Source organism: Zingiber officinale, chromosome 6A, assembly GCF_018446385.1.
Source record: "Zingiber officinale cultivar Zhangliang chromosome 6A, Zo_v1.1, whole genome shotgun sequence".
Classification (NCBI taxonomy): Eukaryota; Viridiplantae; Streptophyta; class Magnoliopsida; order Zingiberales; family Zingiberaceae; genus Zingiber; species Zingiber officinale.
The window spans coordinates 99,225,589-99,368,863 of NC_055997.1; the positions used below are offsets into that span (position 1 = coordinate 99,225,589).

A 143,275-nucleotide genomic window follows, 5' to 3' on the forward strand; every position below is an offset into this window, starting at 1 on the left:
AGTGCTTAATCAGGGGATGCGAAGGCACACGAACCTGCACCATTCTTCATCAAGACAAAGAAGAACAACATTCGAATTAAGATCGTAGGGAAGAAAAGGAGGCGAGAACACGTACCATATCGGCGAACCCACTGGCAACGGCGTCCCTCTCCATCTAGTCGACGCCTCTGCTAGCGAGTGGATGAAGCCGGGAGGAGATCTATGAAGGGGATAGGAATTGAGAGACTAGGGTTTCAGAGGCGGTGGCGGCGGCGCCGTGAGGAGGAGGAGGAGGAGGACGGGCGATCAAATCGCTGAGCTGAGCCCTCGCATTCGATTCGATCGCATCCCCGAATATAAGGGCGGCGAAAGAACCCAGGCCGCAATAATAGAGAGGGGGCGCGGGAGAGAATAATAAAGGGTACTTTTGAAAATCGCCCTTAATATTTACCCTTTTTTTAATATATCCTTCAAAAAAATTTATTTTATTATTAAAGTATCTGTAAATTGTCCTAAGATATCTAATAAGAAACTCAACTTCCTCCTCAGTTTATGGATTAGGAAAAATTTATTCCCACTCTTTATTGAAAAAAAAAATAAAATTGACTCTCTAATGCACATCGATGTACCTAATTATCTTTAATTTTTTGTAAAAAAAGTCTAAAATAAGGTTTAATTCCTCCTAAATGTAACATATTTAAACTAAAATCTAATATATTTTCTAGCAAATTAAACACGATTCTTTTTCCACTTAATCAATCGATTGATATACTCGATTCTAGTTAAATTGTACTAAATTTAGGAGAAATTATATCCCATTTTAGATTTTTTTTACCTATAAAAAATAATGAGTAATTATGTTCTATAAAAATAATGGTATAATTTCTTCTAAATTCATCATCATTTAACTAGAATTGAGTATACCAATCAAATAGTTAAGTGGAAAAAGAGTCGTGCTCAATTTGATAAAAAATCTACTATATTCTGTTGGAGCAATCTAAGTGTGCCAGGTTTTCATGTGTGGGCAAAAGTTTAAGTTAGATTTATTATTGTATTTGATATGCATTGTGAGTGTACAAGATACAGGTACAACAAGGAAAGTCCAAGTGTGATATTGGCAAAAGAGAAAAGTCCAAGAGGAGTCTTGGCGGTGTAAGTCCAAGTATGTAGTATTGGCAATGTAAGTCCAAATATGACTTGGCGAAGGTAGAAGTCCCGGAGGTATGACCTCTTGACAAAGGAAGACCTGACAATAATGACAAGATCGAAGGAAGCTCTTAAAGGCAAGGTGTGACGGATGGGAAAGCATTCAAAGGACGCAAGGCTGATGGAGGAGACTAGAATGCTAGGTCTAGGTAGTCGGGCAAGGACGAGTGCTGAGTGAATGTACACGGGGATTAAAATCCTAGGTTTAAGGTTTTATTGTAGAATTACTGTAGCAGGATTGTAACAATTACTATAGCAGTCGACTGATATTTTCATCAGTCGACTGATAGCGAACAGAATACCTTTGTTCACTCAACCCATGTGGAGCAGTCGATTGGTATTGAGTCGTTGACCTGTAATGGTCGAATTCCACTTAGGATCAGTCGACTGGTATTTTTACCAGTCGACTAGTAACCGGAAAACAACTTAGTATTTTTCTCCCGATTTTTATTTAATAGAGCTCAGGGTGTTTAGGCAAAGTTGACAAAATAGAGGTGATTAACCCCTATTAGTAGTCTTTCAAGCGCCCTACCATCCCAAGTGTGCTTGTGTGAGTTGTGTTGAGGTTTTTCCACCACAAGGAGCTACGTGAGCTAACCGTAGGTTTTCCAAGGAGTCATCCACTGACAGATCGGGATTTTCCACCTTACGGGCAGTCTTGGAGTAGAAGCTTTATCTCCGAACCATGTTAAATCAACGTGTCATTGGATTTGTCTTTGTATTTGTTAGTTTGTTTTGTATTTCGCTACGTACTAACAATTGTAAGAAATGATGTTTTGGGTGATACGCTATTCACCCCCTCTAACAGATGTCAAGGCCCCAACAAGTGGTATTAGAGCGGGTCGCTCTTCTACGGACTAATCGCTGAGGGAGCAAGGCGCTAGAGGAAGATGGAGTCTGAAGGACCTCTTGGATGGGATATTCGGATCCCACCTCTATACGAAAAGGATGATTTCAAATATTGGAGGAAGCGGTTAGAGATTTGGTTCCAAATGGAGTGGAACCATTGGATGGCTTTGGAAGAACCATTCAAGACTCCAACGAACAAGAAGGGGAAGAATTTTCGACCTCGGTATTAGATTAAGGAGCAAAGGGAGCAATCAGAGGCGGATAAGGAGGTAACGAAAATTATATTGAACTTATTGCCTCCTAACTTGTTGTTAAGTGTATGTAATTATGAGAACACAAGTGATCTTTGAAAAAAGATCATTGCATTTCATGAAGATCCTACAAAACTCCAAGGAGTGGGGGAGTCCAAGGAGAATGACTCATTGGTCCAAGAGGAGAAGGACCAATCGAATGTTGACATGTGTTCAACCTCCGAGGAGGAGAAGGAAGATGAGGAAGTGTCATGCACATCTTAAAGAGAAGAGGATGTGGAATTGTCCACATCTTCGAGTGAAGAAGAAGATGAGTCATCCAAGGAAGAGGAGATCTTGGAAGCTCAACCCTCCACCTCATCCACCAAGAAGAGTGCAAAGGACCACATCAAATATTTTAAGTGTGGTAAGATGGGACACTATAAGAGTAGGTGTCCTTTGCTCAAGAAGGTATAGAAGGTAATTCCTAAACTCAACAAGGTTGATTTAACTAATATGAGTTGTAGGAAGGAGAAGAAGCACATTCGTTGTTTCACATGTGGTGAGTATAGTCACTACCACACAAGTGCCTAAGAAGAGGAGAGGTTAAGAAATTAGCGCACTTGAAGAAATGGAAGAAGAAGAGGAGCTCATGCCAAGAGAGAGCTTCAAATGTAAAAAGGAAGGTAATCCCTAACTTGAAGTTTAATCCAAGTTCTAATTCTTACATGCTTGTTAGAAATAATATAGATTATTTACCCAAGCATAATCATAGATTTAAATATAATGATATGAATAGTGTTAATATACATGATAACTCTAGGAGACCTATTGATGCTAAATCTAGTAAGGGTAGACATAATAAGACTCAAGCCACTTTACCTAAGGGAAGGAAAGTGGATGAAAATCTAAGCATTAATCCTAAGAAAGGGAGACATATGCCTACGAATGTGGGTAGGTCTAGGAATGTCTAAGGTGGACATGTTGACTCTAGGATTAGAACACTAGAATTGGAAAATCAAACCTTGAAGGTAAGACTTGAAGAAATGGAGAAAGTCCTAGGTAGGTTCATTATTGGATCTAGAGGACTCGACATGTGTTTGGGTGGTTAAAGACCCAAAAGTGTCAAATTAGGTCCCTCTCATGCCAAGAGAAGGTTAGGTGCTAGGTGACACATGACAATGGCAAGAGAGGAGTGACAAAGGGCAAGGGAGAATCATCCAAGGTCCATGATAAGAAATATTCAAGGGTTGCATATGATTATGTAGGACCGTTGGGCCGGCTAGAAGGGGGGGGGGGTTGAATAGCCCTGCAAGAATCAAAACACAAACCAACCCTTCTCGAACTCTTAAACTGACACTTGTAAAATAATCAAAGCAATAAACTAAGATCAGAACAGAAAACGAGGCACCAGGTTTTGACTTGGTTACAACCGGGGAGGTTGTTAATCCAAGAAAGATGATCGCACTAGAATTTCTCCTTCAGGCGGAGAAGCTTCTTACAAAGTTGAAGCGCACAACAGAAGCTAACTACAAAAAGCGTACAAGTGTTTGAAAGAAATGCGTGAGTTCTGAATTCATGAAAAGCTTCTGGACCAAGGCTATATTTATAGCCTTGGTCGGGGCGCCTGGAAGGGTTCCGGACGCCCTGGGGGGATAAATTTTATCCCCCAACGTTCATATCGAGTTTTAACTTGATCTGGTGAAAATACTGGGTCCGGGCGCCCGGAAGGGTTCCGGGCACCCCGGGCTGCTCCGGGCGCCCCGGACTGTTCCGGGCGCCCCGGAGCCCAAAGTCAACAGCCGTTGACTTTTTCATCTGGGACCTCTTCTCTGGTTCAATCCCGCCTCGGTCCGGTTCTTCTCCTCCGGATCCGCTCACTTGGGTGATCTCTGTCATCCGGAAAAGGGCTCACCCGAACCCAACTTCCGGTCTTCTCGAGCAGGCTTCCCTCCGGCTTCTCGTCCCTCGGAATCGCCGCGTGTTTCCTTCTCGTCCACCGGCGTAGTCATCCGCAGTCTTCGTCCCTCAGACGCACCGCGTGCTATCCTTCTCGCTAGCTGCGTCTCTTGCTCCCCGAGCAATCTTCCGCTTTGGCTTTCGTCCCTCGGAACCACCACACGCTTCCTTCTCATCCACTGGGGTACTCTTCCGCAGCACCTCGTCCCTTGGACTGTCGTCCTTCTCGCTAGCTGCGTCTTCCGCTCGACTACCTGTGTTCCTAAGCTCCTGCACACTTAGACACAAGGTTAGAAACACACAGGACCTAACTTAACTTGTTGATCACACCAAAACAACCTTGGGGTTCCAACAATCTCCTCCTTTTTGGTGTGATCAACCCAAGTTAAGTTAGGGTAAAAATAGACATTAAATAAAATTAAGTAATTTAACTTAATTTGCAATTTAAGTATAAAAAGATAGAAACAAAATTAAATCTATCTACCTCAGTACAAAAAGATAGAAAAAATTAAATCTATCTACCTACCTCCCCCTAGACTTATACTTTCCCTTCTCCCCCTTTGATCACAAAAAAATGGGGTTCCAAGAAAAACAATCTAAGGGTTAAAGACTTAGAAAAAATATTTCTAAAAAATTTCTAAGTTTTTAAGAAATTTTTTAAAAAAATTTTAAGTAATTTAAGCTGAGTTTTCTAATTTCAAGAAAAAGATCTTAACTTAGGAAAAATGATTTTTGAGAATATTTCTAAAAAAATCCTAAGTAAAAAATATTTTTAAAAAATCCTAACTTACATTTTTAAGTAATTTTTTTTTAAAAAATGACTTAGGCAAAAAAAAAATTTCTAAGTAAGTAAATTTCTAATTTGAAATAAAATATTTTGAATAACCTTTTTCAAGCACTAATTAATTCTTGTATTAATGCTTCATTAGTAAGTTAATTAAACATTTATTTCAATATTTTGGCTTCCAGGTCATGGCGAGGCACTAGGCCTTCTTGGTTATTGGAACAACAACCACTTCCTTAGACAAAATCTCATAAAGAAATTCTTTGTTTAATTTTCTCACTTAAAGCGCTAATTTTAATTTTAAAATTAATTTAAGCATGATTTAGGAACCCAATATAGGTTCCAACCTACTGGATTAACTAAAAAGTTTTTAGGAACATATTTTCTTGAAATGTTCCTAATTTGTCCAGGGTGATATTTAAAGTACCAATTTAAATTATTAAATCTTCTAACATTGGTTTTAGATGAACATGAATGGTTTTTCAAGTTATCTACTTGAATTTTCAAATCATCATTTTCAAGTTTCAATTTTTCATTTGCTAGTTTTAATTTATCTAATTCTTCTAAGGGACAAGACTTAGCTAGAATTACTTTTAAATTTTTATTTTCACTTTCTAATTTGCAGCAATCTTTTGTTAAAAGTTTAACAAACTTAAACATTTTATCGGGAGGAAGAGATCATACCTGACTTACCTTGTCGATCTCGTTGTCCGTTTCTCCCCTTGAACTGCTGCTTTCTTCTGACGAAGCTCCCCCTTCATCGATGCTCTTGATGCTCATCTCGGAAGAGCTTGAATCGCAGTCGTCGTCTTGATGACTCGCCATCAGTGCGAGTCTGGAGAATGCTTCAACTTCTTATTCGGACGACGTATCGTCCCACGTCGCCTTTAGGGCCTTTCACTTTTGAATAGGCTTCTTACCCTTCTCCTTGTCCTTATTCTTCAGCTTGGGGCAGTTGTCCTTGACGTGCCCTTCTTCGTCGTAGCGGTAGCAGCGAATCGTTCTTTTCTTCTTTCCCTGCGGATGGTTAGTAGATCTGGATTTACAAAGTTTCTTGAATCTTCTTACCATCATTACCATTTCCTCGTCGTCGAGAGAGGATTCCGATTCTGGTTCGTCTCTCGAGGCTTTGAGGGCGACGTTGTTTTTAGGCTCCTTCATTCCTGCACATCTTGACTCATGCACTTCAAATGTTGAAAATAATTCTTCTAATGAAATCTTTTCTAAATCTTTAGAAATGTAAAATGCATCTACTAATGATGCTCATTTGGTATTTCTAGGAAAGGAATTTAAAGCGTACCTGAGCGAATCTCGGTTGCTTACCTTTTCTCCGAGATTCGAAAGACCGATGATAATTTCTTTTATTCTCGAGTGTAGATGCGTGCCTGACTCGTCTTCCCCAAGTCGCAGGCTGGTGAGTTGATTGCGAAGCAGATCTCTTCTGGCGAGCTTAGCTTCGGATGTTCCTTCATGCAGCTCGAGGAACTTCTCCCAAAGTTCCTTTGCAGAGTTGTATTTACCGATCCTGTTGACTTCTTGAGGCGGAAGAACGCTTAGCAGATGGTACTCTGCTTTGTCGTTCGCTACGAAGTCGGCCTGCTCCTTTTTTGTCCATTTATCTATTTCCTTGTCCTCTGGAGCTTGAAAGCCAAGTTTCATTGTTAAAAATAATTCAATATCTGTTGTAAGAAATACCTGCATATGTTTTTTTCCAAGTGGCGAAATCCCCTTCGAATTTCGGCGGGTGAATGCTTAGTCCGACCATCTCGTTGCTTCGTTCGGCGGTTAGTCCTCCTGAAGCGCCTCGGCTCTGATACCACTTGTAGGACCGTTGGGCCGGCTAGAAGGGGGGGTTGAATAGCCCTGCAAGAATCAAAACACAAACCAACCCTTCTCGAACTCTTAAACTGACACTTGTAAAATAATCAAAGCAATAAACTAAGATCAGAACAGAAAACGAGGCACCAGGTTTTGACTTGGTTATAACCGGGGAGGTTGTTAATCCAAGAAAGATGATCGCACTAGAATTTCTCCTTCAGGCAGAGAAGCCTCTTACAAAGTTGAAGCGCACAACAGAAGCTAACTACAGAAAGCGTACAAGTGTTTGAAAGAAATGCGTGAGTTCTGAATTCATGAAAAGCTTCTGGACCAAGGCTATATTTATAGTCTTGGTCAGGGTGTCTGGAAGGGTTCCGGGCGCCCTGGGGGGGATAAATTTTATCCCCCAACGTTCAGATCGAGTTTTGACTCGATCTGGTGAAAATACTGGGTCCGGGCGCCCCGGACGCCCCGGAGCCCAAAGTCAACAGCCGTTGACTTTTTCATCCGGGACCTCTTCTCTGGTTCAGTCCCACCTCGGTCCGGTTCTTCTCCTCCGGATCCGCTCACTTGGGTGATCTCTGCCATCCGGAAAAGGGCTCACCCGAACCCAACTTCCGGTCTTCTCGAGCGGGCTTCCCTCCGGCTTCTCCGTGTTTCCTTCTCGTCCGCCGGCGTAGTCATCCGCAGTCTTCGTCCCTCAGACGCACCGCGTGCCATCCTTCTCGCTAGCTGCGTCTCTTGCTCCCCGAGCAATCTTCCGCTCCGGCTTTCGTCCCTCGGAACCACCGCACGCTTCCTTCTCATCCACTGGGGTACTCTTCCGCAACACCTCGTCCCTCGGATTGTCGTCCTTCTTGCTAGCTGCGTCTTCCGCTCGACTACCTGTGTTCCTAAACTCCTGCACACTTAGACACAAGGTTAGAAACACACAGCACCTAACTTAACTTATTGATCACACCAAAACAACCTTGGGGTTCCAACAGATTATGGAAAGGATGAGGTGCTCAAGGTTAAGAAAAATTAGTCTATTAAGGTACACCATGTGGGTGTAGTCATAGTAGATGAGTTACCTAGGGAGGTAACTAAGCTTAAGAGTCCTAAGGTTAGGAAGAGGCTTTGGTATCCATGGTAGATGGATTATCAAATGTGCCAAGTGATTTGGAGACGGATTTGAGTCTTAAATCTAAGAAATTGACACAATTAGGTTGAGTTTCATACATGGAAATATGAATTGAGTTTATATTGCATGAAAATTAGTTTTTGATGTATAAATATCATATAAACTAATGTTAGGGATGCATTATACTTTAGTATGGGCAGATACATTAAGAGGAAGTCAAAACTAGGACTTTAGGTCAACGTTCAAATGAACCATTTAGTTAGTTTTGGATTTTATATCAATATTGGGATCCGTGATCAATATATTTATATATATATTTTTTCCAAGTAGACATTGGTAAAATAGATCTCTCCACAAAATTTAAGAATTTTTAGACATCTGTAAAATTTTTGATGCATTTTTTAAATTGGGTCAGAAATGCTAATTTTGGTTGAAATAGTGTACCAGTCGACGGATACTTTTACCAGTCGACTAGTAATACTATTCACAAGCACGGAATGTCTCTGTAACCTCATTTTGAAGAAAGCAGTCGACTGAAATTAATAGCAGTCGACTGGGGTTAATAGTAGTCGATTGATATAGTCTGAAAATGTGTTTTAGCAATAGAAAATGACCAAAAGGATAGTAAATATATATCTAATCTTTTGGGGGATTAATACATGATGTTTATGGTCATTAGAGGTTAAAGAGTTCAATAATTGGGATATTGCTGGTGCTTTTTTTTTATGTATGGCAAAGGGGGAGAAGTGTTGGGTTTAAGTGGGAAACATACATACCTTGCAAGAAAATCTAGCTCAAGGGGGAGCTTAGGTGAAGGGGGAGCAATTGCTCACTTGTTGGCAAAGGTGGAGAAGTTTAACTTTGCAAGAAATCTTAACTCAAAGGAGAGCTTAGGTGAAGGGGGAACCTAGGGTTAGGTTCAATGTTTATGCATGAGTAGATATGCATGCTTATTTACATTTTTATTATATTTATGTTTTCCTAACTTCAACAGGTTGCCAAATATCAAAAAGGGGGATATTGTTAGAGCAATCTAGGTGTCCTAGGTTTTGATGTTTAGACAAAGGTTTAGGTTAGATTTATTATTGTATTTGATATGCATTGTAAGTGTGCAGGATACAAGTACATGGACCATGTCTAGGTGCTTGGACTAGGTCCAAGCGCGATGTCCCGGTCACGTCAGCGATCTATTGCGATGAGGATCAAAGCTAGAGTTCATGTCAGTAGACTCCAGGCGCCTAGACCGGGTCCAAGCTCCCGAAAATCGATAAGTCATTAACTAAGAGTCATTGCGGAGTGGATTGAGGTGACTGTAGGCCCGGGTAGGCCGGCTAGAATGGGGGTTGAATAGTCTGAAAAATAAATCAAGACCTTTTTCGAACTTTGGACTCATATTAGTAGCAACAACATAAAAATAAACAACAAAAGAATGGAAAGAAAAAACTCAGAATTTTACTTGGTTACAACTGGAATGGTTGTTATTCCAAGACAATGACAACACTAGAAAAACTCCTTCGTGTAGGTGGAGAAGCCTTTTACAATCTTTGAATGCTTAGACTATTGCTAAGAATTGAATGCTTGAGTTGATTTCTTATTTCCTAGCTCCAGGGGTCTTTTTATAGCTCCTGAAAATTCTATCTATAGCTTGAGGGTGTTTCCGAAGGGTATAGAGGGCGCCTCCAGCCAAGCGGTACAGATAAAACTTTATCCGCTGCGAACGACCACTTTGACCAGGTCGAGGGCGCTCTCAATAGGCATGGAAGGCGCCCTCAATGCTATGGAGGGTGCCCTCCGCCTGAAGGCTGCGAAGGCGTTGTTTCGCTTCGGAGGCGCCTTCAACGCCTTATTGAGGGCGCCTTCAGCAGTGTTGTCACGCCCCCAGAAGAGTCCCTGTTCGAGAAAATTTCGGCAGCATCTCCCCTGTACAGCGGACAATCAAAATTTTCTACAAGCACTAAATACTCAGCCACAGGCGGCTGGAATAATAACAGTAATAAAAATCAATCACCACGCAGTTTATATATATATATTCAGCCTCTGGCTGACACAACCACGCAGTAATAATACTCTGACTCGAAATCAACCCTACTCAACTACACTCGTAAAGCCCAAATCCGATTTTTCTTACCTCTTCTGCCGTTCAGGCAGGCATGTAGTAGAGTAAATCCAAATCATACGAAAAGTTCATCCAACGGAAAGATTCCATACAATATCCATATGTAAGTCCAAAACAAAACTAACATAAAGTCTGATAGCGAAAAGCTAAAATGAAACAACTCAAAAACCAGCAGCGGAGTAGCACTACGTGCAGTGGGGACTAGCTACTTTAACTCCCTCCGTACAGCATCAACCGGAAAATAACAACAATGGAGTCGTGGTGAGTCCAACACTCAGCAGGTACAGTTGATATGCAAAGTAAAGAAACAACACCTAGCACTAATCATGCGTACAGTCTCCTGATAAGAAAGATAAGAATGCATCTGAAATAAACAGGAGAATACTGTACTAACCAGGTCCTGAGTATAAGGTCAAACAGTCCGAGGGATAAGGAAATCCTGTATGCATGTCAAACATAGGTATCCAAACAATATGCAGCATATAAATGCAGCAAGCACAAACACAAGCAATAAATGCATATGCATATGATGTCAATGATGCGTCCTGGTCACCCCTGACGCCAGTCGATCATCTCACACACAATAGTGAGGCCGAGTGGGTAGGGCTGTGACAACCGTGCACTCTGTCGTCAGTGACCGAGTGGACGGGATGCTGTCGAGTACACCTATCCTCCTACCCCAAATCATAGATGGGGAGCGCAATGCTCTCAACTCCCGACAAAGACGGGAGGAATCCCTGCCGGATAACACGCTGTGTCACACTACCCACGAGCGGACCAACGGTGCCTAACAGAGTCCCTCCTGCAACACACTCATCTCGAATCGACCACTAACTCATGAGTGGTGGTGTGTGCAGATCCATGTAATCGGCGATGTGCTCAACAATAATGGAGCGGACTATCGACAAAGATGCAATCATGCAAATGATGCATGGCAATAACCATATAAACATCCTGACCTAATCCATATATATAGAAAAGTGCACCCTAGGTCAACGAATCATATCGAATCAAAGGTACACAGAAGGTATAAAAACCTAGGTCCTGAACATGGTCAAGCATGGCATATCACTACCCCTATAAGCATGTACAAACAGGTAAAATATACCTGAGATGCAAAACCAATCAATCAATCAAGCATGTAAGATTTGGGTAGTGATTAACCGAAACAGATAAGAAACACAATTAATGCAACATGTTAATTTAATTACTAAGCATATCAAATGACATAAGTCAAAAGTACCCGTCTCCAAAAATAGGAATGTCCAATCTGGTCCGAATACGACGTCGAGATCCTAATACATTTTTATTTAGCTAAAATTTGAATGAATTGCTAAATAAACCCTTAAAACCATTTAGGGCAAAACCCTAAATAATAATCATCAACTTATCTAAATAAAGTCTAACGATAAATTAGGGTTAGTTACCTAATCCCCAATCCACCATTAGATCAATTCCAAACTACCTAATCCTATCTATCAATCAGCAACAACATGATTAAAGTAAAACCCTAAACCTTACCTCAGTTCACAATCCAAATGACTGCGGTGAAAGGTTGCTTGTTGCTGAAAAATCCTCCACACTACCAGGATCAAAATAAAATCCACAATAACAATTAAATACCTTATAATATCAATTAGGGCAGCACCCAATACTCTGTAAATCTGAGCCTCCAACCAAAAATACCTAAATTTCCTTACCTATCTTCTGAATTCCGGCAATCTAGGGCAAAGTGGCCGGCTGCCGGCAGTGCAAGGGCACAACTTTAGCAGGGCTCGGCTAGGGCAGAAGCTCTGCTCGACGATCGGAGGGAAAGCTCTAGGGCTGAGTAAGGCCGGCGGCAGCGCTGCTCCGGGCAGAGGGAGAGGCGATCGGCGCTGTGCCAAGACGCGGCAGAGAGGAAGAAGGGCACAGAGAAGTCGGACTTGGGAGAAAGGAGGAAGATGACCGGCGCTGCTCTGTGCGTCGCCGACGGCAGTGGCTCGGCGTCGGGTGGCTAGGGCAAGCAGAGAAGAGGAGTTTGGCTCGGGCAGGCGGTCGGGCGGCGGTGCTAGGGCTCCGGCAGAGGAGAGGAGGAGAGGGAGAAGAAGTGGCCGGCGTTTTGTGCTCTCGGAGAGGTGGAACCGCCGGCCGACGGTTAGGGCAGAGAGTGGGCGCGGCGGCAGAGAAGAGGAGAAGAGCGGATGAGGGCAGGGGGGTTTCGGCGAGGAAGTGAGGAATAAAGGAAAAAGAATTAAAAGAAAAGGAATTTAAAAAGAAAAGTAAAAATCAACTTTTCCTCACTTAAATGGGGTAACCCAAACAGACTTTTCTGGGCCCCGTTTTTATCCCCGTTAACTCGTCCGTACGAGCTCCGAAAAATTCCCGAAAAATGTCCAAAAATTCCGGAAAATTCCCTTATTCATATTCGCCTATTTCCGGTATTTTACATTCTCCCCCACTTATAAAAATTTGGTCCCCAAATTTCGTTATCTACCATCAGCAAGTACTAACAACAGATATAGAATATAAATGCTGAACGGTAAATAAATCACATACCTCAAGTGAAAAGATGGGGATATCGAGCTCGGATAGTGTCCTCGAGCTCCCAAGTAGCCTCCTCGTCCGAATGATGCTGCCATCCGACTTTAACCAGCCGGATAGTCTTGTTCCGCAACTGACGCTCCTTCCGGTCGAGAATCCGTACCGGAACCTCCTCATACGTAATGTCAGGCTGAACTGGAACTGGAATATCTGCCAGCACATGTGTCGGATCAGGCACGTATCTCCTCAGCATCGATACGTGAAATACATCGTGTACGCCTGACAGGGACGGTGGTAGTGCCAGTCGGTAAGCTACTGCTCCGATCCTCTCCAAGATCTCGAAGGGACCAATGTACCGCGGAGCTAACTTACCTCTGAGGCCAAATCTCTTCACCCCTTTCGTGGGTGAAACTCGTAGAAATACATGGTCGCCAACAGAGAACTCTAGTGGTCTGCGTCTCCGATCAGCATAACTCTTCTGGCGATCCTGCGCCTCTGACATCCTCCGTCTGATAGTACGGACCAACTCTGCATCCTGCTGAACTCTATGAGGTCCCAACAACTGAGCCTCTCCAACCTCATCCCAAAGGACGGGTGTCCGACAAGGTCTACCGTACAACGCCTCAAACGGTGCCATCTGGATAGCCGAATGGAAGCTGTTGTTGTAGGCAAACTCTACCAACGGCAGATGGTCCTCCCAACTGCCTCCGAAATCCATAACACATGACCTCAGCAGGTCCTCTAAAGTCTGAATGGTCCGCTCTGACTGCCCATCTGTCTGTGGATGGAAAGCTGTACTGAAACGGAGCTGTGTGCCCAAGGCCTGCTGCAGACTCTGCCAGAAACGAGACGTGAACCGTGGATCTCTATCCGAAATGATACTCAATGGAACACCATGTAGTCTGATAATCTCTCGGCAATACAGATCTGCCAATCGATCCAGGGGATCAGTCCTCCGAATCGCTAAGAAGAGCGCTGATTTGGTTAATCGATCAACGATTACCCAAATCGCGTCATGACCTCGTCGTGTCCTCGCAACCCTACCACAAAGTCCATGGTAATGTGATCCCACTTCCACTCGTGAATAGGAATCCGCTGAAGTAATCCTGCAGGTATCTGGTGTTCAGCCTTCACAGACAAGACATCTAGCTACGAAATCCGCGATGTCTTTCTTCATACCGCTCCACCAATAGGAACGCCTCAAGTCTCGATACATACGGGTCCCGGATGGATCGCAAATCGAGAACGATGTGCCTCAAGTAGATAAGACCGAATGAGACCGAGGTACGCATAATCCGCCTCGAAGAATATAATACCCTCCTCGCCTCGTAAACTCGTGATGCGCCTGAAGCTATCCGATCGCTAATAAACCGCAAATGCCGATCACTAGCTGCCTCTCGGTTCTCGTCCCGATCGACGATCGAGCAACCATGGTAACCGGAATACCCGCCTGCTTGGCCTCGCCTCAAGATCTAACTCGAAAGCTCGAATCAAGTCCGGATCAAGTCCTGACTAGCCAAAGTCCCTCTGGACTTCCTACCGAGTGCATCGCAACCACATTAGCTTTCCAGGTGGTAGCTAATGGTACAATCGTAATCCTTCAGAACTCCATCCATCTCCTCCGTCGGAGATTAAGCTCCTTCCGAGTGAAAATGTATTTGAGACTCTTATGATCGTGAGAATCTCAAATGTGATACCGTATAAATGATGACGCCAAAGCTTCAGAGCAAAGATGATGGCAGCTAACTCAGTCATGAACTGGTAGTTCTTCTCATGCTCCTTCACCGACGAGAAGCATAAGAGACTACCTGCCGTCTGCATCGAACAGCGCCCAGAGACGCGTCGGTGTAAAGTACAAATCCATCCTCTCCGAAGGTAAAACCAAAGCCGAGCCGACACTAATCTCCGCTCAGCTCCTGGCTCGCAATCCTCGGACCATACGAACTTCACGCCTTTCCGTAAGACGTGTCGCATAGCAATACGCGAGAAACCCTCGACAAAAGCGTCGGTAATATCCGCCAAACCCGAAATGCGGATCTCGAATCGACTTGGTTCCGCTCCCAACCGGTGATGCCTCGATCTTCGAGGATCAACTGAAATACCTCTGCTAGAAACCACGTGCCCCGGAAAATCGATCGAGGCCGAATGCACACTTGCCGAACTTCGCATCTGGTGATGTCGTCGAAGAATCTCCAAGATCGTGCGAAGATGTTGTGCATGCTCCTCCTCGGAACGAGAGTAGACCAATATGTCATCAATGAAAACGATAACAAACTGATCCAGATACTCGGAAATATGCGGTTCATCAAGTCCATAAATACCGCTGGAGCATTGGTAAGCCCAAATGGCATTACCAAAACTCATAATGACCGTATCTGGTACGGAAAGCGTCTTCGGATATCGGAATCTCGACTCTCAACCGATGATAACCGGATCGCAGATCAATCTTAGAATACATCAAGTACCTCGAGCCGATCAAACAAATCCTCAATCCGTGGTAGTGGATATTTATTTCGACGGTCATTGAATTCAGTTCCGTAGTCAATACATAATCTCATGGTGCCGCTTTCTTCTTGACAAATAGAACCGGAGAACCCCATGGTGAAACACTAGGCGAATAAATCCCTGTTTAAAAGCTCCAGTTGAACCTTCACTCGCTCAACTCTTTTGGTGCCATACGATCACAGCTTTCGATGTCGGCGGTTCCCGGAATCACTCAATAGCGAACTCCACCGCCTTCTAGGAGGCAAACCGCAGCCTCCGAAATACATCCGGTACTCCCGACAACAGAACGCTTGAGAGTCATGAACTACTACCGTCCTCGATCGATCAACGATAACGAAACCATGACACCGTGAGATGAAATCATACCGAATCGCCGAAATAATCGAGATGTCGTCGTCTCTAATGCCAGTGAAACTCCACGAGGGTTGGTTCGGAGGCCGGAAGGTGACCACCCTCGTCTGGCAATCAACGGTAGCATGATATACTGATAGCCAATCCATACCAAGAATGATATCAAACTCGACCATCTCCAATACTAGAAGATCTACCGTAAGTATCATGTTGCCAAAGTCTAACGGGCAACCTCTGATCTCCTGGGTGACGTCTAAAGTATCACCAGACGGTAGGGAGACAGTCAATCGCCGCAACCTAACAGTAGGTAATCTACCAATCTCCCGCATAAAGGTACGGGATATAAAAGAGTGCGAACTACCAGTATCAATCAAAATATCAGCAGTAAATGCATAAATGGAAATCGTACCGCGAAAACGGATCGGCCCGCTGAGCGTCCTCTCTGGTAATAGCATGAACACGACCGGTCTGGCGGAGGAGGAGGTGGTAATGCCGCCACGTAAGCTCGCCATCGAGGCGCGACTATGTGCGATAAGACCGAGAGGATGATGACGATCCGGTCAGAATCGAGTCTGACACGCCTCGAGTCGGATAATAAGGTCCGAGCAAAACTGGGTGCTCACCGAGTACTCTGCCCAAGCATGCCAAATCTTTGCGCGAGGGAGCTACTCGCCGACGCTGAAGATTGGGCTTCGCCTCCTCGATATGCCTCGATCGACTAGACTGCCCCTCCGACCGACCCTCCGAAGCTGCAGGCCGAGCCTTCACCGACAATCTCGGCTCAGGTGCCTGGCGCTTGCAATAAAAGCAACCGACCGCCCCAGAGCAAGCCGGGTGAGGTGATCTCGGATCCACATCTCAAACAATGAGTATCACCGGAAGGTGGTTGCTTGCTCACGAGAAACCGGAACGCCCAAGAAGACCGCCACGATTTGAGGCCTACGAGACGCCCCGGAAGAACTCGACTGTTACTGCGACTACTCGAGGCTGTCACGCCGAGTCTCGCTGGACTCGCTCATGTCCGACCCAGATGCTTTCTTTTCTGTCCGGATATGCTTGTCACGAGCTAACTCTATCATCAAAGCTCGATTCAATGCATCGGAGTAAGATGTAATCCCTAATCCGGCAAGCCGTATATGCAGATAACCATCCAACTCAGATAAATCTGATTACGTAGTTCGTCCTCCGCAACTAACTCGACAAAACCGAGCCAAGAAGGAATTCAGATATACTCGGTCATCGAAAGCGGTTATTCCGCCTCGACTCATAAAACTCGCTGAGACATCCGATAGACAAGGAAAGAAACGGCCTCAAAAGCCTCTCGAACTCGGTCCATGTGACGTTCGCTCATCAATAATAGAGCGAGTAACCCACCGACATTAGCTTCATCCCGTAAATGATAAGCAGCCAACTCTTTTCTCCCATAAGCCATATAGAAGAAAGTCCGCTCCATAGTCTCTATCCATGATGAGCCATACTCGGATCGAGATCTCCGCGAAAAGAGTGAAACGAGTCTTCATCGACTCACCCGGTGCTGGAATCCTAGCTCATGCCAATAGTGAGGTGTGTCGGGACGGCCGCAGAGCGAAACACTGAGCCGATACTAGGTGGTACCGCATGAATAAACCAGGAGGAACTCCAGGTGTCTTCAGATATACTGGAGCATAAGCCGTCGGTGGTACCGCCTGGGAACAAACGTGGTGGCAATTGGAGGTACGGTAGGAAAAAGTACCGGATGTGGAACACTGCTGCCACTGTAGGCACTGGAGGTACAGTGCCACTGGTGTCGGGTACACTGTGGGTCCAAGTGGCGGTGGTCCTGAATACACCGTAGGCTGCGCTGGAGCACGTCGGGTACACCAATGGTACTCCTGATGGTACTGTAAACAGGGTAGGCGTGGATACCGTCGGTGTGGCCAAAGTAGGTATTTCTACAGGAGCTATCGGGATTTGAGAGCCCGATGCTCCCGCTGCATCCTGTGTCCCTGACCGACAGGCTCACTAACAATGGGCATCTCGGCATATCCAGAGATCCTGTGGTCCTCGGACGTGGTCGACCAGACCACGTCTCGCAGCAATACGAGTAGATCGTCTCATATCTGTTAAATTAAATTACGGATATCAATACCAATATAACCAACACAAAATAACAACATACCTATTTGTCATCTGGAGATGTTCCGCTGTCCGGTCCCAATTTGACCTCAAAATTCCGAACGTATATCGTCGGAAATCCAAATAAATCCAAACATAACCATATCGAAAATCCGAAAATGCCGGTTTGACTCGCAAACTGCTAACCCAAATATCCTGAATACCCACAACCTAGATCCGATAAATCTCCGAAACCAAAAGCGGTATCCATAACTCGCCTGATACCAATAAATTGGTATCGATAAATCCTAAAAATCCAAAATACGAAACAAAAGATCGTATAACTGGCTCGATACCACTAAATTGTCACGCCCTAAAGAATTTCGGCAGCATCTCCCCCGTACGACGGACAATCAAAATTTTCTACAAGACTAAATACTCAGCCACAGGCGGAATAACAATGAATAAAATCAATCACCACGCAGTTATATATATATATTCAGCCCACGCGTAATAATATGACTCGAAATCAACCCTACTCAACTACACTCAGAAAGCCAAAACCGATTTTTCTTACCTCTTCTGTTCAGGCAGGCATGTAGTAGAGTAAATCCAAATCATACGAAAAGTTCATCCAACGGAAAGATTCCATACAATATCCATATGTAAGTCCAAAACAAAACTAAAATAAAGTCTGATAGCGAAAAGCTAAAATGAAACAACTCAAAAACCAGCAGCGGAGTAGCACTACGTGCAGTGGGGACTAGCGACTGGAACTCCCTCCTGACAGCATCAACCTGAAAATAACAACAATGGAGGCGGGGTGAGTCCAACACTCAGCAGGTACAGTTGATATGCAAAGTAAAGAAACAACACCTAGCACTAATCATGCGTACAGTCTCCTGATAAGAAAGATAAGAATGCATCTGAAATAAACAGGAGAATACTGTACTAACCAGGTCCTGAGTATAAGGTCAAACAGTCCGAGGGATAAGGAAATCCTGTATGCATGTCAAACATAGGTATCCAAACAATATGCAGCATATAAATGCAGCAAACACAAACACAAGCAATAAATGCATCATGCATATGATGTCAATGATGCGTCCTGGTCACCCGACACCACCGATCATCTCATACAAAAGTGAGGCCGAGTGGGTAGGGTGAACCGTGCACTCTGTCGTCACTACTCCCGATGAGTGACCGAGTGGACGGATCTTGTCGGAGTACACCTATCCTCCTACCCCAAATCATAGATGGGGAGCGCAATGCTCTCAACTCCGGTACTCAAAGACGGGAGGAATCCTCGGATAACACGTGTGTCACACTACCCACGAGCGGACCAACGGTGCCTAACAGAGTCCCTGCTGCAACACACTCAGCCTGAATCGACCACTAACCCATGAGTGGTGGTGTGTGCAGATCCATGTAACTGGCGATGTGCTCAACAATAATGGAGCGGACTATCGCACAGCATGCAATCATGCAAATGATGCATGGCAATAACCATATAAACATCCTGACCTAATCCATATATATAGAAAAGTGCACCCTAGGTCAACGAATCATATCGAATCAAAGGTACACAGAAGGTATAAAAACCTAGGTCCTGAACATGGTCAAGCATGGCATATCACTACCCCTATAAGCATGTACAAACAGGTAAAATATACCTGAGATGCAAAACCAATCAATCAATCAAGCATGTAAGATTTGGGTAGTGATTAACCGAAACAGATAAGAAACACAATTAATGCAACATGTTAATTTAATTACTAAGCATATCAAATGACATAAGTCAAAAGTACCCGCCTCCAATAGGAATGTCCAAATCCGACATCGAGATACTCGTCTCGCGTCAAAGTCCTGTATCCAATAAATACATTTTTATTTAGCTAAAATTTGAATGAATTGCTAAATAAACCCTTAAAACCATTTAGGGCAAAACCCTAAATAATAATCATCAACTTATCTAAATAAAGTCTAACGATAAATTAGGGTTAGTTACCTAATCCCCAATCCACCATTAGATCAATTCCAAACTACCTAATCCTATCTATCAATCAGCAACAACATGATTAAAGTAAAACCCTAAACCTTACCTCAGTTCACAATCCAAATGACTGCGGTGAAAGGTTGCTTGTTGCTGAAAAATCCTCCACACTACCAGGATCAAAATAAAATCCACAATAACAATTAAATACCTTATAATATCAATTAGGGCAGCACCCAATACTCTGTAAATCTGAGCCTCCAACCAAAAATACCTAAATTTCCTTACCTATCTTCTGAATTCCGGCAATCTAGGGCAAAGTGGCCGGCTGCCGGCAGTGCAAGGGCACAACTTTAGCAGGGCTCGGCTAGGGCAGAAGCTCTGCTCGACGATCGGCGGGAAAGCTCTAGGGCGGCGCTGTGCCGAGACGCGGCAGAGAGGAAGAAGGGCACAGAGAAGTCGGACTTGGGAGAAAGGAGGAAGATGACCGGCGCTGCTCTGTGCGTCGCCGACGGCAGTGGCTCGGCGTCGGGTGGCTAGGGCAAGCAGAGAAGAGGAGTTTGGCTCGGGCAGGCGGTCGGGCGGCGGTGCTAGGGCTCCGGCAGAGGAGAGGAGGAGAGGGAGAAGAAGTGGCCGGCGTTTTGTGCTCTCGGAGAGGTGGAACCGCCGGCCGACGGTTAGGGCAGAGAGTGGGCGCGGCGGCAGAGAAGAGGAGAAGAGCGGATGAGGGCAGGGGGGTTTCGGCGAGGAAGTGAGGAATAAAGGAAAAAGAATTAAAAGAAAAGGAATTTAAAAAGAAAAGTAAAAATCAACTTTTCCTCACTTAAATGGGGTAACCCAAACAGACTTTTCTGGGCCCCGTTTTTATCCCCGTTAACTCGTCCGTACGAGCTCCGAAAAATTCCCGAAAAATGTCCAAAAAATTCCGGAAAATTCCCTTATTCATATTCGCCTATTTCCGGTATTTTACAAGTGTTCTCCAGCTCCTTTTTCTCTTCTGCTGCTTCGATCGTTTGGGTGATTACAACAAACCGAAATATGGCTCACTCGAACATAATTTCTGACCTTCTCCTTGAGTAGCCTTCCTCCCTGACTTCTCGTCCTTCAAACGTCGCATCCATTCTTCTAGTCCATCGGTGTACTCTTCCGCGGTACCTCGTCCCTCGGACACACCGAGCCCGTCGACTCTCTCCCGTGCCATCCTTCTCGCTAGCCGCATCTTCCGCTCGACTTTTTGTGCTCCTAAGCTCATGCATACTTAGACACAGAGATCAAACTAAAACATGACCTAACCTAACTTAGTTGATCACACAAAAAACAACCTGGGGTTCTAACAGTGACCACATCCAGGCGCTCAAGAGCTACAACGTCAGCCAACGGTAAAAAGTGTTCTGAGCACCAAAAAAGAGCGGATGTCCTCTAGCTCAATGGCATCACTTGTATTTGATTTCCAAGTCTGTTTTGATATTTTCTGAACTGTAAATTGTTGTACGAGGCTTCTCTGCCTCCGACCTTGTTGAAGAAGGATATTCTTGCTAGAGCCTATTTTTGTCTTAGATTAGCCACCTCCCCGATTACAAACCAAGTAAATCGGTAGTCTCGTATTTCTTTTATGCATTTGTTTTATTTTAATTTACAAGTGTGTGTTAACTAAAGCCTAAATATTGAGAAAGGTGCAATCTTGTTTTGCAGGCAATTCACCCCCTCCCCCCTCTCTTGTCGATTTACATGACTACGTCGTTCAACTTCACCATTGCACCACCGAACAACGACACAGTTGTGGGGGGATAGGACGAGGCTGGTGGTGTTGCCGTTCAACGCCACTATCAAGTTGGTGATGTAGGACACGAGCATTCTCGAGGCAAAGAGCCACCTGCTTCACCTCCATGGCTTCAACTTCTTCGTCGTCGGGTAGGGCTTCAGAAACTTTGACTTGGTTAAAGATCTGGCGAGATTCAACTTCGTGGATTTGTTGGAGAGGAGCACTATCGGCGTGTCGATGGGCATGTGGGTGGCTATAAGATTTTTAGCCAACAATCTTGGTACGAATTTGAAATTACTGAAATTCAAAAGACTATTTGATAAATCTACTAATTTTTTTCAACAAATTATTGAACCACATAGCTGAAGTTCTAGAATACCCAAATCATGGTCCCGGGGGCTATGGTGTAGCGAAAGGGTGCCAAGTTGTCACCGAGATACCCGCGGTTTGATCCCCAGCTACGACACATTTGCAAGGATTTTTTATCCAAATGTGACACACAACCACGAGATGTTGAGCTTCTGGACCGTCCGTCGCTTCCCAATTTACCTAGGGACCGGTGGAAAACTTCTATGGGGTTGAGCCGATTACCCCAGGTTCGGTGTTATTTGCTTCATCATTGTTTTCAGAATCCTCAAATTTGTAAGTACCCCGAAGAGTAAAGTTAGGCTCTGCGACTTGATGTCTTGTGTCTACAGGGACTTAGGAACATAAGAAGTCGAGTGGATAGCATAGCTAGCGAGAATGATAGCATGGGAATCTAGTCGACAGGCTCGGTGTATCCGAAGGGTGAGGTGCTACGAAAGAGTACACTTGTGGACAAAAGGAAGCGCGCAACATTTCCAAGGGACGAGAAGCCAAGGAGAAAGGATTCTCGAGGAGAAGGCCAGAGTTGGGTTCAGGTGAGTTTAACTCTGGATGGACACAGAATCACCCAAGCAACCGACAAAGCAGTCAGACAAGTCAACACGAAGTTGACTTTGTCCAGATGCCTGGACTAGGTCTAAGTGCTCGGACCCGATCCAAGAGCTCGGATCAACTTAGGCCAAGATCAACACCTATTCGAGCCATTGTAATGAGAATCAACTTCGGAGTCCATGTCAGCAAGACTCCAGACAACTGGATGCTGATAACTTCGTTGATGAAGAGCCTTTGTAGAGTTGATTGAGGTCACCATGTTCAGGCACCCGAGAGTTGTCATGTCAGCAAACGACTATTTCGATCAGTAGGCTATAAATAGTGCCCTAATGCTCATAGTTCAATACAACACTCTATTTTTCATTTTTTGCACTTTGTTCTAAGTTTTCAACACTTGTAAGAGGCTATTCCACCTTCCTCAAAGGAGATCTTAGTGGACTTTTCATCGTCTTGAATTAGCAACCTTTCTGGTTATAAACCAAGTAAAATTCAGAGTATTCTCTTACTTTTTTTTATGTTTATTTTTTTCTAACTAATGAGTTTTTGTGCTTGCGAAGTTTAGAAGCAAGAGAGAGTGAATTCTTATTTATAGGTTATTCACTCCCCTCGGCCGACTCTCCAAAATTTAAAATTACCAAATCATGTATTCAATTTCATTTCTACTTCTTTGAATCGATTGTTACAGTGTAACAATCGATTTAGAGTTCATCAACATAGTAATGTTCTAAATTGATTGTTACACTGTAGCAATCGATTAAAAAATATGATTCATGTTCAAAAAATTATTACTCTCAATTTGTAGTATGAAAATGATATATGAAAGTATGAATATAATCATGAGAACTGGACGAACACATAATACTTAATTCTGATTATACCTATACTCTTAAAAATAAATTTGACACATTATATTAAGAACAATGTTTTTTTTTAACTCATTTTTGATCGAGTCAAATTCCACCGATAGATTGTTATATTATAGCTATCGATTAAAAAATATTATTCGTGTTCAAAAAATTATTACATTTAGTATGAAAATGATATTCGAAAGCATGAATATAATCATGAAAACTGGATGAACACATAGTACTTGATTCTGGTTATATCTATACCCTCAAAAATAAATTTGACATACTATATTAAGAACAATAATTTTTTTAACTCATTTTTGATCGAGTTAAATTTCACCAATAGATTATTATACTATAACAATCAATTGATGGAATGTTATATGACCATAGAATCATTCTCAATTGATTGACAGATTTACCAATCGATTACTATACTAGTTGGGAACAGTAAAATGGATAAAATGAGTATTGAGTATGTGATGTGATAACCTTAAAATTTAGATTCGTGATTTAGGTATTCCGGAATAAAACAAATACATATAAATTTTTATTTTTTCACCTAAACTTTTTATCCCTTTTTTTTTAAGAAACAGTTCAAGTGAAATAACAAAAAATAAAATTATTAAAATAGGAGTGAATTTTTTTTTCCTTTAAAAATTTTAAAATTCATACAAGGTTTAATATAATTCTCCTTCGACTAACTAAATAATCAATATTAAATATAATTTTAGGAGTGTGGCTCATGCATTGTCACATTGAGGTGCACTTGGGGTTTTTAAGATGGGGTGCATGGTTGGTACTCGATGGGAATCGTCCAAACCAAAAACTGCCTCCTCCACCGTCGGATCTACCAAAGTGTTAATCTCGATCAATGGAGTAATTAATCATTAATTCTTGATTAATTGATCCATCACTAATTTGGCATTCAATTTTTTTTTCTTTTTTTTCTTTTTATATTTTTGCCCTTTTGTATGATGTTACTTTCATTTTCGACGTGTTACAAAGAAGAATTGAAGAGCCCAAGAGTTCTCTTAGTTATCAAATAATATGGCAAATTTAGCACCAAATATGTGTGTGTTCGTTAGTAGTCAATTGTTCGATATACTAACAAAAGGAACCTAAAAGTTTTCGATACGGACTTTTCTTTTGATATATCTATGATCCAAATCGACAATACCAATATGTTTCACAACATCACCACTATTCCTTGCTCCAATAATAAAATGAATTTAATACATTTTCCAAAAAAAAAAAAATAAACAAATGAATTAAACAAATTTAATTTCAACAACAAATCAAATAATTGGTCAGCTAACTAAGGAGATCACTATCTACCTATTCTTCGAGCACTTGCATAATCCATAAATCCAAAGCTCCTTTTTTTCACTCCATCACATCTACAAGAACACAACAACAAAGTTTGTTCTACAATTAGAGGAACTTCATTTTAAAATAATACAAAAAAGATTAATAGCATTTGCATTAATTGTTTACTTAATTACCTTGGTTAAATTAATTAATTTGAAGGTGACACCAACTCTTATCTCGCCGTGATATCTCTTATCGGAAAGCACAACCCGATACTTGCAAGGGTTCACTTCCATAAACCCCTTCTCCATCCCCATCGCAATCACATCTCCAACATTAATCCTATTCATCATCAAAACCACACAATTAGTGATAGATAATCTCCTATGTAATTAGGGAGAAATATTACTAACAAGAGTTTAAATTATTTTTAGGGCGCGTATTACTCACGTTGCTTCTCCGACAAAATCATCGGCCGAGAAGGTGTCACGGTCCATGACTCGAAGCACAACCTTGAACTTGAATTTCTGATTCCACCGTGGATTTCCTCCTTCCTCTGCTTAATTAATTTCACATTTAATTACATTTTATAATTTTATTTTATGAGATATTAAATAATCTTATAAAATCACACATATATAAATTATTTAATTAGAAATAACTCACTATATGCAACTTTGCTCTTCTGTTGCTGATCCCTGTATTGAATCTCCGCATAAGGATCCATCTTGCCTGCTTAAATCAAGCAAATTAAATACATAAAATTACAATTAAAATTTCACAAAAATAAACCAATTAATACCTATTAGATCAGTGTCTTTGAGGCCTTTGGCATCCACCAGTAACACTTCTAATTCTCCAAAACTCATCTTTAAGTAATTAATTGTATGATCTCTTCTTCCTTGTCTTTCTCTTTGTTTCTTCTCTGATCTCTTTGTATCTTTTCTTCTCTGTTCGCTTGTTCAGCAGCAGCTAGATATATATAGAGGAAGCAGGAAAATGGATGATTAATTAATTTATTAAATTTCAAGTCAAATGATTAATTGATCCAGTCAATGATTTGAACATTATTGACCAGGAACAGCTCAGCAAGAAGCGGTCAAATTGTACTCGTGCTGTATCATTTTGATTAATTAATTGTACTCAGTCAAATTATATTAAATTAAATTTATATGTTGAGACAATCTTAATAGATAATTTATCAAGTATTGAGTGTAGACTATAGAGTGAGCGTAGAGCAGCGAGTAAATTGAGGGATTCATTTGTTCACACACGAGTTAACTTATTTTATTATAATCCGAGTCTTAAATTTGCATTTCCTTATAAATCCATATATGAGAAAGAGCCTCTGCTTAATATAAACTAATCAATATGTCTTAAACTTCTAATATGGAATTAAAATCACATTCAAATCTTTTACCATTCTGCCTCTTTTTGATTCACATATAACCAACAAATAATAATCTAACAAAGAATCTTTTCATCATATAAATGTAAGAAAATCAAATTAAATTACAGTAAGATATGGAAATAATCTTATACTGCTCGTAGTTAAATCATACTTGAATTTAGAGACACCATCTCTAAGATACCTCTAAATTATGAAGTCGAAGTCGAAACACGATCTTCCAAAGGGTTAGGGCTTTGACACCGTACATTCTCACTAAATGGGAAGTAAGAAATAATCTTTCGATGTCTAATCCTACGAAGATCACACCATATATATATATAATCCAATATTCACTATCGGTTATCAGCCCATTAATGATAATGGATATCAGGTACGTTCCACTCTCCACTATGAAACACTTCTTCTCGGAAACAATCCGGAGGCAGAAAAACCTCGTACAAGCTCTCAATACAATAAGAAAAAAAGAGAAGCAAATACAAATGAAATCTTACCAGATTTATAATAATGAAGACCTAGCTTACTCTCTTCATGTTTGGAGACACCTCTTGATACTTAGAAAATGCAGCAGCACTTTTGATCCAAGAGCCTTCAAGAATCGTCAACAGTCAGCTTGAGAGGAATCGAGAGAGTTGTTGTGAATAGTAGCACTAAAACCCTTTTAACGGGTGCACAACAACTATATTTTCAACCTTAAGTGAGACTCTAATCGCTTAAGTGTTCTTAATGTTGGATATTGGGGCCTTAAATGGACCAAAACGATTTAGAGGAAGGAAGCCATCAATTGTTGAAAGTCGTAATTGACTTCAAAATTGAAATCTACGATTCGCGTAGATAGATTTAGACTATTAATTTGCTCAAAACCGATTAAGGGTGAATGAGAAATTAATGTTTAAAGTCAGCACAAAATAACATTTATTATTCATTAATAAAGTGCATGGGAGAATAGTCCCACATCGGAAATTCTCGATGTGTATTCTCTACTTATTAATGAAGATGTGTTAATGGAGTTAACACAAAAATAAAAGGACAGGTTACCCCTTAGCCCAGGGCGAGCAGGTGCTCGCACCTGTGAGCCCGCCACCCGCCACGTGCGCAATGGGCGCTTTGTAGGCGCACTCACCCAAAGGACAATCAACCTCTTCACTCAGTATAAATAGAACCCTCCAGATGATGGAAAATTCACTCAATCACTCAATCCTCTCTTCTCTTCCTCAAGCATTCATCTCATCTTGTGAATTCAAGAGTCCAAGAAGTCTACTAAAAGGTTCGCTGGTCTCGGAAGTCGGAGTGCTACGATTCCGAGACGTTCATCATCGTTGTATCTTGGGAACGAATTGCAACAATCCGTTAAGCACCATAGCGGAGCAATATCGTTTACGGAGATAGTGTCGAACACTAGCCTCGACGATCAGTTTGCATACTTCAGAAGCTACCCGGGGGACAACAGTCGTAAACGATATTCCGTGCAAACTGATATGGATACCAATGACATTCCGACGGCCGTTCCGACCGCCATTCCGACAACCATTCCGCACGGAGAAAAGTCGGAGAAATTCACCGGAACCGACTTCAAAAGATGGCAGCAGAAGATGTTATTTTATCTAACAACGCTAAACCTTGTACGATTTTTGCACGAAGACACGCCAGCCGCTACGGAAGGTAGTAAGGCTACTAGCGATGCGTGGTCTCACGGAGATTTTCTGTGCCGCAATTATATACTCAACGCCTTGGACAACACGTTATATAACGTATATTGTTCTCTGGAGACGGCGAAATCTTTGTGGGAATCCCTTGAGAAGAAATACAAGACCGAAAATGTTGGATTGAAGAAATTCATCATCGGTCGGTTTTTGGATTTCAAGATGGTGGACTCAAAAAGCGTCTCATCTCAAGTCCAAGATATGCAATTAATACTGCATGATCTGGACGCCGAAGGCATGAAGCTGAACGAGACATTCGCAGTTGCTGCGGTAATTGAGAAGCTCCCTCCGTCATGGAAGGATTTCAAGAATTATCTAAAGCACAAGCAAAAGGAGATAGGGCTGCAAGACCTGATCCTGAGGCTACGAATAGAGGAGGATAATCGAAAGTTATCCGACTCCAGAGGAACCAAACGGACTATAGACGAAATGTCCAACCTGGTCGAGCCGAACGCCAAAAAGCCGAAGCAGTTCAAAAAGAAGGCTCAAGCAAAGAAGTTCAAAGGCTCCTGCTACAACTGTGGAAAGGCAGGACACCTATCCAAGGACTGCAGACGCCAAAAGAAGCCAACCAAGGGGCCAAAGGATGTTGCGAATCATGTCGCAACCTCTCTTGAGGACTTGGATCTCACTGCGGTTGTATTTGAAGCCAACTTGGTGGATACCAACCCGAAGCAGTGGTTCATTGATATTGGAGCAACTCGTCATATCTGTTCCGATAAAGCGATGTTCTCCAAGTATACTTCAATAAATGGCAGGAAGCTCTATATGGGTAATTCCACGACGTCGCCAATTGTTGGACTCGGAAAGGTTGTTCTGAAGATGACGTCCGGAAAGGAGCTAACACTCATTGATGTACTCCATGTTCCCGACATCAGTAAGAACCTAGTTTCTGGAGCAGCATTGGTCAAGGCCGGATTTAGGCTAGTGTTCCAGTCAGACAACTTTGTACTTATGAAGAATGGTGTCTTCGTAGGAAAGGGGTACCTAGAAAAGGGTCTATTCAAAATGGTTGTAATGCCTGTACTCCGACATTTTGATGGTAATAAAATAAATGCTTCCAGCTATGTTGTTGAGTGTTTTAATTTATGGCATGATCGACTCGGACATGTGAATAATAATACTCTCAAACGTCTCGTCAAATTAAATTTATTACCAAACGTCAATGTTGACGGAACACACAAATGTGAAGTGTGCGTGGAAGCGAAAATGACGAAACTACCTTTTCATTCGGTGGAAAGGACAACAACTCCTCTAGAGTTAATACATAGTGATCTATGTGACTTGAAATTTGTGCAAACTAGAGGAGGTAAAAAATATTTTATTACTTTTATAGATGACTGCACAAAGTTCTGTTATGTCTTTCTTTTAAGAAGTAAAGACGAAGCCCTAAAGGCGTTCAGAACCTATAAAACAGAAGTTGAAAACCAACTTGACAAACGAATTAAAATAATTCGAAGCGATAGAGGTGGAGAATATGGTGCACCGTTTGATGAATTTTGTACAGAATCTGGCATTATCCATCAAACAACGGCGCCTTACTCACCTCAATCAAACGGTGTTGCCGAACGTAAAAATCGGACACTAAAAGAAATGATGAATGCCTTGTTGATAAATTCAGGCTTACCTCAAAACTTGTGGGGGGAAGCAATATTATCGGCAAATCACATTCTCAACAGAATCCCTCATAAGAAAAATGATAAAACTCCATATGAACTATGGAAAGGCCGCGAGCCATCGTACAAATACCTGAAAGTGTGGGGGTGCTTGGCAAAGGTCGAAGTACCTAAACCAAAGCAAGTAAAGATCGGACCTAAAACGTTCGATGCGATATTTGTCGGATATGCCCATAATAGTAGTGCATATCGTTTCCTAGTTCACAAATCAGACATTCCTGATATACATGTGGGAACAACCATAGAATCTCGGAACGCGATATTCTTTGAAAATGTATTCCCAAATAAAAAGGGAAACGTTGAAAGTGATAACAACGGAAGTTCAAACAAAAATGACGTTACTGAACTTAGCTGTTATAAAAGGACTATTGACGATCAAAGTGAAGAGCCACGTCGTAGCAAACGGGCTAGAGTTGAGAAATCGTTCAGGCCAGATTTCATGACTTTCATGTCAAAAATGGAACCAAGAACATTAAGTAAAGCTCTCTCTAGACCCGATGCTCCAATGTGGAAAGAAGCTATCAATATTGAAATTGAGTCTATCTTGAATAATCATACTTGGGAATTAGTAGACCTTCCTTCTGGTAATAAATCATTAGGTTGTAAGTGGATACTAAAACGTAAGTATAAAGCTGATGGATCAATTGACAAGTATAAGGCCAGACTTGTAGCCAAGGGGTACAAGCAAGAGGAAGACCTTAATTACTTCGATACATACTCACCGGTGACAAGGATTACATCCATACGAGTGCTAATAGCCATTGCAGCACTGTATGACCTTGAAATACATCAAATAGATGTTAAGACTGCGTTCTTAAATGGTGAGTTGGAAGAAGAAATTTATATGGAGCAACCCGAGGGGTTCATGGCTCTTGGAAATGAGAAAAAGGTGTGTCGACTTGTTAAGTCGTTGTATGGACTTAAGCAAGCGCCTAAACAATGGCACGAAAAATTTGACAAAGTAATGCTGTCAAACGAACTCAGAATAAATGAATGTGACAAATGCATTTATGTCAAAAACACACCTGAAGGCTATGTAATTGTCTGTCTATACGTAGACGACATGCTAATAATGGGCAGTAATCATGATGTAATCATGACTACAAAGAAAATGTTGACCAGAAATTTTGATATAAAAGATATGGGTCAAGCAGATGTTATATTGGGAATTAAAATTCTCAGGACATCAGAAGGGATAATTTTAACACAATCCCATTATGTAGAATCTGTATTGAAAAAATTCAATGCGTACGATCTCTCTACAGTGAAAACACCTATGGATCTAAGTCAACACTTAGCGAAAAACCATGGTGAGACCATATCGCAGTTGGAATATTCTCGGATAATAGGCAGTTTGATGTATCTCACAAATTGCACACGTCCGGATATTACCTGTACGGTCAACAAACTGAGTCGTTTTACGAGTAATCCAAACGACACCCATTGGAAAGCATTGATGTGAGTTCTCAGATATTTGAAATATACTATGAACTATGGATTACATTATGGAAAATATCCCGCTGTGTTGGAAGGATATTGTGATGCTAATTGGATATCAGATACAAAAGACTCCAAATCCACTAGTGGATACGTATTCACGATCGGTGGGGGAGCAGTATCTTAGAAATCCACTAAGCAGACTTGCATTGCTCGGTCAACTATGGAATCCGAGTTTATAGCACTAGACAAAGCAGCTGAGGAAGCTGAATAGCTGCGGAATTTCTTGGAAGATATTCCTAGCTGGGTGAAACCTGTGCCTGCCGTACTGATAGTCAATCGGCGATTGGAAGGGCATAGAGTAATATGTATAATGGGAAGTCACGACATATACGTCGTAGACATAATACCATTAGGCAGTTGATCTCGAATGGAGTGATTGCAATCGACTATGTTAAGTCCAAAGATAATTTGGCAGATCCTCTAACGAAGGGGTTGAGTCGAGATCAAGTATACTACTCATCAAGAGGAATGAGATTAAAAAATCTACAACTAAAAATGACTGTAGCGGTAACCCAACCTTGTTGACTGGAGATCCCAAGATCTTGGTTCAATGGGACAACGAAGTTACAGAAGTTGTGGTCCAGCACATTAGATAGTTTATCTCTATCCCAATCCTAGGATGAATTTGTGCTGTCCTACCTCATGTAGTGAGGTTAAGCTTATGCTTTTAGTGACTTCTATACCTGATAAGGTGGAGCATGGTAGGATACTCTTGATAGAAGTGTCATCTATGTGAGTGTGAAGACAGGCCGCTTCAATGAAACACTCATGAATCCAAGATGGTATCCATGGCCGAAATGGAACCAACCATGAGAACCTAAAGTAGGTGAGATAGATCTCTGTGTGGGTGTTATTGTCTCAGTATACACCAACAGCTGAGTAGTTCAAGACATCACGTTCACTGCGCAACCTAGTATACTCGATAGCATTTCACTACGGAAGGTTCAAAGCCACAAGCTACCTCTCCCGATGCAGTGACTTATCGATTGGACTCTTGTAAAATGTCAGCATGCATACACGCATTGCATTAATTTCCATTCATGTGGGGGATTGTTGGATATTGGGGCCTTAAATGGACCTAAACGATTTAGAGGAAGGAAGCCATCAATTGTTGAAAGTCGTAATTGACTTCAAAATTGAAATCTACGATTCGCGTAGATAGATTTAGACTATTAATTTGCTCAAAACCGATTAAGGGTGAATGAGAAATTAATGTTTAAAGTCAGCACAAAATAACATTTATTATTCATTAATAAAGTGCATGGGAGAATAGTCCCACATCGAAAATTCTCGATGTGTATTCTCTACTTATTAATGAAGATGTGTTAATGGAGTTAATACAAAAATAAAAGGACAGGTTACCCCTTAGCCCAGGACGAGCAGGTGCTCGCACCTGTGAGCCCACCACCCACCACGTGCGCAATGGGCGCTTTGTAGGCGCACTTTGCACTTCGCACGTACGCATTGAGGAGCTTAAATTTATGCTCCAGGTGACATTGCAGTGCCTATGTGGCACTCAGGTGACGTGTCAGGCTCGTACCTGACGTGGCAGCACCTATGCGGCATCCTCGTGGGCAAAGGGAGATGACTGGACTGTTGACTTAGGGAATGGATGGCTACCGTTGATCAACGTTGATCAAATAGGTATGATGGATCGCTTGTGATGCGATCTAGAGCGTTGGATCGCAAAGAGTAATGATCTGACGGCTTGGGATGAGACTTGATCTGAAGCATCGAATCAATGGATCCAGATCCGATGGTCGATGACAATAGGCGGGATCTGAGGGTCACAACTCCTCAGATCTGATGGATGAGATTGAAGTGGGCTTGGTGAAGGGTTACAACCCTTCAGAATGGATGATCTAGATCGATCCAGCCCAAGGAACACATCCACTCACCCAAAGGACAATCAACCTCTTCACTCAGTATAAATAGAACCCTCCAGATGATGAAAAATTCACTCAATCACTCAATCCTCTCTTCTCTTCCTCAAGCATTCATCTCATCTTGTGAATTCAAGAGTCCAAGAAGTCTACTAAAAGGTTCGCTGGTCTCGGAAGTCGGAGTGCTACGATTCCGAGACGTTCGTCGTCGTTGTATCTTGGGAACGAATTGCAACAATCCGTTAAGCACCGTAGCGGAGCAATATCGTTTACGGAGATAGTGTCGAACACTAGCCTCGACGATCAGTTTGCATACTCCAGAAGTTACCCGGGGGACAACACTTAATCGATTAGCCGAATCAATTAAGAACATTTATGTTTGCACGAGAATTAATCATAGGTGATTAAACTTCCCTACTTAATCGCCTACAGTAGGTACTGTTTCCTTGCAGAAAACCTTAATCGCTTAGCCTAACCAATTAAGTCATGCTTAATCACTTAGGTTAAGCAATTAAGCTAGCTTCTGTTTGCTCACGTTAAACGGCTCTTAAGCGATCACTTTAATGTTGGTTGCTACTCGGAAAACCTAGAGGTTCCACTGTATAAAAATTTTGTACAAAGGTCTGAACCTTTTCCTAGCTACCATGTGTTCTTTTAAATTAAATTTTGGATCGCCTGCGGAACTTAACACGTTTGATCCAAAACTTAATCTATTTGTTCTTTTAGGTTTTGACTTGGATCTCCTGCGGAACTTAACACGTTCGACCCAAATCACCTTAAGTTATTAATTCCATTAAATATTAATTTCTATAATTGGTTCCCAGTACTGACGTGGCGAGGCACATAGCCTTCTTGGATATGGGAGCAACCACCACCGACTAGACAAAACCTTTTATATAAATCTAATATTTAATTTCCTAAAATAACTTTAGGTTAACCGAAAAGAACAATCAAATCAAAAGGATAAATAAAACAAAAGAACACAACATCGAAAAATATATTCGAAATACTAGAACGTAAGCCTCTTATATTTGGTATTATTTCCATAAATAACTAGTATGATGCGGAAAAGGAAAAGCTACTAGTTATACCTTCTAGAAAGACCTCTTGATCTTCTATCGTATTCCTCTTCTAACCTCGGACGTTGTGTGAGCAACGATCTTCCGAGATGAGAAACCACCAACCACCTTCTTCTCCTCCTAGCTAGGTTCGGCCACAAAGAAAAAAGCTTCACCAAGGAAGAAAATCAAAACACTAACCAAGCTCCAAGAGATGCTCGCTTCCTCTCCTTCTTCTTCTTCTTCTCCAAGTAGTATCCGGCCACCACAAGAGCTCCAAGGAAAGAGAGGGGTTCGGCCACCACAAGAGGAAGAGAGGGAAAGGATGGCCGGCCACACCAAGGAACAAAAGAGGGAGAGAAATAATAGAGGTTGTGTCTCATGAAGGCACCCTCACCCCTTCTTTTATATTCCTTGGCCTAGGCAAATTAGGAAATTTAATTACAATAAAATTTCCTTAATTTCCTTGACATGATTTAATTGAGAAAAATAAAATAAATTTCCCCAATTAAATTCAAGTGGCCGGCCACATCATGAAGAACAAATTGGACAAGTTTCAATCAACAATTAAAACTTCCTAATTTGTTTCCAGAAATTTTAAAATTAAAATTTCTCTTCAAAAATCTCTTCATGGTTGATAAAAAGAAATTTCCATAATTTTAATTTTACAACATGTGAATAATTTTTAAAGAGAAAATAAAATATCTCACCAATCTACAAATAAGGAAAGAGATCTAATCTCTTTCTTTAATCTATTGTAGATCTTTTACAAGAGAGATATTTTAATTTTAATTCTCTTTAATAAATTATATCTTCCACATAATAAATATTAAAATTAAATTTCTTTTTTAATTTAATTTGGCCGACCCCCACTAGCTTGGGTTCAAGCTAGGGCCGACCACCCAATCTTATACCTAGGCCGGCCCTAGCTTGGTTCCCAAGCTAGCTTGGCCGACCCCTTATTGGTGGGTATAGAAGGTGGGTATAGGTGAGTATAGTACTCTATAAATAAGAGGCTACGATAGGGACCGAGAGGAGGAATTGGTTTTGGTCTCCCGATAAAATTAAGCATCCCGTGTTCGCCCCGAACACACAACTTAATTTTATCAATAATAATTCATTCCACTAGAGAACTATTATTGAACTACCGCACCAATCCCAAATTACATTTTTGGGCTCCTTCTTATTATGAGTGTGTTAGTCTCCTTGTGTTTAAGATATCGAATGTCCACTAATTAAGTGAGTTACTGACAACTCATTTAATTAATATCTTAGTCCAAGAGTAGTACCACTCAACCTTATCATCATGTCGGACTAAGTCCACCTGCAGGATTTAACATGACAATCCTTATGAGCTCCTCTTGGGGACATTATCAACCTAGTATCTCTAGGACACAGTTTCCTTCTATAATCAACAACACACACTATAAGTGATACCATTTCCCAACTTATCGCACTTATTGATTCATCGAACTAAATCTCACTCATTGATAAATTAAAGAAATAAATATCAAATATATGTGCTTGTTATTATATCAGGATTAAGAGCACACACTTCCATAATAACCGAGGTCTTTGTTTCTTTATAAAATCAGTATAAAAGAAACGACCTCAAATGGTCCTACTCAATACACTCTAAGTGTACTAGTGTAATTATACAGTCAAGATAAACTGATACCTAATTATACTACGACCTTCTAATGGTTTGTTCCTTTCCATTTTGGTCGTGAGCTACTGTTTATAATTTATAAGGTACTGATAACATCATCTTCTGCATGTGACACCACATACTATGTTATCTACAGTATAAATTAATTGAACAACTACAACTAAATGTAGACAATTTGACCAAATGTGATTCTTTATTCATAATGAATGTTTACAAAGCTTAGGCTTTCAGTATACATTCCAACACTTAATCGATTGGGTTATGGTAATCGATTAACCCAATCGATTACCAAACCCTAACTTCTAGTGTTCCCTTACCCAATATTCGGTCAACCGTGACATGCTGAGACTTCTCATTGCCTAGCATCTAGTCAACCTTGATTTACTATGACTTCTTCACCAAGTGTCCGATCAATCCTTTAATCCACTTAGACTTTTCTCCTTGTGCCAAGTATCTAGTTAATCCTTTGACCCACTTGGACTTTTCTCCTTGTGCTAAGTATCTGGTTAATCCTTTGACATACTTGAACTTCCAATCACCAGGTGTTTGGTCAACCATGACCCACCTGAATTTCCAAATGTCTAACTTTACTCATAGGACTTTCTCTTTATCTATCTTCACTCACTAGGACTTTCACTTGCTTCACTCATCAGAACTTTCCACACCAAATGTCTGGTTAACACTGACACACTTAGATTTTCTTCTTCTGCCAACCTTTCTATTGGACTTTTCAATCAAGTATCCAGTCAACTTTGACTTACTTGACTGTTCTTCACATCAAACTGGTCAAATCTTGACCAATCTTCCCATAACAAATAATTGCACTTGCAATCTTCATATATTGTCAAACATCAAAACTCAAATATCAAGACTCAGGCTTAAGTCAACTCAAGCTTAGTCAAACTAGTCAACCTTGACCTAGGAAAATTATACCAATAATTTCTCCCTTTTTGATGTTTGACAATATGTTTAAGTTAGACTAATCTCATAACCTCAACTTCTTCTTCATGCCAAAGCATGAATGAGGGTTTCCTTCATTCTCTCCCTTTCCAAGAGGGTAGCCTCCCCCTTTGGGTAATAAAGGTTTTCCTAACTTAAATTCTACATTCATTACATAAAGTAACAAAATAACAAACATAAATACCAACTTCCACTAAATAAGATTTTCATCCAATAGAAGCACCTCCATATGTGCAACATATCCATGAAACACTTTGAGTTGCAAGCTCTTGGTGAGTGGATCTGCAATCATAAAGTTTGTACTTAAAGGATCATAGCGCACATGAGAGGGTGGGAGTGAATCACATGGTTTTAAAAACTCTATTTTTTTAATTTCACAAAAATGAGTACGCGGCGGAAAAGATAGAAACAGAAACAAAAAGAAACAAGAACTCAATCGGTTACTTAGTTCGAAACCTTCAGCAACTCATACTCCAAGACTCACAATCCCTCAGACCATATCAATGGGTAATCGACTAATCCTCTTCTGGAACCGCCAGAAGAGGGAAACAAGTACAATAGAAAAACTAGAACAAGTATAACAAGCTACACTTTCCTTTATGTAGTAATTAAGTATAAAATTAAACTTTCGTTATCCAACACTTTTGAAAATGATCGATCGAGCTCGGTGTTGGATGACTTCTCAGCGGTAGTCGGGCATAGCAGCTTCATAGGACAGCGGACGGATGAAGTCAGAGCAGCTAGAAACTTGAAAGGTTGTGTATTGAAGTTGTGATTGAGTTATCTTGAAAGGTCGGTGACCATCAACGCTTGGTGAGAATCATGGTTCACCATTGTATTCTGGGAAACAGACGACCGGAGGAAACCTCGAAACACAGCCAGAGGTGGGGCGAATCTGTTTCAAGAAAATTACGACTTTCGGAGGCCTCGATCCCTTCACCTGATTGGGAGCATTGCCGCTCAGCTTGTCAGACCGCTTATCACTCCCGACTGTTCGTACGCCCGACCATTCGATTTCTCTGCTCTATCGGCCGCAATCTTGCTCGACCGCTCACCTGTTTGGACTCTTTGTTCGACCGAACACTCACTTGATTGTTCACTTGCTGAACCTCTTCGTTCGCTCGACTACACGCCCGTCCGATCGCAGGCTCACCCGACAACCCAATTTTTTGCCCGAACGACCGAATACTCGCTTGGCTGTTCAGTCACTCACTCGATCGACCACTCACTCATCCGGTCATACGCTCGCTCGACCAGTCTGTCCTCAGCCAATCTACCCGATCGACCACTCTTCCTAGTCGACCACTCTACTTTTTGCCCACTCAACCCTATATTTCACCCGGCAGCTTTGCTCCACTCATTTAGAGACTCGATGTTTGGTAGTCTCCACTACTCGACTTGTCAGCCGCCTTAGACATTAGGCCGCTTGGCTTATTCGCCCACTTACCTACTCAACACTCGTCCGCTCAGACTAGATCGCACGACTTCTCGGACTAGTTCGCACGACTTGTCATCCGTATGGACTCGACTGCTCGGACTTTGTTGCTCAGACGCTATGCTTGCTCAGCCACTCCACTGTCAACACTTGGTAATAACAAGCCCTTGTTTGTAGCTTGAGATTATATACTCAGGTCATCTTGACAGATAAGTGAATTTAATTTGGTGTATTTAAATTCCACTAATAATTCCCTAGAATCTCTAGCAGATGGTTTATCAAACAAACTTGAAACAGACTCAATTATGGTGAGATGACCATAAAATAAAGTATTGAGTTGCAACAGACTCAACACATGAAGGCTCCCTCCACCCTGTGTTGGTTGCTACTCGGAAAACCCAATGGCTCTACTGTACAAAAATTTTGTACGTGATCTGAACCTTTCCTAGCTACCATGTGTTCTTTTAAGTTAAACTTGTATCTCCTGCGTAACTTAACACGTTTGATTCCAAGTTTAACTTATATGTTCTTTTAGGTTTAGATTTGGATCTCCTGCGGAACTTAACACGTTTGATCCAAATCACCTAAGTTATAAATTCAATTAAATATTAGTTTCCAAAATTGGCTTCCAGTGCTTCATGGCGAGGCACTTGACCTTCTTGGATATGGGAGCAACCACCACCGACTAGACAAAGCCTTTTAAGGAAAGTTAATATTTAATTTCCTTATATAACTCTAGGTTAACCAAAAGGAACAATCAAATCACAAGGAAAAAAGAAAAAACACAACATCGAAATTAAATTCGAAAAACAAGAATCGAATGCCTCTTGTATTTGGTATTTATACAAAGAAAAATTAACTAGTATGATGCGGAAATTAAATACTAGTTATAACTCTTCCTTGTATGCTAAAAACCTCAAGATCTTCTACCGTATCCCTCGCCTCCTCTTAGACGTCGTGTGGGCGACGATCCTCCAAGACGAACACCACCCGGAAACTTCTCCTCCTTCTCTAGAATTCGGCCACCACCACCACAAAGGAGCAAAAGAGAGCAAAGGGAAGAGAGGGAGAGGGGCCGGCCACTTGATGATCTCCAACAACACAATATCAATTGTTATATTTTTCAAGGCCTCCCCTTCCCCCTTTTTTATATTAGTTTCCCAACGAAAAATTAATTATGGAAAGAGTTTTATAAAAAATTAGACTCATTCCTATTTTCTTTTAATTTTTTTTTCTTTCCTTTTAATTAATCAATCCTAGATTGATTTATTAATTAAACAACTATTTGTTGATGTTTAATTATTTGACCGGCCCCTTGCTTGGGCACCAAGTAAGGTGGCTGACCACTTATTAAAAGGAAAAGAAAGAAATTTTTTTATAAAATTTAAAAGAAGAAAACTTCTAATAAAATTTTACAAACTCTTTTTTTTTTCTAATGTGGATATTAAAATGAAAGTTTTAAAATTTAAAATCAAGTTTTAAAATTTAAAACATCTCTAATAATATTTCTTTTTAAAAGAAAGTTTTATAAATTTTACAACTCTCTTTTAAAATCTTGTGGCCTAATTTAAATTAGGAAAATTTTATAAATTTTTAAAATCTCTCTTTTTACAAATTGTAAATATCTGAGAAAATTTAAAAATTCAAAAACAACCTTCCTAATTTAAATATTGCAGCCGGCCCCCTTGCCCAAGGCAAAGGTCGACCACTTCTAGAGAATATGTGGCCGGCCATTGCTTGGTCACCAAGCAATGAACCGGCCCCTTCTTGGACACCAAGATAAGCTTTTCTTTGGATGAACTTGAGGCTTTATTGAGGCTACAACAGGGACCTAGAGGAGAAATTAGTTTTGGCCTTCCGATGAGCTTGAGTATCCCGTGCTCGCCCCGAACACACAACTCAATTTCATCGATAATAACTCATTCCACTGGAGAGTTATTACCGCACTACGGCACCAATCCCAAATTACATTATGGGCTCCTTCTTATCATGAGTGTGTTAGTCTCCCTGTGTTTAAGATTACGAATGTCCACTAATTAAGTGAGTTACTGACAACTCATTTAATTAATATCTAGCTCCAAGATTAGTACCACCCAACTTTATTGTCATGTTGGACTAGGTCCACCTGCAGGGTTTAACATGGCAATCCTTATGAGCTCCTCTTGGGGACATTCTCAACATAAATAACTAGGACACAGATTCCTTCTATAATCAACAACACATACTATAAGTAATATCATTTCCCAACTTATCGGGCATATTGATTTATCGAGCTAAACCTCACCCTTTGATAAGTCAAAGAAATAAATATTAAATATACATATGCTTGTTATTATATTAGGATTAAGAGCACGCACTTCCATAATAACTAAGGTCTAGTTCTTTTACTAAGTCAGTACAAAAAGAACTTACCTAAATGATCCTACTCAATACACTTAAAGTGTATCAGTGTAATTTATTAGTCAAGATAAACTAATACTTAATTACACTACGTCTATTCTGATGGTTTGTTCCTTTCCATCTTGGTCGTGAGCAACTGTTTATAATTTATAGAGAACCGACAACATGATCTTCTAAGTGTAACTCCACACTCCATGTTATCTACTATATAAATTAATTGAACAATTACATTTAACAAATAAATGTAAACATTTGACCAATGTGATTCTTTATTTCAAAATAAATGTGTACAAAAGCTAAACTTTTAAGTATACACTCCAACAATCTCCCACTTATACTAAAAGTCTAAGCTGCCATATCTGTTGCCATACATCTGATTCCCATCCCCTCCACATGCCGATCAAAAGCTTTCGCCGGAAGGGCCTTAGTGAAAGGATCTACCAGGTTATCTGCTGATGCTATCTTGGCGACGACAACTTCTCCTCGCTTTACGATGTCTCGTATCAGGTGGTAATTGCGCTCTATATGTTTACTTGCCTTATGGGCTCATGGTTCCTTCGAGTTTGCAACTGCACCGCTATTATCACAATAAATTGTGATGATTTTGGGCAAACCAGGAATCACATCTAAGTCTATTAGAAAGTTCCTGAGCCATACTGCTTCTTTAGCTGTCTCAGAGGCTGCTACATACTCAGCTTCCATGGTTGAGTCCGAAATGCATTTCTGCTTAACACTCCTCCATGCAATGGCTCCACCTCCTAAAGTAAACACATAGCCTGATGTAGACTTACTGTTGTCCCTATCTGATTGGAAGTCCGAATCTGTGTAACCAACAGGGAGTAAATAGTCTGCTTGGTAAACTAGCATATAATCTCTAGTCCTTCTCAGGTACTTTAATATATGCTTTACTGCAGTCTAATGTCCTTGTCCAGGGTTACTTTGATATCTGCTAGCCATGCCCACGGTAAAACAGATATCAGGTCTCGTACATAATATTGCATACATAAGGCTTCCTACAGCCGAAACATAAGGAACTGCCTTCATGTCCTCAATCTCCTTTGATGTTTTTGGAGACATCTCTTTAGATAAGGCTACTCCATGCCTAAAAGGTAAGAAACCTTTCTTGGAGTTTTACATGCTAAAACGAGCAAGGATTGTATCTATATATAAAGCTTGGGATAGGCACAACATTCTTTTCTTGCGATCCCTTATAAATTTGATCCCAAGGATGTGTGCACATTCTCCTAAGTCCTTCATATCAAATTGTTTGGACAACCATACCCTTACGTCTGATAATACCTTGACATTGTTGCCAATTAACAAAATATCATCTACGTATAGTACAAGAAATACCACCATGTTTCCGTTACACTTCTTGTATACACAAGACTCATCCGGACACTGAATAAATCCATATGACTGGATTACTTCATTAAACCGGATGTTCCAAGATCTTGAAGCTTGCTTCAGTCCATAAATGGACCGATTAACCTTGCACACTAGATGCTCTTTGCCCTTTTCAATTAACCCTTCTGGTTGCTTCATATGGATGCTTTCTTCAAGACTTCCATTAAGGAAAGCTGTCTTGACATCCATTTGTCAAATCTCATAATCCATATGAGCGGCAATGGATAAGAGTATCCGGATAGACTTAAGCATAGCTACCGGCGAAAAGGTCTTTTCATAATCGATTCCCTCTTTCTGAGTGTACCCCTTCGCAACAAGCCTTGCTTTGAAGGTTTCTACCTTCCCATCTGTCCCACTTTTCCTTTTATAGATCCACTTGCATCCAATGGCTTTTACACCATCAGGTGGTTCTACAAGCTCCCAGACCTTATTAGAATACATAGATTCTATTTCGGAATTCATTGCCTTTTGCCAAGATACTGCATCTATATCTTGGAGTGCTTCATCATATGTCCAGGGATCTGGTTCATGTTTGCCTGGGATCAAGTTCGAAGACTCACCCAAAAACATGAATCTCTCAGGATGCCTTACAACCCTCCCACTACGACGAGGCACCGTCTGTGGTTGTGTATCATGTGTGACACGTGTTGCAGTCTCTTGTGGTACTTCATCTTGTACTGTTGGTACTGAAGTAGACGTGTCCTTTCTAAGTTCTTCTAGAATAATTTTACTACTGGGCTTGTGATTCATTATATAGTCTTCTTCTAAAAACTGGGCATTGGTGCTAACAATGACCTTCTGGTCTTTAGGACTATAAAATAAACCGCCTTTCGTTCCTCTGGGATACCTCACAAACATACAAACTTCTGTATGAGATTCTAACTTATCAGCATCTTGTTTCAGCACATGTGCTAGACTACCCCAAATCCGAATATGTCTTAGACTGGGCTTCCGTCCATTCCATAATTCTGTGGGAGTAGAAGATACTGATTTAGAAGGTACTAAGTTCAGAATGTGCGCTGCTATTTCCAGAGCGTATCCCCAAAACGAATTTGGTAATTCTGAATAACTCATCATCGATCTAACCATCTCCATAAGAGTCTTATTCCTTCGTTCTGCCACACCATTCTGTTGGGGTATACCAGGTGCGGATAATTGGGATTGAATCCCGGCCTCTGATAAGTAATTCCTAAACTCTCCTAAGAGGTATTCGCCACCATGATCAGACCGTAGTGTCTTGATACTTTTACCTAGACGTTTCTCCACATCAGCCTTGTACTCTTTGAACTTATCAAAGCACTCAGACTTGCGGCGCATTAGGTAATGTATCCATATCTTGAATAATCGTTTATAAAAGAGACAAAATATTCAAAGCCACCTCTAGCCTGGATAGATATAGGACCACACAAATCAGAATGAACCAATTCTAACGCCTCTTTGGCTCTATACCCCTTGGCCTTAAAAGGTCTCTTGGTCATCTTACCTTCCAAGCAGGATTCACACGTTGGAAAGTTTTCCAACTCTAATGGACCCAAGAGTCCATCGGCTACAAGCCTTAGAATCCTACTTAAGTTAATATGACCAAGCCTTAGATGCCAAAGATGTGTTTGGTTCATTTCCGAAGGTTCTTTTCTCTTATTAAAATTAGAAGATGTGTTATTAATTTCCATATTTTGCTTTGTGGAAGAAATTGGATTTAAAGTATATAAATTGTCAATCAATGCACCAGAACAGATAATCATTTTGTTTCTCTTTATAACCACATTGTTGCTAAAGGAAATTGAATATCCATCCAAATACAATTTAGAAACTGAAATTAAATTCTTTCTAAAACTGGGTACATAAAGACAATTCCTTAAAACCAATTTCATATTCCTATCAAATGATAAGTAGACGTCTCCCACTGCAACAGCCGCCACCTTAGTAGCATTGCCCATGTAGACATTTATCTCTCTATTAAATAGTCGTCGAGTTTCCTGGAACCCCTGCAAAGAATTACAGACATGATCAGTGGCTCCCATATCTACACACCAGGTGATGGTAGATAACACCGCTAAACATGTTTCAACTACTAGAGTATGAGATATACCTTTATTATTCTGTTTCCTACGAGGACAGTCCGCCTTCCAATGTCCAGTCTGCTTGCAAATAAAGCACTTGCCCTTCGGCTTCTTTATTCAACTTTTTGTCCCGCACCTTAAGGTTTATTCACCTTCTTTCGAGCCATTTTGTTTCTTCTTCTTCTTGCCTTTCGAGTAGAACCATTTTCAGCATAGTGAATTTGAAAATGTTGACGAAACAACCCTTCTGCTAGTTCTGTCAGAAGTTACGCCAATGAATACATCCTTTTATTCATATTATAGTTCAGTAAAATGCTCAAAACTTCGGGCTTTGAGGATGATATCGACCGGTTTCCCATCAATTTTCCTCCAAGAACTTGTATTTCGCTTAAGTAAGTCATCATCTTGAGAATATGATCCTCATGGGAGTCCCCTCACCATGGTGGTGTCATCACTTTTCTCATTGCCTCTTGCCTAGCACCTGATCTGATGTCCAAGAGTTCCTTGAGATTGTTCATTATATCATAGACTGTTGGTAAGTCCTGATGCTGATGTTGCAATACATTTGACATCGAAGCCAAGATGTAACACCGCGCCATCTCATCAGCTTTTACCCATTTACTATGATGCTGAATCTCCTCTGGGGTAGAATCATTGCTAGGTGTTTCTAGGCATTCCTCTGACAGTACAAACTTATAGCCCTCAGCAGTTAAAACAATGTCCAGGTTTCTTTTCCAATCTATATAGTTGGGACCAGTAAGTCTGTTTTCTTTTAGAATAATGGCCAGTGGGTTGAAAGTCATCCTAAGAATCACAAAATAAATTTTGGTCAGAACTCTAAATTTAGAATAATATTGATTTCTCAAACAATACTATTTTAAATTAACCAACACCTTAAAACACCGTGAATTTTGTATGCCACGATAGTGTGGACGTATACAAATTCAACATTTGTAAAAGGAGGGTATATCCCATTAATTTTATTATCTTGTCAACCTAACTTTTTGACAAATAAAATTAATAGTTGGTTTCCTTCGGTCACACAAATAATAGCAGTGACTCCGATTGGGAGGATACTATTAGACGTTCCTAAGTGTATACCATTACTTGACACTAAGTCCATTAATAAGATTGTGCCCCTTCCGATGGGGAAGATCACACGCTCTTAATTAATTTCTTATAGTCATCCGAAATAGAAGTTTGGTCTAGTGATCCGCAAACAAACTCATCCGATATGGAAGAAGGCACTCAGAGCCAACGCGTAAGTTTGTTTGCATCACTTACAAACCAGTAATGGAGACCGTGGAATTCACTAAAATAAATTCCTCTCCATCTTAGTTATTTAAGGTGAGGAATTTTGATGAAGCTAGCCTACTAAACATGTACACTAACATTCACACACAACACAATACAAAAGCAATAAATAGAAAAACTAATTTTCAACTATTATGGCTTTTATCTATTGTTGTCCTCTGTGTGTCGTCATCCCTAGCTGTTGCCATCTTTGGCCACCGCCATCGGGTCTAGTTGTCGCATTCATCTTGCTCCTTGTTCCGCTGCGCCACTCTGATCCTCAAAAGGTTCCACGCCTTGCAAGATTCGATCCGCGACATAAATAGAATTTTACATTTTTCGATCCTATATTCCTCGAAGGAATGTACATGTAAACTAGATCGAACATAAAATAAAATTTACATCCATCGATCCTATATTCCATAAAAGGAATGTACATGTATCTAGATCAAAAAATAAAATCTTAATAAAACAAAATACAGCTCCTGCTGTATTTTATAATATAATCATGCACACATAATAAATGCCCTTGACATATCCAAGGGTTCAATCACACACATAATAACTATAAGTCATAATAGTTGGATCCTGCATCCATAAAGTTAGCACATCCTACTATTAACCTGCCTAAATTATGTATGACATGTGTATAATTAAACTAATACCAAATACACAGAGGCAAAATCCTATCTCTGATACCAATTGTTGGTTGTTACTCGAAAAACCCAATGGCTCCACTGTACAAAAATTTTGTACGTGATCTGAACCTTTCCTAGCTACCATGTGTTCTTTTAAGTTAAACTTGTATCTCTTGCGGAACTTAACACGTTTGATTCCAAGTTTAACTTATATGTTCTTTTAGGTTTAGATTTGGATCTCCTGCGGAACTTAACACGTTTAATCCAAATCACCTAGGTTATAAATTCAATTAAATATTAGTTTCCAAAATTGGCTTCCAGTGCTGCATGGTGAGGCACTTGGCCTTCTTGGATATGGGAGCAACCACCACTGACTAGACAAAGTCTTTAAAGGAAAGTTAATATTTAATTTCCTTATATAACTCTAGGTTAACCAAAAGGAACAATCAAATCACAAGGAAAAAAGAAAAAGAACACAACATCGAAATTAAATTCGAAAAACAAGAATCGAATGCCTCTTGTATTTGGTATTTATACAAAGAAAAATTAACTAGTATGATGCGGAAATTAAATACTAGTTATAACTCTTCCTTGTATGCTAAAAACCTCGAGATCTTCTACCGTATCCCTCGCCTCCTCTTAGACGTCGTGTGGGCGACGATCCTCCAAGACGAACACCACCCGGAAAGCTTCTCCTCCTTCTCTAGAATTCGGCCACCACCACCACAAAGGAGCAAAAGAGAGCAAAGGGAAGAGAGGGAGAGGGGTCGGCCACTTGATGATCTCCAACAACACAATATCAATTGTTATATTTTTCAAGGCCTCCCCTTCCCCCTTTTTTATATTAGTTTCCCTACAGAAAATTATGGAAAGAGTTTTATAAAAAATTAGACTCATTCCTATTTCTTTTTAATTTTTTCTTTTTCTTTCCTTTTAATTAATCAATCCTAGATTGATTTATTAATTAAACAACTATTTGTTGATGTTTAATTATTTGACCGGCCCCTTGCTTGGGCACCAAGCAAGGTGGCCGGCCACTTATTAAAAGGAAAAGAAAGAAAATTTTTTTATAAAATTTAAAAGAAGAAAACTTCTAATAAAATTTTACAAACTCTTTTTTTTTCTAATGTGGATATTAAAAGGAAAGTTTTAAAATTTAAAACCAAGTTTTAAAATTTAAAACATCTCTAATAATATTTCTTTTTAAAAGAAAGTTTTATAAATTTTACAACTCTCTTTTAAAACCTTGTGGCCTAATTTAAATTAGGAAATTTTTATAAAATTTTAAAATCTCTCTTTTTACAAATTGTAAATATCTGAGGAAATTTAAAAATTCAAAAACAACCTTCCTAATTTAAATATTGCGGCTGGCCCCCTTGTCCAAGGCAAGGGCCGACCACTTCTAGAGAATATGTGGCCGACCATTGCTTGGTCACCAAGCAATGAACCGGCCCGTTCTTGGACACCAAGATAGGCTTTTCTTTGGATGGACTTGAGGCTTTATTGAGGCTACAACAGGGACCTAGAGGAGAAATTGGTTTTGGCCTTCCGATGAGCTTGAGTATCCCGTGCACTACAACAAAAACCTTCATAGACATCGGTTTTCCACCGGTGTCTATTTCATTTTCGACCGATGTCTATGAAGCCGATGTTAAAAGTCTGCCATTTTAGACATCGGGTTAAAACCGATGTAGTATCACTTAACGACACCGGTCTTCGAATCAGTTATTAACCGGTGTAGAATCACTTAACGACACCGTTTCATCAACGGTGTAAAACTGATGTAATATTGTATGCTAATAACACCAGTTTTGGCAGCGGTAAATGACCGATGTAATATTAGTTAATAACACCGATTTTACAGCGGTGGAAAACCGATGTAATATGTATATTTTTTTACAGCACAAATCTGATTTCCGAAACAATGAAAAACCGACAATAACAAAAAAAAATTCACAAATATTTACAAATTATACAAATATTCTACATTCAATAATATCCATAAAATACACAAATATTCACAAATTATATAAATAATCTTCTTACAACAATATCCATAAAATACCCAAACATTCTTTTTACATCAAAAGCTAGCTAATAGATATCAAAATCAAGGTAGAACTTTCTTTTAACACATCAAGGTAGAACCGCACTTCAAATGTAATCTAGCATGCATTCAGCCCACTCGAACCGCACTTTATCTCTGGAGTACTTGAGATTTGTAAACTGTAAAAACACATAAATCCACCATATGTCAAATAACTAAAACAAATGTGTACATGTATCAAATAAAATAGAATACTGAGTTTTTAAAGGCTGCTGTGGAAGATAACGAATATAACATAGAATCTAAAACTTTCATATATGACACTTAGTATATGCTGCTTAGAATATAACATAGATAATTTGCTCCTTCTAATTCAAGTGTACAGATTGATAAGAACCGACAGCATCATACAACAAATTACTAGGCATGATAATGGTTGAACAAAGAAATATGACTACACAACAAATCCAGTGAAGGAAGCATAGAAGAACAAAGCTACCTCTGATGAAGAGATATACTATTTATTGTATTACCTCTGATGTCATCTTGGTATCCTGAATATCCTGCACTAAGCCCCCTATTTTCTGTGATTTCTGCTACCAACCAGAAGAACTTCATTGTGATTTCTGTGATTTATTGTACTATTTATTGTACTATTTATTGTACTACCTCTGATGCCATCTTGTTCCCTCTATTGACAAGACCATCAGTAGCAGTCTGCGAAGAACTTCATTGTAACAGGCTATCGCTTCTGCATAATTTCCCTGGTGTAATACAAGAGAACTATCAATTTCCAACTAGGGGCAAAGACAACAAAGAAGATGATAGACAAATTATATGACTTTCTTCCATTAAATGAGGCAATATGCAGTAACTCTCAAACTAGCAATGAAAAAGGCAGATATAATACTCTACCTGTTGCTTGTATATAATAGCCAAGTTGTTGAAGGGCGTAGATATCCCTGTTGTAACTGCTAAAGTTGCCTTATAGAATGATGCAGCAACACTCATCATGTTGCTACATGAAGAGAAGTTTCATTAAGAAACAAAAATAAAGTATCCGCACAGTTATCATCAAACATTTCTAAAGCTTACCAATCCATGTATATGTTGCCAAGGCTTGACAATGCTTGTGGATGGTTAGGTTGTAAAGCAAAGGATGACTTGGGAAAATTATTAAAATGAAGTTATTCAACAAGGAAAAAAAACTTAAGAGAATAAAAATATCCAAATTAAAAAGTTACCCTATAATGTCCAGCGTCTTTGAGAGCATTCCCCTTTTAATGTGCAAGAAAGTCGATCATTAACTAACCTAGCTCATCATCAAGAAGGATACCATATTTTGACATATTAGACCATTATCAACTTATCAGATTATTGTAAGCTTCAATAAATATGTTATTTATTGAAGCTTTAACTGAAGGCTTGATTCAAAATCCTGCCGTGCTTTAACTGAAGGCTTCACATCTAGAACACCAAGTTGAGACAAGCACGGAGTAAAATTAAACCAAATTGAATCATATGTTTAAAATTGATATTGAATAAAGATGCTTATAGTCTAGTTAAAGCAAGTCAGGCGAAGGATTTAATGCTAAAACAAAGTTCCTGTTCTTTAATAGTGGAAAGTTAACCTGAGCATCATATGATAGTCATCGTGTTTCTCAGGCAATAAGTCTCTAGAAAATAGCTCCTTTCGGAACGAATAGACTGCAAGCTCCTCCTCCACATCCCTTATATCTTCAATCGACACTGTAGAAGTCCTATTTAGGGTTCTCTTTTTCCCTCGCTTCTTAAGAGAGTGGGTAAATCTCGAAGAAGCACTCAACGCCTTTTTCTTTAGAGACCCTAAACTCAACCTTTTTCGTTCATCTTCTGAGTTCTCCACATCTGATCTTCTTTCTTTTCTATCTTCCCGACTGTGAAACGTATCGAGACCTTTCAGCACAAAATATATATACATATTAAAAGGGTATCGGACAGGAAGAATTCTATCAGCGCTTCATAAAGACAGTTAATATGAATCCAAGTTGACATACCAGTCATTTTCTGATAACCTTCTGAAGTATTCACTAGTTTATAATCTGCCAAGTAAGATTGTTTTTAGATCGCCAGGAACCAATGCCTCCATATAGTTCTGATAACGGAAATACAGCACTAGATGTAAAGGCCAGAAGAAGAAGAAGAAAAAATAACGAGATACACAAGTTTCGATTACGCCAAATAAAGAAGAACAACCATTCCCGATCGAGTGAAATCAATCCCCATCAAAGTTCAAATCGACAGAGTTCAAACATATATCATGTGCGCATATTTATTCAGTTGCTTTGAGATTTAAAGGCAAACCTAATGCGAAAAATGCCGACAAAAAATCGAGATCAGAAACTCCACGAATAAGACTCATCGGAGAAGATCCCACACATCAACGGATCAACTAATTTGACAGACGACTCAGATCCCTGTTTCATCATTTGAAAACAACCAAAGATCGAGCTCGGAAACAGATCGTCGAGACGGAAAACTACCTGGATCACCGAGTTCTCTGTAACGACCACCCTTCTTATTACTACTACACTCTAAGGATGACCGTTACTTAACTACTAACTCTACTTAACCGGTATGATTAAAAATCACATGGAAACCCTACCGAAAAATTTCGGCAGAGTCTTCCTTGTACCGGTGACCATAAATCAAGATACAAGCATAGTATACATCAGCCACAGGCGGCTGGAACACATATCAATCAACCACGCAGTTAAATAAGTATCAAACACACAACTATCTACTTACTAAACTGAACTCATCCTACATGCAATCTAAACAGAATAATCTCAAATGATATGAACTTAAAATACAACTCGAATGTTTACAATAACTAAAATGCGGAAACTAAAATTAAAACTTCTTTCCTAGTCTCAAGGCTTCCATAGTCCTGGCATCACACATCCTTCGAACACCTCCTTGTCGCCTTCCTTTCTATATCCTTTCCTTTCCTGTATCTGCAGTAAGAGGAAGTGCAATCTATAAGCAAAATTTGCTTAGTAAGCGCTATCTAACTCACAAAATCACGAATGTGCATGTATACGAAAAGAACTAGAAACTATATGCTCTAAAAAGAAATAAAGCATAAACATAACTGCTCATGTCAAACTAATAGCAAAGAAAAGCTAAGGAATCTACTCATGTAATTCTAATAGCTAGTCATGCTACTCATCTAATAGGTAAACATGAAAACTACTCATCCACTAGATAAACATGGTAGAATAAAGAACTAAACTTACTGATTTTTAGAACTATATGAAACTTATTTCATTTGTTCTAACTTAATCTCTAATACTTTATGTTTATGTAAAACTCGTTTTACTTGTTCAAAAACTTATACTTATAATACTTCAAAATAATAATCAACTTCTCTTGGGCCCGGCAACTGTGCTTTTACTTTTGTAACGACCCGACTCATTTGGCGACCCTATGGTCGTCGACCGTCGACCGTCGGCCGAGCCGTTACTACTAGGTTATCTAAACCTAGGGACGACTATGGGAGCCCAACCCAAGGACAACTGAGAGTCCAGCACAGTGCCACTGATAAAAGTAAAATACTTGTTATCTTTTAATACTTCTATATAATGCCTCGGCATTTTCTTTAGCACCTTGTGTGCCAAAATCCCTAAAGTCTTGACTTTGGGATCTACTTGGCCTTTTTCTTTCTTCTCTTTATCTTTCTTATATTTTTCTTAAACTCTTAAAAGAATATAGGCATGCTACAACAGGATTAAATCAAAGGAAAGAAAATTTGACTTCTATAAGCATGCTATATCAGAGACAAATCAAAAGAAAGTATATCTAACTTCTTCACACATGCTACAACAGGTTTAAAACAAAGGAAAACAATTTTGAAATCTTTAAGCATGCTAAAATGAAAGCTGTTCAGATTGGTTATAATGTAAAGGAAACCCAAAACTGCAACGTGAACTGACATAGCTGTTCCTACTCATTGGAGCTACATAAACTTGAAATTTGCATGCATAAAAACTAATAAGGAAGGATCTATATCAAAACTAAGTAATGGAAATGCTAACAGCATAAAACCACTCTACTGCATGCTTGTTAAAAGGCCTATTCCTACACATGGCAGCAAAGAAGAGGACAACCAAAACTAAGTTCCTACATGTATATATGTATGCTATTTCTGCTCATCCACATCTAAAAGCAAAAGGGAAACAAAATTAGAAATCTATTCATGTGCATCTCCAACAACCTAGCAAACTCAAGCATTAAACACTAAGTTCGATTGAATCATTCCTTCGGAAATCATCACAAAACTTAGTTGACACTAGCATAAAGCACAGAGAAAAGAAAACTATCATTCCATTCAAGAAACCCCGTCCAGAAAACTTGCCACCAGAAGCCAAACAGTGCAACAAATTGATCAAACACAAATGCCCCAAATCTAAACATGTCTGAATCTGCACATTCTAAAATATTTCCAACAAAACAAGTATAAGGAAAGGATGCTTCTATTAAACTAAGAATCTGTTGAAACTAAAATCCTTGCAACATAAAGCAACATAAAGCAACAGAATTCATCAGGCATGCTTCAAACAACCCGAAATCACAGTCCAATTCCCTGTTCAGTGCCACGGTAGAAACCAGTGGGAGCAAAACACTCCACTTAATCTTTTTCATGTTCTTCCCTTGGAAATTCACGGCAGCGAACCCTAAACCTTAACTTTCACAGCATAATTCGGGAACCAACAGAAACTAGATCCCTATCACATCCAAAATTCTTCACGGCGAAAACCGAAACCAAAAGAAACTCTAATTCGAATTCGAAACTACTCTACTGCAGGTGAGTAGCGACTTACCTTCGTTTCCTTGACTCACAGCCGAAGGAGGAACCTTCTAGGGTTCGGTTAAGTTGAGTTTTCGGCTTCTTCTTGCGCCCACAGATCCCCCTCGACAATGGTGGTCGCACACGGTTGAGGACCCGTTGGAAAAACCCTTCGCCGGCGCCGGAGGGAAGAACCCTAGCCTTGGCTGCGGTTTCGCCCGAGAGAAGCCGCCCGAGCTGCCTTTGTCGCGTGAGAGAGTCGCCGTCGCCGAGAGAGGAAAGGGATCAGGAATTATGAGAGAAATTTCTAGGTTTTTGAAAAAAAAGAAACTCAATTCCTTTCTTATACTAGGGTTTCCAATTATCTAACTACGGCTTAAGAATATTTCGCACCATATACATTTAACAAAACTTGCTTAGCTCAGTTGGTTGGCTGACTTTGGTTAGGGTCTAGTTCGGTCCGAGATCTTGGGTTCAAAACCCGACCTTAACACTTTTTATTTTATTTTATTATTTTTTAAACTTCTTCCTCTTGGTAAAAATACCAAACGAACTCCAAAAATTACGTAAAAATACTCTAAAAATTTCTAAAAATCTCTAGAATATTTTAAAGGTATTTATAAATAATTTTGAATTATTTTTGAGGCTCAAAATGAGGAAATTTGGGTCGTTACATTCTCACGGTAGCACAGGCGGCGATAAAATTCCACCAACAAAGACAATCTTCGCTGGTGGATTTTAAAATTTTACTTTGTTCTAGATTTAATTTTGATAAGCACGGCAGGATTTTCCAGAACAGTGCGGCAGGAGGGGAGAGAGGCGACTCTGCTTCTCTCGGATTCTCCCGGGTACGGAGAGGGAGGCGCCAGCGCTTCTGCTAGGGCTCGCGGAGAGGGTCGTGGCTCGCGGCGAGGAAGGTGTCTGGCCGCTGCTGCTTGGGCTTGCGGTGAGGAGACTGCTCGCGGAGAGGAAGGTGGCTCGCGGAGAGCTCCAGCTCGCGGATGCTCGCGGCGAGGAAGGTGGCTGGTCGCGAAGAGGAGCTCGCTCGTGGAGAGGGCGGTGGCTCGCGGAGAGGAAGGTGGCTAGGGCTCGCGGAGAGGAGCTCGCTCGCGGGTGGTGCTTTTTTTGATGCGACGTGGCTTTTTGTTTTTCTTCTTCCGCGGACTGGACCAACAAAAAAAACAAGCGAGACTGCGAGCAACGTGGCCGAGGTTTCACAACGCGGACGGAGAGGAAGGGGCGTCGATCTAGGAAGGGGAAGAGGGAGATGAGGTTGAGAGAGATGGTCGGAGATTTAGGTTTAGGTTTAGGCGAGAGAGATGGTCGCGTGGAGGAAGGGGCGCGATATAGATTTAGGTTTGGAGGGAACTTCACAGTGTTGCAAATTTTGGCTGTGGGAATATTAAAATATTTTATTTTGATTCATTAACACCGGATTTTAAAAACCGCGGTTAAAATCGGTGTCTATTAACGAAAAAAAGGGCGGTCATAGACATCGCCTAAAAAACCGATGTCTATGAGCTAAAATCTGCGCTCATAGACACCGGTTTTTGGAAAAACCGGTGTAAAATACTCAAAGACATCGGTTTTTGTTTAAACCGTTGTTGTTCCACTGATGTCTATGAGGATTTTTGTTGTAGTGGTGCTCGCCCCGAACACACAACTCAATTTCATCGATAATAACTCATTCCACTGGAGAGTTATTACCGCACTACCGCACCAATCCCAAATTACATTATGGGCTCCTTCTTATCATGAGTGTGTTAGTCTCCCTGTGTTTAAGATTACGAATGTCCACTAATTAAGTGAGTTACTGATAACTCATTTAATTAATATCTAGCTCCAAGATTAGTACCACCCAACTTTATTGTCATGTTGGACTAGGTCTACCTGCAGGGTTTAACATGGCAATCCTTATGAGCTCCTCTTGGGGACATTCTCAACCTAAATAACTAGGACACAGATTCCTTCTATAATCAACAACACATACTATAAGTAATATCATTTCTCAACTTATCGGGCATATTGATTTATCGAGCTAAACCTCACCCTTTGATAAGTCAAAGAAATAAATATTAAATATACATGCTTGTTATTATATTAGGATTAAAAGCACACACTTCCATAATAACTAAGGTCTAGTTCTTTTACTAAGTCAGTACAAAAAGAACTTACCTAAATGATCCTACTCAATACACTTAAAGTGTATTAGTGTAATTTATTAGTCAAGATAAACTAATACTTAATTACACTATGTCTATTCTGATGGTTTGTTCCTTTCAATCTTGGCCGTGAGCAACTGTTTATAATTTATAGAGAACCGACAACATGATCTTCTAAGTGTGACTCCACACTCTATGTTATCTACTATATAAATTAATTGAACAATTACATTTAACAAATAAATGTAAACATTTGACCAATGTGATTCTTTATTTCAAAATAAATGTGTACAAAAGCTAAACTTTTAAGTATACACTCTAACACCCTGATTAGAATTGTGTCAATTAATCATAGGGAAAAGCCAGAGAAGTTCCGTGGATTAAACTTCAAGAGGTGGTAGTAGAAGATGCTCTTCTACTTGACCATGCTCAATCAGGCTCGGTTCTTGACCGAGGACCCTCCTAAGCATGCTGAGGATATTAATGTGCAGACCATCAATAAAGTGGAGGCATGGACTCATTATGAGTTTCTTTGCCGAAACTACATCATCAACTGCCTTGTCGACTCGTTGTACGCTGTGTATAACATGAAGAGAATAGGTAAGGAGATGTGGGAGTTCTTGGACAAGAAGTACAAGTCGGAGGATACAGGGGCCAAGAAATTCATCATGGGTCAATTCCTAGACTATAAGATGATTGACTCCAAGACACTATCAGCCAACTCCAGGAGCTTCATGTGATCTTGCATGAGATCGACTTAGAAGGGATGGTTCAAAGTGAAACATTCCAAGTGGCTACTATCATTGAGAAGTTGCCTCCCGGCTGGAAGGACTTCAAGAACTACCTAAAGTGCAAGTGGAAGGAGATGAATGTGGAGGAACTCATTGTTAGACTTCGCATCGAAGAAGATAACAAGAGTCCAGAGAAAAAGTTGTTCTCTCAGACTACTGTGAAAGCCAACGTGGTTGAGAACGGTTAAAACTCGAATGAAAGAACCTCAAATCTTCTAAAATAGGACCCAGAGGAGGTATCAACAAGAAGAAGTTCTCTGAGAAATGTTTCAATTGTGATCGAGTCAGTCACAAATCTTCGGAGTGCAAAAAGCTGAAGAAGAAGTAGGAGGCCTGTTAGGACCAAAAGTAGCTAGAGGGGGGGGGGGGGGGGGGGGGGAATAGCTCGCCGCGTTCTCTCGGTGCTCGGCGTTGCTTGGCGTTGCTTGTTTCTTCAAAATATGCAGCGGAAAATACAGAAACAAATGCAACAACGCTAACACGGTTGGTTTACTTGGTATCCACCTCACAAGAGGTGACTAGTCCAAGGATCCACACCACGCACGCACCCTCCACTATGAAAACACTCCTTTTCGGTAACTACCGAGGGCGGAGAAGCCCTACAAGACTCTCAGTACAAGAAGAAAGGAAAGGGAAACAAAATATAAGCGCAAAGCTTACAATGAGTACAGAAAACCCTAACCCTAGCTTCTCTTCTTGCCTTTGATCCGCCTCTTGACTTGGAGAGCTTCCAAGATGCTTCAAGAACTGGCGATCTGAGAGTGTTGTGGAGGAGTAGCGAGAGCTGGAGTGAATCGGTGAAGTTCTTCCCAGCCAACGCCAACGCCTATAAACGACGCCAACGGTCGGATCCCGATCGATTCGAAAGTTCCCAATCGATCGGGAGGCTTTGGATCGATCCACGGATCGATCCGGAGCGCCTCTGAATGGGACCGCTGGATCGATCCACGGATCGATCCCGCACTTGGTTATCGCCCAAATCAGCAACGATGAGACCTCCGATCGATCCATGGATCGATCCAAGCTTTTCCCTGGGACAGTCCGGATCGATCCACCGATCGATCGAGCTGGATCGATCAGTCGATCAAAGACTTGGTTTTGTCCAAACCAAGTCCTAAACCTCCAAACCAACATCCGGTCAACCTTGACTGTTGGTATGTCATGCCTAGCATCTAGTCACCCTTGACCTGCTAGGACTCCCTTACCAAGTGTCCCAATCCTTCGACCCACTTGGACTTTTCTCTCGTGCCAAGCAGTCAATCCTTCGACCTACTTGGACTTTTCTTTCATGCCAAGTATCCATCAATCCTTTGACCTACTTGGACTTCCCAAGACCGGATGTCCGATCATCCTTGATCCATCTGGATTTTCCCTGCCCGGCTTCACTCACCGGACTTTCACCTAGCTTCACTCACTAGGGTTTTCATCCGCCTAGCTTCACTCACTAGGACTTTCACCGGCTTCACTCACCGGGTTTTCCATCCGCCTAGCTTCACTCACTAGGACTTTCACCGCTTCACCCAGGATTTCCATCCGCCTAGCTTCACTCACTAGGACTTTCACCGGCTTCACTCACCAGATTTCCATCCGCCTAGCTTCACTCACTAGACTTCCACAGCTTCACTCACCAGATTTCCACGGCTTCACTCACCGGGATTTCCATCCGCCTAGCTTCACCACTAGGACTTCCTTGCCCGGCTTCACTCACTGTGACTTTTCCTCTGGCTTCACTCACCAGGACTTTCATTTTGCCTAACATCCCAGTTAGGACTTCCCAGTCAAGTATCCAGTCAACCTTGACCTACTTGACTCTTCTTCAATCAATATCTTATTGTCAAACATCTAAACCCAAACCAAGACTCAGCTTGGTTACCCAGGTCAACCTTGACCTGAGGGATATTGCACCAACAAGGCCAACCTGAATGAGGGACCAGAAATGGACGACCTCTGTACTGTGGTCTAAGTTGAACCTGATTGGTTCAAACCCATGACAATGGTGGAACGATACAGGAACCACCAGACATGTCTGTTGTGTTGGGATATGCTCAATGCGGGTGTGTGCTAGAACATGTTTCGTAAACATGCATAGCTAAAAATAAAATAGTAATAATTCTAATTATTACATCACACACACCATACATATACAAGGATACAACATGCCAAACATTATAACATAATTAAAATTTTACGAGAAGTAAATTTACGCTAGGTATACCTTACGAATGACCTGTAACAAGAAGGGCATCAACTCTAGCGACGTTGTCGAACCTCGCCTCTATTCATATCCACGCTGAGCTCCTCAAGACAACTCCTTAAGTACAAACCTCTCTTTCGGAAGTTACTAGCCACGAGTGAAAAAGAGGGATCAAGAGGAAGAAGAAGAGAAGCACACAAGGGAGAATTTTTCTCCCTTGTGGTGGTCACGGCAACAAGAGGGAGCACCCTCTAGTTGGTGGCGAGAGAGAGAGAGAGAGGAGGATTAAGTTTCCAAAGCCAATCAACCAAATAATAAAACTTATATATAATTCTCTCCCAATTATATATATATATATATATATATATATATATATATATATATATATAGAGTTTTGATCTCCTGCGCGACGCGCATAGTGGCGCACTGTGCGCGTCGCGCAGGAGATCAAGCTTTGTTTTTAATTTTTTTTTCATATTTCAAATTAAAAAAATCTATTAAAAAAACTAACATTTCCTTATATAAATTTCTAATACATTAATATATTCCCTCATCATATTACAATACTCAATAAATACTTAAATTAATTTTATTTTATTTTTTTTTAAAACCAAACACTATAATCTAATTGGGAAATCTGAACCCCAGAGGTAAAATCTAAAAAACAAAATAGCTTTGATACTATAACTCAAAGCCTGAACCCTAAAAATTAAATTTTTAAAAAATATTTTAATTATTTTTTTAATTCAAAAATTAAAAAAAAATTAAAGAGAAAAAAAAGTGCTGAAATCCTACGCGACGCGCACAGTCGCTCACTGTGCCGTCGCGCAGGATATCAGCGCTATATATATATAATTCTCTTTAATGAGTTGGATTAGAAAGCCCAAAATTTTTGATAGATTGTTTGTCAACACTAACAAATGGAACCTAAAAGTTATCTTTATATGAGAGTAAATAGGTGCAAGCATCTCTTCGATATGGATTATTCTTTTGATCAACCGATATGTTTCACAAATTGCACTACTTAGACATCACCATTATTCCTTACTCCAATAATAAAATGAATTTAATGCATTTCCGAAAAAAATAAACAAATGAATTAAACAAATTTAATTTCAACAACAAATCAAATAATTGGTCAGCTAACTAAGGAGATCACTATCTATCTATTCTTCCAGCACTTGCATAATCTATAAATCCAAGCTCCTTTTTTCACTCCATCACGTCTACAAGAACACAACAACAAAGTTTGTTCTACAATTAGAGGAATTTCATTTTAAAATAATACAAAAAAGATTAATAGCATTTGCATTAATTGTTTACTTAATTACCTTGGTAAAATTAATTAATTTGAAGGTGACACCAACTCTTATCTCGCCGTGATATCTCTTATCGGAAAGCACAACCCGATACTTGCAAGGGTTCACTTCCATAAACCCCTTCTCCAACCCCATCGCAATCACATCTCCAACATTAATCCTATCCATCATCAAAACCACACAATTAATAATAATCTCTTATGCAATTAGAGATAAATTACTAACAATAGTTTAAATTTTTTAGGGCGCGCATTACTCACGTTGCTTCTCCGACAAAATCATCGGCCGAGAAGGTGTCACGGTCCATGACTCGAAGCACAAGCTTGTGTCGAATGGAGTTGTTCTCGAGTGGATGGTGAACCTTGAAGTTGAATTTCTGATTCCACCGTGGATTTCCTCCTTCCTCTGCTTAATTAATTTCACATTTAATTACATTTTATAATTTTATTTTATGGGATATTAAATAATCTTATAAAATCACACATATATAAATTATTTAATTAGAACTAACTCACTATATGCAACTTTGCTCTTCTGTTGCTGATCCCTGTATTGAATCTCCACATAAGGATCCATCTTGCCTGCTTAAATCAAGTAAATTAAATACATAAAATTACAATTAAAATTTCACAAAAATAAGCTAATTAATACCTATTAGATCAGTGTCTTTGAGGCCTTTGGCATCCACCAGTAACACTTCTAATTCTCCAAAACTCATATTTAAGTAATTAATTGTATGATCTCTTCTTCCTTGTCTTTCTCTTTGTTTCTTCTCTGATCTCTTTGTATCTTTTCTTCTCTGTTCGCTTGTTCAGCAGCAGCTAGATATATATAGAGGAAGCAGGAAAATGGATGATTCATTAATTTATTAAATTTCAAGTCAAATGATTAATTGATCCAGTCAATGATTTGAACACTATTGACCAGGAACAGCTCAGCAAGAAGCGGTCAAATTGTACTCGTGTTGTATCATTTTGATTAATTGATAAAAAATGTGATAACGTTCACGCTATGGGCCTTCCTCGGCCCCACGGTAATGACTCAATGCTATGTATCATTTTGACATAATCTTTATTTTGGACAAATTATATTAAATTAAATTTAGATTAAAGTCCATCACAATAAAATCTCTTACTTTTCCACCTCTTTTTATTCACATATAATCAATAAATAATAATAAATGTGAGAAAAGTAAATTAAATTACAGTAAGATATGGAAAAAAATCTTATACTGTATGTAATTAAATCATACTTGAATTTAGAGACACCATCTATAAGCTACCTCTAAATTATGAAGTAGAAGTCGAAACACGATCTTCCATAAGGGTTAGGGCTTCGACACCGTACATTCTCACTAAATGGGAAATAAGAAATAATCTTTCGGTGTCTAACCTTACGGGGATTACACCCTATATATAATCTAATATCCACTAATGGTTATCAGCCCATTAATGATAATGGATGTCGGATACGTTTAAGGTAAATGAGTCTACACATATAATATACATACCCAAAAATAAATCTAATAACACAAAAATTAGATCACTTTAATGAATTTGAATTTAAGTGGCATAATAAGGGGTTATAAATTCATGGTAAGTCCACTAACAAGTTATTGGATATTTAAAATATCTAACAATCTTCCACTTGCATTACATGTGAAAATAATACAAAACAATATATTTCTTAGTTACATGTAACAATGTCAATCTTTATGAGTAAAAATACCCCCTTAAAGAATGTGGTCCATCAATTCCATTAGTAAGGACCAAAGGGACCAAAGAAGTCATAACTATTATAACTATAGTAAATCTCACAGTAATCATAATACGAACTTATTGATGGCATAGAATTGATGTGTATATGTAGCATGAAAATTATATGAAAAGTAATATGTCATGCACATCCTCAACTAATCTTCCTAATGACCCAAAGAGTCTAGGTCATGTTAACAAATACCTTAAACTAAACTACAGTTGTAAACCATAACCTAGACTTTATGACTCAAACTAGAGTCCATATCATATTTATGTACCAAATGCTAATTTGCATTAATAAATTATGATATCTTTATTTTAGAATGATAATTAAAATCAATTACTATTGCAACAAATAAGAAGTATATGAAAAACGAGCATACATACGTAATAACCAAAGTGTTCATTGTTGGATAACTTCAGAACTAGGGGTGAATAACTTCTCGCGCATTGTCGATGATGATGTGCAGTAGATAAACTCGACGCAAAGCTCCCCAATGCTAACAAGATGGATTTACTTGGTATCCACCTCAAGAAGAGGTGACTAATTTAAGGATCCGACCCTCATACACACTCTCCACTATGAAACACTCTTTCTCAGAAATAATCTAGAGGCAGAGAAGTCTTGTATAGGCTCTTAATACAACAAAAGAAAAAGAAAAGCAAATACAAATGAAATCTTACAAGATTTACAATAATGAAGCCCTAGCTGGCTCTCTTCTTGTTTAGAGACACCTCTTGATACTTAGAAAATGCAGCAACACTTTTTCTCCAAGAGCCTTCAAGAATCGTCGGCAGTCAGCTTGAGAGGAATCGAGAGAGTTGTTGTGAATAATGTCCCTGAAACCCTTTTAACGGGTGCACAACAGCTATGTTTTCAACCTTTAGTGATTGCTCTAATCGCTTAAGTGTTCTTAATTGATTAGCTGAGTCAATTAAGAACCTTTCTGTTTGTGCGAGAATCAATCATAGGCGATTAAATTTCCCTGCTTAGTCGCCTACTGTAACTACTATTTCCTTGCAGAAAACCTTAATTACTTAGCCTAAGCGATTAAGCCATGCTGAATCGCTTAGGATAAGTGATTCAGCTAGCTTCTGTTTCCTCACGTTAAATGGCTCTTAAGCGATCACCTTAATCGATTGGGCTATGGTAATCGATTAGCCCAATCGATTACCAAATCCTAACTTCTAGGGTTTCCTTACCCAATATCCGATCAACCGTGACATGTTGAGAATTCTCATTGCCTAGCATCTGGTCAATCTTGACCTATTAGGACTTTTTCACCAAGTGTCCGATCAATCCTTTTATCCACTTAGACTTTTCTCCTTGTACCAAGTATCTAGTTAATCCTTTGACTCACTTGGACTTTTCTCCTTGTGCTAAGTATCCGGTTAATCCTTTGACGTACTTGGACTTCCAATCACCATATGTCTGATCAACCATGACCCACCTGGATTTCCACATGCCTAACTTCATGTTAGGATGTATACTAAAAGTCTAGCTTTTGGTATAAACATTTATCTAGAAATAAGAATCATATTGGTCAAATGTCTACATTTATGATAAATATAGTTGTTCAATTAATTTATATTGTAGATAACATGGTGTGTGGTGTCACACACAGAGGATCATGTTATCAGTACCTTATAAATTATAAACAGTAGCTCACGACCAAGATGGAAAGGAACAAACCATTGGAAGGTCGTAGTGTAATTAGATATTAGTTTATCTTAACTATATAATTACACTAGTACACTTAGAGTGTATTGAGTAGGACCATTAGAGGTCGTTTCTTTTTATACTGACTTTATAAAGGAACAAAGACCTCAGTTATTATGGAACTGTGTACTCTTAATCCTAATATAATAACAAGCACATATATTTGATATTTATTTCTTTAATTTATCAATGGGTGAGATTTAGTTCGATAAATCAATAAGCCCGATAAGTTGGGAAATGATATCACTTATAGTGTGTATTGTTGATTATAGAAGGAAACTGTGTCCTAGTAATCTAGGTTGAGAATGTCCCCAAGAGGAGCTCATAAGGATTGTCATGTTAAACCCTGCAGGTGGACTTAGTCCGACATGACGATGAAGTTGAGTGGTACTATTCTTGGAGCTAGATATTAATTAAGTGAGTTGTCAGTAACTTACTTAATTAGTGGACATTTGTTATCTTAAATACAGAGAGACTAACACACTCATAATAAGAAGAAGCCCAAAATATAATTTGGGATTGGTGCGGTAGTTCAATAATAGTTCTTTAGTGGAATGAATTATTATTGATGAAATTAAGTTGTGTGTTCGGGGCAAACACGGGATGCTTAATTTCATCGGAAGACCAAAACCAATTCCTCCTCTCGGTCCCTATCGTAGCCTCTTGTATATAGAGATTTATACCCACCACAACCCACCTTCTTACCCATCCAATGGGGTCGGCCAAGCTAGCTTGGAACCCAAGCTAGGGCCGGCCAAGACCAAGTGGATGAGCCAAGTTGGTGGCCGGCCAAAGCTTGGGTCCCAAGCTTAGGTGGCCGGCCACTAGAGTATTAAAATGATTTTTATTAAAATTATTTCTTATGTGAATATCAAGGTTTTTAAAAGAGAGTTTAAAAATTAAAAATTTCCTTTTATAGCTTTCTACAAAAGATTAAGAGAAGAGATTAATCTCTTTCCTTATTTGTAGATTAAAAGGATGGTTTTAGTTTTTGGTAAAAACTTTCCTTATTTGTAAATCATCTACATGTTTAAAAGAGCGTTTAAAATTTGAAATCTTTCCTTATTTGTTGATTAAAGGGTAAATTTTAAATTTTAAGAAAACTTTCCTTTTTAACCATGTTCATGATTTAAAAGAGAGTTTAAAAATTAAATATTCTCTTTTATAAGTTTCTACAAAAGATTAAGAAAAGATTTGATATCTTTCCTTATTTGTAGATTAAAAGAGATTTTAATTTTTAGAGATAACTTTCTTTTTATCCACATGTTTAAAAGAAAGATTTTAATTTATTAAATTTTTTTTTTATAAACCAATCATGAAGGGATAAAAATTATTAGAGAAATTTTATTTTAAAAAATTTCCGGAAACAAATTAGGAAGGTTTTAATTCTTGATTGAATTAAATTTCCTTTGCTTAGATTATTGTGGCCGGCCATGTTGATTAATAAAAGAGAAATTGATTTTATATCAATTAAATTTATTTTTCATGGCATAGGAATTAAGGAAGTTTTTATTAAAATTTTCTTATTTGCCAAGACCAAGGATTATAAAAGAGGGGGTAGAGGTGCCTTCATGACAAGAACTCTATTCTATTTTTCTCCCTCTTTTTCTTCCTTGGTGTGGCCGACCATCCTCTCCTCCTTTCTTCTCTTTGACGGCCGAACCTCATCCTTCTAGTGGAGATTTATATAGTGGCCGGATCAAGTTTAGAGAAGAAGAAGAAGAAGGAGAGAAAGAAAGCTTTGTTTCTAGCATCCCTTGGAGCATGGTGGTGGTGGTCGAACCTCTTCATCCTAGGAGAAGTTTTGATGGCTGAAACTTGCAAGGAAGAAGAAGGTGCTTGGTGGTTCTCATCTCGAAAGGTCGTTGCCCGCACAACGTCCGAGGTTAGAAGAGGAATACGGTAGAAGATCAAGAGCTCTTTCTAAAAGGTATAACTAGTATTTTTCCTTTCCGCATCATACTAGTTATTTTTGGAAATAATACCAAATACAAGAGGCATGTGATTCTAGTATTTCGAATTTATTTTCGATGTTGTGTTCTTTTGTTTTTTTTTCGTTGTGATTTGATTGTTCTTTTCGGTTGACCTAAAGTTATTTAAGGAAATTAAATATTAGCTTTCCTTAAAAGACTTTGTCTAGTCGGTGGTGGTTGCTCCCATATCCAAGAAGGTCATGTGCCTCGCTACGTCAGTACTGGAAGCCAATTTTAGAAATTAATATTTAATAGAATTAATAACCTAGGCGATTTGGATCGAAAGTGTTAAGTTCCGCAGGAGATCCAAGTCTAAACTTAAAAGAATAAATAGATTAAACTTTCGATCAAACGTGTTAAGTTCCGCAGGCGATCCAAGTTTAATTTAAAAGAACACATGGTAGCTAGGAAAAGGTTCAGACCTTTGTACAAAATTTTTGTACAATGGAACCATTAGGTTTTCCGAGTAGCAACCAACACTTCACTCATCAAAATTTTCTCACTATCTACCTTTACTCACTAGGACTTTCACTTGACTTCACTCACTAGAACTTTCCACACCAAATGTCCGGTCAACACTGACACACTTAGATTTTTTTCTTCTGCCAACCTTTCCGTTGGACTTTCCAATCAAGTATCCAGTTAACCTTGACATACTTGACTCTTCTTCATATCAAACTGGTCAAACCTTGACCACTCTTCCCATAACGGACAATTGCACCTGCAATCTCCATATATTATCAAACATCAAAATTTAAATATCAAGACTCAAGATTGAGTCTACTCAAACTTAGTCAAACTAGTCAACCTTTATCTAGGAAAACTATACCAACAATATCTCCCTTTTGATGTTTGACAATACGCTTAAATTAGGCTAATCTCATAGCCTCAACTTCTTCATGCCAAAGTATGAATGAGTATTTTCTTCATTCTCCCCCTTTCCAAGAGAGTAGCCTCCCCCTTTGGGTAATAAAGATTTTCCTAACTTAAATCCTACATTCATTACATAAAGTAACAAAATAACAAGCATAAATACCAACTTCCACTAAATAAGATTTTCATCCAATAGAAGCACCTCCATATGCGCAACATATATATGAAACACTTTGAGTTGCAAGCTCTTAGTGAGTGGATCTTCAATCATAAAGTTTGTACTTAAAAGATCATAGCATACATGAGAGGGTGGGAGTGAATCACATGGTTTTAAAAACTCTATTTTTTAATTTTACAAAAATGAGTACGTGGTGGAAAAGATAGAAACATAAACAAAAAGAAACAAAAACTTGATCGGTTACTTGGTTCGAAGCCTTCAGCGACTCCTACTCCAAGACTCACAATCTCTCAGACCATATCGATGGGTAATCGACTATAGTCCTCTTCTCGAATCGCCAGAAGAGGGAAACAAGTATAACAAGCTACACTTTCCTTTATGCAATAATTAAGTATAAAATTAAACTTTCGTTACCTAACACTTTTGAAGATGATCGATCGAGCTCGGTGTTGGATGACTTCTCAGTAGTAGTTAGGTGCAACAACTTCATAGCACAGCGGACGGATGAAGTCGAAGCAGCTAGAAACTTGAAAGGTTGTGTATTGAAGTTGTAATTGAGTTATTTTGAAAGCTCGGTGACCATCAGTGTTTGGCGGGAATCATGGTTCACCGTTGTACTCTGGGAAACAGACGACCCGAGGAAATGTCAAAGCACAGCCAGAGGTGGGGCGAATCTATTTCAAGGAAACTGTAACTTTCGGAGGCCTCGATTCCTTCACTAGCTCGGAAGCATTGTCGCTCGACCTTTCGGACCGCTTATCACTCCCGACTATTCGCACGCCTGACTACTCAGTTTCTCTGCCCGGCCGGCCGCAAGCTCGCTCGGCCGCTCACCCATTCGGACTCTTTATCAGGCCGAACACTCACTCGGTCGTTCACTCGCATAACCTCTTCGTTCGTTCGACTGGACGCCCGTTCGATCGCACGCTCACCCGGTAGCTCGATTTTTTTTGCCCGAACAACCGAATACTCGCTCGACCGTTCGACCGTTCGCTCGGTCGACCACTCACTCGTCCGGTCGTACGCTCGCTCAGCCAGTCTGTCCTTAGCCAATCTACCCGATCGACCACTCTTCCCAGTCGGCCACTCTACTGCTTGCCCGCTCGACCTTATCGTTCGCCCGATCGCTCTACTCCACTCATCTAGAGACTTGGTGTTCGGCAATTTCCACTGCTTGACCTGTCAATCGCCTGGGACAATAGGCCACTCGACTTATTTATCCACTTGCCCGCTCAACACTCGTCCGCTCGGACTAGATCGCATGGCTTCTTGGACTAGTCCGCACAGCTTCTCGTCCATATGGGCTCAACCGCTAGGACTTTGTTGCTCGGACGCTCTACTTGCTCAGCCACTCCGCGGTCAACACTTGGTAATAACCAGCCCTTGCTGGTAGCTTGAGGTTATCTACTCAGGTCATCTTAACAAATAATTGAATTTAATTTGGTGTATTTAAATTTCACTAATTCCCTAGAGCCTCTGGCAGATTGTTTGTCAAACAAGCTTGAAATGGACTCAATTCTGTTGAGCTGGCCACAAAATAAAGTATTAAGATGCAACAGACTCAATACATAAAGGCCCCTCTGTCCTGCTTAGAATTATGTCAATCAATCACAGGGAAAAGCCTAAGAAGTTCAGTGGACTAAACTTCAAGATGTGGCAGTAGAAGATGCTTTTCTACTTGACCACACTCAATCTGGCTCGGTTCTTGCCAAAGTGTTGGTGTCTGATCTGAAAAGGAGTAATATATGACCAAAAATTGTTGATTGCATATTTATTGAATATGCACATAACAGCAGTGCATATCATTTTTTTTGTGTATGAGTCACAAATACTGGATATACATAAGAACTCGATAATAGAATCGGTAAATGCCTAGTTCTTTGAGCATGTGTTTCTGTATATGACCTGAAAGGATGCTAGCTCCTTAATGTTGGATTTTTCGGGCCGTGAAAACTGCTTTTTTGCGTCGCGGAAACCCCGAAACCCCCCGCCACCGGATCCGTGCAAAGAAAAATAAAACAAAATATGAGTACGAGTTTCTAAAGTAGATCTACACTAGATAAGAGTGTTACCCTCGATGCGAGGCCTTTCGCTATCCCGCTAGTCAAACGGTTTGCCGGATCTCAAGATTGTCAAAGTAGACAACCCTCTAGAAGTATCCACACGAACAAAATTAGGTGGAGGGGACCAAACAAAGGTGTGCTAGCACCTAGGGTGTTCGGCCAAGAGAGGAGAGGGAGAGCATGAGGAGAGCTTGAGGAAGAAGAAGGAAGTTACTCACAAAATGAAAACTCCTTAGAACCATAAGCGGCCAACCAAAAATAAAGCATTTAAACCTCCATGGGATACCAAGAGTCACAACTCTTGGTCTCCCTCATGAGGTGGCATACACATATGCTAGCCTTGATGATGTGGCACATCATCATTGGCCACTTAATGCCAAGTCACAAATGATGTGGCATAAAGTCAAGTCAAACTTGACTCTTCCTCTTCCTCTCAAGTCAAGTCAAACTTGACTTAATCTCTCTCATGATTGATCTAATTCAACCATTTAATTCAAGCCAATTTAATATAATGAATCTAATTCATTTAATTAAATTGATTCAATGAGTCATAATCTAATTAGACTCATTGAACATATGAATCAACTTGAGTCTAACTCAATTAGCCTAATTAGGATTACTCTTAATCCAATTTGATTCATCACATGAATCTAACCCTCTTGGTTCATCATATGAACCTAATCTCCATCTAATTGTCCTTTGTGTGTGACCCTATAGGTTCTTGTAACGTTGGCAATGCCCTTAAACCCATTTAGGAGTATAAGTAATGAGCGGTATCTAGCAATACATCATTACTACCCAAGTTACAAGAATGTTGAGATCCAACATCACCTTGTCACTACTAATTGTGACTCCTCACAATATATGACAAGTGTCCTTCTATCCAAGACATCTAGATTGATCAATGTGAGGCATAGACCGTGTCATCCTCTAATCAATCTAAATCTTGAACTCCAAGTAGACTCACTAAATTAAATGAGCTCAATATCTCATATTGACTCATTTGGGCATGGCCATGCACTTCGTGGTCTCACTCTATCAAGAATATCGATGTCACTCCCGTCATATAGGAGGGATAGATCTCATCTACATCACTCACATCCCTCTGCATAATTCGTTACATACCCAGTAATCGCCTTTATAGTCCACTCAGTTACGGGTGACGTTTGACGAAACCAAAGTACATAACTCCTTATGTAGGGATCCATGGTGGCTTCAGATCTAAGGACTAGTAGTCATACTAATAGCCACATGAGAAAGTATATGACACTCATATAACGATCCATGATACTTTCTCATGGTGGGTCATTCAGTATACATTCTCCAATGCATACCCATGTGTCAACTTGATATCTCTATATCCATGACTTGTGAGATCAAGTCATCGAGTTGACCTACATGCTAGTCTTATTGCATTAACATTGTCCCTGAATGTTAATACTCGACTAGAAATGATTAAGAGTAGTGTTCCCTATATCATCTCACTATCGATTCAACTAACCGATTGATATAGGTGAGAACCTTCTACTCAAGGACACTATTATACTTAGCTTATTTGGCACCAATATAAGTAAGTATAATAACCAAAAACAAATGCTTTTATTTATATAAGAATATGATACAACAAGTCCATAATACAATCATCAAATGATTGGCTCTAGGGCTCTAACTAACAATCTCCCACTAGCACTAGTGCCAATCAGTGTAGGCTCTAAGCCCCAATGACCTAGTGTGACCATCATGCTTCCTCTGTGTCAAAGCCTTGGTCAAGGGATCTGCGATGTTAGCCTTTGTAGGTACTCTGTAAATCTTCACATCTCCTCTCTTGATAATCTCTCGAATGAGATGGAAGTGCCGTAGTATGTGTTTGGTCCGCTGGTGTGAGCGAGGTTCCTTCGCCTGTGCTATAGCTCCATTGTTGTCACAAAAGAGCTCAATAGGGTCAGCGATAATGGGAACCACCCCAAGTTCAGTGATGAACTTGCGGATCCAAACTGTCTCCTTTGCTGCCTCTGATGCAGCAATGTACTCGACCTCTGTCGTAGAATCAGCTACTGTGTCCTGCTTCGAACTCTTCCAGCTCATAGCACTACCTTTTATGCAAAATACGAACCCTGACTGTGATCGATAATCATCCTGATCGGTCTGGAAGCTGGCATCACTGTAACCCTTTACAGCTAGCTCATCATTGCCTCCATATATCAAGAAATATTCTTTAGTCCTTTTTAAGTACTTAAGAATATTCTTGACCGCTATCCAGTGACTTTCACCTGGATCTGACTGGTATCTGCTCGTCATGCTCAAAACATACAAGACATCAGGTCGAGTACATAGCATGGAGTACATGATACATCCTATGGCTGAGGCATAAGGGATCTGATCCATGCGGTCTCTCTCCTCTCTAGAAGAGGGATCTTGAGTCTTCGAAAGACTCATGCTATGTGATATCGGCAGAAATCCCTTCTTGGAGTTCTGCATGGCAAACCGAAGGAGTACCTTGTCAATGTATGTACTCTGACTTAGGCCAAGAAATCTCTTAGATCTATCTCTATAGATCTGTATCCCTAGAATACGGGATGCCTCACCTAAGTCCTTCATTGAAAAGTAATTTCCTAGCCAGGTCTTGACAGACTGAAGCAAAGGGATGTCCTTCCCAATGAGTAGTATGTCATCCACATACAATATGAGGAAGACAACTATATCCCCTACAACCTTCTTGTAGACACAAGGCTCATCTTCATTCTTGATGAAACCAAACTATTTGATTGCATCATCAAATCGAAGATTCCAGCTCCGAGAAGCTTGCTTTAGTTCATAAATGGACCTATGCAGCTTGCATACTCTGCTAATATGCTTTGGATCTACAAAACCCTCAGGTTGTTTCATGTACACATCCTCGAGCAGGTTTCCATTCAGAATCGGTTTACATCCATCTGCCATATCTCATAGTCATGGTAAGCTGCAATAGCAAGCATGATCCGAATGGACTTAAACATCGCTACTGGAGAAAAGGTTTCATCATAGTCAATACCATGAATCTGCTTGAAACCTTTAGCTACCAAGCGACCCTTATAGATAAGTCCATCCATGTCAGTCTTTCTCTTAAAGACCCACTTACACCCAATGGGTTTTACCCCTTCAGGTGGATCAACCAAAGTCCATACTTGGTTAGTGTACATGGATTCCATCTCGGATCTCATGGCTTCTAGTAATTTCTCGGAATCTGGTCTCATCACAGCTTCCTGATAGTGGTAGGCTCATCCTCTATGAGCACAACGTCATCATAGTCAGACAAGAGAAATGAGTATCTCTTAGGCTGACGACATACCCTATCAGACCTGCGAAGAGGTATGTCTACTTGAACTGGTTGTTGTTCCTCAACTCTTTGTGGAACAACATCATCCACAACACTTTGTGGTTCCAGTTCAACTTTCATCGAGGCTTCAGTGCTATGGTCCGCATCTTGAACTTCTTCAAGATCGAACGTACTCCCACTAGTCTTTCTAGAAACAAAGTTCCTTTCTAGAAAGACCCCAGTCAGTGCCACAACTACCTTGTGCTGACTGGGAATGTAGAAGTAATATCCCTTAGTTTCCTTGGGATATCCAATAAAGTAGCACTTGTCATATTTGGGTCCTAACTTGTCTGAGACTTGACGTCGAATGTAAGCCTCACAACCCCAAATCCTCATGAAAGACACCTGGGCATCTCTCCCAGTCCATATCCTATATGGTGTCTTTATCACGGCCTTGGATGGAACTCGGTTGAGTATAAAAGCTGCCGTGTCTAGAGCATAGCCCCAAAGGAATGTCGGAAGATCTGTGTGACTCATCATAGATCGTACCATATCTAATAGGGTACGATTCCTCCTTTCGGATACATCATTCCACTGTGGTGTTCCAGGAGGAGTGAGTTGGGATAGAATCCCACACTCAGCTAGGTAGTCATGAAACTCATGGCTAAGGTATTCTCCACCTCGATCTGATCGAAGTATCTTAATACTCTTGCCAAGCTGGTTCTGTACTTCATTCTTGAATTCTTTGAACTTTTCAAAAGATTCAGACTTATGTGTCATCAAGTACACATAACCATATCTACTGAAGTCATCAGTAAATATGATGAAGTACCTATAACCGCCTCTAGCAGCGACATTGAAAGGGCCACATACATCACTATGTATAAGACCTAACAAGTCAGTCGCTCTCTCACTGTGCCCACTAAAGGGAGTCTTGGTCATCTTGCCTAGTAGGCATGACTCGCACGTCTTATAAGATTCAAAATCAAATGAGTCCAGCAAACCATCCTTATGGAGCTGTCATTTATATGACCTAAGCGACAGTGCCAGAGATAGGTTTGGTTCATGTCATTTGACTTGAACCTGTTGGTATTTATGTTATAGATAGGGCTTTCAAGGTCTAGAATGTAGAGTCCGTTCATCAGAGGTGCACTACAATAGAACATATATTTTAAATAAACAGAACAACATTTGTCCTTAATTATAAAAGAGAAACCTTTCTTGTCCAAACAAGAAACTGGAATTATGTTCTTTGTTAATGCAGGCACATAACAACATTCATCTAATTCTAATACAAGCCCAGAGGGCAGAGATAGATGATAAGTTCCTACAGCAACAATAACTCGTGCTCCATTGCCTACACGTAGGTCCACCTCGCCCTTCGCCAATGCCCTGCTATTTCTCAGCGCCTGCACATTAGTACAAATGTGAGAAGCACATCCGGTATCTAATACCCATGATGAAGAAATAGATAGATTGACTTCTATAACATATATACCTGAAGTGGAAGTCTCACTTCGCTTCTTCTTAAGATCTTCCAGGTACACCATGCAGTTCCTCTTCCAGTGCCCGGTCTGACCGCAGTGGAAGCAGGTAGCATCCTTGGCGACCCCTCCTTTAGGCTTCAGTGCCTTGTCTTTGCCCTTGGCTTGGGACTTTCCTTTGCCTTTGGGCTTGCCCTTGCCCTTGTGTTTATGAACCATCAGAACAGAGTGGGGCTTTGCCTTCTTAAGGTTCAGCTCAGTAGTTCTTAACATGTTAAGCAGCTCGGGCAGTGGCTTGTCAATTTCGTTCATATTGTAGTTTAGCAAGGATTGCAAGATCAGGTCAGTGGCCAGCTCTTGGCCAAGCGGGAATCCCAACCTCTGTAGGTTTTCTATGTACCTAATCATTTTGAGTACATATGAGCCTACGAGAGCCCCATCTGACATCTTGCACTGAAATAGTGCCCTTGAGATCTCAAATCTCTCATGTCGCGCTTGTCCTTGATACAGTTGACGAAGATGTTCAACCATATCGTAAGCGCCCATCAACTCGTGTTGCTTCTGAAACTCAGATTTCATGGTCGCGAGCATTAGACAGGACACATCTAATGCGTCATCTTGATGCTTCTTATAAGCATCTTTGTCAGCTCGCGGGGCATTGGCAGGAGGAGCCTCCGGAATGGGCTGCTCCAGAACGTACAGTTTACGTTCCTGGGTGAGGACTATTCTCAAATTCCTGTACCAGTTCAGGAAATTTGCTCCGTTGAGCTTGTCCTTCTCAAGAACAGATCGCAGGGAGAAAGTGTTCGTATTTGACGTCATAGTTATCTACAATAGAAAAATACAGAAAATAAATATCATATTCTTTTAAATCATTTAATTAGGCCTTTAACTAAATGATGCTCCCACTAAAATTCTATAATTCATGTGGGACAAGATCCACATCATACTAACCCTTGAGTTAGCTTTGGCTAATATGCCCAAGATTTAGTATGATCGGTAGATAACGATTTACCAATTACATCTCTATGCAACTCTTATTTATAGACTCATTATCCGCAGTTATATTAAAACTTGAGTTAGCTTTGGCTAATACGCCCAAGAATTAATATAAATGTGATTTATGTCCTATCTTTCCAACCATTGGAAAAATGCCTATAGTTGTACTCGATCCAACCGAGTTAACTAGGATTACTCAATCTAATTGAGTTTGTATTCGCCCATGCGTTGATAAGCGGGACCAAGATTGTCCCTCCGTACCCTACCAAGATAATATGTGTTGCTCTTCTTTGGCAGATTTAACAACACATGTGATCGAGGTAGTGATAGGTATCACGGCACGATAGGCATTAGAGTTAACGCGATTTAGATCTAATCTAATCGTCGATGTGTATCAAATACGCGATAGATCTAATCTAATCGAAAGGGTTCATCTTGTACACGATTTAGATCTAATCTAATCGTTAGGCACTAATTAATTACTAATCATATATCACATACAGACAAGCAATTAATTAAATTAATTTGTGATTAGTCATGGCCCTACTACGATCTTCTCAAGCCAATGAGAAGATCGGATGGTCAACCTAGGGTCAACAGCTTCTTAAGCTCCTCCCTTTGACCACCTTGTGTTGTTCGCGCCCTCCTCGTAACTCCGTCTCGAGTGGACCTTCCACGGCTCCAATTTTGTACATTACAATTTTGAAACTTGAGTTACATTCAAGTCTAAACTAATTTACAACAAGAATAAATAATAGAGAAAGGCACGACGCGCAGGTCGCGAATCAAATGTACAACACGCACAACACAAATGATGGCGTGCAGGCCGTAATATGAATTACAATACATTTCCAATCAGATTGGGTCATGACCATTACAAATTATACATAATTCTAAATTATGTAATTTCCATAATTTTCTGTAATTTTAATACTAATTTTTTACAATTTTTACGAGTAAAATTTCCCGGCGGTCCCGTTTAGCGATTTTTTGGCGCAATCACGGAATGAATCCCCTTGCGGGGCCAGGGGCAGCGCCCCTACCTGCGATCTAACCATCGCGAGTGTCCCTAAGCGATCCTACAGCGCCTTAGTCCGCTGTCCCAAAAGGATTTGGGGCGAAACCTTGCCGTTTCAGAAAAAACTTCTCGGTAGTCGAAGCCTACAAGTGTATAAACACTTGTGTTTCGCTTCTACGAGAAAATTACTCATAAAAATCCATAAAAACTTAAATTTACAGAAAATCACAGAAGCTATATTTTTCATAAAAATCAAACTAAACTCGTACAAGTCTTCGCACGTGGCTTTGATACCATTGTTGGGTTTTTCGGGCCGCGAAAATCATTTTTTCGCGTCGCGGAAACCCCGAAACCCCCCGCCACCGGATCCGTGTGAAGAAAAATAAAACAAAATACGAGTACGAGTTTCTAAAGTCTAGATCTACACTAGATAAGAGTGTTACCCTCGATGCGATGCCCTTCGCTATCCCGCTAGTCCAACGGTTTGCCGGATCTCAAGATTGTCAAAGTAGACAGCCCTCTAGAAGTATCCACACGAACAAAATTAGGTGGAGGGGACCAAACAAAGGTGTGCTAGCACCTAGGGTGTTCGGCCAAGAGAGGAGAGGGAGAGCATGAGGAGAGCTTGAGGAAGAAGAAGGAAGTTACTCACAAAATGAAAACTCCCTAGAACCATAAATGGCCGGCCAAAAATAAAGCATTTAAACTTCCATGGGATACCAAGAGTCACAACTCTTGGTCTCCCTCATGAGATGGCATACACATATGCTAACCTTGATGATGTGGCACATCATCATTGGCCACTTAATGCCAAGTCACAAATGATGTGACATAAAGTCAAGTCAAACTTGACTCTTCCTCTTTCTCTCAAGTCAAGTCAAACTTGACTTGATCTCTCTCATGGTTGATCTAATCCAACCATTTAATTCAAGCCAATTTAATATAATGAATCTAATTCATTTAATTAAATTGATTCAATGAGTCATAATCTAAATTAGACTCATTGAACACATGAATCAACTTGAGTCTAACTCAATTAGCCTAATTAGGATTACTCTTAATCCAATTTGATTCATCACATGAATCTAACCCTCTTGGTTCATCATATGAACCTAATCTCCATCTAATTGTCCTTTGTGTGTGACCCTATAGGTTCTTGTAACATTGGAAATGCCCTTAAACTCATTTAGGAGCATAAGTAATGAGCGGTATCTAGCAATACATCATTACTACCCAAGTTATAAGAATGTTGAAATCCAACATCACCTTGTGACTACTAATTGTGACTCCTCACAATATATGATAAGTGTCCTTCTATCCAAGACATCTAGATTGATCAATGTGAGACATAGACCGTGTCATCCTCTAATCAATCTAAATCTTGAACTCCAAGTAGACTCACTAAATCAAATGAGTTCAATATCTCATATAGACTCATTTGGGCATGGCCATGCACTTCGTGGTCTCACTCTATCAAGAATATCGATGTCACTCCCGTCATATAGGAGGGATAGATCTCATCTACATCACTCACATCCCTCTGCATAATTCGTTACATACCCAGTAATCGCCTTTATAGTCCACTCAGTTACGGGTGACATTTGACGAAACCAAAGTACATAACTCCTTATGTAGGGATCCATGGTGACTTCAGATCTAAGGACTAGTAGTCCTACTAATAGCCACATGAGAAAGTATATGACACTCATATAACGATCCATGATACTTTCTCATGGTGGGTCATTCAGTATACATTCTCCAATGCATACCCATGTGTCAACTTGATATCTCTATATCCATGACTTGTGAGATCAAGTCATCGAGTTGACCTACATGCTAGTCTTATTACATTAACATTGTCCCTGAATGTTAATACTCGACTAGGAATGATTAAGAATAGTATTCCCTATATCATCTCACTATCGATTCAACTAACCGATTGATATAGGTGAGAACCTTCTACTCAAGGACACTATTATACTTAGCTTATTTGGCACCAATATAAGTAAGTATAATAATCAAAAACAAATGTCTTTATTTATATAAGAATATGATACAACAAGTCCATAATACAATCATCAAATGATTGGCTCTAGGGCTCTAACTAACACTTAAAATGGGCTTATGAAATACATGGCAAAGAAGATGATGATGAACCAGTCAAGGTTGATATTAAATGAAGTAAAAGAGCTTGGGTAGAAAAATCCTATGGATAAGATTTTATCACTTTTATATTGGAAAGTGAGCCCTAAAGTTACTCAGAAGTAGTAAGTTCTTCTGATGGACCTCACTCAAGAGAAGCAATTGCATCTAAGATAGAATCTATTTTGCAAAATCACACTGAGGAACTTGTGAATCTTTCTCATAGAAGTAAACCACAAGATTGCAAGTAGATTTTTAAGAAGAAAGTGAAGTTAGATGATACAATTGATAAGTATAAGGCCAGATTGATAATCAAAGGATACCAACAATGAGAAGACCTTGATTACTTTGATATGTATTCTCTCGTGTCGAGAATAACTTCCATTAGAGTATTATTAGCTATAGCCACTCTATGGAATCTCAAAATACATTAGATGGATGTAAAGATATCATTTCTAAATGGAGATTTAGAAGAGGAAATCTATATGGAGTAACCTGATGGGTTTTTTGTGCCAAAATAGAAAAACAAGGTTTGTAGATTAGTGAAGTCAGTATATGGCTTGAAATAAGCACCAAAATAGTGGCATGAGAAATTTGATAATGTCATGAAGGAATGTGAATTCAAAATCAAAGAGTGTGATAAATGTGTCTACATCAAAGTTACATAGAATAACTATATCATTTTGTGTCTATATGTAGATGACATACTTATCATTGGGAGTAATGATAAGATTATCAAATCCACTAAGGACATGTTAAACTCAAGATTTAACACGAAAGACATGAGCCTAGCTGATGTGATTCTATGAATTAAAATTCTTAGAACAATAGAAGAACTTGTTCTTAGACAGTCACATTATGTGGACAAAATTCTTGAGAAATTCACCAAAGGTGATATTATATTAGCATAAACATAGATAGATACGAGTCAACATCTATCAAAAAATCAAGGTGAAAGTATCTCTCAGATAGAGTACTCTCGAGTGATTAGAAGTCTGATGTATCTGATAAGTTGTACATGACCAAACTTGGCTTAGACAATTAGTAAACTGAGTAGATACACGAGTAATCTCAATGTTAAGCACTGGAAAGGGATAAAAAGAGTACTGAGATACTTGGGGTATACTCATGAATATAGACTACACTATACGAGATATCCTGCTGTTATCGAAGGATGCAATAACGCGAGTTGGATATCTAACAAAAATGACTCTAAGTCTATGACTGGATATGTATTCACTCTAGGAGGTGCAGCCATTTCCTAGAAATCTTTTAAGCAAACAGTAATAATCAGCTCCACGATGGAATCTAAGTTTGTGACTTTTGACAAATATGGTGAAAAAGCTGAATGACTACAACAACTCTTAGAAGATATTCTGAGATAGACAAAATTGATGCCGGTAATTTGCATACATTGCAATAGTCAATCAGGAATCGGTCGGGCACAGAGCCATTTGTATAGTGGTAATTCTAAACATATACGTCGTAGACATAATACCATTAGACAACTACTCTTAATGGAAGTTATCGTTGTTGACTATGTGAAATCAAAGGATAACATAGCAGATTCGTTAACCAAGTGGTTAAACAGAGAGGTAGTTGCAAGCTCATCGCAAGGGATAGACTTGATGCCGATGAGAAATGTTGATGCAAAGGAAACCCAACCTATGCAAACTGAAGATCCTAAGAACTAGGTTCAAAGGGATAACCTATTTGTACCAACACAGTTGCTCATTGCGGGGGAACGATCCAATAGATCAGTGAAGGATGGAGGTTAAGCATACGACTTTTAATGATCCAATTAGAGTAATGAGGAATACTCTTAAGAGATCACCTATATGAGAAAAAAGTGGTGCCGCTTCGAAGAGAATTAGAGACACAATTCTTAGAACTTCTCTCAGAACCAGACATATTCATGGCCAAGAATGAACATATACATTCATGAGATCTGAGTTATATCAGGGAGAGTCTTGGGTGAAATATATGAATGCTTACACAGACGACAGAACAGTTCAAGGATGTCACGTCTACTTTCAGCCAGTAAGTAAATAGATCTTTATAAGAGAAGGTTCAAAGGATAAACCCTACCTGTCCTATACTGGACTCAACTACTGAATACTATCACATACCCTATTTCCATTAATGTGGGGGAGTGTTGGATATATGTGATGTGAATAGAAGAGGTGGAAGAGGAAAGAAACTCCATTGTGAATGAGACTTTAGTCCCATATTAGAAGTTTCAAGACATATTGGTTGGTTTATATTGATTCACATGCATTGATGATATGAATAAATATATCGGGAGAGGCTCTCTCACACATGGGTGCATAAAGGGGGAGTGCAAATCCAGGGCCTGGATTGCACTGAACCAAGTTGACTCATGTGCGAGCACGACCTGCGCACACCGAATGCCAAACCGATCGGGGCAAAATTTGTTCAAGTGGAACAACCAAAATTTTACCGCATAAATATTTTTTCTACTTGTGTAACGAATGTATTAAATTTAGGATTAATGCAGAATTGAAACGGCTAAGTGAAACGTTGGTGTTTCATAGCTCGAGAGTAATGATTATTAATCGATCATCGATGTTGTCATTGATTTAAGCTCCTATATAAGAAGTTTACGATCATCGACAAAAGACTGACACACACAAGCAGAAGCTCTCCACTTCCGTACCCCTCCTCCTTTGTCGTACATCTCTTGCTCGACGGAGTACCGATGATAGCAGTAGGGTACCTCTCAATTCACCGTGACCATCAGTGCTTGGAGGGAATCACGGTTCACTGTTGTATCATGGGAAACAAACGACTCGAGGAAACCTTGAAACACAGCCAGAGGTGGAGCGAATCTATTTCAAGAAAACTACGACTTTCGCAGGCCTCAGTCCCTTCACCTGCTAGGGAGCATTGCCCCCTTGGCCTTTCAAATTGCTCAGCTCTCCTGACTGTTCACACGCCCGACCACTTGATTTCTCTGCTCGGTAGCCACAAGCTCGCTCGATCGCTCACCCGTTCGGACTCTTTGTCCGGTCGTACACTCACTCGGCCGCTCACTAGCTTGGCCTATTCATCCACTCAACTACACGCTCGTCTAGCCGCACGCTCGCCCGACCGCTCAATTTTCGACCCGAATGATCGAATACTCGCTCGGTCGCTCGTTCGCTCAGACTAGCTCGCTCGTCCGCTCAGACTTGCCTTCACAGCTTCTTGTCTGTACAGACTTGGTCGCTCGGACTTTGCTGCTCATCCACTCTACGATCAACACTTGGCAATAACCAGCTCTTGCTGGCAGTCTGAAATTATCTGCTCAGGTCATCTTGATAAATAAATAAATTTAATTCGATGTATTTAAATTCTATTAATTTCTTAGAATCTTCGATAGATTGTTTGTCAACACTAACAAATAAAACCTACAAGTTATCTTTATATGAGATTAAATAGGTGCAAGCATCTGGTTCGATATGGATTATTCTTTTGATCAACCAATACGTTTCACAAATTGCACTACTTAGACATCACCATTATTCCTTACTCCAATAATAAAATGAATTTAATACATTTCCAAAAATAAAAAATAAACAAATGAATTAAACAAATTTAATTTCAACAACAAATCAAATAATTGGTCAGCTAACTAAGGAGATCACTATCTATCTATTCTTCAAGCACTTGCATAATCCATAAATCCAAAGCTCCTTTTTTCACTCCATCACATCTACAAGAACACAACAACGAAGTTTGTTCTACAATTAGAGGAATTTCATTTTAAAATTATACAAAAAGATTAATAGCATTTGCATTAATTGTTTACTTAATTACCTTGGTTAAATTAATTAATTTGAAGGTGACACCAACTCTTATCTCGCCGTGATATCTCTTATCGGAAAGCACAACCCGATAGTTGCAAGGGTTCACTTCCATAAACCCCTTCTCCAACCCCATCGCAATCACATCTCCAACATTAATCCTATTCATCATCAAAACCACACAATTAGTGATAAACTCCTATGTAATTAGGGAGAAATATTGCTAACAAGAGTTTAAATTTTTTAGGGCGCGTATTACTCACATTGCTTCTCCGACAAAATCATCGGCCGAGAAGGTGTCACGGTCCATGACTCGAAGCACAAGCTTGTGTCGAATCGAGTTGTTCTCGAGTGGATGGTGAACCTTGAAGTTGAATTTCTGATTCCACCGTGGATTTCCTCCTTCCTCTGCTTAAATAATTTCACATTTAATTACATTTTATAATTTTATTTTATGGGATATTAAATAATCTTATAAAATCACACATATATAAATTATTTAATTAGAACTAACTCACTATATGCAACTTTGCTCTTCTGTTGCTGATCCCTGTATTGAATCTCCACATAAGGATCCATCTTGCCTGCTTAAATCAAGTAAATTAAATACATAAAATTACAATTAAAATTTCACAAAAATAAACTAATTAATACCTATTAGATCAGTGTCTTTGAGGCCTTTGGCATCCACCAGTAACACTTCTAATTCTCCAAAACTCATATTTAAGTAATTAATTGTATGATCTCTTCTTCCTTGTCTTTCTCTTTGTTTCTTCTCTGATCTCTTTGTATCTTTTCTTCTCTGTTCGCTTGTTCAGCAGCAGCTAGATATATATAGAGGAAGCAGGAAAATGGATGATTAATTAATTTATTAAATTTCAAGTCAAATGATTAATTGATCCAGTCAATGATTTGAACACTATTGACCAGGAACAGCTCAGCAAGAAGCGGTCAAATTGTACTCGTGTTGTATCATTTTGATTAATTAATTGTACTCAGTCAAATTATATTAAATTAAATTTATATGTTGAGATGATCTCAATAGATAATTTATCAAGTGTTAAGTGTAGACTATAGAGTGAGCGTAGAACAACCAAGTAAATTGAGGGATTCATCTGTTCACATACGTGTTAACTTAGTTTATTATAATCCGAGTCTTAAATTTGTACCTCCATGTAAATCCATATATGACAAAGAGTGTCTCTTCAATATAAACTAATTAATATGTCTTGAAACTTCTAATATAAAACTAAAGTCATATTCAAATCTTTTATCCTCTTTTTCATTCACATATAACCAACAAATAATAATCTAACAAAGGATCTTTTCATCATATAAATGTAAGAAAATCAAATTAAATTACAATAAGATATGGAAAAAATCTTATACTGCATGTAGTTAAATCATACTTGAATTTAGAGACACCATAGCTACCTCTAAATTATGAAGTCGAAGTCGAAACACGATCTTCCACAAGGGTTAGGGCTTTGACACCGTACATTCTCACTAAATGGGAAGTAAGAAATAATCTTTCGATGTCTAATCCTACGGAGATCACACCCTAAATATAATCCAATATTCACTATCAACCCATTAATGATAATGGATATCAGGTACGTTTAAGGTAAATGAGTCTATACATATAATATACATACCCAAAATTAAATCTAATAACACAACAATTAGATCACTTTAATTAGTTTGAATTTAAGTGGCAAAATAAGGGATTATAAATTCATGGTAAGTCCACTAACAAGTTATTGGATATTTAAAATATCTAACAATCTCCCACTTACATGTATGAAAATAATACAAAACAATATATTTCTTAGTTACATATAACAATGTCAATCTTTATGAGTAAAAATAGCCCCTTAAAGAATATAATGTGATCCATCAATTCCATTAGTAAGGATCAAAGAGATCAAAAAAGTCATAACTACTATAACTATAGTAAGTCTCACAGTAATCATAATACGAACTTATTGATGACATAGAATTGATGTGTATATGTAGCATGAAAATAATATGAAAAGTAATATGTCATGCACATCCTCAACTAATCCTCCTAATGACCCAAAGAGTCTAGGTCATGTTTACAAATACCTTAAACTAAACTACAGTTGTAAATCATAACCTAAACTTTATGACTCAAATTAGAGTCCATATCATATTTATGTACCAAATGCTAATTTGAATTAATAAATTATGATATCTTTATTTTAGAATGATAATTAAAATCAATTACTATTGCAACAAATAAGAAGTATATGAAAAACGAGCATACATACGTAATAACAAAAGTGTTCATTGTTGGATCACTTCGGAACTAGGGGTTGAATAGTTTCTCGCGCTTTGTCGATGATAATGTGCAGCGGATAAACTCAACGCAAAGCTCCCCAATGCTAACAAGATGGATTTACTTGGTATCCACCTCAAGAAGATGTGACTAATTTAAGGATCCGACCCTCATGTACACTCTCCACTATGAAACACTCTTTCTCGGAAACAATCCAGAGGCAGAGAAGCCTCGTACAGGCTCTCAATACAACAAAAGAAAAAGAAAAGCAAATACAAATGAAATCTTACAAGATTTATAATAATGAAGTCCTAGCTTGCTCTCTTCTTGTTTAGAGACACCTCTTGATACTTAGAAAATGCAGCAACACTTTTTCTCCAAGAGCCTTCAAGAATCGTCGGCAGTCAATTTGAGAGGAATCGAGAGAGTTGTTGTGAATAATGTCCCTGAAACCCTTTTAACGGGTGCACAACAGCTATGTTTTCAACCTTTAGTGATTGCTCTAATCGCTTAAGTGTTCTTAATCGATTAGCTGAGTCAATTAAGAACCTTTCTGTTTGTGCGAGAATCAATCATAGGCGATTAAATTTCCCTGCTTAGTCGTCTACTGTAACTATTGTTTCCTTGCAGAAAACCTTAATTACTTAGCCTAAGCGATTAAGTCATGCTGAATCGCTTAGGATAAGCGATTAAGCCATGCTGAATCGCTTAGGATAAGCGATTCAGCTAGCTTCTGTTTCCTCACGTCAAACGGCTCTTAAGTGATCACCTTAATCGATTGGGCTATGGTAATCGATTTGCACAATCGATTACCAAATCCTAACTTCTAGGGTTTCCTTACCCAATATCCGATCAACTATGACATGTTGAGACTTATCATTGCCTAGCATCTGGTCAATCTTGACATACTAGGACTTCTTTACCAAGTGTCCGATCAATCCTTTTATCCACTTAGACTTTTCTCCTTCTGCCAAGTATCTAGTTAATCCTTTGACCCACTTGGACTTTTCTCCTTGTGCTAAGTATCCGGTTAATCTTTTGACGTACTTGGACTTCCAATTACCAAATGTCTGATCAACCATGAGCCACCTGGATTTCCACATGCCTAACTTCACTCATCAAAATTTTCTCACTATCTACCTTCACTCACTAGAACTTTCACCTGACTTCACTCACTAGAACTTTCCACACCAAATGTCCGTCAACACTGACACACTTAGATTTTTTTTCTTCTGCCAACCTTTCCGTTGGACTTTCCAATCAAGTATCCAGTTAACCTTAACATATTTGACTCTTCTTCACATCAAACTAGTCAAACCTTGACCAATCTTCCCATAACGAACAATTGCACCTGCATTCTCCATATATTATCAAACATCAAAATTTAAATATCAAGACTCAAGATTGAGCCTACTTAAGCTTAGTCAAACTAGTCAACCTTGACCTAGGAAAATTACACCAACAATATTCCCCTTTTGATGTTTGACAATACGTTTAAGTTAGGCTAATCTCATAGTCTCAACTTCTTCATGTCAAAGTATGAATGAGGGTTTCCTTCATTCTCTCCCTTTCCAAGAGGGTAGCCTCCCCCTTTGGATAATAAAGGTTTTCCCAACTTAAATCCTACATTCATTACATAAAGTAACAAAATAACAAACATAAATACCAACTTCCACTAAATAAGATTTTCATCCAATAGAAGCACCTCCATATGCGCAACATATACATGAAACACTTTGAGTTGCAAGCTCTTAGTGAGTGGATCTGTAATCATAAAGTTTGTACTTAAAAGATCATAGCATATATGAGAGGGTGGGAGTGAATCACATGGTTTTAAAAACTCTATTTTTTAATTTTACAAAAATGAGTACGATGTAGAAAAGATAGAAACAGAAACAAAAAGAAACAAGAACTCGATCGGTTACTTGGTTCGAAGCCTTCAGCGACTCCAACTCCAAGACTCACAATCCCTCAGACCATATCGATGGGTAATTTACTATAATACTCTTCTCGAACCGCCAGAAGAGGGAAACGAGTACAATAGAAAAACTAGAATAAGTATAACAAGCTACACTTTCCTTTATGCAGTAATTAAGTATAAAATTAAACTTTCGTTACCTAACACTTTTGAAGATGATCGATCGAGCTTGGTGTTGGATGGCTTCTTAGCAGTAGTCAGGCGCAGCAGCTTCATAACACAGCGGATGGATGAAGTCGAAGCATCTAGAAACTCGAAAGGTTGTGTATTGAAGTTGTAATTGAGTTATTTTGAAAGCTCGGTGACCATCAATGTTTGGCGGGAATCATGGTTCACCGTTGTATTCTGGGAAACAGACGACCCGAGGAAACGTCAAAGCACAGCCAGAGGTGGGGCGAATCTATTTCAAGGAAATTATAACTTTCGGAGGCCTCGATCCCTTCACTAGCTCGGAAGCATTGCCGCTCGACCTTTCGGACCGCTTATCACTCCCGACTATTCGCATGCCTAGCTACTCAGTTTCTCTGCCCGGCTGGCTGCAAGCTCGCTCGGTCGCTCACCCATTCAGACTCTTTGTCAGGCCGAACACTCACTCGGTTGTTCACTCGCTTAACCTCTTCGTTCGCTCGACTGCACGCACGTTCGATCGCACGCTCACCCGGTAGCTCGATTTTTTTTGCCTGAACAACCGAATACTCGCTCGACCGTTCGACCGTTCGCTCGATTGTCCCCTCACTTGTCCGGTCGTATGCTCGCTCAGCCAGTCTGTCCTCAGCCAATCTACCCAATCACCACTCTTCCCAGTCGGCCACTCTACTGCTTACCCGCTTGACCTTATCGTTCGCCCGATCGCTCTACTCCACTCATCTAGAGACTTGGTGTTTGGTAGTTTCCACTGCTCGACCTGTTAACCGCTAGGGACAATAGGTCGCTCGACTTATTTATCCACTTTCCCGCTCAACACTCGTCCGCTCGGACTAGATCGCATGGCTTCTTGGACTAGTTCGCACAGCTTCTCGTCCATATGGGCTCGACCGCTAGGACTTTGTTGCTCGGACGCTCTGCTTGCTCAGCCACTCCGCGATCAACACTTGGTAATAACCAACCCTTACTAGTAGCTTGAGATTATATACTCAGGTCACCTTGACAGATAATTGAATTTAATTTGGTGTATTTAAATTCCACTAATTCCCTAGAACCTCTGGCAGATTGTTTGTCAAACAAACTTGAAATGGACTCAATTCTGTTGAGCTGGCTACAAAATAAAGTATTAAGGTGCAACAGACTCAATACATGAAGGCCCCTCTGTCCTGATTAGAATTGTGTCAATCAATCACAGGGAAAAGCCTGAGAAGTTCAGTGGACTAAACTTCAAGAGGTGGCAGTAAAAGATATTTTTCTACTTGACCACACTCAATCTGGCTCGGTTCTTGCCAAAGGGTTGATGTATGATCTGAAAAGGAGTAATATTTGATCAAAAAATGTTGATTGCATATTTATTGAATATGCACATAACAGCAGTGCATATTATTTTTTTGTGTATGAGTCACAAATACTGGATATACATAAGAACTCGATAATAGAATCGGTAAATGCCTAGTTCTTTGAGCATGTGTTTCTGTATACAACCTGAAAGGATGCTAGCTCCTCAAAACGGGCTTATGAAATACAAGGCAAAGAAGATGATGATGAACCAGTCAAGGTAGAGATTAAATGAAGTAAAAGAGCTTGGGTAGAAAAATCCTATGGATAGGATTTTATCACTTTTATATTGGAAAGTGAGCCCTAAAGTTACTCAGAAGTAGTAAGTTCTTCTGATAGACCTCACTCAAGAGAAGCAATTGCATCTAAGATAGAATTTATCTTGCAAAATCACACTTAGGAACTTGTGGATATTTCTCATAGAAGTAAATCACTAGATTGCAAGTAGATTTTTAAGAAGACAGTGAAGTTAGATGACACAATTGAAAAGTATAAGGTCAAATTGGTAATCAAAGGATACCGACAATGAGAAGACATTGATTACTTTGATATGTATTCTCTCGTGTCGAGAATAACTTCCATTAGAGTATTATTAGCTATAGCCACTCTATGGAATCTCAAAATACATTAGATGGATGTAAATATATCCTTTCTAAACGGAGATTTAGAAGAGGAAATCTATATGGAGTAACCTGATGGGTTTTTTTGTGCCAGAATAGAAAAACAAGGTTTGTAGATTAGTGAAGTCAGTATATGGCTTGAAATAAGCACCAAAGCAGTGACATGAGAAATTTGATTATGTCATGAAGGAATGTGAATTCAAAATCAAAGAGTGTGATAAATGTGTCTACATCAAAGTTACATAGAATAACTATATCATTTTGTGTCTATATGTAGATGACATACTTATCATTGGGAGTAATGATAAGATTATCAAATCCACTAAGGACATGTTAAACTCAAGATTTAACACGAAAGACATGAGCCTAGCTGATGTGATTCTATGAATTAAAATTCTTAGAACAATAGAAGAACTTGTTCTTAGACAGTCACATTATGTGGACAAAATTCTTGAGAAATTCACCAAAGGTGATATTATATTAGCATAAACATAGATAGATACGAGTCAACATCTATCAAAAAATCAAGGTGAAAGTATCTCTCAGATAGAGTATTCTCGAGTGATTAGAAGTCTGATGTATCTGATAAGTTGTACATGACCAAACTTGGCTTAGACAATTAGTAAACTGAGTAGATACACAAGTAATCTCAATGTTAAGCACTGGAAAGGGATAAAAAGAGTACTGAGATACTTGGGGTATACTCATGAATATAGACTACACGATACGAGATATCCTGCTGTTATCGAAGGATGCAATAACGCGAGTTGGATATCTAACAAAAATGACTCTAAGTCTATGACTGGATATGTATTCACTCTAGGAGGTGCAGCCATTTCCTAGAAATCTTTTAAGCAAACAGTAATAATCAGCTCCACGATGGAATCTAAGTTTGTGACTTTTGACAAATATGGTGAAAAAGCTGAATGACTACAACAACTCTTAGAAGATATTCTGAGATAGACAAAATTGATGCCGGTAATTTGCATACATTGCAATAGTCAATCAGGAATCGGTCGGGCACAGAGCCATTTGTATAGTGGTAATTCTAAACATATACGTCGTAGACATAATACCATTAGACAACTACTCTTAATGGAAGTTATCGTTGTTGACTATGTGAAATCAAAGGATAACATAGCAGATTCGTTAACCAAGTGGTTAAATAGAGAGGTAGTTGCAAGCTCATCGCAAGGGATAGACTTGATGCCGATGAGAAATGTTGATGCAAAGGAAACCCAACCTATGCAAACTGAAGATCCTAAGAACTAGGTTCAAAGGGATAACCTATTTGTACCGACACAGTTGCTCATTGTGGGGGAACGATCCAATGGATCAGTGAAGGATGGAGGCTAAGCATATGACTTTTAATGATCCAATTAGAGTAATGAGGAATACTCTTAAGAGATCACCTATGTGAGAAAAAAGTGGGGTCGCTTCGAAGAGAATTAGAGGCACAGTTCTTAGAACTTCTCTCAGAACCAGACATATTCATGGCTTAGAATGAACATATACATTCATGAGAATGGAGTTATATCAGGGAGAGTCTTGGGTGAGATATATCAATGCTTACACAGACGACAGAACAGTTCAAGGATGTCACGTCTACTTTCAGCCAGTAAGTAAATAGATCTTTACAAGAGAAGGTTCAAAGGATAAACTCTACCTGTCCTATACTAGACTCAACTACTGAATACTATCACATACCCTATTTCCATTAATGCGGGGGAGTGTTGGATATATGTGATGTGAATAGAAGAGGTGGAAGAGGAAAGAGACTCCATTGTGAATGAGACTTTAGTCCCATATTGGAAGTTTCAAAACATATTGGTTGGTTTATATTGATTCACATGCATTGATGATATGAATAAATGCATCGGGCGAGGCTCTCTCACACATGGGTGCATAAAGGGGGAGTGCAAATCCAGGACCTGGATTGCACTGAACCAAGTTGACTCATGTGCGAGCACGACTTGCGCACACCGAATGCCGAACCGATCGAGGCAAAATTTGTTCAAGTGGAACAACCAAAATTTTACCACATAAATATTTTTTCTACTTGTGTAACGAATGTATTAAATTAAGGATTAATGCGGAATTGAAACGGCTAAGTGAAACGTTGGTGTTTCATAGCTCGAGAGTAATGATCATTAATCGATCATCGATGTTGTCATTGATTTGAGCTCATATATAAGAAGGCTACGATCAACAGCAAAAGATTGACACACACAAGCAGAAGCTCTCCACTTCCGTACCCCTCCTCCTCTGTCGTACATCTCTTGCTCGACGGAGTACCCATGATAGCAGTAGGGTACCTCTCAGTTCACCGTGACCATCAGTGCTTGGAGGGAATCACGATTCACCGTTGTATCTTGGGAATCAAACGACCCGAGGAAACCTTGAAACACAGCCAGCGGTGGAGCGAATCTATTTCAAGAAAACTTTGACTTTCGCAGGCCTCAGTCCCTTCACCTGCTAGGGAGCATTGCCCCCACGACCTTTCAAACTACTCAGCTCTCCTGACTATTCGCACGCCCGTCCACTCGATTTCTCTCCTCGGTAGCCGCTAGCTCGCTTGATCGCTCACCCATTCAGACTCTTTGTCTGACCGCACACTCACTCGGTCGCTCACTAGCTTGGCCTATTCATCCACTCAACTACACACTCGTCTAACCGCACGCTCAATTTTCGACCCGAATGATCGAATACTCGCTCGGTCGCTCGTCCGCTCAGACTAGCTCGCTCGTCCGCTTAGACTTGCCTTCACAGCTTCTTGCCTGTACAGACTTGGTCGCTCGGACTTTGCTGCTCATCCACTCTACGATCAACACTTGGCAATAACCAGCTCTTGCTGGCAATCTGAAATTATCTGCTCAGGTCATCTTGCTAAATAAGTAAATTTAATTCGATGTATTTAAATTCTATTAATTTCTTAGAATCTTCGATAGATTGTTTGTCAACACTAACAAATGAAACCTACAAGTTATCTTTATATGAGATTAAATAGGTGCAAGCATCTGGTTCGATATGGATTATTCTTTTGATCAACCAATACGTTTCACAAATTGCACTACTTAGACATCACCATTATTCCTTACTCCAATAATAAAATGAATTTAATACATTTCCAAAAATAAAAAATAAACAAATGAATTAAACAAATTTAATTTCAACAACAAATCAAATAATTGGTCAGCTAACTAAGGAGATCACTATCTATCTATTCTTCAAGCACTTGCATAATCCATAAATCCAAAGCTCCTTTTTTCACTCCATCACATCTACAAGAACACAACAACAAAGTTTGTTCTACAATTACAGGAATTTCATTTTAAAATAATACAAAAAAGATTAATAGCGTTTGCATTAATTGTTTACTTAATTACCTTGGTTAAATTAATTAATTTGAAGGTGACACCAACTCTTATCTCGCCGTGATATCTCTTATCGGAAAGCACAACCCGATACTTGCAAGGGTTCACTTCCATAAACCCCTTCTCCAACCCCAGCGCAATCACATCTCCAACATTAATCCTATTCATCATCAAAACCACACAATTAGTGATAAGCTCCTATGTAATTAGGGAGAAATATTACTAACAAGAGTTTAAATTTTTTAGGGCGCATATTACTCACGTTGCTTCTCCGACAAAATCATCGGCCGAGAAGGTGTCACGGTCCATGACTCGAAGCACAAGCTTGTGTCGAATCGAGTTGTTCTCGAGTGGATGGTGAATCTTGAACTTGAATTTTTGATTCCACCGTGGATTTCCTCCTCCCTCTGCTTAATTAATTTCACATTTAATTACATTTTATAATTTTATTTTATGGGATATTAAATAATCTTATAAAATCACACATATATAAATTATTTAATTAGAACTAACTCACTATATGCAACTTTGCTCTTCTGTTGCTGATCCCTGTATTGAATCTCCACATAAGGATCCATCTTGCCTGCTTAAATCAAGTAAATTAAATACATAAAATTACAATTAAAATTTCACAAAAATAAGCTAATTAATACCTATTAGATCAGTGTCTTTGAGGCCTTTGGCATCCACCAGTAACACTTCTAATTCTCCAAAACTCATATTTAAGTAATTAATTGTATGATCTCTTCTTCCTTGTCTTTCTCTTTGTTTCTTCTCTGATCTCTTTGTATCTTTTCTTCTCTGTTCGCTTGTTCAGCAGCAGCTAGATATATATAGAGGAAGCAGGAAAATGGATGATTAATTAATTTATTAAATTTCAAGTCAAATGATTAATTGATCCAGTCAATGATTTGAACACTATTGACCAGGAACAGCTCAGCAAGAAGCGGTCAAATTGTACTCGTGTTGTATCATTTTGATTAATTGAATTTGTACCCGGTCAAATTGTACTCGGGTCATATTCGACCACAAGTTATATAATTCGGGTCTTGAATTTGTACCTTCGTTCATCCACATATGAAAAAGAATTTCTCCTCAATATAAAATAATCAATATATCTTGAAAATTTTAATATGGGACTAAAATTTCGTTCACAATAGAATCCCTTTCCTTTTTACCTCTTTTCTATTTACATATAACGAACAAATAATTTTTTTCATCAATATAAATGTGAGAAAATAAAATTAAATTACAGTGAGATATGTAAAAACTATTACATTGCATGTAGTTAAATCATACTTGAATTTAAAGACACCGTCTCTAAGTTATCTCTATGAAGTCGAAGTCGAAGTCGAAGTCGAAACATGATCTTCCAAAGGGTTAATTAGGGATTCGACACTGTACATCCTCACTAAAAAGGAAGTAAGGAATAATATTTTGATGTCTAACCCTGCGGGGAGCACACCCTATATATAATCCAATACCCACTATCGGTTATCAACCCATTAATAATAACGAATGACGAGTACGTTTAAGATAAATGAGTCTACACATAGAATATACATACCCAAAAATAAATCCAATAAACACAACAATTAGATCACTGTAATGAGTTTGAATTTAAATGACAAAATAATGGGTTATAAATTCACGGTAAGTCCACTGACAAGTTATTGGATATTTAAAATATCTAACAATCTCCCACTTACATTACATGTGAAAATAACACAAAACAATATATTCCTTAGTTACATGTAACAATGCCAATCTTTATGGGTAAAAATACCCCTTAAAGAATGTGGCCCATCAAGTCCATTAGTAAGATACGGCAATGGGTCCACCAGGATACCCCCCAGCAAATGATATTGCAACTGAGCCTCCAAATTTTCAACCCATTTATGAGCAACAACCCCCAAAAGCAAAATTCAAAGGAGGCATAAATAATGAATTATGGACTCTGTCATCAGCACAACAGCAGAGTGGAGCCTTATTTGTGATACCAGAACAAATAAATTTATTTGATGATGCCTTCTCACGATGGGAATCAATCACAAAGAATTTTGTAGCATCACAGGCATTCTCAGATTCAAAGGAGAAGATTGAGTTTATTGAAAATTTACTTGGGGAAATTGAAAAAATTACATGGATACAGTGGAGGATGACTTACTCTACTGAATATGATGCTCTAATATCTATCAGTGAAGGACGAGAAGGAACTCAAAATATTTTATCTCAAATGAACCGGGTTTTCTCTTCTGAAGACCCTACCCAAGGGTCTACAGAAATACAAAATGTTGCCTATCGAGACCTGAAAAAATTATCTTGTGATAATGCAAAGAATATCATTCAATATATTAAAAACTATATGCGTCTTGCAGCAAAAACAGGAAGGCTATATGTTGGACTAGAACTTTTAGAGAAATTTTAGTTAAAAATGTCGGGAGACCTTGGCAATAGAATTAAGGCTGCTTTTGAGGCAAAGCACCCAGGGCTCACTGTTGGAGTTTTCCCACGAGTAATTTTTGCCCATAAATTTCTGGAGCAAGAATGCAAGGACGTAGCTTTTAAAAGATCCCTGAAAGATTTATCATTTTGCAGTCAAATCCCTATCCCAGGTTATTATAAATCAGGACCAAGAATGATTGGGATAAGACAATCAAGAACATATAAAGGTAAGCCTCATGGATCACATGCAAGGATTGAAAAACGAAAACATTTACTCCGAAACAAGAAGTGTAAATGTTATCTATGTGGCCAAGAAGGACATTTGGCTAAGGATTGTCCTAATGAGAAAAGAAATGTTAAAAGGTGGCTATCTTTGAACAACTAGATTTACCAGAAGATTGTGATATACTTTCTGTATAGGAAGGAGAAGCGCAAAGTGATGCTATTTACAGCATCTCAGAAGGGGAAGATGATATATCTGAGGTACAACATTCTATTCAAACCTTACAATTAAATACAATATATATGCTTGGTTTGGAAGATGGTGGTTACAGGCAACAAATTAAGCTGACGGACGAACAGTCAAGCTGTTTACATCAGTGGAAGCATAATGAAAGAATTTTCACCCCGCAATCGCATATATGCTCATGTTGCAAAAGATCTACTGTCCAAAGAGCAAGGATACATTGTACTGAATGCCTTCTAACAGTATGTAGCTTGTGTGGACCATATTACTTCAACAAGGAGGTACCTGTTACCCCAGCTCCTTCAACTCCTTTCTATCCGATGAACCTTATACAGGAGCAGAGAAATTACATAATGTGGTGTGAAGAGGATATTAAGAGATTAAAAGAGGAAGTTGCATATTATAAAGCCCAGTTTGAAGCTCTTCAAATGGAGCAAGACTTCCAAAAGGATTTTCAGGAATTAAATGAGGAAGCTGCAAATATGCTTGTTGAAGAAGTAGCAGCTACATCCAGCCCACGGTTAGTAAAAAATATGTTATATAATCTAACCGTAGAAATTGAAATTCCAGGAATTCAAAAATTCAAGTTAAAGGCAATCTTAGACACAGGGGTATTCCTTGTCTAAGAAGATTAGTAAAAAGAGTAGAGCCAACCACTGAACAAATTTACTCTACTAGTACGGTGGTATCTTCATACCGACGACCAACAGATACGGCAATGGGTCCACCAGGATACCCCCCAGCAAATGATATTGCAACTGGGCCTCCAAATTTTCAACCCATTTATGAGCAACAACCCCCAAAATCAAAATTCAAAGGAGGCATAAATAATGAATTATGGACTCTGCCATCGACACAACAGCAGAGTGGAGCCTTATTTGTGATACCAGAACAAATAAATTTATTTGATGATGCCTTCTCATGATGGGAATCAATCACAAAGAATTTTGTAGCATCACAGGCATTCTCAGATTCAAAGGAGAAGATTGAGTTTATTGAAAATTTACTTGGGGAAATTGAAAAAATTACATGGATACAGTGGAGGATGACTTACTCTACTGAATATGATGCTCTAATATCTATCAGTGAAGGACGAGAAGGAACTCAAAATATTTTATCTCAAATGAGACAGATTTTTTCTTCTGAAGACCCTACCCAAGGGTCTACAGAAATACAAAATGTTGCCTATCGAGACCTGGAAAAATTATCTTGTGATAATGTCAAGAATATCATTCAATATATTAATGACTATATGCGTCTTGCAGCAAAAACAGGAAGGCTATATGCTGGACCAGAACTTTCAGAGAAATTTTGGTTAAAAATGCCGGGAGACCTTGGCAATAGAATTAAGGCTGCTTTTGAGGCAAAGCACCCAGGGCTCACTGTTGGAGTTTTCCCACGAGTAATTTTTGACCATAAATTTCTGGAGCAAGAATGCAAGGACGCAACTTTTAAAAGATCCCTGAAAGATTTATCATTTTGCAGTCAAATCCCTATCCCAGGTTATTATAAATCAGGACCAAGAAAGATTGGGATAAGACAATCAAGAACGTATAAAGGTAAGCCTCATGGATCACATGCAAGGATTGAAAAACGAAAACATTTACTCCGAAACAAGAAGTGTAAATGTTATCTATGTGGCCAAGAAGGACATTTTGCTAAGGATTGTCCTAATGAGAAAAGAAATGTTAAAAGGGTGGCTATCTTTGAACAACTAGATTTACCAGAAGATTGTGATATACTTTCTGTACAGGAAGTGATAGGATCAAGTAGCGCGATAGAGGGGGGGTGAATATCGCGTCCTTTTAAAACTTATCGTTTCTTTGAAATCAAAGTCGTGCATAGCGGAAAGTAAATAGAGACAGTTTGTTTACTTCGTTCGGAGCCTAGCTCGACTCCTACTCGAAGGCCCGCGGTCCTTGACCGCACCGATGGGCAAAACACTAAAACTCTTCTCTCCGAAGTCCTCGGAGAGAAGCAGATCGTACAGGTGATGTGTGTAGATTATATATTCTTTTATGCATGTTTTTACACACATTTATATACTTTGAGTATGTTTGATCTATGCATTTTTGTACTTCCAGCTTTCCTTTTAGCATATTTACTCTTTTGGTTCGGAGATCTGCTTTTTGTGCATTTTCTGTACACAGGAGTCGATTTGGTGAAGAATCTACATCTTTGGGCATGCGTTGGAGGAAACGAAGGGAGAAAGCACCGGGCCGTGTACCTCACACGGCCCTGCACTGGTATGGAGCTCGGGTCGTGTGGAGTTTGGCACCAACAGAAGAGGAAGATGACATGGCCATGTGAACCTCGCACGACCGTGTCAAGATTTGAAGCCAACGGGCGAAGCCTTACAGGTGTGGATCTACGGCCGTGTGAGATTTCGAGACCAGCGGTTGCGTGTGCACCACCGGCCGTGTAGCATTTCGAGACTAAGCGGTGGGCGTGTGCACCACTGCAGTGTAGCATTCGAGGCGAAGGGTTCTGGCCGTGTGGAGTCACACGACCGTGCAGCTTTGGCAGAGAGGGAACTGGACATGGCCGTGTGAATCTCACACGGTCGTGTCACGGGGCCGTGTGGCGCCCGATTCCCTCCTCTATTTAAACCCTTCTTCATGAATTGAAAGGGGATCTCTCCCCCTTTGGGAGAAAGCAAGATTTGGTGGTTTCCTCCCATTCTTGGGAGGATTTCTGGGTGAATCTAAGGGAGATCTCGACGATTTCGACTCCGGAGCGAGGATTGGATCCGAAGACAAGGCTTCTTCGTAGATAAGTTTTCTCTTTCTCCCTTTTCTTGGTTTCTTGGATTGGGGGATTCAAGGAATGCTTGTAATCTCTATTTCTTCGGGTTTTCTTCCTCGATTCATGGAGTAGATCTTGTATTCTAGGATTAAGGGAGTATTTGTAGGATGGATTGATGTAATCTCTAATGGATTTTCCATTTTCTTGTTTCAATGACATTGACTTCCTTGTATCAATTAGATCTTGAATGATTAATGGTGATTTGTGCTTAATTCTCATTCTTGATTGATTGTTTGGATTTCTTGTAGACTTTGTAAAGATAAACTCTCACTCGATCATCCGAGGGATCCACGTGACAGGTGCAAGCCCGTGTAAGGACGTTTGAGAGATAATCTTGAAGAGGAAATAGAGATATTCAAGAGAGTATGATGGATTTTATGACTAGCTGCTTGTATCTTGATAGATTAATGAGTCGTGGGCTTCTACGTTGATATCCGAGGAAGGCATAGTAATAGGTGCACTTCTGTGTAAGGACAACATAGGTACATGTCTAATTAATCCTATTTAGATACATTTCTCAGTCCTTAGCCGGTTGTCTATTGCAAGAGGGAACCGACAACTTTCTACATGTTTGGCAATTAAGGGATAAGAATTGGTGAACCATTTACATTCAAGAAATCTTACAAAGAAACCGAAACTCCTAGAATCTCCCTTTATCATAACCCAAAACACTAGACTCCTGTTTGTTGATCTTTAAGACTATATTTGTTTACCTTTACTTTGCTTTTGAAATGATTGGATAGTTGTTTTGCTAATTCGCATTGAGGCATTTCTAGTGCTTATTCCAGTCCCTGTGGATACGATAATCTTTTATATTACTTGCGACATTTCCGTACACTTGCAGAGCGTAACAACAGGTACAATAAAATAAGATAGTAACAAGCCTACTATCTTATTTGCAATTAAGTGAAATACAAAATATATATACCGACAAATGAATCGAAGATTTAGCGTAGGTCGGTGCTTTCGAATAACGCAGCTTGCTGTACTGATGAAGATGAGTCGCTTGCAGAGCAGTAACTTGTGATCAAAAAAGTTGTTCATGGCCTCTGACCTCGAGCCTTAATTTATAGGTACACTGAGGTTCGGTCGACCGATCCCTCTGTTCGATCGACCGAACCAGCTCCAATCACCCACAGCTGGAGTCTGACACTGGCTCATAAATTCTGCATTAACTGGCCTTCAATGGTTCGGTCGACCAAACCCTTTTATCGGTCGACCGAACAAGGTTTTTCCTTGTTCGCTGAAATCTGCCGAGATCACCCTTTAATGCTGATTAAATGCTGATTGGATCGGTCGACCGATCCTCTTGTTCGGTCGACCGATCCTCTTGTTCGGTTGACCGATCAACCCTTCTTTCCTTTGCTTGATGATTCGGTGCTGATGAACTGGCTTGCTGAGTCAACAGGTTCGGTCGACCGATCTTACTTTTCGGTCGACCGATCAAGCTTTGACCGGACTCTAGCTCAGTTCTGATCTGGACTGACTTCTGTGCTGATCTTACTTGGTTCGGTCGACCGGTCCTCTGGTTCGGTCGACCGGTCCTCTGGTTCGGTCGACCGGTCCTCTGGTTCGATCGACCGATCCGCCTAGACCTGTAAAACAGTGTTAGAACAAAAAACACCCTACAACACAGATGTTAGCATAACAGTATAATAATGCATGAGTAATAAAAGAACAGTAGAACTGTTCTTGATCTCAACTTGGAAACCTTTCCGGTTTCTTCAGTTGGATCAGCGACCTAAGGTTGTTCCCTCCGGGAACCCGACCTCACTGTCGCTCCTCCAGTTTGCTTACCTCAACCTACCTGCCAAATTTTGATCCTCCGGATCTAGTTTGGACATCTCACTCAGCCTTGATCGGCTCCCCATAACTTTTCCTTTGATCTTCGGTCCTTCAGACCTCTCGATCACACTGCCAAGCTTCGTCTCCCTTCGACCTTCTTGGACTTTCACCTGGGTTCCACGATCTGCTAAGATTTCTCCTGCCTAGCCTCCAACTAGGTCTAACCCCGGTTGAGTAAACATTCTGCACACTCAGTAAACTTGTTAGATCACAACAAGACTTAACTTGAACCTTTGACAACATCAAAACTTAGGTTTGATTCTGGTACAGCTTGCACCAACAGGAAGGAGAAGCGCAAAGTGATGCTATTTACAGCATCTCAGAAGGGGAAGATGATATATCTGAGGTACAACGTTCTATTCAAACCTTACAATTAAATACAATATATATGCTTGGTTTGGAAGATGGTGGTTACAAGCAACAAATTAAGCTGACGGACGAACAGTCAAGCTGTTTACATCAGTGGAAGCATAATGAAAGAATTTTCACCCCGCAATCGCATATATGCTCATGTTGCAAAAGATCTACTGTCCAAAGAGCAAGGATACATTGTACTGAATGCCTTCTAACAGTATGCAACTTGTGTGGACCATATTACTTCAATAAGGAGGTACCTGTTACCCCAGCTCCTTCAACTCCTTTCTATCCGATGAACCTTATACAGGAGCAGAGAAATTACATAATGTGGTGTGAAGAGGAGATAAAGAGATTAAAAGAGGAAGTTGCATATTATAAAGTCCAGTTTGAAGCTCTTCAAATGGAGCAAGACTTCCAAAAGGATTTTCAGGAATTAAATGAGGAAGCTGCAAATATGATTGTTGAAGAAGTAGCAGCTACATCCAGCCCACGGTTAGTAAAAAATATGTTATATAATTTAACCGTAGAAATTGAAATTCCAGGAATTCAAAAATTCAAGTTAAAGGCAATCTTAAACACAGGGGTATTCCTTGTCTAAGAAGATTAGTAAAAGGAGTAACGCCAACCACTGAACAAATTTACTCTACTAGTACGGTGGTATCTCCATACCGACTACCAACAGATACGACAATGGGTCCACCAGGATACCCCCCAGCAAATGATATTGCAACTGAGCCTCCAAATTTTCAACCCATTTATGAGCAACAACCCCCAAAATCAAAATTCAAATGAGGCATAAATAATGAATTATGGACTCTGCCATCGACACAACAGCAGAGTGGAGCCTTATTTGTGATACCAGAACAAATAAATTTATTTGATGATGCCTTCTCACGATGGGAATCAATCACAAAGAATTTTGTAGCATCACAGGCATTCTTAGATTCAAAGGAGAAGATTGAGTTTATTGAAAATTTACTTGGGGAAATTAAAAAAATTACATGGATACAGTGGAGGATGACTTACTCTACTGAATATGATGCTCTAATATCTATCAATGAAGGATGAGAAGGAACTCAAAATATTTTATCTCAAATGAGACGGGTTTTCTCTTCTGAAGACCCTACCCAAGGGTCTACAGAAATACAAAATGTTGCCTATCGAGACCTGAAAAAATTTTCTTGTGATAATGTCAAGAATATCATTCAATATATTAAAAACTATATGTGTCTTGCAGCAAAAACAGGAAGGCTATATGTTGGACTAGAACTTTTAGAGAAATTTTGGTTAAAAATGTCGGGAGACCTTGGCAATAGAATTAAGGCTGCTTTTGAGGCAAAGCACCCAGGGCTCACTGTTGGAGTTTTCCCACGAGTAATTTTTGCCCATAAATTTCTGGAGCAAGAATGCAAGGACATAGCTTTTAAAAGATCCCTGAAAGATTTATCATTTTGCAGTCAAATCCCTATCCCAGGTTATTATAAATCAGGACCAAGAAAGATTGGGATAAGACAACCAAGAACGTATAAAGGTAAGCCTCATGGATCACATGCAAGAATTGAAAAACGAAAACATTTACTCCGAAACAAGAAACAAGAAGTGTAAATGTTATCTATGTGGCCAAGAAGGACATTTTGCTAAGGATTGTCCTAATGAAAAAAGAAATGTTAAAAGGGTGGCTATCTTTGAACAACTAAATTTACCAGAAGATTGTGATATACTTTCTGTATAGGAAGGAGAAGCGCAAAGTAATGCTATTTACAGCATCTCAGAAGGGGAAGATGATATATCTGATGTACAACGTTCTATTCAAACCTTACAATTAAATACAATATATATGCTTGGTTTGGAAGATGGTGGTTACAGGCAACAAATTAAGTTGACGGACGAACAGTCAAGCTGTTTACATCAATGGAAGCATAATGAAAGAATTTTCACCCCGCAATCACATATATGCTCATGTTGCAAAAGAGCTACTATCCAAAGAGCAAGGATACATTGTACTGAATGTCTAATAATAGTATGCAACTTGTGTGGACCATATTACTTCAACAAGGAGGTACCTGTTACCCCAACTCCTTCAACTCCTTTCTATCCGATGAACCTTATACAGGAGCAGAGAAATTATATAATATGGTGTGAAGAGGAGATAAAGAGATTAAAAGAGGAAGTTGCATATTATAAAGCCCAGTTTGAAGCTCTTCAAATGGAGCAAGACTTCCAAAAGGATTTTCAGGAATTAAATGAGGAAGCTGCAAATATGCTTGTTGAAGAAGTAGCAGCTACATTCAGCCCACGGTTAGTAAAAAATATGTTATATAATCTAACCGTAGAAATTGAAATTCCGGGAATTCAAAAATTCAAGTTAAAGGCAATCTTAGACACAGGGGCAACTACCTGTTGTGTTGACCAAAGATCCGTTCCTAAGGAAGCATTAGAACGGAATACCTTTGTGGTAAGCTTTAGTGGAATCAATTCTCAACAGACGACTATTATGAAACTAAAGGCTGGACGAATGATTATTGGAGACAATACTTTTCGAGTTCCCTATACATACAACTTCCCCATGGTATTAGCGGATAATATTCAATTCATCATACGCTGCAACTTTATTCGAGCCATGCAAGGCGGACTTCGGATTGAAGGAAATACGGTAACTTTTTATAAAAATTTGACTACAATAAATACGTTACCATCTGTACATGCAGCCATTGAAGAACTAGAAATGGATGAAGATGAATACATACAAATCAAAGAAATGGTGCATTTCTCAGCTGGAAGAATAAGCCCTACATTTGAGCAGAAGTTTGGCCCTCTATTACAGGAGCTTAAAAGTCAAGGTATTATTAGGGAAAATCCATTACAGCATTGGCAGAAAAATAAGATTACATGCCAACTAGATATCAAAAATCCGGAGTTCATAATTGAAGACAGACCATTAAAACATTTTACTCCATCACAGAATGAGGCATTTTCTAAGCATGTAAAGGCCCTGCTAGACTTAGGGATTATTCGACTAAACAAAAGCAGACACAGAACTACTGCCATAATAGTAAACTCAGGAACTACAATTGACCCAGTCACCGGCAAAGAAAAGAAGGGAAAAGAAAGGCTGGTATTTAATTATAAGCGCCTTAATGATATTACTCACAAAGATCAATACTATTTTAAAAAAGGTCAGTAATAGCTGCATATTTTCTAAATTTGATCTAAAGAGTGGTTTTCACCAGGTGGCTATGCATCTTGACTCAGTAGAATGGACAGTTTTCTAGGTGCCTGATGGATTATATGAATGGCTTATAATACCATTTGGGTTAAAAAATACACCTGCAGTATTTCAGCGAAAAATGGATCTATGCTTTAAAGGGACCGAAGAATTTATAGCAATTTATATTGATGATATATTGGTATTTTCTCCGGATGAAAGAACCCATGAACAACATTTAAGGCAAATGCTTCATATTTGCCAATTAAATGGGTTGATCTTAAGCCCAACAAAGATGAAGATAGCAGTAAAGGAAATTGAATTCCTTGGGGCAATCATTGGTAATTGCAAGATTAAACTTCAGCCGCATGTTATCTCAAAAATTGCTGATTTTAATGACAATGATCTCAAGACAACCAAAGGTATGAGATCGTGGCTTGGTTTATTAAATTATGCCCGAAATTACATTCCAAATCTTGGAAAACTTCTTAGTCCTCTTTATGCCAAAACATCACCCAATGGGGAAAAGAGATTAAACCAGCAAGATTGGGATCTAATACACCAGGTAAAGGAAAAGGTAAAACAACTCCCTGACTTGGAGATCCCTCCTCCAGAATGCTATATAATCTTGGAAGTAGATGGATGTATGGATGGCTGGGGAGGAATATGCAAATGGAAGAAACAAAAATTCGACCCTATATCTTCAGAAAAAATTTGTGCCTACTCCAGTGGAAAATTTAATCCTCCAAAATCCATCATTGATGCAGAAATTTATGCAGTAATGAATACAATGGAAGCTTTGAAAATCTACTTCCTTGATAAACATGAGCTTCTCATCAGGACGGATTGCCAGGCCATAATAAGTTTCTTTGGCAAAACTTCTAACCATAAATCATCTCGAGTCAGGTGGTTGGCATTCACTGATTATATAATGGGAGTTGGACCACTAGTTCAGTTTGAGCGCATTGATGGAAGAAATAATCAGGTAGCAGACTCCTTGTCTCGACTAATAACTGTGTTAATTTTTACAGAATGGCCGAAACAAGACCTCGACAAGCTAGCCATGGTAGCACCAGCAATCAAAGAACTCCAGACGTAACCCAATTTGAAGGCCTAGGAGACATTGAGCAAGGCCCTTTGGACCCTCTCGACTTCGCTAGACAGTACCAACAGACAATTAACAGACGTCACGGCCGGCCCATCCCCCTTGACGAATTCCATCAAATCACAGAAGAGCTACATCAGCTGGAACAGCAAACAACAACACGAGCCATTAATGCAGTCCAGCAACTCAGACTTATCCATTCACTAAAACGACAAGAATGCAACAGGAGCAGGGGACATAATAATTGGTGGAATGACTGGTACCCTGCAGTGGAACAGTGTGATAATCAACTTTCCCAGTCAGCATATCTTCTCCAGGATTGCATTTCACGAATGAAGAATTTTAAAGTATAAAGGCAGCAAGCATGATGGACCCTGATCAAGTGACTTTCTCGTAACCCATAGCGTCTTTATATAAAGTGTCTTTAATAAGTGGAGTGCTTTTAAAGATTCCCTAACAAAAGGGAGTCCTTTACGTAAAGTGTTTTTAGTAAGTGGAGTGTTGAATGGAGTGCTTTAAAGATTCCCTGACAAAAGGGAGTCCTTTATGTAAAGAAGTGATTCCTCTAGCTATATCAAACATGCCGATGGAGCCCCATGCGCACCCGGCGTTTGCTATATAAGAAGGAAATCACTCCTCTTGCAAGGCATCAAGCATCCTCTTGAGCCTTACTTGAGGTTTCTCTGTAAAATTTGGCTTAAAAAATATAAGTTTCTGGCTTGTTACAATACTCCCCTTCCTCCACTAGCTTTTATAATACTCTTCTTCCCTTTTGTGCTCACGCTTCCTGCTCCTTTTTTGGTATCAGAGCTAGACATACTCTTGTTGTTTCGGCGTGTTGATATTATGCAACCTTGGGAAACAAAAGGATAGACCCTAACTTGGCAAAAGAAGAGGCAGAAGGCCTTAAAAGATCCAAGGGCACGTCTGTATGAGGTTCTCTGGGAAGGAATTGCCCTCGCCGGAGCTCCAGGAGTCCTTGTAAGTCCTGAAATCCATATTTTATGAATACTTTATCATAACCAGAAACACAAATTCGTACAGAGAAGTCATTTCTTCAACTGATCCTATAGAACCCCCATCTGTCGATTTTGCTAAACCAAGTGATTACCAAGGTGTAACGCCTGGGATCGCTACCCTTATAAAACAGAACAATACCCAAATCCAATTGCTTGTCCAAATATCTGAAGCTCTTAAGGAAATCCAAATTGAAATCTGCAAACAAAAATTCCCTGCTATACCATCGGATCTCATCTCTAAACTCCAGAACCTATCCCTTGGACCACCAAAGCTTAAAGAAAAACCTGGAAAATTGCGGGTATTTAAAGATCTTTATAAAATATTAAGAGAAGAGCAGGAGAAGATTAAAGGAATATGGCAACCTCCCGGACAGAACAGCAAGTAGCTACAACCCCACTATTTGAAGATCAAATAAGAAGCTACAGAAGAAATCAACGAAGGCTTTATAATGCCCAACAAACAGCAGGGAGAATTGGGCAAACATTATCCGGAAGAGCATCTTCAAGTCACACACTTGAGCAGCAAATTGAGCCAGAGGCTCAGTTACAACTATCCATGCAAGAAAGAGCTTCAATAGTACCAGCTGAGGTACTATATCATTCACGAAGAGATGACGCACATCACATAGTCTATGTTCATAGATCGGAGGAAGCAATATTGGTAACAGACAATCATCAAGTAGATAGAAGCTTCATACAAGAAGAAAGCTATAATCAATTAAGAAGAAGTGGTATGCAATACATTCACTTAGGGGTGCTCCAGGTACGCATACATATTTTACATAGACAAAGAGAAGGAGCAATGGCTCTTATTGTGTTCAGGGACAATAGATGGCAAGGAGACCAAGCAATACTAGCAATCATGGAAGTTGATCTTACGCATGGAAGCCAGATGATCTATGTTATTCTAGAAACAATGATGACAATCGGCGATTTTTATCGGAATGTGCAAATTTCCATTCTTACAAGAGGCTATGAAGCATGGCAAAACAGTGAAGCAAATCTCTTAATTACCAGAGGTATGGTAGGAAGACTATCTAATACTCCTAATGTTGGGTTTGCCTATGAAGTGTAGGGAGTAGTAGACTACCTAACATCCTATGGAGTCAAAGCCTTACCTGGACGAAGTTTTTCCACAAGATCCCTGCAAGGCTTAAACTGGGTAATTAATCCTACTCAGGCAAATATCCCTATGCAACCAGCTGAAGTCAACAGTCAAACGATGGTGGACGGTAGGATATCTTTAAGCTTCAGCAATTATACTGCTGCTCAGCCATCTGAAAACCCACAATATAATAGTAAAGATGAAGAGGTTTTTGAGACCTTAGCAGTATTAATTGAAACAAAACCAGGTGTTCTTACTTATTCTGACGATGAATATGAAAATTTTAAAGAAAAAAGGAAGAAAGAAAAAAGAAAGAAGGAAAAATATAAGACTGGAAGATGGGATACTATGGGACAACCAAGTGGTAAATTTGATTATTATGTCAATTATGATATCCCACAGATACCTTCAGATCTTCAACTCCCACCACCGTCCTGGGGTGATGAAGAGGAAAATGCACCTGATAAGCCAAATGAACGGGAAGGCCTGGACCATGAAGTAGCTCTAGAAGAAAGGTACTCTTCTTCTTATGAACCACATATCTTAATACATAGAATTTCTTCACAGGCAGTTATCCCAGAAAGGCAGACATCAGGATCCGCAGGGTTGGACATAGCGGCAAGCCATGCAGCTGTTATTGAACCTTATGGAAGGGATCTTATCCACACATGGCTGCAAATTGAAGTTCCTTATGGATACTATGGACAGTTAGCCTCACGTTCAGGACTAGCTTGGAAAAGCGGAATAGAAGTTGGAGCAGGAGTTATTGACTCCGACTATTGAGGTGAAGTGCAAATTCTTTTGTTCAACAGAACTAATTTACCAGTTTATATATCTCCACAACAATGAATTGCGAAACTTATATTAAAGAAAATAGCTTATCCGGAGGTATATGAAGTCCCCCATCTCAGTTACACCGAAAGGGGTGAAAAAGGTTTCGGATCTACTGATATTCAACCAAATAAAGCCTCAACGTCAACAATTCAACAAAATAAAGCTTCAAATTCGCAAAAATATTTCACAACAGAAGATATTTTCGTCCTCTTGATGCCTGGAGAAAAACTGGCGGTGTTTGCTCAGGAAACATCACTCCAAAATAGTTATGAGCAAGACCATGCAGCGAATACAAGCCTAGGGGCCTCTGTACCGCGGTCCATGGAACCTACTCTTAACCATGAGGAAGATGATGATGATTCCAATTTAGACTACATCCAGTATTTGGCATCTCTCTCTACACAAAAGGCACCAATATGGGACGACTATTCTGATTCAGAATGGACAAATCCTTTCGCCAGCAGAGGTGGTGGGGAAGAGGAATTCCTTGAAATAGTTCCATCAAACTGCAAGGAGTTTATTGAGCTAATTGCAGCAAACTGTGAAATGGAATATCCTTGTCTAAGAAGATTAGTAGAAGGAGTAACGCCAACCACTGAACAAATTTACTCTACTAGTACGGTGGTATCTCCATACCGACCCCCAGCAGATACGGCAATGGGTCCACCAGGATACCCCCTCCCCCCAGCAAATGATATTGCAACTAGGACCAAAAGGACAAAGAAGTCATAACCACTATAACTATAGTAAATCTCACAGTAATCATAATACGAACTTATTGATGGAATAGATTTGATGTGTATATGTAGCATGAAAATTATATGAAAAGTAATATGTCATGCACATCCTCAACTATGTGAGAAAAAAGTGGGGCCGTTTCGAAGAGAATTAGAGGCACAGTTCTTAGAACTTCTCACAGAACCAGGCGTGTTCATGGTGAACATATTCATGAGAACTGAGTTGTATCAGGGAGAGTCTTGGGTGAGATATATCAATGCTTACATAGATGGCAGAACAGTTCAAGGACATCACGTCTATTTTCAGTCAGTAAGTAAATAGATCTTCATAAGGGAATGTTCAAAGGGTAAAACCTATCTGTCATTTACTGAACTCAACTGCTGAATGCTATCACATACCCTATTTCCATTTATGTGGGAGATTGTTGGATATATGTGATGTGAATGGAGAAGAGGTGGAAGAGGAAAGAAGCTTCATTGTGAATGAGACTTTAGTCTCACATTGGAAGTTTCAAGGCATATTGGTGGATTTATATTGATTCACATGCATTGATAATGTGAACAGATGCATGGGGAGAGACTCTCTCTCACACGTGGGTGCGTAGGGGGGGTGTTCAAGTGGAACAACCAATATTTTACCACATAAACTTTTTTACTGCTTGTGTAACAAATGTATTAAATTAAGGATTAATGCAAAATTTAAACGGCTGAGCGAAACGTTGGCGTTTCATAGCTCGACGAGTAATGATATTAATCGATCATCGATGTTCTCATTGATCTGAGCTCCTATATAAGGAGGCTACGAGCAAAAGATTGGCACACACAAACAGAAGCTCTCCACCTCCGTACCCCTCCTCCTCTGTCATACATCTCTTGCTCGACGGTGTACCCGTGATAGCAGTAGGGTACCTCTCAATTCACCGTGACCATCAGTGCTTGGTGGGAATCACAGTTCACCATTGTATCCTGAGAAACAGACGACCCGAGGAAACCTCAAAACACAGCAGAAGCGGAGCGAATCTGTTTCAAGAAAACTATGACTTTCGCAGGCCTCGGTCCCTTCACCTGCTAGGGAGCATTGCGCGCTCAGCCTCTCGGATTGCTCAGCTCTCCTGACTGTTCGCACGCCCGACCACTCGATTTCTCTGCCCGGGCGGCCGCAAGCTCGCTCGATCGCTCACCCGTTTGGACTCTTTGTCCGGCCGTACACTTGATCGGCCGCTCACTAGCTCAGCCTCTTCGTCCACTCAACTGCACACTCATCTCGTCGCACGCTCACCCGACCGCTTAGTTTTCGGCCCAAATGATTGAATACTCGATCGGTCGGTCGCTCGCTCGATCGGTCGCTCACTGGTTCGCTTAGACTAACTCGCTCGCCCGCTTAGACTAGCTCGCACGACTTCTTGTACGTACAGACTTGGCCTCTCAGACTTTGTTGCTTGGACGCTCTGCGGTCAGCACTTGGCAATAACCAACCCTTATTAGTAGCCTGAGATTATTTACTTATGTCATCTTGATATACAAATAAATTTAATTCGATGTATTTAAATTCTACTAATTCCTTAGAATATTCGGCAGACTGTTTGTCAACCCTAACAAATGGACCCTACAAGTTATCTTAATATGAGAGTAAATAGGTGCAAGCATCTCGTTCGATATGGATTATTCTTTTGATCAACCAATATGTTTCACAAATTGCACTACTTAGACATCACCGTTATTCCTTACTCCAATAATAAAATGAAATTAATACATTTCCAAAAATAAAAATTAAACAAATTTAATTTCAACAACAAATCAAATAATTGGTCAGCTAACTAAGGAGATCACAATCTATCTATTCTTCCAGCACTTGCATAATCTATAAATCCAAGCTCCTTTTTTCACTCCATCACGTCTACAAGAACACAACAACAAAGTTTGTTCTACAATTAGAGGAATTTCATTTTAAAATAATACAAAAAAGATTAATAGCATTTGCATTAATTGTTTACTTAATTACCTTGGTAAAATTAATTAATTTGAAGGTGACACCAACTCTTATCTCGCCGTGATATCTCTTATCAGAAAGCACAACCCGATACTTGCAAGGGTTCACTTCCATAAACCCCTTCTCCAACCCCATCGCAATCACATCTCCAACATTAATCCTATTCATCATCAAAACCACACAATTAGTGATAAACTCCTATGTAATAATTAGGGAGAAATATTACTAACAAGAGTTTAAATTTTTTTGGGCGCGTATTACTCACGTTGCTTCTCCGACAAAATCATCGGCCGAGAAGGTGTCACAGTCCATGACTCGAAGCACAAGCTTGTGTCGAATCGAGTTGTTCTCGAGTGGATGGTGAACCTTGAACTTGAATTTCTGATTCCATCGTGGATTTCCTCCTTCCTCTGCTTAATTAATTTCACATTTAATTACATTTTATAATTTTATTTTATGGGATATTAAATAATCTTATAAAATCACACATATATAAATTATTTAATTAGAAATAACTCACTATATGCAACTTTGCTCTTCTGTTGCTGATCCCTGTATTGAATCTCCGCATAAGGATCCATCTTGCCTGCTTAAATCAAGCAAATTAAATACATAAAATTACAATTAAAATTTCACAAAAATAAACCAATTAATACCTATTAGATCAGTGTCTTTGAGGCCTTTGGCATCCACCAGTAACACTTCTAATTCTCCAAAACTCATATTTAAGTAATTAATTGTATGATCTCTTCCTCCTTTTTGTTTCTTATCTTTGTATCTTCTCTTGTCTGTTCTTCTCTCATTCAGAAACTAGATATATATAGAAAGAGGCAGAGAGATGGATGATTAATTTATTTAATAAATTTCGAGCCAAATGATTAATTAATTGATCCAGTCAAGGATTTGAACGTCTTTGACAAGAAACAGGTCCTGTAAGAAGTGGTCAAAGTTGTACTCGTGTCGTATCATTTTGACATAGCTCTCAAGTAGTTTAAATGTATAATTAATATTCTTGTGGTTGTAAAAGAAAAGTAGGGTTTTAAGTTTCGCTTTTATATTAATTTCTGGCGCGTTTTGGATATACTCTCCAATAAATGTGGAAAAGGAGATTTGAACCGGTCAGCTTTTGCTAAATTGGACCATTGTTTTCTTTCTCCCGAATTGTCAAATGCGATGACCAAGCAGAGTCAACATTTGACGCCTTGCCCTCGCGTGGAAATTCACCAATATTTTAGTCTATATATACACACGCATTGCTGAAGTGAACAGAGTTTAAATTTATACACTTATTATTTTTTATGAAAAAAAATATGATAACTTAATGAATAATCCTATGCGTATTAAAGAATAAAAATATTTAATAGGAGGGGTTTATTTTAGAGACACGCCATTTAATTACACATGGCCGGATAATAATGGTGAAAATTGAGGTAAAAATAAAAGCAAACAAACAGATAAAACCCCTCTTTCATTCTGAATTCTCCACCTCTCTTCAAATGAAACATAAACCACGACAGTTGCCGACGAAAAAGCTTTGTTACTACCGAAATCAACTAGCTAGCTAAGAAGATCTAGATCACCGATGAGGAATCTTTTGTTATGGTCTAGCTAAGAAATCATATGCCTTAGAAGATCTCGACAAGAATGGCAATTTCATCAAGAAGGTTTGCGACTACAATCTCAAATGTCAATTTTGCTTAGCGTTTCCAGTCGGAAAGAAAAGAATGATAAAAGATCTACTGAAGATCTAGTCTGCAATGGAGAGATTGCTTTTGGCATATATAGTCACCCACCAGAACTCTCTTTTATTTGCAATCTTTAAAAACTATGATAGAGTCACAAATTCGCGCTTCGTTTATAAGAGAAGCTACTTCTCACGGAGACAGCAAATGATGAGCAAGAATTTTCTGGTCCACTTTTAACAGACTAAATCCTGATCCATGGGGATGGATCTTCTGGTCCACAAAGACTGGATCAATTCATGATCCAGCCTTTGTATTGATGAAGGACAATGAACTCCCACCTATTAACAGATAGGAGTCATTACCTCCCACCAATCCCCTTGTCCCGGTCCAGGAGCGGACAAGGAGACCAAAGGATCCGGTCCCTGATCCACTACACTGATTGAAGGGATTCAATGTCCTTGGTCCAGGGGTGGACCAGGACAAACGGGCCCACTTTTAACCGACTAAATCCTGATCCACAGGGATAGATCCTCTGGTCCACAAAGGCTAGACCAATTCATGATCCAACCTTTGTATTGATGGAGGACAATGAACCCCCACCTATTAATAGATGGGGGTCATTACCTCCCACCAATCCCCTTGTCCCGATCCAGGAACAGACAAGGACAAGAAGACCAGAAGATCTGGTCCCTAATCCACTGCATTGATTAGAGAGATTCAATATCCTTGATCCAAGGGTGGATCAGGACAGACGGGACCCAAGAATCCCGCCTGCCAAATGATGGGCATCTTTCTGTTCAGTTGGACAAGCAGCTACTGCAAGCCAGGTGTGAAAAAAATGTAGCTTTTACCCATACTCTAACAAGAACAAATACAACGATGAACAACAACATGAAGTGCGATTGCAAGCATTGAAAAAGACAGATTATATCAAAAAATTTTACACATACTGCAACCAAATGAATCAGTGTAGCTCTCCATAAACATATCTGGAAAATCTTTTTTGAAAATCTTTTTCGAGAATGAACAAATGTTCTAGCACCAGAACTCACATTTGCGCTTAAGGTGACATGAATATGACATTGACAATCATTTAGCACAGTGCAAAATTGCATAACACAATGAACCTCTTCGGCTGCAAAGAGATTGTAAAGAATACCGTTCTGACCCTATTTAGAAACTTGGTGACAAAAGAACAGAATGGTGATATTAGCGATTTGGCTTTGAATGTCTGCAAAGGTCAGAGAAGGCTTTTTGATCGTTGCATAGGAGGTTTGATACACAGTCAATCAGTTGAATTTTCCAATTTCCATTTTCTTCTTGATTGCTCTTTGGCCGTGATAGACGAATGCATCTAGTATTCCTGAAACAGTAAATATACCTGCAAATGGAATGGAATTAGACAATATTTCTGAGTCATGAATAATATCCAGGAAGATGCATGCTCCAGGCTACCAGGTTAAGAAAAAACAATTTTGCAGGTTTGAAACCAAATATCATCTTTTATATGGACATATGCACGCCACTAACACTGTCTCCTCAGGATGAAGCAAAATAATACAATTTATGAGGGAATTGACAATTTGTTCTAGCAAAACATATTATAATGAGGGATCGAAGATTCAATGTGGGATTGGGTTCTCAACAAGTACGAACCATTAAATGGTCTTGAAGTCGTGGAAATAACATCAAATTAGTTTAGATATTAATGACAAGAATGAGGAGAATACTACCTCCAACAATCGCACAGACATTAGTCAAGAGGTGCAAGAAAGATACATGTGCCTCTGTGAAAGTAACCTGCATAATGTTTCATGTAAGATGCCAACCATAATATACAGAGATCATTTGACTGGAAAGAAGTCTTTGTAAAATTACTATTTCAATTTTGACTATTAAATTAAGATTCACACACAGTATCTTAACGAGTGACGGATATGTTGAACAACAAATACATCATGGTAGTGGATGCAGAAGCCAAAGTTCCAATTTAAAATGAATAAAGATAGTAAACCATTGATGGATAAACGAAGACAAAAATGATAAATGCTGATATGGCCAACTTTGTGAGGGCATCAAATCAATCAACAGTTAAATCAATGCCCATAGAAGTGTTACCTTAATTGGAGAAAGGTCATAAAAGAAAAACACCCCTGGAACAGAATGTAGCCGACCAATATCGTCATTCCTGAAATGCTCTGTCACTGAAAACTGCACAATCACACAAGCGTTTGAATAGCATCAAAGGAACTCACTGTATATTAAAAAATATATACAGAAAATGTGAATCTAAGAATCAAAGTTACCTGATTGGTCTGGATAGTGTGTCCATTTATGTCAGTGTATACAGTAGGAACCACCTATAAAGGAAGAGAATACAAAAACTTAAGAAACACTGCATAACAGTATGATACTAGGGCTTCAAGCATCCAATCTGAAAAGTGAAAAGGAAATATGATAATAAGACCTACCTTGATGAAGTATTGGTACATTCCATATGGTGTTTGTTGCACCCACTGCACTCTGATATTTTAACAAGTAGGCAAGCAATATTTCCATATTAAAAGATTAGAAAGTCCAAATGATAACCAATTTACAAATCTCAAGAGATGTACTGGAGGTTACCCATCAAGAGGATTGACTACACCAGGAAAATACTCTCCAAATGCTAGTTTGTTAATTTTATGGCTTATCTGTCATGATGATGATAATGGGGAAAAGTGTCACTAGAAATATAGCTCCCTGAAACTAGAATAGATGAAAACTAAAGATAGTAACGAACAAAAAATTCAAGGTTGAGTGATCCACGATTTCTTACATTGAAACTTTCTTTTTGGAATGGCAACAGGTCATGCACATGCATATTTGATTGTTGGAAGCTTTTACCAGGGGCAAAATGAAAATTCCCACCCACCTTGTTGACTTCTAGGAAACCATAGATGTTGCACCCTTCGCCTTCTTCATCCTTGATCTTTTGAAGAAATCCTTCTCTCTTGCACTAAGATAAAAGAGAATAGTGAAAAGTTAATCAGCCTTCTCTAATTAAGAAATCATTCTTAGACCTTGTACACTACTAGTTGCTTCAGATAAAGCACTTCAAATTTTAGATCAATGATTTGACTCATACATGTTACCGTTTCAAGAAATAATTTTTCTAAGAAAATTATATACATGAAACTTCTACAAGTTATCAGTTTTGTTACTTCGTCAAGCCCAGCTGACACTCTTTAATTAATTTTATCATGTTCTCCTTCATTCTTTTCCTTTTTCTCCTTTATTGTTCTCTCCTATTTTTCTTTAGGCCTCTTGCCTTGTGACTAAGCCTCCCTAATGTTGTCACAGAAGCAGCCCTACCATAAGTTGACAGTCACTAGAGGTAATGCCACCATTGGAGGCAAGACTCTCTCACACTGAGCACATCACCTGCATATACTACCTAAGTCATGGGATTGTCATGTCCACAAATGTTAGCCTAAAGTGGCCATGACTTGGAAATAGCTCCTCAAAATCCCTCACACCTCTGACTCGTAACACTCATTGACACACTTGACTCCTCATGACAACTAATCTGGGTTGGAGACAAGTGTGGCCTTGGGGAGCTAATTAACTAAAACAAGGCCATGGCCGGCACCAAGCACAATGCAAAGGTTTTGAGCACACTAAGATAGTCAGGAAAGTCAGAATGAATGTCAGAAGATATATCTTGAATCATTCCCATGATAATCTCTAGTCATTTTAAGATGATGGTTTCTTACAATGGCTAGGCCCATAATTTGTAGTATAAACATTCAAGACACAGTAAGGTTGAGATGCCAAGAATTTATAGGTAATAGTACCTGGTCAATCAGATCAGGATTTGACAGGCCCCAACCTTTCTTTCTGTAAGCTTCACGAACTTCGTCACAAGAATTGCAGCATTCTTCCTCAGACTGAAAATATGGCTCAATTAGTAATCAGTTGCAAGATATTTAATAAATTTGCATTAGGAACACATATTTACATAGAATAGATCTTAACTTTTATTAAGTACAAGAAAATTTGAGACAAAATTGATTATTTCTTGAGAATATGAGCTAACATATCATCAAAAGAATCAGATCAAAAGGTGATTAAATTTCAAAGGAATGGACAAGCTCAATAGCCACTGAGACTTTCATGTCTTTAACATACTAAAAGTTAAAACAGATACTAAGGAGAAAACTCTCCAACATAAGTGAAATACATTAGTAGGAAAAGAAAAAACAGTTTAGGCCTACAACATATAGGTCAAGCATACTGATAGGATAGGAATCAGATTTTCATCAATTCAGTTATTCAGACCAGAACCATGTTTTACATAATCTCACAGGTCAATACTAATATTTAATATTTTCAAACTGGACAGATTATTATGGGCAAACTTAAAATTCATAAACTATAATTAATTAGAAACAATTGAATCAATTAGAGCTGAAGTTACATGGTTGATTTAAGAGTTGATATTTGTTTGTGAAGGTTTTCATACATGGTTTTGACTTGTTATGCTATTTTGACCGATTTTGCAAAATTCTATTTTTGTATTTAAATTAGATTGGACTGCTAATAAATCTACCCCTTCTTGTTCTCATTGATTTGTGTGCTTTGCTTTTTATCAACTTGAAAATTTGAATTCTTCATGTTTGATTTAAGAGTTGATATTTGTTTGTGAAGGTTTTCATACATGGTTTTGACTTGTTATGCTATTTTGACCGATTTTGCAAAATTCTATTTTTGTATTTAAATTAGATTTGACTGCCAATAAATTTCTGACTCGATCAGTTGAAGCAGCAGGTTGAGTCCAAATGTTAAGACATTGCCAAATTAAGCCAAATACTAAGTTCATAAACAACCTCTTTCAAATTACCAAACACAGTTCATAAACCTCTGACAAACTACCATAAGTTGATAAACAACCTCGGGGAAATTATCCAGGTCAAGGTTCATTAACCACTAGTTAACTGGTCCTTCTGTCCTACAAGGTTTTCTTGACAAATATCAAAATGAATTTCAAAAGAATAGTTAGTTAATATATTAAAGATTGAGTTTGCTAGATTATAACAAAAATGTGGTAATGGCAAGATCTTTCTGTGACTTATTAAGGTAATTTCATAGGGTAACCAAAGCAATAGTTCATCACAGTATCAGTTCAATAATGACAAGCTGCTGGTGAAACAGACTTAGAAACATACCGCTTCTGCACCAAAGCAAGAACCGCAATATGTCTCATTATGTTCAAGCCGTCCACCATGTCTTTGTAAAGGCTTTTCAATCTGTAGTGTAAAATGGCAACAAATAAATACAGGCTGCATGTCTATGTCCTATAAACTTAGTAGCATACAGTAAACGGATACATAAGCCATACATACCTTAGGTGAACCAATTCCATCTTGTCTAGATTCGATAGCATTCCCATGAGAGTCTAACCTCTTTTTGATGACGTCGTGTCTCTGTTAATAGAACGTGGGGAAAACCTATTACTAAAGGTCAAATGTAACAGTTTAAAGCACTTAACGTAGCTATATAAAAACTCTAGTGATAATACATACGACATCAAGATGCTCTTCTCCACTGATATCCATTGCATCGAGACTGACCGTAGAACATGAAAGGGCAGGGAATGTGATATCAAACTGCACTTATAATGAAGGAGACATGTGTGGGAAGGGGGAACAAGAAAAAACAAGAGAACATTGAGATGAATCATGTATGACAAAATGCAGTCCTTCAAAAAAAAAAAATCAAAGATATGTACTATATGAAATCTTAAAAGTTTAGCAGTATAAATATTACATTGATCCGTAGCTTTTCTCCTGTTAAAGTATCAACTACAAGCTTTGTTTCTGTAACAGCATGAAGATATATCCCTGCAATAACAAAAGGAGAAAAAAGGAAACAAACTGAGACGAAATGCATTTGGAAGTACAAAAGCACAAACATGTATACACAGAAGATTGGAAAATGAGCTTAACCACAAAGGACATCAATGATATTAACAACTAGGAGAACTTCCTAAACTTTCTAACGGTGCATCAAAACATTTGGCTTTGCAATTCAACATTTTTCCCATGACAAGATCACTATATTCAACAGAGGAAGAAGAGTATATTATAGTGTTAAAAATGAGTCGGCACTATGATAATATGAAGATAACGGGAGAAATCCAAAATGATTGATTCAGCCTCATTTCAATACGCTAGCCCACCATTAGTCTCAACTGTTATAAATAGGTCAGTCACATGATAATATGAAGAACAGGGAGTATACAACTTGAAATCGTTAGTTTTTCAAGATTTCGGAACATTATTTATGATGAAATCACTAGCCATATAGATCCTTTAGTTGGAAAAACAAATGGAAGAAAGAACTGTAATTATATGGGATGATCTCCTCCAGAAACCAAAAATACAGTAGCTAGTAGTTCACCGCTACCAAAAAAAAAAAAAAATCGCCCGATAATCATGCAAAAATCTGAGCTCGATTCTTCAAACAGGAACACTACGATGACGTGACCCTTCTAATGCTAAAATTAGATTTAACCAAGGTCAAACCCCTACGAACTGCATCTCACTCAACCAATATAGAAAACCTCGTAGAACTCGAAAATCACAGATAAAACCTAACGAATGAAGGAACCCGAAAGCAAAAACAACTTTCAACTCACGCAGTTCGGAGATGAATAGAAGGAACATGATGATGGAGGAGGCAATGGTGATTATGCCGCCGGAGAGGGTTCTTCTGTAGAAGTCTTCGTTGATCTTCGGGTAAGCGTCCAGATTCCGGAACTTGAGAAAGAGGGCCTCCATCGAATTGACCGCCAAGAGGAATAACTATGAGCGTACACAGATCGCGAAATCAACAGGAATCAAGCCGAAGAAAGGCTTGGAAAAAGATGGGATCTATGAGATTGAAATTTGGATTCGGCAGCTCGATCTTTCTCGAATAGATAGATATAAACAAAAAAAAAAAAAACAACTGCGGAGGGTTTCTTTGTTTCTTCCCTTCCTCTTCTCCTCGTCACTATTAAACGCTTTCCCACTTTATCATTTTCTAATTCAAATAGGAGATTTTAAACATTTTCTCATTTTCTCATTACCGGGCCGGCACCTGTGCAGCGTAGCTTCGCTCAGTCTATTGTTAGCCCAGCGTGCGAATGGGCTCACCGATGACCCCTGCCCGTGTCAGCCCAAGCCCAAGTTCGATAGGTCATTTTTTTATATATAAAAAATTAATAAATTAAATAATAAAAAATATAAAACACTTGGTAAAATAGAAAAAAAAATATGGAAAAAGCAGCACTTGACTTGTGATTTTCCTAAGAAAAGTTTGAACAACAGATGAAAAATAAACATATGTTTCAAAGGTAAACCCTGACTCGTCGAAAGTTAATTGGGCACCCTTATTCAAGTTCATCACAAAGAATTGCCACACTATAGTACATATATTTCAGAATTCTGCGTTCCTCGGAATCATTGATTTGGAGGCTATTTCTGGATCTAAGAATGAAGATTGTGCTAGCTCAAGTGGTTTTCTGGGTTCATTCTGTTCATGGTAACTGAGGGTTAAGATGTGCAGCAGTGAAGCCATGGAGTTCACCTTCGTTTGGCACTTTCTTCTACTCTTGTTAAGGCATCTCTGAACACATCAATGGCCCAATCTTTAACATCCTCCTGCAATCAAATTAGAATTGTGCGACCTTTTTAAAGATGGATTTACAATGATATATCTGTCAAGTGTTATGCTGCTACTTTGCTCGAGCAAAATGAACAGTAGGGTTACATACATAGCTACTTGCAGTGAACTAAGAGTGAGCTGCAACTGACAAGATTAGACACTTTTCAAACCGAAAGGAAATGAAAATGAAACTTCAAGCTTCCAAACTGAACATACACATGTACACACACACACACAAATAGAATGACTTCATGGAAAGAAAGAGTCAGCATATTTGATTTTATAAAGTTGGAACCATCATTGCAATTTATTCAGTTCTTATAGGTAAATGCTTATTATCCAAGTACAGTTACAAATTTGATCATGATCAAGTGCTTCTTGGATTGTCTTATGTCATTTAATTTGTGTTATGCCCACAACTAAATATTATATAAATTAAATTCTTTTTTATTTATCGAACCAATACCTCATCAATAAATCAATATTTTCCTGTTTTATCTTGGTTGCTTTATTTTGGATTTTTATATTACGATCTTTTATTTTGATTTTGATTTTTTTAGGGGGCAGGCAAAATGGTTTTGATTTATTGATTTCATAAGAAAAATCTAAACCAAAACTCAAACTGAAATCATTTCAAATTATAGGTTTGTCTTTTGTTTGGTTCAATTTGAAGCCCGTATTGGCAAAATAAATAACTATATATCCATAAAAAATTGAAAAATACTTTTAAGCGTAGTTTTAGTGAAAATACTAGTAAAAATTATAGTCGTTTATGATTTATGATAGATAATGAACAGAACAAATCGGTAGCAATAAGAGAGCATATTAATCAACTAACTCAAATACATATAGCTTATATATGGTCACAAAAATCTATATAGCTTATCAATAAACAAAGCAAACTATAGATAGAAGGCCATACCAATTTTACTGGCTCTCCAGATCTGATGCGTGCATTTGCACGAGCAAACTTGGACTCAAATGGAGTTCTGGGTCGTACTTCTTGGATTGCATCCCATTCTTCACGAGAAAGCATTCTAATTGTTCCTTGTTCAGGAGGTGCATCTTTCATTTTACGCTCCAATCTTTCTTGAGAGGTGGCATCATGCTCCTGCGGTTATGCCAAAAGGAATTATATATGTGATTAACTACAAATTTCTTACTGAGAAATGGAGGAACAATTAACAGACAACAACAATTAGCAAATCATAATTCTAAAAAAGTAACATACTTGGCTAGGAATTCATAGAAACTCTGCCTGACGTAGATTCGATTCCTTTATGGCCACTAATACTGTAATACAACTGAAATAATGGTTTCTAAAAGACACTGTAAAAAAGAACAATAGCTCAACTAAAAATTAGACTATCTTGCCAAACCCCTAACTCCCACATCACCTCTATCACACGATTCATGATAATCCAAGTGGATGGGGAAGATAATAGTGTATGATTCCATCATCTAAAATTGTAGGAGAAAAGTTGGATGATATTCCAACAAAAAAATTTTAAAAAAAAGGGCTGGGGAGGTCACAGTTAGACTACAATATATTTAATAATGTCAGTATCAAATTCACAGAAGCATAAGATCACCTATAAGAACAATCTTGAAACTGAAATGGTTGGAAACAAAGTTGAGAAGGGCATACCTTTCACATCTCACTGAGAGTTCACTGCTAAGAATCAATCTAAGCAAGAGTTATGAGAACTCCTAAAAAAACTTGATATCTTACTCATCCTAAAATCAGTGACACTGACCAAACAAGCATGGGCTTAAAAAAAAAAATCTAAATGAATAATCAAATCAGTGAAGCCCACGGATATTTGACAAACCATATCTTAACACACTAAAGGCTTGATTATGAAACCAAAATTTAGGATTGTCATAACTGACTTTAATGATGAGGTGCCAAATTCCAGTGCTATCACGTATTATTATGTCATATTTTGTTGCTTGTCGAATTTAGAAAAAAAATAGCATGAACTTTGAAATATACATGCAAATTCATCAGATAGAACCTATACTAGGCTTCAAACTGATTGAAATGAAAAGGATTTACGAGGATGATAACAATATCTCGCTTTCTCCTGAGTCTTGAATGATAAAAAATTAACACTTAAATTATGTACTCGATACTAAAACAAAAACCCTTTCATAGAATAAATTTCAATCACTTAATCAATACGAACACTGCAAAAAGTTAGTTTAAAAAATATTTGAAATGTAACATAAGTCTTTGACAAATACATCAGTAGTCAATAACCAGAGAATGCACCGCATGGAAGATTAATGATCAAAAGAGGCTTCTTTTAGATGAATGATGATGTTAAACACTTCATAAGCCCGATAATATAGAACACAAACGGGCTACTTTCTAAGGCCGAAATAAAAACGAGGAGCAGTAAAATTCGTTATGAATTTCCCCTCGTCGTGCGTGAGAAAACAACACGCATCCATCAAGGAGACCGGCAAATTTTAAAAGATGGACTTCGAAGGAATATAACCGAGGTTGGAGAATGAGAAGTGTGCAAGCTCTGAAGACGTACCATCATGAGAAGCTTGGCAAAAAGTGTAAGGGCGACGGCTCCAAGGACCATCGGCCAGGAGACGGTGTCGAGCCACTTGGAGGACTCCGGCGTCGGAACGAAAAACTCATCCTTTGACGGGTCCCGGCGCTGCCGCCGCGCCCGCTCACGGTCGCGGATGCGCGCTCGCAGCAGGTCCCCCGGGCCGTCTCCAGCGGCAGCGCGGATCGGCCGTCCAGCCCGCACCAGCGACCGCAGCATCGATCTCGATCGGCCAACCCCTAACAAAGACGGCTACAGATCTCGCGTGAGGGAGCGAGGGAGGAGGGAGGCGGAGTTCGACCACGATTGGGCCTCTCCACTGGGCCTTAAAAACGGCCCATAGAGAAAAGTGGTCTAAATTTGTGGAAAAAAATTTCAAAGAAAAGAATTTACAAATAAATATTTTACTCAGAAAATTGACCTTGTTATTTTTTAAAAAACTGATTATAACGGAGATATGTGATGCAGGCCGAGGGTCAGAACCAGACATTACTTTTACTATCGATGCAAATTTAACGGGTTTAATTATATTGATGATATAAGATACCCAATTAAGTGTTAGAATAGTTACTATCCTTGTGCCCAAATAAAATTGTAGGAGTTAATTTCCAAGCAATAGCCGATAAACTAGGAGAATCAAAAAAGACATCAGAAGTTGCTGTCCATAATTATTTGATAAGTCTATATTTTTTTTAGAACAAAGATTTATTTAAAGGGGGATAATTATAATGTCCAAAATCAATCTATATTAACATCATGCATAATTAGGTAGGTCAAAATATTTAATTGAAACAGCGTCAATTTATTAACCAAGATTTTAAAATTTATAGGTTTACATTTTTGCACACATACAAATTTATATGCATCAAATTTATATAATTTATAGGATTTTATATATATATATATATATATATAATTACACGTGGACATAAACTTTTATAAATTTTATTTTATATTTATATATATATATATATATATATATATATATATTGGGAATTTCTAAACCCAAAGAGGATAAAAATTGTATAAAGAGCTTGTTCAAGCTTTATTGGACAAAAATCTGAATGTCATATTTTTTTTTGTACAAATTAATTTAGAAAAGGATATGATATATATATATAAAAGATTCCTTAATTATAAAGTTTTTTTTTGAATTTAATGTATTTAATTGTTAATTTGAAAAAATTATCAGATTTTTATCCACATCTATCACTTCTTCTAGGCGAAGGGCCTAAAATAGAAGTATTATTTCTTCTAGTTATGATATGTAATCAGAAAGAAGAAGTATTTACTTCCATGGATTTAACAATTCTATATGATCTTGAGAAAGACTCAGTTTTTGTTAGACTTATTGGCTTTGTATGTTAAAAATGTAGAAGTGACTGGTGATGGTTTAGGAAAAGATTTTCCTAAAGATAAGTTGTTAAGATCTTTATTCAGTTTTGCAAAGGTTTCTTTTACCTCACTAGGGCCAAAGTTACTAGCAAGATGATTGTCTAATTGAAGAAGTTTTGATTCAATCAAAGTTAAACGATAATGAAGAGAAGTAAGGAGAGCTAAAATGATATTATTTTGTTGTATCTGAATTTGATCTCCTTTGCCAGGAAGAGTAATCTGGCAATAACCGTCTTCTTTTGTAGTGAAAAATTATCTTATATATTCTACAACATCATCATAATGTGTATTTTCATATTTCAATTTGTTCATTTATATTTTAGTTCTTCTAATACATGGTTAATTTTATCTCATTTTTCGTTTATTTGTGTTTTGTTATGATTAATCAAGTCCTTTGATTGTGGTAAAAGTTGATGAGTATCTGTTTCTGTTACAGGTTTTAATGTTTTTACGCTTTTTAAGTAGTCAAGATTTTTTAAAACTTCGGCTGTTAATTTTTGTTGTTGCAAAGAAAGTGTAAGTAGATGTTCAAATTTATGTAGTAACGTTTGACAATGAGTTTCTACAGAGAGACCAAGACTTAGCACTAAATCTGTTAAAGTATTTAAGTGGGGTTGATCAGAATGTAGGTGATGGCTAAGATGCTTCCTTCTAATATAACAAGTATGTTTATTATGATCTAGAGTTATTATTTGCCTAGGTTGTAGAGCAAGATCTAAATAATCAAGTTTTTTAAAAGAGGTAGAGGTTGTACACATACAGGTTTCCAAGTCTATTGACTCTGATACCAAACTGGGGTTCACTTTTTTTTTTTAACTTTGAGGTATTTGTATTGTCTGGGTTGAGTTTTCTAAGCCTTTAGGTATTTGTCTAATGCTTCTAGATCGCACCAGTGAACCTCACCTTGTAGAGAGTCTCTAGACTATTATATAGTTTCTAGTTTCTTACCCTGGCTCTTCAGGTCTTACGGTAGCTTTCTTGCTGTTTTTTCTTACTTAGCCAGCACAGGTTTTACAGAACCAGAAAACTAAAGTCCGTCTTCTCTCTTAGCTAGTTACTGAAAAGTCAGATAAGGACTAAGGACTATTGATAGTAGAAACAATAGACAAAACCCAGAGGCTTAGAAATAAAAGCTTACTCGGCCATATACAGACTTAGTATTATAAAACAAGCTCACAAGCTTACAAACTTAAACAAGCTTACAAACTTAAGCAAAGCAAACTTAAACTAGCAAGCTTACAAACTTACAAGGATGTAGTAGGGAATACAACTGCCAAAGAAGAGAGGAGAGATTATAGGTTCTTGTATCGATGGCTCACTTATGCAGAGAGACTCTCTATTTATAACAAAAGAGAAGAGACTAGAAGAGAGACGAGGCAGATAAGTTAGAATCCTCTGGTGGAGTTTTAGCTCATGGCTGATGTTTTTAAGTTACTGACGTCATTGCATCCGTCATAGAGTCATTGCTTCCGTTAGGAGCTATATTTCCATCATATTGATTAAATTTGGTTCTTCGACAGAACCCATTGATGGAGGGATTGTTGATGTAGAGGCTATAGAAAGATTACTTTTTTGTTTCTTTAGCCAAGCCAATTTTTCCTTTTGATAAAATTGACATAAGTTTTGATGTTGAGTAGTATAGGAGAAGGAAAAGTGTACTGCCCCACATGTCTTTGGCCAGTAAATTTTTTATTGAAGGTTTCTCTGGCCAGACTATAATCTGTTAGATCTTGATAAGAATCTCATAACCAAGAGCTTCCTTAAAGAGAGACTCTCCAATGATTTAATTGTTCAGAAATTAGTTTTGGAGAGAGTCAGTCTTTGTCTGGATGAGAGGGATAGTCTTCGAATGGAAGTAATTGTATATTTAATCCTTGCATATCTAGTTTAATTAAAATGTCTGGCTGGTTCTATCTGGGTAGAGAGCCATTCAGGTGGAGTACTATCAAAATTAGCTAAAATGATGGTTTCTTTTTTCTTCAAGTAAGTGTTGGAGAAGTCTTCCAAGAGTTTTTGGTACTAATGGTATTGAGTCTAATTCTTGGATCCATAATTGATGGAGCAATCCATAAGTCATAAGAGATTCTGGAGTAATAAGTCTTCCTCTATAATTTTTTCTTTGAAAATTTTCCAACTGTATATTAGCTTGACGTATTGAATATAAAAGTTGGCATCTACAGCCCAAGTCTGTAAGTTTTATGGTAGAACATTGAGAAAATTGTTTTATACATGGAATTTTCATCGAGTATTCCTTTGTATAAGAAATCATTAAGTCGGGGGTTTCATTTTGATGAAACCAGGTTAATGCATTTGAGAGTTCTAAGAACATTTTATAAGAAGAAATATCGCCCAATGTTTGTAAGTATAAAGTAAGGTATTCTGGTAGGGCTTTTAGTGAGAAAGGATGATCTTTCTTCTTATGGCCTTGCAATACTTCTAAGGACTGATAATGGAGTGGCCTAAGTGGTACAGAAAGCATATCTGTTTCTTGCCTTGTTGGGCTAGTATTAGAAGAAGTCGCCATTAAATAAGTTTTGTCCCCTTGTATTTTGTTATCTAGATGAAATATTGGACTTATAATAAAGTTGCCCACAATTTCTCTCGGAGTAAGTCATAGGCTTCGTTAAGTGAATAAAACCCTTTATAAGGAGGTTTATCTTCTTCTAGAAGTAAGACTTTCACTTCATCCCAAGTAGCATAAAGACCTGCATAAGGCCCAGAGAAAATAGCATAATGAGACAATTTCTTCCCAAGTGGTTTTTGAATAGTAGTCAGGAAATAATTTCACATAGCATTAATAATAACTGTCTGTTGGCTAGCTATTCCAGGTGAAGTAGGAATATTCCAAATGTTATCTATTAAGCATTATTGGATGCTATCAAGTTGAAGTCTTAAAGGAAACTCAAAAATATCTCCTTTGCGGGAGAATTGAGGAAGTTTTTGATTGTCGAATTTCATTGTTTTTTGGTAGCCATAAGTGCAAACTCTCTCTGTATCCATGACTGCAAAACAATATTAAATTAATAATCTTGATAAAGTGTCTGCTAAAGAATTAGCACTGCCTTTAATATGTTCCAAATGGATCTTGAGTCCTTTATTAAGAATGACATCTATAAATTTAATCCAGCATTTAGAGCCTAATACTTTTCTTACCTCCTTTGTCTGTTGGCTATTGATCCTGTCCGAACGCTGAATCAATGGACGCTGGGCACGTGGCGCTCTCCGAACTGATGACGTGAATCTCCGGCCGGTCGTAGGAATCTCCGGCGAACCTGCAAGGAAGTCGGGCCGGGAAGGGGTTCCCGGCGACGACCCTCCGACGCTCAAATCAGGCAAGAGGAAACTAAGAAGTGGCTCCGAAGATACGAGAATGCGTGATCGCGTACCTTCGTCGAAGTATGAGGGCTCTTATATAGAGCTGTAGGGAGGCTTGTGCACACTTACCGAGGTGTACACGTGTCGTTTCCCATACCGTAGTATGGGCTTGTCAGAGGAACATGCCTGACACTATACTGCTACAGTCTGATCATCTCTCTGATGGGACAGCAGAACCTTCCGTTGTACGATTCTGCGTATGGCCTGGTCGTCGAACATGCCCGCTGTCAGAAAAAGATGTTCCCCAATGTTCCCTCTGCCTTTGTCTTCTTTTTCCCCGAGCCGAGCATCCGTCCGCTCGGCAAGCATCGATCCGACCGGACGTAGGTATCTGTCCGACCGGGTGCTTGGCTCAAATTGTTCCCTTACAGTATCGATGCTTTAAGCCTCGGCCGAGCGGGCTACCCGCTCGGCCAGGCGACTCTGTTCACCGTGAGCGTCGGAGCCCCGACTCCCCGTCGGGTTGCCTTTGCTTCCGCTTAGACCCCGTTCGGCCAGTCGGTCCCCCTTTTCCGATCGGTCATTTGACCTTTGACCTCCACGTGGCGTTGACTTCCCTCAAAGGGGGTCCCTCGTCCTTACCGTCGGATCAGCTATATTTTACTATAGCCTCACAATCGGTTCTAATAGCTATTTCAGATTTATTGTAAATAAATAGCATGAAGGCTTTTAAACAATAAATAACTGCTAGTAACTCAAAATATAAAGATGTAAGTCTTCCTTTTTCCTTATATTTTCCTGAGACATATCTGCACAATTGTTCTGAAGTTTTTGGGTCATATTTAGATCTTTTACTAAATAAAGCTCCTCCCCAGCCTATCTCACATCCATGTGTTTCAATTACTAAGTAATTCATATCTAAAGGTAAAGTTAATTGAGGTAATTGTTTGACCATTACTTTGATTTGTTTTACTAAATTTATATCTTGTTGATTAAAATATCTTTATCGTGTTTACAAAGTTTTGTTATACAAAGGTCCATTAATTTTTCCAATATCTTTTAAATAAGGTCTTACATAATTAAGTAAGCCTAAAAATGATCTAAGTGTTTTGATGTCTTCCATTTTTTCTGGAAAGTTTAAGATTTTATTGGTGATATGAGTTTGAAGTGTTATCTTACCTTGACCTATAAGACTGCCTAAAAAGTCAATATAAGGAACATCTAGTTTCATTTTTCTTCTGGAAATAATTAAACTATGTTGTTCAAAAAGACTAAAAATCATGTGTAAATGTGCATAATGTTTTTCTTTTATTTTTGAGAATACCATAATATTAATAATGTATACACATGTGAAGTTAGTCATAGGTCTAAATATGTCATTCATTTTTCTTTAAATGACCCGAGGGTCTACTTTTAACCCAAAAGGCATGATTAACCATTCAAAATGGCTTTCCAGGCAATAAAAGGTTGTCCAGGGAATGGATTCTGGATGTATTTTAACTTGCCAAAATCCGAATTTCATAACAAATTTAGAATACCATTTCGATTTTTGAATTTTATTGAGTAATTGATCTTTATCTGGTATTTTATACCCATCTTCATGACAATTATCATTAAATCTTTTATAGTTGAATATCATTCGATACTGTCCTCTTTTCTACTCAGCTCCTTTATTGACTATAAAAACAGGACTTCTATGTCTAGAATCTAATCTCTGGATGACTTGTAATGCTAGGAGTTAAGTAATATGCATCTTGCATTCTTCTATATTCCAATTGGAATATTTTAAGTCTTATGCTTTAATGGTTAAGTCGGGATTGATAATATTCAGTTTACAATACACTTTATCCTTTTCCCAATATTTGAGAGGATTTTCGCCAAGAATTCCTATTTTTTTCTAGTCTAGAAATGACAGCATCTAATGTGTCTTTTTTACTAAGTAGTGTATTTAAAAAGCAGGGTTTAAAACTATCTTGATAGTAAGTTTATAGTTCAACTGTGACCTCAAAGTCAAGTATGTCTTCACTAAAAGCTTTGAGGCTCTAAGAGCCAAGTCTATCTAGTTTCTATAGGGAAAGCGTAACTTTAATTTTCTTGGTTTTTTTGCTTTAGGTTGGCTAGAGGATGAGGTGGAGCAGCTGGGGTTACAAAGGACAGGGTAAGGCAGAGGAAGTAGGATTACAACTTTCAGCAAGAGGGGTATCACCACACAGCCCAACACTAACCTCTGAGGGATAAACAAATAAAAGAGGAGAGATAAAGGAGGTAGAAAGAAAGAAAGCATAATCCTTAAATATGTTAAAGTATTTAAGAGCGCTTTTACTTATTATTTTGTTCTCATATCTTAAATCTTTTCTTCTATATCCAAAAGTCCAAATGCTTAAATATTCTTGATATTTTTCAGGCCTACAACTAGTGGGGTTGCTCCGGCTGCTGCTCCCGCCACAGAGGCTTCTAAGTTGGAAGTCGTTGCCTGATCATTTATAATTATCATTAATGTAAGATTTGAGAATTATAAGCTCATTGTGGAAGTGTTGAATGCTTCCAGAGCAACACATGATTTTTGCGGATGGTCTTGTTCCCATCTTCCATTTTGGAGTAATGCTGCAGCTTTTTGCATTGTAACGAACACAAGTGACATGAGGAATTATCAAGAAGAGTTCATTATTTGATTTTGAGTTAAACATTAAATTGATGGATCAATTGGCGGCAACTTTGACTGGTTGATCTGTCTCTCTTGATTGGCATGTTGTTTTTCTATTGTAATTTCTTTTTGGTTGCTTGTCGTTTTGTTCGAGCAAAGGTGGGGCATGCTTGAAAAAAATAAAAAATTTAGTGGATATCTGTGATCGATTGCGTTACGCCATGCTATTATAATCATCCAGTGATTGCGTTACTTCATTTTTATAATCATCCAAAATTAGTAAGTTGTTTCAGTAGCAAAAGCAATTAAATTCCACAAGTTTAATATTGTGGGGTTGGCCAAACCATGTACGCCTTTTTACAACATTGGGACTATGCGTATGTGCATCGATTGCTCATGTCCTTGTTGTATACAAGGAAAAGATCTAGTAGCATTGCAGTGTATGGTGGAGTGTTGCACTACCTGATGCAAAGAGAATAATCATGTAAAAAGTCTAAACCTCTTGTTTTTCTTCTAAACAAAATCAGTTATATTTATTTGCTTTTGGTTTCTTCAGTTGTGCATGTGAATAATATAGATTCCATTGTTTTTCATTTTCAACAAAACATGCAGCAACCTTACGCTAAGCTGACATATCGTTTACAGAATGATGATCCCTTCTACCTGCACGAGAACTTGTTATCGTTTCAATAGAGATGGTAGTAGCTTCTATTGGTATAGCGGGGCCGATAAAAAGGAATGAATTGTCTGAAAAAAAAAAAATTCTCGTTCTTTCAATTCTAATTAAAAGTAACTATAATAATAAATAAAAATAACAACTTAAAGACAAGACACTAGTTTTACTTGGTTACAACCTAAATGATTGTTAATCCAAGATCAATGAAAATACTAAAAGAAAATCTCTTTCATTGAAAGCGGAAAAGTCTCTTACACTCGTTGAAAGCTTAGAAAGTTATTAGGAAATTAAAACCAGAGTTGTTATTTATTTCTTACATCCCGGGATATTTTTATAGCCCCTGAAAAATCTTATCCGTGGCTTGAGGGCGTCTTCCATAGGGCTGGAAGGCGCCTCCAATAAGACACAAATGGATAAAAATTTATCCACTACCAACGGCAAAATCTGGCTGGTCGAAGGCGCCTTCCATGGTTGGTTGAAGACGCCTTTAGCCTGAAGATCGTGGAGGCACCTTCAACTCCATAGTTCCATTTTAGCTCTTTCGCTGCTCCGATCGCCTAGGTGATATTGGCCAACCGAAATAAGGCTCACCCGAACCCAATTTCCAGCCTTCTTCCTCGAGCAGGCTTTCGCTCCAGTTTCTCGTCTCTTGAACGTCGTGCACGCCCTTCTCGTTCACCGGTGTACTCTTCCGCAGCACCTCGTTCCTTGAATGCACCAAGCCCGTCGGCTTCCTTCCCGTGACATCCTTCTCGCTAGCTGCATCTTCCACTCGACTTCTTGTGTTTCTAAGCTCCTGCATACTTAGACACAAAGATCATGTTGGAATATATACTAAAAGCATAGTTTTCTGTATAAATATTTACTTAGAAATGAGAATCATATTGGTCAAATATCTACATTTATAAGTTAAGTGTAGTTGTTCAATTAATTTATATTGTAGATAGCATAGTGTGTGGTGTCACACGTAGAAGATAATGTTATCAATTCCTTATAAATTATAAACAGTAGCTCATGACTGAGATGGAAAGGAACAAACCATTAGAATAGTCATAGTGTAATTATATATTAGTTTATCTTGACTGATAAATTACACTAGTACACTCTGAGTGTATTGAGCAAGACCATTTAAGGTAAGTTCTTTTTATACTGACTTAATAAAAGAACTGGACCTTAGTTATTATGGAAGTGTGTGCTCTTAATCCTAATATAATAACAAGCACATATATTTAGTATTTATTTCTTTGACTTATCAAAGAGTGAGATTTAGCTCGATAAATCAATAGGTCCGATAAGTTGAGAAATGATATTACTTATAGTGTGTGTTGTTGATTATAGAAGGAAATTGTGTCCTACTATTCTAGGTTGATAATGTCCCCAAGAGGAGCTCATAAGGATTATCATGTTAAACTTGCAGGTGAACTTAGTCCGACACGACAATAAGGTTGAGTGATACTACTCTTGGACTAAGATATTAATTAAAATGAGTTGTCAGTAACTCAATTAAATAGTGGACATCAGACATCTTAAACACATGGAGATTAGCACACTCATGATAAGAAGGAGCCCAAAATGTAATTTGGGATTGGTGCAGTAGTTCAATAATAATTCTTTAGTGGAATGAATTATTATTTATGAAATTAAGTTGGGTATTCAGGGCGAACACGAGAAACTTAATTTTATCGGGAGACCAAAATCAATTCCTCCTCTCGATCTCTATCATAGCCTCTTGTATATAGAGAATTATACTCACCGCATACCCACCTCCTACCCACCCTTAGGTGCTCGGCCAAGCAAGCTTGGAGTCCAAGCTTGGGCCGCCCAAGCCAAGGGATGAGTCAAGTTGAGGGGGCTGGCCATAGTTTAGAGTCCAAGCTTGTTGTGGCCGGGCCTAATAAAATTAAAAGGATTTTATTTTAAAATCTTTTCTTATGTGGATATCATCGTTTTAAAATAGAGAGTTTAAAATTTAAATCTTTCCTTTTATAGCTTTCTACAAAAGATTAAGTGAAAGATATGATATCTTTTCTTATTTGTAGTTAAAAGGAAGATTTTAATTTTTTATAAAACTTTCCTTTTTTTTGTAAACCATGTTCATGATTTAAAAAAGAGTTTTAAAATTAAATACTTCCTTTTATAAGTTTCTACAAAAGATTAAGAAAAGATTTGATATATTTTCTTATTTATAGATTGAAAGGAAGATTTTTATTTTAGAGAAAACTTTCCTTTTTGGAAATCATCCATATGTTTTAATAGAGAGATTTTAATTTATAAAATTACCTTTTATAACCAACCATGAAGGGGTTCAAAAGAAGAATTTTTATTTTTAAAAATTCTTCTGAAAGCAAATAAGGAAGTTTTAATTTTGTGTTCAAAACTTTCCTTGCTTGGAGCTATGAGGTGGCCGACCATATTGATTTGAGAAAAGGAAATTATTTTTAATCAATTAAATTTTCCTTTTCATAGCTAAGAAAACAAGGAAGTTTTTATTTAAATTTTCTTTATTTGCGAAGACTAAGGATTATAAAAGAGAGGGAAGGGTGTCTTCATGGAGAACTCTATTCTATTTTCCTCTCCTCTCTTCCTTGGTGGTGGTCGGCCCTAGTTCCTTGCTCTTCTCCTTTTCTCTTCCTCTTTGGTGGTCGGCGACATCAACACTAGAGGAGTCCTTGGTGGCCAGTTCTAGCTAGGAGAAGAATGAGAGAAAGGAGGCTTTGCTCTAGCATCCCTTGGAGCTTGGTGGTGGTGGTCGAAACTCATCATCTCAAGGAGTGGTGTTTGGCCGAAACTTGCAAGAATGAAGAAGAAGGGCTTGGGTGGTTCTCATCTCGGTAGATCGTTGCCCACACAACGTCCGAGATAAGAAGAGGAATACGGTAAAAGATCAAGAGGTTGTTGTTTACAAAGAAAGATATAACTAGTAATTATTTTCCGCATCATACTAGTTTTTCTTTGTATGAATCCCAAACACAAGAGACATATAATTCTAGGTTTCGAATTTGTGATTCGAGTTTGTGTTTTTTTTTGTTTTTCGAATTTGTGATCCGATTGTTCTTTTTGGTTAAACCTAGGGTTATATAAGGAAATTAAATATTAGATTTCATTGAAAGGCTTTGTCTAGGAAGTGGTGGTTGCTTCCATATCCAAGAAGGCCTAGTGCCTCACCATGTTTAACCTAGAAGTCGATTTCTGAAATTAATATTTAATTGAATTTGTAACATGGGTGGATTTGGATCAATAATGTTAAGCATCGTTTGCGATCCAAGTCTAAATCACTAAGAACAGATAAGTTAAATTTAGAATCAATAATGTTAAGTTTCGTTTGCGATTCCGAATTTAATTTCTAAATAACACAATAGGTTGTTAGGAAAGGTTCAGGATTTGTACAAAATTTTTGTAAAGGGAAACCGATATGATCTTCCTAGGACCAACCAACATATTCAACAATATTTAACGATATAAACTAACAAACCAAGTTTGTGTCCAAAATTACAAATATTTAGCTAGTTACATTACAATATCAACATTACTTAACACTAACTAAACATATTAACTAACAAACCTAATCTAGATTACAGCTAAGAAAATCAAGTTTATTATCACTAATATCTAAATGAATTTTGGTACATTGATTATTCTCAAATTATGTCCATGAGAAGTATTGTGTTCACTTTCAATTTTGCAGGATAAACTAGTATCAATCGTCATTCACTTTTGCCATCCATGTTGCCTAAATCTATAATAGTATCTTCTAGGATTTTTGGTTTATTTAGAAACACACACCAATATTCTTTATCCGCAGTCCTTACATGCTACAGGTTGAAATCTCATATTGTCGATGTTGATGTAACTTGATGATATTATGAAATAGCAACCTAATAATTAAATTTTCATTACTTTGATTTAAAAAAAAAAATTCGTGGCATTCTTAAAAAAAAACTATAAAAGGGCAAATCAATAATGTCTTTTGATATTAGCGATCAAAAGGAGCAGTGAAATTGAAGGTAAATCCATATGTTCAAAATTGACTGGAAATCTAACAAATACTACATCCAATTCATAACATGAATACTGAACTACTTTGTTTAGAGTTGATACGAAGAAAAAACTTTCATTTCACATTACTACCACAGATATATTTTCTTTCTTTGTTATTGATCAATCTACAACATCTTGAACTATGAGCATGAACAAAATTCAAGAACCTGCACAAATTCCACCTACCAATAAAACTCAAAGACACTACATAACTAAACAAAAAGGCAGGTTCTTCAAGATCTTGAATATTTTAATCTCACCTACCAAACCATGGAAACGTCGAAGAAGAAGAATAAATAGAATAGAAGTTGATTACCTTAAAGAGTGCTTAAACTCAAAGCTCCCTGTTTGCTGGTGCTATAACTTGACCCAATAGCTAGGTCAGGGCTTCGACTCCTTAGAAGGGAGAGGGAAGAAGAAGAAGGAGTTAGGGCAGGGGAGAGAGAAACACAAATAAAGCAAAAAAGCGAACGGAGAAAAAAACTCACTGTTTTTCAGATGGGCAGGCTTCGCTCCTCTCTTCGAGAACAAGAGGGAAGAAGAAGCTCACCTCACTGGGAGGAAGAGAAAGGAGAACGCGATGCTGCGGCCGAAGAAGTTAGGGCATGAAGGGGGCAGGCTTTGCTCCTCTCTTCGAGAACGGGAGGGGAAGAAACAACTCAGGAGCTTCGCTGAGGAGCTTCACGAAAGAGGAAGGAGGAGGAGGAGAGTTAGGGCACGGGAGGAAAATCATGAAAGAGGAAGGAGGAGGCAGAGAGTTAGGGCATGGGTCGCGAAAGAGGAAGCCAAGTCCACAATTTTTTGTGTGAGTTGGACTGAGGTGGACTTGGTCACACAAGATGCCGCCTCAGTCGTGAAGAGTTTTTACTAAGGAGTTTCACTGCGAGAATCATTACTCTAATAGTGATAATACAAAGAAACTGAACCCAAGAATTTAAGTGAACATGACGAGGAGTAAGAATAAATACATGTACAACTAAACAAACTCCTAAATCTCACATTTAATCTATAAAGTTATCATGCTAAGAAATAAAAAGAACATGAACATAGCTAAACTCAATCGTAAACTTACCTCATCTAGAGTCCGAAATCTATATAGAGCATATAATGTTATAAGCAAGTAGAAACATAAACACAAACACAACTTAAACTAAATTTTGAAATCATCACCTAATCTACCATTATATCTAAACATATATAATATATAGGAACTATCTAATACATGATATGACATGTAAAACGTGCATGATCACATGGTACAATACAACTATCAAAACATGAAGATTTCAAGACCTCCTAATACTATTTAAACTGAACTTCAAAGGTATCTAAACATCTATGAATTTAAGGAATTAAAATAAAACATAATATGAGAAGAATATGTCTTCAACTCCTTCTTGCTACTAAGCTGTTTCTTCTTCTTCATCTTCTTCCCTTATAGCTTGGTTCGGCGATGGTGGAGGCTAGGGCCGGTGGTGGTGAAAGCTAGAGGTTTGGCGGAAGTGCAGAAAGAATATGAGCAAGACTTTTCTAAGAGTGTATATATATATTGGTGGTGTCAATTCTATCATATAATTAATTCTATATCAATCTTTCCACAATTAGTTTATAAAAGATAATCAATTATTCAAATTTCTCTATAAAAATTACAAATAAAATTTTTACCAAATCACAAATAAGTCATGTATACATACCACATAAATTTTTACACATACTAAGCCATGCATAAATTTTTATTTATTAAATTTAGATATATATATATATATATATATATATATATATATATATATATATATATATATATATATATATATATATTCTTAATTAAATTTCTTATAGAAAATTTATATACAATAATTTTTATATAAGTTTATTTTCACAAGTCATATAAATTTTTTATACTTACTAAACCCTAAAAGTATATAAAGTTGATGCATATAATTTTTTTTATATTTATTCATATATTTTTCTAAAGAATTTATTATTTTAATGTGTTTTCAACGTACTTCACATTTCTGCTCATATATTTAAATGAATATTTAATGGTGTAAAACACGTGTACGACATCTATACTACACCTCGATGCTCTCATAAATCCCATCTTCTCTCTCGAATTAGGGCACCATCCATCTCGCCTCTTTCAAATCAATCCGCTCTTTCTGCGATAACCTTAGGCGACTCCCTAGGACTCCAAAATTTGTCCAAATTGGTTGTCACTCAAACCTGTTGATCGATGGGGAAGAGGAAGGAACGCCGTCTCGCGGCGATGAAGGCGGCGAGCCGGCGAGTAAAGCTCGATCTGTTCGCCGAGCCCTCCGGTATTCCTCCTCTCTATCTTCCTGTGAATATCCTCTCTTCTATTGTGTTGGATTTAAATATATTAGTGGTTCCTAATTTTGAGTTGAGCGTCACTTTTTTTTTTTTTGATAAAAAATGGTTGGGGACTCAGTGATGGATCGTTAGGATTCTAGAGTGATTGGCCAGACCTTCGATATTTATTGCTCAGAAATCAGAAGCAAGCAAGATTTACCATGGATATCGGGTTCTTTGTCACGGATTAATAGTGTTTACTAGTAAAATATGTCTGGTTGTGCAGCAAAAATAGCTCTTATGTGTTGGATGCTGAATAGCATATATTCCATTTTTATAAAAGTTTTTGTCTAAGAACAATTTCCAAAAGTTCCTAAACGTGTTGCAACTTGCATCTAATATGCATTTTATGATTTTTTTTTTAATCTTTATTGCCACGCGGGATACTTTTGCCTCGATGTTGTTTTGTAAGCATACTCTAGTACAAAATGGTTGCCTTTATACTTTGTTTCACATTATAGCTTATTGTGCCTGCATTCTGCAGAACTTGTTTTAAAATTTGTTTGGCTATGTGATAGATTCATATGCCATATCATGATTTTGGCTTATGCTCTTTTTTTTTTTTTTTCTGAAAAGTTCCTTTTGGTTATCTTCTAAATCAGCAAAGTGATTCTACAATGCTATAATGCTTGAGAAGCTTTTTCAGTTCTTTGATAAATCGCTATATTTGATATTCATCATGCTTTCTGTTTGTAGGAGAGATGGTGACGAGTTCTGTACATGACGAAGTAGGAGAGGATCCAGATAAAGACTGCCAAGCTGAGGTTCCCAATTCACCATCTTCTTCAGGTGGGTTTCATGAGTTCATTTTAAATGGACTATGTAGAGAAGATATGCCACAGCATATTTTTGGTGGAAACTTGGAAATTTTATACACGCTTGTTGTATGCACCAAATGTCTGGTTCTGAGACTGTAGGGTGGCTGAGGTGTGGGAACATCATTAGTCATTCAGATCGGGCTGCCACAGGGGAATTGAATGACTCCCTACCTGTTATTATCCTTTGGCAGCATCTAGATGTGGAGGTTTGTATGTCTCTAGCTTTATTTGGTTTGTACTTGCTGACATGTGTTTTATGATTGTCAGGTGGTTGGACATTTATATATTTTTTCATTAAAATTATACTATTTCTATAACTACTAGCTTACTGCATAGCTAAAGGCTTAGTATTGTGTGTTTCAGGCATTTTCTTTAGCTTTATTTCTTTATTTCCGAGATATTTTACTTGTTAATTCCATTTTCTCAGGTAAGAAGAAGGAAAATCCTTTGTCGTTACTTGAGCAGTATAGTGATGATGAATTGGATGAAGAGTCCAGCAAACATCCAATTCAGAGTGCTGAAGAGAATGTATCAATTGATCCTCTGGTGCAGGTATTGTGATCCTTCCAGTTTTTCTAGTCTGCTCTTATGGTCACACTGTAACATGGTAATTCACTATGTGCTGATATATCAACCAGATCTGATGCTCAGTTTTTTTCAATATGAAATGCTATTGCATGCATGGTGGTCATGTGGATCACATCTGGGGCATGATAACTGTTCTCGATACATGTGCTTGAGGGAGACATTTCTATGCTTCAAAATCATAAACTATGTAATTGTATCCCTGTAGCACTATTTTTGTGCAGCATATAATGCACTGTTATGATATTTTTCTTTCTGCCTAGAATCTATTCTATTCATTCCACTAGTGTATTGAAAGATCCATTTGTTGAGCAAAGCAATGAACATCAAGATAATGTGGAAGTTGCTGACAAAAGTAATGTTTGTGTTGTTTTTTTTTTCTTGTTCCTCTAGGGGAACAAGACTCTTCTTCATGTTAACTCATGTATAATGTCTTGAAGTTTTTGTATTTATTAACTGTATATTTTGCTAACTGTTAGTTATCAACATGTTCAGGAAACTGTATCTGTAGATGTTATTGCTGAAAACAAAACAAATAATGTAGATGATGCTGTTGGCCTTAATGATGGCCAATTGGGGAACACAAACAATATTGAGTCTAATGATACCATAGAAAGTGATATTGCTTCAACTGCTGCTCAAGTTAGCAAAGGTGCTCCTGAAAGCCAACCAGTTCTTGATGCTTCTGGAATGCAAGTTGTTGGTGATTTGGCAGGAAGTTGGAAGGTTGTAATGCATGAGCAGAGCAATCAATATTATTATTGGAATACTGCCACAGGAGAGACTTCATGGGAGGTACCTCATGGATTGTCACTTGAAGTTCCGACAAATGGTGTCAATCTTTCTTCCACTGTTGAAGGACAAGTGAATTATCCTGTTCTTTTGCAAGCAAACATACCAGTTTCTAACATGCATGGTGGGATTAGTAGCAGCATAGAACCATATGGAACTGTGGAGATGATAAATACAAATGGACAGGTTGTATTTGCAGCTCAATTGACAAGCTTGAGTGTATATGCTTTAGCTATTTAAGTTTGTGCTGCTACATAATTATGTTTTTTAACTAACTATTTTTTTTATAGAAACAGGCAACTAGCAATGCTCTTTTAGACTATTCAAGGTCTTCCGCAGATCTGACAAGTTATGAAGCAGAACACACCACAAAGATCAGTGAATTTTATGCAATGACAGATGTTCAGCCTGCTTCACTTGTGGAATATGCTCAAAATTTATTGCATAGACTGAAGACACTCCCTAGGTATGACTTGTGATTTATTTTTTTTTATAGTATTTTTTTCCTGATATGCGTACATAACCATTTTATCAGATAATTTTTATTCTTATCAGAAAGCTGATGTTTTGTGTTTCACAGCTGTGTTGATGGACATGAATGGATTGCAAAGGAGATTGAGTTGAGGATATCTGATTGCAAAGCACTTTCCTCATATGGTTCATCTCTGATTCCATTCTGGTGGCATATTGAGACACAACTCAAGCAGCTAGAGTCTGTCATTGCTGGTGCAGAAGTTTCTTCTATTCCTGATGAAAGTACTGTTGTTAATGTAGGACCATCTAGAATAGTTGAGGAGAATACTACTTTATATAATGGTGAAACCCGCTGCTCCATTCCTGATATTGACACAAATGTCATGCAGACTGAGCCTGATATGAAAAAGCCCGAAAATGAAGACACTGCATGCTTAGGATTCACTGGTGTGAGGACCAATATATGTGAGGAAACTGTGAATTCCATAATCAAGGCTGAACTGCCCACTGAGGATGTTGATATGGATGTGGAGATGGAGGTGGATGATGAGACAGTTGCTTTTCATCCAACATATCAAACTACTGAATCTCCTGTTCCAGTAGAACCAACTGGACAGGTGGGTCCAGCTTCAGTAAGCCATCCTGATGAGCCTAATGTTCCACCACCTCCAGATGAAGAGTGGATCCCTCCCCCACCTCCTGATAATGAAGTAATTCCTCCACCTCCGCCAGAAGATCCACCTGAACCATCATACCCTCCACCTTATGCCGATGTCTTGCCTCCGCCTCCCCAAGACCAGTATAGCTTGGGATATGTTCTTCCTTCCTACAATTATTATGCTCCTAATGGGAGTGAGGTGACAAACCTAAACTATTATATGCAAGGTGATGGATCCCAAATTGTTGAAGCTCCACAGCCATATTATGAACCAGTAGTATCAAGCACTTATCCTGAAATCGCTGTACATGTCAATCAAGTTGAACCCATGACATACTATGATGTTTCTGGTGGGTCTGTCTCACACATACCTGTTGTTTCTGGCACTGCATCAACTGGTTTTTATGTTGAAGCAAGCGCTGTAAGTTATGGTAATGTCTCCTCATTGAATCAAGCAATATCAGTTGGGCCTTCTTCTATGGAATCTGCAAACAAATCTGTATCACCAGGAAAGCATGATTCTGATGTTTCTGCTGTTTTCAAAGAGACTAGTAAGAGTAGCCTATCAGCAATTTCTGATACATCTGGTGTGCAAATAGCCAGCAAGGATTTAATGAATGGAAGCACCATGGTTGCTCCTCCAGTTTCCAACAAAAATAAATCAAAAGGTTCTCACTTCTGAGTAACAATTTGATTGCTTCATTATAAATGTTGAATGTACACACATTGCTTGCCAAGTTCTCTTCTTCTTGTGCCTATAGTACCTAATGATATCATCTCTCAGTTTTACGTACTAGGAAGGCCACCATTGCAGTTGCTCCAAGTTTGCGGTCTAATAAGAAGGTTTCCAGCTTGGTGGATAAAGTAAGTTAAAATGTGCACGAGTATATTGTGAGATAATTGAATGTAGATTGTGTTTTTTTGTTCCCTTTTGCATGTATGTATTTGCCTAACAATATAGGTGTCTGTTTCATCAGTGGAAGGCTGCAAAAGAGGAACTGCATGGGGAAGACGATGATGATGATGAACCTGTAGATGCTCTTGAAATTTTAGAAAAGAAACGTCAGAAGGAAATAAAGGTGTGCTTAATTTGCATTATTGTTGTCTATGTCTGTCTTCCCTTCCGTCTCCCCACCTCCTACCGACCACACACACATCCCTCTTCTCTCTCTCTTTGCGATTTGATGTTAATTGATTAATTTATGCAGGAGTGGCATGCACGTCAGATTGCTACTGGAGAAGCTCAAGATAATGCAAATTTCCTTCCTTTAGGTGGTGACTGGTATGTTGTTTCTTAAGGCCTAGAATTAAAAAGCTGCTCCGATTGAACACCACAATTGCACAATTAGTAAGATTATAGAAATTTTGAGGCTTCTATGTATCTTTTGTTGAATTTTGATGGCTTTATGCTTTAAACCCGTTCTTTTGGAGTGGATACAAATTTTCAATGTTTGACGTTTTTATTTTTATACTGATTATCCTTCTACAGTTTGTGATTTTTGACTCCAGTCTCATGCTAAAGTGATACAAATTTGAATTTCGTCATTATTTTCTCCCCCATCGTACTTGCGTTGGTTGAAATTGTAGCTGAATGACAATCTTGTATACAGGCGGGAACGGGTTAAACGAAGGAGAGTTGAAGCTGCCAAATCTGATGTGGTTGAATCTGTTTCGGATGCAGCAACTGACAATGCAAAAAAGCTGCCTGATCTGACGGAACTGTCCAAAGATCTTCCTTCTGGTTGGCAGGTTTGTCTACTCCACCTCATCTTGTTTCCTTTCTTCCTACCTTGGTTCTTAGAACATTAAAATTATATGGACATGACTTAACTTGTATGTGCTGCAAAAAAGGGGAAAGGCAAAAGAAAAAAAATATTATTACATAGTAATTAATTGTAATCTCGAAATGAAATGAGATGGGTGTCAGTTAAGAGCTATGTTAGAAATTGCTCAAGGACACGAGTTCCAAGTAACAGGAACCAATGACCGTTTAAAAATGCGTTGCTTATGCCTGTTTCACCACTTTCGACCAAATTCGGTAGCATGTTTCTTTCAGTCGGTCAGCTATTGATGTGATTGTGTTGTTGCAGGCGTATTGGGATGAATCCTCCAAGGAGGTGTACTACGGAAATAGCATCACTTCAGAAACCACATGGGTCAGGCCAACAAGATGATGTGAAACTAAAAATTGAGCTTCGTTCTCTGTCTTTAATTGGCTTGATCAAGCCTTGCGCATGCATGCGCGCAAACATGTACTCGACCCACCGTGTTAGGTAGCATTTAAAAACTTGTTCGTCATAGCAAAAAACCACACGGTTCCTTGTAGCAGCGAAAATGGGTTCCCTAAAATCTTATTCAATCTTGGTTGATGTTTAGAATTTTTGATCCGTGAATGTGACAGGTTAGTCGTTGTTGCTGCCAGAGATAAGCCTCCATTATCATATGTACCATAGATATCATCATTTAAATCTTGCTTGCCTTGGGTACCGTCCTTACGAGTACGCCATTCACCTCTTTAGCTAACGCTGCCCATTCAATCAATAATTGCAACAACTATTCTATCCTAGAACTTTTATCTCAATTGAAGAGATACTTGACTCCGGTTGCCCTTCTATTCCGTCATCTATCTCTACGTGTTAAAGCTTGATAACAAACTTTGACTAAAACAAATTATAAGTCCAAAATTTAACATAGTCATCATAAGCTCTCTGTATGTATATTTATATATTGCTCATTAAATCATTGCTTTGCATATTTTCACTATTTTATTTTATTGTAGATATTCCCCGTTACTCCGAGCCAAATTTGACTAAATCCAAGAGACAATACACCTGGGCAAGAATTAACCAATTGAAGACGGCAGTCGACGGCCTCTTCCGTTGGGACACATATTCATTTGCTTGCTCGCATCACCATGTGAAATCCTGAGTTTTGTTGTGATTGAACCGCAATCATCGAGCCAAGCAAGAGAAATTAATCCAACGTCAACATCAATAGATAGCAACACAAGTCATAAAAAAAAATTAACATGATTTGCAATATTACAAGCATATATAGCGACATATTTTCTTTCAATTCCGTTTGAATCATTCAAAATCATGCCCTACACTTTTATTAGATTTGACTCGAAGAATTAATATAAATTTATCCGTGCAATATTTATTTGCGATCGTGTTGCACAATAATTTTTCAAAAATAAAATATTTGATAATCAATAAAGTAGAACTAGTAATATTATTAGTATGACAAACAAGTGATTATATATAGGGTTATAAATGAATCAAGCATTCGTGAATAAATTTAGTGTTCAACTTGATAAGAGCTTGTTTATGTTCGTTCAATATATATAAGATTAATTAAACAAAGAAACTTGAATAACTCGTTAAGATAAGCAAATAAGCTTGAACACATATGTGTTCAGCTCGTTAACGTTTGTGAATAACGTTTATGAACAATGTTCACGAAGTATATTCATTAATAAATCTATTTTTAATATGCTAAATAAATAATAAAATAAATAAATAAATAAATTTAAATTATCAAGCTCAATAACTAAATCAAACAACTAAAAATTTCAAACAATCGACAAGCTTGAATTGAGAGTTCGATAACATTTAAACGAACCAAGCTCGAAGCAAGTTCAAACCAAGTTTGAATTGAGAGCTCGATAATATCTACACAAACCAAGCTCAAGTCAAGCTTCAAACAAACTCAAACTCATAAAAAATAAACCAAATTAAGCTTGAACAATTATTTTAAAAACTTAGTTCATTTTAAGTTCGGTTTGGTTCAACTCGGTTATCTTATCAAATAAGTTTGAACATCCCAAAACTCGACTCAGCTTGATTTATTTATAGCCCTAATTGTATATCTTAGGGTCTTGTCTACTCTTTAACTTTAGTTATGTTTGTATCAAGGTGGCATAGAGGGTTATCAACTCAACCGACCCTAAAGCTGTAGGCCAAACGACATATTGCATCCTCCTTAAAGATTACTCGACCTTTTCTTATTATAGTTAGACTCTTACGACTAGTATTCAAACCATTGAAATTGACTACTTTCTACCTTCCACGTTGCGAAGAGTAATTTGACAGAAGTGCAACATTGCCCCCTATCGAGGAAGCTTTTTCTCTCATCTTTGTCAAATGAAAATGACATAAAATAACAAGAAATGATTTAGTTGACATAAACAATAGGTAAATAATATAAATTAAACAAGTTCGGTAAACACTAATTATGAATTACTACCCGATACAAAAACTATTATAATTGAGTTTTGACAATATTAACCTAATGATCTAGAATTATAATATTTTAGTATAATTTCTTAATCAATTTTTTACACATCCACTCGTGAGCCTCCCGTGTTCTATTTTTTTTTTAGGATTTAGAGTTTAAAATATAGTAGTTAGGCTAAAGGAAGTGAAAATTAAAAAAAAAAAACAACATAAGATGCTAACGAATGAGTGTGTAAGGTAATAAAATTCTCTCTATATATATAGTGAGAGAATTTTGTTACACCATACACTGAGAACACATAGTGTTATTTAATTTTAATTTTCCTCGGATGTGTAAGTAACAAAACTCTATATATAGAATGTTATCCTATACATCCATCAGTAAACCTAATGTTAATTTTTTTGTTTGAATATTTTTAGGATTTAGAGTATCAAGTTTAGGTTAAAGGAAATGAAAATTAAAAAAAAAATAATAATACTAGGTATGTTGGACACTTTGTTGATGGAGATAAAGGGGAAGTTTAATTGAATTAAAATTACACAAAATCAATTCTAACTTATCTGTAAAGATAACCTGAGCAAATAATCTCAGATTATCAGCCTTGAAAATCAGGTCGAGCTACTCTATTGTCTGGAAGATGAATACCTACTGCCCAATTCGATTGCAGACTCCCCGAGTGGACACCGAGTCGGGAGATGCCGAGTGAAGTTGGGAAGCCAAGTCGTCAAGTCGGGAGATCTTATTGGAAGGGGTCCAAGAGAGCTTTTAAAACTAAGGGGTAAAGAGCCAAAGATGTGTTGGAACTGATTCGTTCTGATTTGTGTATACCTATGACTACCCAGGTAAGAGGTGGTTTTGAATATTTCGTCTATTTAATAGACGACTATTTGATATGCGAGTACATTTACTTGATGCGCCGCAAGTCTAAGTGCTTTGATAAAGAGTACTAGGCTAATGTGGAGTGACTACAAAGTAAAAGTATCATGACACTATAGTGAGATCGTAGTAGCGAGTACCTCTTGGGAGAGTTTAGTCAGAAGTCGGGATTCAATCCCAACTAACTGCACCTGGTACACCCCAACAGAATGGTGTAGTAGAAAGAAGGTATATAGCTCTTATGAAAATGATTAGATCGATGATGAGTTATTCAGAATTACCAAATTCATTTTGAGGATATACTCTGGAAACGGAAGTGAACATAGTACCTTCTAAGTCAGAACTCTCTACTCCCATAGAATTGCAGAATAGGCGTAAGCCTAATTTGAAGCATATTCAGATTCGGGGTACTCCAGCACATGTGCTGAAGGGAGACACTGATAAGATAGACAGGAGTTCACTTGTTTGAGGGATATCCTAGAGAAATGAAAAGAGGTTTATAGTCCTAAAAATCAGAAGGTCATGGTTAGCATCAATGTCCGATTTTTAGAAGAGGACTATGTAATAAATCACAAGCCCATAAGTAAATTTATTCTTAAGGAAATAATAAAGGACACGTCTAATCTAGTACCAACTGTACAAGATGTGATACCACAAGAAATTACAACACGTGTCATAAA

At 38.6% G+C, this 143,275-nt stretch overlaps 9 protein-coding genes and 2 long non-coding RNA genes across 20 annotated transcripts in view; 1 reads left to right on the forward strand and 10 right to left on the reverse strand.

The window, feature by feature from the left end:
* The window catches only part of LOC121994225 (uracil phosphoribosyltransferase-like), a 5,595-nt gene extending 5,242 nt beyond the window's left edge, over positions 1-353 (reverse strand). Inside the window, exons 1-2 of the mRNA XM_042548331.1 lie at positions 116-353; positions 1-34 (exon numbers count right to left, since the gene is read on the reverse strand). The exon at positions 1-34 is cut by the window's left edge and continues 45 nt beyond it. Of these exons, the coding sequence (XP_042404265.1) occupies positions 1-34; positions 116-154 (73 nt within the window). The 5' untranslated portion in view covers positions 155-353. The remainder of the gene's footprint in view (positions 35-115) is intronic.
* Positions 354-24,243: 23,890 nt separating this feature from the next.
* Positions 24,244-25,319, reverse strand: LOC121997133 (elicitor-responsive protein 1-like). Of its 2 annotated transcripts, none has more exons than XM_042551396.1 (5): positions 25,172-25,319; positions 25,036-25,101; positions 24,820-24,925; positions 24,564-24,711; positions 24,244-24,458 (listed from the first exon to the last, which is right to left on the reverse strand). In XM_042551396.1, exons 1-5 carry the CDS (start codon positions 25,236-25,238, stop codon positions 24,453-24,455), a joined length of 393 nt encoding a protein of 130 aa, XP_042407330.1. In that variant the 5' UTR covers positions 25,239-25,319; the 3' UTR covers positions 24,244-24,452. The 2 variants fall into 2 exon arrangements, with proteins under 2 accessions (XP_042407330.1, XP_042407329.1); XM_042551395.1 differs by having other exon boundaries at positions 24,820-24,928.
* Positions 25,320-48,050: 22,731 nt separating this feature from the next.
* On the reverse strand, positions 48,051-48,460 carry LOC121997136. The gene is made up of 3 exons (XR_006116226.1): positions 48,422-48,460; positions 48,176-48,270; positions 48,051-48,099 (listed from the first exon to the last, which is right to left on the reverse strand). It is a non-coding gene; the product is annotated as an uncharacterized LOC121997136 (long non-coding RNA).
* A 946-nt stretch (positions 48,461-49,406) lies between these two features.
* Positions 49,407-50,063, reverse strand: LOC121997135. The gene is made up of 3 exons (XR_006116225.1): positions 50,029-50,063; positions 49,543-49,640; positions 49,407-49,441 (listed from the first exon to the last, which is right to left on the reverse strand). It is a non-coding gene; the product is annotated as an uncharacterized LOC121997135 (long non-coding RNA).
* Positions 50,064-58,581: 8,518 nt separating this feature from the next.
* On the reverse strand, positions 58,582-59,595 carry LOC121997132 (elicitor-responsive protein 1-like). 3 transcript variants are annotated; one of them, XM_042551394.1, is made up of 5 exons: positions 59,452-59,595; positions 59,316-59,381; positions 59,061-59,208; positions 58,813-58,960; positions 58,582-58,707 (listed from the first exon to the last, which is right to left on the reverse strand). In XM_042551394.1, exons 1-5 carry the CDS (start codon positions 59,516-59,518, stop codon positions 58,702-58,704), a joined length of 435 nt encoding a protein of 144 aa, XP_042407328.1. In that variant the 5' UTR covers positions 59,519-59,595; the 3' UTR covers positions 58,582-58,701. The 3 variants fall into 3 exon arrangements, with proteins under 3 accessions (XP_042407328.1, XP_042407326.1, XP_042407327.1); XM_042551392.1 differs by having other exon boundaries at positions 58,583-58,960; XM_042551393.1 differs by having other exon boundaries at positions 58,588-58,960; positions 59,061-59,205.
* Positions 59,596-79,810: 20,215 nt separating this feature from the next.
* LOC121994226 (elicitor-responsive protein 1-like) lies at positions 79,811-80,906 on the reverse strand. 2 transcript variants are annotated; one of them, XM_042548333.1, is made up of 5 exons: positions 80,763-80,906; positions 80,627-80,692; positions 80,372-80,516; positions 80,122-80,269; positions 79,811-80,017 (listed from the first exon to the last, which is right to left on the reverse strand). In XM_042548333.1, the coding sequence occupies exons 1-5, from the start codon at positions 80,827-80,829 to the stop codon at positions 80,012-80,014; spliced, it is 432 nt and encodes a 143-aa protein (XP_042404267.1). In that variant the 5' UTR covers positions 80,830-80,906; the 3' UTR covers positions 79,811-80,011. The 2 variants fall into 2 exon arrangements, with proteins under 2 accessions (XP_042404267.1, XP_042404266.1); XM_042548332.1 differs by having other exon boundaries at positions 80,372-80,519.
* Positions 80,907-89,561: 8,655 nt separating this feature from the next.
* On the reverse strand, positions 89,562-90,658 carry LOC121994228 (elicitor-responsive protein 1-like). 3 transcript variants are annotated; one of them, XM_042548336.1, is made up of 5 exons: positions 90,515-90,658; positions 90,379-90,444; positions 90,124-90,271; positions 89,874-90,021; positions 89,562-89,768 (listed from the first exon to the last, which is right to left on the reverse strand). In XM_042548336.1, the coding sequence occupies exons 1-5, from the start codon at positions 90,579-90,581 to the stop codon at positions 89,763-89,765; spliced, it is 435 nt and encodes a 144-aa protein (XP_042404270.1). In that variant the 5' UTR covers positions 90,582-90,658; the 3' UTR covers positions 89,562-89,762. The 3 variants fall into 3 exon arrangements, with proteins under 3 accessions (XP_042404270.1, XP_042404268.1, XP_042404269.1); XM_042548334.1 differs by lacking the exon at positions 89,562-89,768 and having other exon boundaries at positions 89,827-90,021; XM_042548335.1 differs by lacking the exon at positions 89,562-89,768 and having other exon boundaries at positions 89,828-90,021; positions 90,124-90,268.
* Positions 90,659-107,455: 16,797 nt separating this feature from the next.
* LOC121994229 (elicitor-responsive protein 1-like) lies at positions 107,456-108,586 on the reverse strand. Of its 2 annotated transcripts, none has more exons than XM_042548337.1 (5): positions 108,431-108,586; positions 108,295-108,360; positions 108,040-108,187; positions 107,787-107,934; positions 107,456-107,681 (listed from the first exon to the last, which is right to left on the reverse strand). In XM_042548337.1, the coding sequence occupies exons 1-5, from the start codon at positions 108,495-108,497 to the stop codon at positions 107,676-107,678; spliced, it is 435 nt and encodes a 144-aa protein (XP_042404271.1). In that variant the 5' UTR covers positions 108,498-108,586; the 3' UTR covers positions 107,456-107,675. The 2 variants fall into 2 exon arrangements, with proteins under 2 accessions (XP_042404271.1, XP_042404272.1); XM_042548338.1 differs by having other exon boundaries at positions 107,459-107,681; positions 108,040-108,184.
* A 1,859-nt stretch (positions 108,587-110,445) lies between these two features.
* Positions 110,446-116,510, reverse strand: LOC121997137 (endoplasmic reticulum-Golgi intermediate compartment protein 3-like). 2 transcript variants are annotated; one of them, XM_042551397.1, is made up of 13 exons: positions 116,139-116,510; positions 115,268-115,341; positions 115,024-115,107; positions 114,844-114,924; positions 114,667-114,747; positions 113,296-113,388; positions 112,278-112,457; positions 112,085-112,152; positions 111,931-111,982; positions 111,766-111,819; positions 111,578-111,670; positions 111,193-111,259; positions 110,446-110,840 (listed from the first exon to the last, which is right to left on the reverse strand). In XM_042551397.1, the coding sequence occupies exons 1-13, from the start codon at positions 116,278-116,280 to the stop codon at positions 110,749-110,751; spliced, it is 1,161 nt and encodes a 386-aa protein (XP_042407331.1). In that variant the 5' UTR covers positions 116,281-116,510; the 3' UTR covers positions 110,446-110,748. The 2 variants fall into 2 exon arrangements, with proteins under 2 accessions (XP_042407331.1, XP_042407333.1); XM_042551399.1 differs by lacking the exon at positions 116,139-116,510 and having other exon boundaries at positions 115,024-115,112.
* A 248-nt stretch (positions 116,511-116,758) lies between these two features.
* LOC121997138 lies at positions 116,759-120,008 on the reverse strand. Its single transcript, XM_042551400.1, has 3 exons — positions 119,695-120,008; positions 118,071-118,259; positions 116,759-117,144 (listed from the first exon to the last, which is right to left on the reverse strand). Exons 1-3 carry the CDS (start codon positions 119,932-119,934, stop codon positions 117,067-117,069), a joined length of 507 nt encoding a protein of 168 aa, XP_042407334.1. The 5' UTR covers positions 119,935-120,008; the 3' UTR covers positions 116,759-117,066.
* Positions 120,009-133,880: 13,872 nt separating this feature from the next.
* LOC121997139 lies at positions 133,881-139,855 on the forward strand. 2 transcript variants are annotated; one of them, XM_042551401.1, is made up of 11 exons: positions 133,881-134,101; positions 134,850-134,942; positions 135,399-135,523; positions 136,052-136,534; positions 136,639-136,814; positions 136,929-138,148; positions 138,265-138,344; positions 138,458-138,559; positions 138,689-138,762; positions 139,091-139,229; positions 139,571-139,855. In XM_042551401.1, the coding sequence occupies exons 1-11, from the start codon at positions 134,017-134,019 to the stop codon at positions 139,652-139,654; spliced, it is 2,661 nt and encodes an 886-aa protein (XP_042407335.1). In that variant the 5' UTR covers positions 133,881-134,016; the 3' UTR covers positions 139,655-139,855. The 2 variants fall into 2 exon arrangements, with proteins under 2 accessions (XP_042407335.1, XP_042407336.1); XM_042551402.1 differs by having other exon boundaries at positions 133,882-134,101; positions 136,645-136,814.
* Positions 139,856-143,275: the final 3,420 nt, after the last annotated feature.

Excerpts from the sequence above, each read along its gene's own strand:
- LOC121997133 (XM_042551395.1), bottom strand. The coding sequence starts at position 25,238 with ATGAGTTTTGGAGAATTAGAAGTGTTACTGGTGGATGCCAAAGGCCTC. Across the intron at positions 24,929-25,035 it reads GAAGAGCAAAGTTGCATATA|CAGAGGAAGGAGGAAATCCA; the intron begins GTGAGTTATTTC and ends AAATTAATTAAG. Across the intron at positions 24,712-24,819 it reads GATTTTGTCGGAGAAGCAAC|GATTAATGTTGGAGATGTGA; the intron begins GTGAGTAATACG and ends GATGATGAATAG.
- LOC121997132 (XM_042551392.1), bottom strand. The coding sequence starts at position 59,518 with ATGAGTTTTGGAGAATTAGAAGTGTTACTGGTGGATGCCAAAGGCCTC. Across the intron at positions 59,382-59,451 it reads CAAAGACACTGATCTAATAG|GCAAGATGGATCCTTATGTG; the intron begins GTATTAATTAGC and ends TGATTTAAGCAG. Across the intron at positions 58,961-59,060 it reads GATTTTGTCGGAGAAGCAAC|GATTAATGTTGGAGATGTGA; the intron begins GTGAGTAATGCG and ends GATGATGGATAG.
- LOC121994226 (XM_042548332.1), bottom strand. The coding sequence starts at position 80,829 with ATGAGTTTTGGAGAATTAGAAGTGTTACTGGTGGATGCCAAAGGCCTC. Across the intron at positions 80,520-80,626 it reads GAAGAGCAAAGTTGCATATA|CAGAGGAAGGAGGAAATCCA; the intron begins GTGAGTTAGTTC and ends AAATTATTTAAG. Across the intron at positions 80,270-80,371 it reads GATTTTGTCGGAGAAGCAAT|GATTAATGTTGGAGATGTGA; the intron begins GTGAGTAATACG and ends GATGATGAATAG.
- LOC121994228 (XM_042548334.1), bottom strand. The coding sequence starts at position 90,581 with ATGAGTTTTGGAGAATTAGAAGTGTTACTGGTGGATGCCAAAGGCCTC. Across the intron at positions 90,445-90,514 it reads CAAAGACACTGATCTAATAG|GCAAGATGGATCCTTATGTG; the intron begins GTATTAATTAGC and ends TGATTTAAGCAG. Across the intron at positions 90,272-90,378 it reads GAAGAGCAAAGTTGCATATA|CAGAGGGAGGAGGAAATCCA; the intron begins GTGAGTTAGTTC and ends AAATTAATTAAG.
- LOC121994229 (XM_042548337.1), bottom strand. The coding sequence starts at position 108,497 with ATGAGTTTTGGAGAATTAGAAGTGTTACTGGTGGATGCCAAAGGCCTC. Across the intron at positions 108,188-108,294 it reads GAAGAGCAAAGTTGCATATA|CAGAGGAAGGAGGAAATCCA; the intron begins GTGAGTTATTTC and ends AAATTAATTAAG. Across the intron at positions 107,935-108,039 it reads GATTTTGTCGGAGAAGCAAC|GATTAATGTTGGAGATGTGA; the intron begins GTGAGTAATACG and ends GATGATGAATAG.
- LOC121997137 (XM_042551397.1), bottom strand. The coding sequence starts at position 116,280 with ATGGAGGCCCTCTTTCTCAAGTTCCGGAATCTGGACGCTTACCCGAAG. Across the intron at positions 114,925-115,023 it reads GAGAAGAGCATCTTGATGTC|AGACACGACGTCATCAAAAA; the intron begins GTATGTATTATC and ends TTCTATTAACAG. Across the intron at positions 110,841-111,192 it reads TGTCTGTGCGATTGTTGGAG|GTATATTTACTGTTTCAGGA; the intron begins GTAGTATTCTCC and ends TTCCATTTGCAG.
- LOC121997138 (XM_042551400.1), bottom strand. The coding sequence starts at position 119,934 with ATGCTGCGGTCGCTGGTGCGGGCTGGACGGCCGATCCGCGCTGCCGCT. Across the intron at positions 118,260-119,694 it reads TTGCCAAGCTTCTCATGATG|GAGCATGATGCCACCTCTCA; the intron begins GTACGTCTTCAG and ends GCATAACCGCAG. Across the intron at positions 117,145-118,070 it reads CTGGAGAGCCAGTAAAATTG|GAGGATGTTAAAGATTGGGC; the intron begins GTATGGCCTTCT and ends ATTTGATTGCAG.
- LOC121997139 (XM_042551401.1), top strand. The coding sequence starts at position 134,017 with ATGGGGAAGAGGAAGGAACGCCGTCTCGCGGCGATGAAGGCGGCGAGC. Across the intron at positions 136,535-136,638 it reads TGATAAATACAAATGGACAG|AAACAGGCAACTAGCAATGC; the intron begins GTTGTATTTGCA and ends TTTTTTTTATAG. Across the intron at positions 139,230-139,570 it reads ATCTTCCTTCTGGTTGGCAG|GCGTATTGGGATGAATCCTC; the intron begins GTTTGTCTACTC and ends GTGTTGTTGCAG.